Source organism: Triturus cristatus, chromosome 4_2 (assembly GCF_964204655.1).
Source record: "Triturus cristatus chromosome 4_2, aTriCri1.1, whole genome shotgun sequence".
NCBI lineage: Eukaryota > Metazoa > Chordata > Amphibia > Caudata > Salamandridae > Triturus > Triturus cristatus.
This window is the reverse complement of record NC_140586.1, coordinates 882,397,624-882,541,750: the sequence shown is the minus strand read 5'-3', so window position 1 is coordinate 882,541,750 and position 144,127 is coordinate 882,397,624. Positions and strand designations below refer to the sequence as shown.

At 46.6% G+C, this 144,127-nt stretch overlaps 1 protein-coding gene across 2 annotated transcripts; it reads left to right on the top strand.

Annotated features, from left to right (window-relative positions):
* Window positions 1–84,176: 84,176 nt before the first annotated feature.
* LOC146835329 (uncharacterized) lies at window positions 84,177–137,443 on the top strand. 2 transcript variants are annotated; one of them, XM_085602901.1, is made up of 3 exons: window positions 84,177–84,381; window positions 120,243–120,316; window positions 134,195–137,443. In XM_085602901.1, exon 3 carries the CDS (start codon window positions 134,831–134,833, stop codon window positions 136,622–136,624), a length of 1,794 nt encoding a protein of 597 aa, XP_085459027.1. In that variant the 5' UTR covers window positions 84,177–84,381; window positions 120,243–120,316; window positions 134,195–134,830; the 3' UTR covers window positions 136,625–137,443. The 2 variants fall into 2 exon arrangements, with proteins under 2 accessions (XP_085459027.1, XP_085459028.1); XM_085602902.1 differs by lacking the exon at window positions 84,177–84,381 and adding an exon at window positions 96,630–96,958.
* The last annotated feature ends 6,684 nt before the right edge of the window (window positions 137,444–144,127 follow it).

Below are 144,127 nucleotides of genomic sequence, written 5' to 3'. Positions count from 1 at the left end.
GCTGGGGTAGCTGTGCGCTTTACAAGTCTACAACATTTACATTTACATTTCAGGAGAATCTTCCTCTGCCCCCGCTAACTCTATTTCCAAGTCGGCTAGTTCTTTCCTCTCAGCCCTGTCCCATCCCACAACCGCACCTTTTAGTATTCTCCTCAGCCAGGCCTTAAAGGTGTCCCACACCACGTGTATGACCCCAAGTTCTCCTGAAAAAAGCGAACCGATTCTTTCTTGAGAAAGCCCGGGGTTGAAGACTGCAAGAGAAATCTTCTGTTTAAAGTCCACCTCGTCAAAAATACCTCCGTGGGCAGTTCCAGTTTCAGAAGTATGGCACCATGGTCAGACAGATGTATGGGCAAGTATTCTATTGTACTGATTTTATCAAGGTCAGAACGTTCCCTAAACATATAATCTATTCTTGAATAGTGAGAATTCTTCTTACTGTAGAAGGAGTATTCCCTCTTCTCACCCATTTTTTTTCTGCCATGCATCAAAAAGATTAAGAATTTTCAGCATAGCCAGGAGATAGGCTTTAACATGTGGCGCTAGGAGGACCTATCTAGTTTTTTATTTAGAAGTACATTAAATTCTCCACCCAAGATCAGGGCTGAATCATAGTCTGCTAGTGCAAGGCAGAGGTTATTCAGGGGAGTGGGATCATAGTCATTAGGCCCATAATAACTAACTATTGTATATTTTGTCCCCCGGCACTTAATTGCCACTATAACCCAACGTCCTCCGTCATCCACTTGAGACTTAATTACTTCTACTCCTGAATTCCTTTTAATTATCACTGTCACCCCTTTCGAAGAACATTGCTGATCTGTTGCAATAATCTTGTTAACCTAACTTAGTTTTCCAAATAATATCTCACATTCTGATTGTAAGAGATGGGTCTCCTGTAGCATTAAAATACTAGCTGGGCTATTTTTTAAGTACTGAATGATCAAATGCTGTCTCCCTTTCACCCTCAATCCATTCACATTCCAGCTTAGTAAATCGAGATGATGCTTCCCTCCCTGCCTTAGTCTATCTTCCATCACTGTCTTGTCTCCACTCCCTGCAAAGGCTGAAAAAGCTACTAGAGGCTGTTATGTCATATGAGATTGTTGTTCTACTTTTTTTTTTCTCCCAATGCTCCCCACCAACAAACATGCTTACTATTACCTCCCTCCACCAACCCCACAACCCCTCCACCCCCCTGCGGGAACCCTCCCTGATTACCCATTGGCAATAAGTATTGCCTATTCGGGTCAGGGCCCACCGGCCTCCAAGAAAAGACGACGAAACCAAAAAAGAAATGAGCATCATAAAAAGAAAGATAGTAAAGACTAATGCCGGGATGACCCTCCCCCCTTAAACTTAAGTTAACTGGGTTTTGTCTGTGCCAAGAAGCTATCTACTTCCTCTGGGAATCTGAAGTTATACATTTTGTTAGCCCATACAACTTTCAAGAAAGCAGGGAATCGCAATAGTACCTGGGCTCCCTGGTCCCTCAATGCGTCCATTCTCTTGCCCAATTTCCACATTCTATCCTCTGTAGCCCGGGAAATATCGGGCCGAATCCTAAAAGTGGCATCTTGACTTCCAGATACTGTCTGTGACAATTTGTGGAAAGGCTTTACTCAAAAGATTGATACCATAGGCCTTTAAATTATCTCCTTCTGAGCCTTTTTTCTGATCTAGAAGCCTAATATTATTTCGTCTCGACATATTTTCTAACCTCTCCAACCTCTCTGTTAAACCTCGCTCTTTATCCTTCAATCTCTATACCTCTTTAGAGATATCTTTGACCTCTAAACCCAGCTCCTCCACTGTGCTCTCAAGAGTCTCCATTCTGTGTGTCAATGCTGTAAGATTTTCCTCTAGGCTTGTGCAAGTATCTTGAATTTTCTTTTGATTTGATTCAGAAGTCGAGAATAGTACTCTGATCTCAATAGATAGTTGTTTTAACATCCTGTGTAGTGAATCCGTGCTCTGTACTACAGAGGTCGAGGAGATCGGGGATGAGTCATCTGGCTCATATAATTCAATCTGATTGCCCCCTTCTATCAAAGAAGCCATAGGGGACTCACTTAACGGAGTGTAACGATTAGAAACAGGAATTGCAGTCAGTAAGTTCTGATTCTCAGCTGTCGCCAGGAGGGTTACTGAGTTCGTCCCTGCCTGCGATCTGGGTTTCCCGGTGACTTGAGTATTAGCCATAAAATAAGACCGAAGGGAAGGAAGGAGCGAAGTTTTTTTCTTCCTGCTCTTCACAGGAGTACGTTTCCCAGGTTTTCCTTCTCTGTTGGACGATATATTTTGCTTGAGATTCCCTACTGTCGCTGCCTGGGCAGCTACACCCTGGCAGGCTTGGTCGTGCTGTTGGACAGCGAGTCCCCCACTTAAAAGTGTACGTGATCTCAATTTGTATCTCTTACCAAGAGACACCTCTGGCTTCTTTCATTTGTTCTGGCCTCTCTCAATAGACCAAAGTTCACTATTTTCAGACTGACCAGATGGCTCCATATTATAGAGGGCACTTTCATTCCTTGTCTCCTTTACCTTAGCTGACTTTTCCGGGTAAATATCATGGAGCTGAATTGAGACTTCTAGGTATTCTTGGTAATCCACTTCCTGAGTGGCTCTCAACTCACCCACCAGGTCTAACTGTGGATAGTGGGGGTCCCTTTGGCTCAGTGTGGGGGGAAAGCAGGGGCTAGAACTAGATTGCCAATCACAATGACGCCAAATGCGCCGATGTTCAGCAAGCGCCCCTGCCGCCCTGAAAAACGAGAGGCGTAATTCACAGAGCATTCAGATATATTCAAACAGATTGGAGAGCAGAAAACAAAGAAAAGAAAACCAAGAGAGCAGAGTGATTAGGAATCACTCTCCCTGTCTCTCTTCCCTGGTTTCTACCGTGTTTTGGTGTGTTTTAGCAGGACAGAGCAGATAGGAGATAGGTATCACCACCAAGGCAGCGGCAGTAAAACGACAATGCAGTAGTGCAGTGCAACAGCACAGCAGAGTGAGAGAACTACAGCAAAACTGCGAAGACAGCGTCCAGAACCAACACCACGCCTCTGCTCTCTTTCCCACTACCGACTCCCCCCTCTGACCTCGCTGATCCACGCTGATCCGGGACCTCAGCAAAGCGAAAGTTCAGAGCAAGGTCCACCACCTCTCCGACGAAAAATGAAAGCGAGAAGCGGCAGGCAGCCGCTCCTCCCCCGCTCCGAGTCCCGGACCGCCATCACAGAAACAAAATGGGGCAGAAAAGGCAGTAAGCGTGGAAATACAGAGCGAAACACAGGTAAATGAACCCCCGAAGGACAGAGGGTTTAAAGTCTGACCCGTAGTAGCAGAATTACAGCAACTGGCACATCACAGAAATATTAGACTCAGCACATGAAGCCGGAGGAGACGCGACCCGCGACCTGCACACTAGCTGGCCGCCATGTTCCCACCGCGGTGGGGTCTGTAATAATTCTATAGTGCTATGGGAGCCTAACTTTAAATGTATAATTGACTGTAATGGAGCTTAGAGCACTCCTGTACTAGGTCAAGATATGAGTAAGCAAGTATTCTGTGCTGATGTATGTGTTTGTTACATGACAAACTCTGCTGAGATTCTGAGAATAATGTTCACTGAATTAATTTGAAAATCTTTCTTGTCATTGAGTGTAAATGATTGGCCCAAGGATCGTGATGATCTCTCAGTTTATTCTGCTCAAATAGGTGTATGTAATTGTGTTAAAATGCCCGCATTTTGGGTGCATATTAATTCCAATACGTCTACAGTCAGGGCACCAGATCTAAAAGCAAGCATTGGCATAGCCAGTAGTTCTCTGCAACTTGAGACTATTGTCTTTGTCAATGTTTTTTTGATAAACAAGTTTTTATTGAATTTTCCAGTTTAGAACACCAACAGCAGTGTTAAAACAGTTGAATAATACACGTACAATAGAGCGATGTTAAATATAAACTGTCAGTGTAGTGCAATTTATTTGGCACACAGTGAACATTACATGAATGGTGTGGATCGTACTAATGAGATGGTGCATCAGGTTAGGCAGTCTGCCCAAGCCATTTCCCCCATACCTTGGCATGTTTCTGGGGACACCCACAGGCTCACTCCTGCTGTACACACCAGTCCACAACAGCCCTCCATTTGGCCAGGGTAGGTGGTCTACAAGCCAACCATTGTGAGGCAATGTCTCATTAGCTACCAAGAGGACCGTTCCCAAGAAGGACCTCTCAGCCCTTGCTCCCCCTGTCCCCTCAAATACCCCAAGTAAAAGCAGTGTGGGTGACATGGGAATCCCCCAGCCGAGAACCCTGGACAGCTCCCCGAGCGCCACTGTCTAGTAGGTAAGCATGACATCACAGTCCCAGATCAGGTTGTAAAAATCTGCCAGTTCTATGTCAAATTGTTGGGAGGTGGGGGTGGGTCGTAGGCCAGCCCTATGCAGGCAGTCCGGGGAGAGATAAACAGAGTAGAGATAGTTTGAATGAGGTGCAGCCTGGCCAAGGTTGCAAGTTCCTATGGGTCCATTAATGCGTCTCTCCAGTCTCTCCTCCATAGGTCCCACCCGTTCCTCCCACCGGTTCCTGAGTTGGTCCAGTTTCCGGGGAAATTAATGAGTGTGCGGTAGATGTGTGAGATCCCCCTCTACCCATGTGTCTCATCAGCCATTTGGCTTCCAGCGGACTGAACTGTGACGGGGGTCCGGTGGAAGAGAGTGGGCGGCAAGTGTGTGTCTGATCTGGAGATATTTGTCTGCTGCAGTTCATGAAAGGACTATATATGAGTCCCTGACTAGACCTCCCCCAACCTTGTGATACCAATACAGTCCCAGGAGCGAAAGCCACTAAGGGACGCTGTTTCCCTTAACCAGGTGCCAAGCCACAGTGGAGTTTGCTGCGTAAGCGTATTCCCGTGTCGCATGGCCGATCTCCATGCAAGAAATACCACCGTGTCACTGTAGGCAGTGAGAGGGGGTTCGGAGCTCCATAGAGTATGCTCTGAATCTGGGAGAAGTCCAGCTGTGTAAGCTCCACTCTGTACACAGGGTCTGACCACACCCTAGTGAACAAGTCATAGATGACGAGCTGATGTGCAGAGAGATAGTAAAGATAGAGGTTGGACATACCTATGCCCCCATTGCATGGTCCTCGCTGGCAATGTACGAGAGCGATGCGCTTTGTCAGTGTTGTTTAGCTGTCTGTGAGCATAAGGGGGAGGGGAGACATCGCCTGCTGCATTGAGGAAAGAGGTGACGTAGCAGGGACAGATGGAACTGGGAGCATAAATCGCAGCCGTCGAGGTGGGAGGTAAAGTGACTGAAAGAAGAAAAAGAGAAGCATATAGGAAAGCAAAAGAGCAGGAGTAGACAGAAGGGGAATGAAGAAAACAAATAACTGAAAAATAAAAGTGGTGGGGACAGGTAAGGTGGTGATGTACGAAGGAGGCTGTGGAAAGAGCTGATTCAAGAGGGGAAACATCACGGCTATGTGGAAGATTAGGTTGCGGAAGGGCACATGGTTGGGAAGGAAAGAGAAAATATAAGGTTTGAAAGGGATCAGGAGCAGACAGAGGTAGGCCGAGGGAGATGGCAAGGCTGAGCAGAAGGACGAAGAGGGGACGGAAAGAAATGTGACATGGGGAAGGGGCCGGCGTATGAAACAGACGGGGAGAGAGAGAAAGGCAACTGTGCAGAAGGGGGGTGAAAAAAAATCTCATTGAAAGGATGCATCAGACGCAGTAACAGCATTAAAAGCAGCAGGAAAACTCAGAAACCACAGACTAGCATTAAACCCAGAAACCACGGTCGAAAAATCCACAGGAGTGAGATTTGAGGAAGTTAATCTGGAAGTCAATGTTTTGTCAAATAACATAGCGATTCGATGATATTAGACTAAACCAAAGTGAATGTTGTCACAGACCAGTCAACTAGAAACCACTCCACACAGATATTAATTCAACAAAATTCAGAAGCAGCCGAGGTGACGTCACATACTCAGTCCGCATGGCATGTGAACCATGGTCACACCGTTACCCCCACACAACCTATTTGCAGCAGAAGGGCGAAGGCAATGGAATGTAGTGGAAAGTACAAAATTCAACGGATTCTAGGGCTGTGTTGCCTCCTGAATACCTGAAACTAGGGGTTGAAAGGGCATTGTCAGTGGTACTAAAGATGAAGCCATAGGTAACAGCTGCGTCCCTGGTTCCACATAACCAACATCAAGGCTGAGAGCGAGACCACAGCCATTAAGATCTGATGTGCTCGAGGTAAGGAAAGCATGTATCTGAGAGCTCAAACAATTTTATCCGATTCAGAGGAACTGACAACGGAAACAGACCACGCAGTTTACAGGGTTGCCAATCTCTATTCCCTCTGTGGACACCATGGACCCGGGGCAATATCTGGCTTCATTCTGCCTGCCATCACTGCTCTTTCTAAGTTGTTGCCGTTGGTGTTCAGTGGCTTTGGAACACACCCCCTTTCCATGCGATGCTTTAGCTCACATTAATTACTGGGTTCGGCCTACTGTGTCTTTCTGAAGAACCGGCTACTTGCGGCTGCTGTAACATAAGTGATTGCACGGCTAAGCAGGAGAAAAATATATACTGCTTAGTGTAACACGCAACAAAAAACCTCACATATTACTCATGGTAACATGCATTATGTTTCATTTTCAATATAATGCGCCTGCGAAAGAACCTACATGGCAAGTTCTATACAAAAAAAAACAAAAAACTGTGGTTTCTGACTGGTAAACAGAAAACATCTGTCCTATGCCACTTTTTGTCAGCTCTTCTGTGATTCTTTTTTATTTATAAAGCGAGAATGCTTGAAATGTATCTCTAGGGTCTTCTTCATCGGGGAGGTGTGAGGGGCCCAATGTAACACTATCGGTTAGTCAAAGCTTAAAGGGCAGGGCACAAAGACTCAAAGCCAGAGGATTTCATTGTCGAACTTGTTTATCAACACTTAATCATCGTCACTAATCGCAATACGTGACTGGATCAGCCCCCTCCTACAATGTCCAGATGGGCTGCTAGCTGGGTATATTCAACACAGGTTTGTAAATCAAGGTTTTGTGATGTAAAACATGAAAGTAATGGAAACATGTAAGCATTACGAAGGAACGGTGGGGGCGATGCCAAGCCCTGTGTGACACTGTTAGTACTGCTAGCAATAGTGTGAACATTTATCTGCCGACAACGCCCCTTTGTGAAAAAAGTCAGCCATTCCTTGATTCTCTCCCTGTTAAACCCAACCTGTTTTACACTCTCTCCAGCAGCACCTGTAGACAGCTGGCAAGTGAACACTAAACACTGTCTTACAAACCCATCCTATTATACACCATCTCATAGGGCCACACAATAGGGTCGGCCTCCCTAGATATGGGGAAGTTTTATGGGGGCTGGGTCTGGGCCTCGTGAGGGGGCCCAACTGATTCTACCCATGGCTATATCTTACGCAAACCTTGAACATTGCATGGGACTTTTGTTACACTGTGTGGGGTGCAGGCTCTCCTGCCTCCACCTTTACTGCCTCAGTGGGAGCCTGTTTGAAAATCAGAGAGACGTCTTGGGCTGGAGCAAACACGGGCCCTTGGAGGACTCAGCTGGCCTCACTCACAGTAGTCATGTGGGTGAGGTCTGCGCAGAATGCTGGCCTCTCTGAGCAGCATGTGGGATGGGGCTCTTTTGCTTGTAACCCAATGGCTTAGTGGCAGTGAGAACCGCATTGAGGTTTGATAGTGGTCTGGTCCTCTCATATCTGCCTGTGGAGCCCCGTGCATCGCGCAGCACCTCCCATCTCAGGGACACTGACCGTTCCGGTTCAAACAGCCAGAGTCTGAAGTGGAGCGAGGTGAATTTCATGGCCCCACTAGCCTCGTACTGGACCTGACGCTCCGCCCCATTATGCCATGGTCTAAAATTGCAAAGGACAATCCAATGATGTCTCTCTGGAGTAAGGCTTCACCGGCAGACTCTGAAGCGCTGCCTCACTCCCCTCCCCCCCACTGGCACCAGTGACATAAGCTGCATCCTCAGCCCCCATTACTCTATATGGACCGCTTCTTGCAAGAAATCCACGCCTACATCAGCTCACTCAAAGACCAGTTCAAATCCTGCCTCTGTGACATTCGGAGAGATGTCTCTGAAATTAGTGAGCGAGTGGATGAGTTTGAGCTAGATCTGCGGATCAGTAGATGCTGTGGCAGCAAATAACAGCCCTGGAGGAGCAGAATATCAACCTACAAACCAAGCAGGAAGATTTAGAAAATAGAAGCTGCAGCAACAATATCCGCTCTGGTGGGTGCCTAGTGGTGCGGAGGGCTGTGGTATCTTGGGCTTCACAGTGGAACTTCTGCAGGCGATTCGTGGGGGCGATGACGCTTCTCCGCCTGCTCTGGATAGGTCCCACTGGGTGACCGCTGCCAATGGACACACAGATGTAGTTCCTGATATCCTGACCAGAGTACATTTCTTCACAGATAAAGAAGCAATATTGCGAGCTAGAGAAAAAACTGAACTCACGGTTCGAGGATATGTTGTACAACGTTACCAGGATCTCTCCGCCATAACCTTGAGAAAGCGGCGTGATTTCAAGCTTGTCACTGCCAAGCTACATGCCCTACGGATCCCAGATCAATGGGGCCACCCCTTTGCCCTTCTGTTCCAATGTGAAAGTTAACTTCGGTCACTAAGATCCCTAACGGAGGAGAGCGCTAGGTGGCGCTAACCAAGATGGCCGCACTGATGTGAGGCTCCTCGATGCTTGACCCCTCGCATCCGACCTGCATCCGTCACAGCTGTCCTAGGTGCGATCCAGCGGTCACCGCTTATAGAGGAGCTGCTGCCCTACCCTCGGTGCGATTTCCGGCTGATTTCTAGCTCCCGGAGCCGAGATAGGAGGACCGTTGGCTGCACCGGTGAGAGGGACGCACCCAGCCGGTTCCACGGCCGGCACTGCGAGCTACGTAAGCCCGAGGCGTGCAGCGAGGTGCGAAGGCCGCGTGACTGACGGCCGGCCATCCATCGCGGGAGCCTGCGGAGGGGAGCCCGCACCTTCAACGGACTTCAAGTGAGTTGGGGGGGCGGCGGCTGGTGAGCGCCCCCAGAGCCGCCACGGGGTGGAAGCCCACGAACTGTAGCAGGGAGGCCCTGTCCGACGGGCGGATCAGCCCGAGCTGTGCGGGCCTGCACGAGAGGCCAGATCCGTCGCTGGCGCCCACCCTCCGCCTACGCTGCCAGCCGCAGATCCGCACCGGCTCCCCCTGGCCCCCATCACCCTATCCTGGGCGCCCGACAGGGGAACTCTTGTCTGGGCGATCCCCGAGGCGGTGACGTCCCGCCAGACCCTGAGGGCAGCCGCCACACACGGGGCTGCGGCGTTTCCTTGGCACACACAGTGGCGGCATGTGGGGGATGCTGAGCCGGGCCTAGCGGCCGCTGGAGACCACTCTTGTCCTGTGCCACTGACCGGGAGGCATTGCCGGCGGGAGCCCTCGAACTTTGCCCATCTTGACCAGGCGGGGTGGCCCCCCGGCACTGCGGTTGAACGGGCAGGGGCGCCGCCTGGCCCTTGCGCCCGGGGAGGTCCGGCGGTCCGCCCGGGGCCGAAGGTGGATGCGGAGTTGACCTGCTGATTGGGACGGGCCTGTGGGCCGGGGCGGGCGACAGTGATTCGACGGCCCGTGAGCTGCGCCTCGACTGGTGACCACCACGTGTGCGGATTACAACGAGGTGCCTGCGGCAAGGTGAGAGAGGCCCAGCCCGGATCAGACCGGGGAGGTGGCGAGCCCGACGGACTCTGGGCCCTCCCTCACTGGGGACAAGACATACCTCTACCCTTCCCCTTTCCTCGATTTCTCCGTCCCGGGCCTGGCGCCGGAGACCGCTTTGCTTGGCGGGTGAGGGCCGCCTAGCTAGCCACCACACCAACCCTCAAGCCCGGCGCATACTCCCCTGGGGCCACCATGGGCAAGGAAAAGGGCCCCAAACCGCCGGTAACGTCCCACCAAACAAAGATCGACCAATTTGCGAGCTCGGACCCGCCGGGCGCGGGCGGAGGGGCGGCGCCGGCTCCAAACAAAGACTTGGCCATCATCCTCCAGGCCATTGATGCCTCCCGCACATCTTTGGAGGGGATGGTTGGGGAAGTGAAGGTGGACGTTACACTCCTGCGGCAGGACCTCCGTAACGCCACGGCCCGCATTACAGAAACGGAATCCCGGATCTCGACGGCGGAGGATGACATTCACCAGCTACAGGACCAGGTCCAGGAGCTCACGACCCACTCCAAGGAGCTGCATCGACGGGCAGAGGACGCCGAAAACCGAGCCCGCTGCAACAACCTTCGCCTGGTGGGCTTTCCGGAGGGGGTCGAGTCTGGCCGAGCCGACGACTTCCTAGACGCTTGGTTCAAGTCCTGGATGCCGGCAGCTAGCTTGTCAACTTGGTTCGGGGTGGAGAGGGCGCACCGGTCGCTGGCAGCCAAACCTCCAGTGGGAGCCCCCCGCGCCCCTTTATTCTGAAGATCCTCAACTTCAGAGACAGAGACGCTATCCTGCAGGAGGCGCGGGTGAGCAGCCCCTTGACTTTTAACAATCACACCATCATGATCTTCCCGGACTACACCCGGGAGGTCCAGGAACGACGCCGCTCCTACACGGAGGAGAAGCAAAAGCTGCGCTCCATGGGCCTCCAGTACCAACTCCAGCTCCCAGCCCGCCTGCTAGTTGTTTTCCAGGGCAAGACACTGTTCTTTGACACTCCCAGGGCAGCATGGACCTGGCTCACCGAGGAAAAACCTATGCGCCAGTCCGGACGGGTGTCGCCCACTACTGTGCCCCAGGGCCGCGATGCAGCTGGGCCCCAACGACAGCGGCGCAGGAAGCGCCCGCACTCCCGGCAACGCCGAGGCGCGGCAGTGGCCAGGACCCGGTCCTCGAGCATGTCTGGAAGAAAAACGAGAGACTCATCTGCCTCATCTGGGACATCCTCTCATGCAGCTGGGGGATCTCGGTGCCATCTGTCGCCTCTGCCGGATAGGTCTCCGACCCCCCTCAACGCACAAATAGACCTGTCAGACCTCTCTTGCAGCCCTACTATATGACTTTCTCTTTGTTCTCTGTATCCACAGGGGGGGGCGGCGACCTTGCCTGGTGGCGGGGGCGGGGGGCTCTGCAGCCTCACGCTTTCACGTAGAAACCTAGGACAGGACATTGGAATCCGTACTTCAGGAGGGGTCCACCACGCTCTTTACACCCGAGCGCCCATGCTTGGGGACTTGTAATTGTTGGTTACAGTTAGGGCGACAGATGCTTCCTTTCTTGAAGTGTAGGGTGGGGGGTGGGGGGTCGGGGTTGGGTATCTGTTGGTTGTTCCTCCTTGGGAGGGTGTTTTGTTTGGTTAGGGTTTGTTCTCCAATGAGCCTCTCATGCAGCACCACACCACTAGTGTCGCTATGCTACTCCAGGCAGGCACTGACACGCACTCCGCCGTCGCTCGTTTTCCACTGCCGTCCGCTGTTTTCCCCTAGCGCGAGACCCGTAGTCCCTCTGGGGCCCGCATGGTCCTTGCTCCCTCCTTGCTCACCCACGCCATTGGGTGTCTTCCCGGCGTCCCCTGGCCGCTTCGCTCCCAGCGCGACCCGCTCCCACCGCTGTCATGGATGACCTAGCTCCCAAGGCCCAGCTGCGCATCCTGTCCTGGAACGTGAACGGCCTGTTGGATAGGCTCAAGCGCACCGCCGTCCTTAAATATGCCCAGCGCACAGAGGTAGATGTGCTCCTGCTTCAAGAAACCCACCTGCTTGGCGAGAAATGTCCCTTTCTGGCGCGCTATGGGTATGACCGGGTGTGGCATTCCGGGTTCTCGCGCGGATCGCGGGGGGTCGCCGTCCTGCTGCGCCGCTCCCTCTCTCTTGTTTTTACCCGGGTGATCCATGACCCCCACGGAATGGGGATTGCCGTTTGCGGCACGCTTGAGGGTCGGCCGATCAGTTTCCTGTCGCTCTACGCGCCGCCCTCCGGGCTGTCTCAGGCTTTATCTCATGTCGCGTCTCTGCTGGCAACTCTCCCACCGGGCACTATTATTCTTGGGGGGGATTTCAATGCAGTCTCTGCCCCGCAGCTCGACTCCTCGGGACCGGTTTCAGACTCCCGCGCAGCACGGGCGAAGCGGCTGGCGGGTTGGGCGGAGGCTCAGGGCTTGTGCGACGCATGGCGGATATGGCACCCGCACGCACGTCAATACACTCATACTTCGGCCGCCCATCACACCCATGCACGCATTGACGCGCTCTTCGTCCCCCCCGCCGATTGTGTAGGCATCCAGGACATCCGCATCCTCCCCAGAGGGATATCTGATCATTCTCCGGTTCTCCTGGGTCTGGGCCCCCCGCCCCGCGTGGCCCGCCAGATGTGGCACTTTAACGCTTGGTTACTCCAGGACAAGACGCTCCGTAAGGAGGTGGGGTCCGCATTGACGCACTATTATGGCGACAACGACGGTTCGGTCTCCTCGGCGGGCACCCTTTGGGAGGCCTGTAAGGCCACCATTAGGGGGGCTGCCAAGGCGCACGTGGTACGGCACCGCCAGACGCAACTGCAGCAGCTCACCGCCTATGAGGCCCGAGCGCTGCGACTGGAGCAATCTCTCTCCGAGTCCGGGGATCCGGCCGGGACTCGGCAACTGCGACTTCTGCGCGATGAGATTCACCAACGGTCGCTTGATGCAATCCTCGCTGGCGAAGGTGTACGGGTGGGGAGACAAGAACGGGGTGCTGCTGCATCGGCTGGCCACTTACCCCAGGGCATCGCGCATCATCCCGGCGGTCGCCGACTCTGATGGCGTGCTCCAATCTTCCTCCGTGGCGATAGCGGAAGCTTTCGCCCAGTACTATTCGCAGCTGTATCGGGCCCGAGCACCGGACCTTTCCCTGGCCTCGCTGCACGCCGCTAGTAACTTACGACTTAACCAACTTAGGCCAGGAGACTGGGAGAGTCTGGAGGTGCCCATTTCTCCTGAGGAGATCGGGGATGCGATAGAGCGTACGTCCACGGGGAAGACCCTGGGACCGGATGGCTTCCCCCAGGAGTTTTATGCCACCTATAAAGATCACCTGGTCCCGCGGCTGTGTGATCTCTTTGCGGAAGCGGTTGAAAAAGGCTCCTTCCCTCCGGAAGCCGACATAGCCACGATTGTGGTTTTGCCCAAGTCTACGCCGCCACCCAGTGATAGGTCGGCCTACCGGCCGATCTCTCTTATTAATACTGATATCAAGCTTTATGCGGCAGTCTTGGCCCAGCGGCTCCGGCCCTTTTTGTCGTGCTTGGTCCACCCGGACCAATGCGGCTTTATGCCGAACCGGGGAACTCGCCACTGCCTCCGTTGCCTTCACGTGGCCTTGGCTCACCGCCATCGCTTACCTCCATATCTCACCCTCCTGCTCGCCGGTTTCGAAAAAGCTTTCGACTCGGTTGGGTGGGCCTACTTGTTTGACGTCCTGACCCACATGGGTTTCGGCCCCAAGTTCGTCAGAATGGTACGGGTCCTTTACGCGCGCCCCCGCACCAGAGTGTTGGTTAACGGGGCGCTGTCGGGGCCATTCCGGATCGGCCGAGGGACGCGGCAGGGGTGCCCACTATCGCCCCTTCTCTTCGCGCTTGCGATGGAGCCCCTTGCTGCCCTGATCAGAACGGATCCTTTCCTTCAGGGCTGGGAGTGGCCGGGCCTGGAGGCGGACACAATCGCCCTCTATGCGGACGACGCCCTGTTGTACCTTGGTGATCCGGCGCGCTCGGGACCGCGCGCACTACACATCTTGGGCCGCTTTGGCAGCGCATCTGGCCTCTACTTAAACCCGCGAAAATCGGTCCTTGTGCCTCTGCACCCCTCCCGGGAATCTTTCGACTGGCAGGACACTATTCCCCTCCGCCGGTTGTCCTTCAAATATCTGGGCATCTGGGTCTCCCTTCTCCCGGAATGGAGCTGGGCACTTAACGTGGCCCCCCTGGTCAAGAAAGCCAAGGTAGATCTGGGGAGATGGCAATCACTCCCGCTCAATCCGCTGGGGAGGGTGGCCCTATACAAAATGATGATTCTCCCCCTGTTCCTATATGTGTTGCAAAACACTCCCTTGTCCTTTCCAAGGCCTTGGTTTCGCGAGCTGGACGGGATGGCGACCAGATTTCTCTGGGGTGGTGGGAGACCGCGGTTGGCCCTGTCGATATGTCGCCTGCCCACCTTTGATGGGGATCTGGGCATGACCAATCTCTACCTCTACTACCTGGCCACCCGCCTCCTGGTCGTCCATGATTGGTTTGGGGGGGGATGGTCCGACCCGGCCTACAGAGTGAAATTAGAGGACCTTGGTTTCTCACGTATTCAGGACCGCCTGTACGGCGCCCCCGTCCCCGCCTCCTGCCCAGACATCACCAAAGCGATCTTCCTGGCTTGGCGAGCGGCGCTTCGCCACACCCGGTGAACCGGGAAGCTGACTCGCGCCACCCCCCTCTGGCACGGGACATGGTTGCGGGACGTTACTGAACTGGAGGGCTTTAAATCATGGGATCTACTCGGCATTTCCCAGCTGGGAGATGTCTGGCGGGGGGGGACGCATGTGCTCATACTCAGAACTGCAGGCGCGCTTCTCCCTCCACTCATCCCAATTTTATAGATACCTCCAACTGCGACACGCCATACGCACTTACACCCCACTGGACATTAGGCTGCCGGACCACAGCCCCCCGGAGGCTCAGGTCATGCTGGGCAACCTGGGGAGGGGGGCTATTTCCAGGATATACCCTTCTCTTATTAACAATACCCCCATGTCCCGGGAAGACCTAAAGGAACGATGGGAGTGGTGGGTGGGTCCCCTGGACGAGGCCGACTGGCGGGATGCCCTTATGGCCCCCAGGCTGGTGACGGCCTCCGCCAAACTGAGGCTTATTCAAATTTATTACCTCCATACTGCCTACCTCACACCGGCTCGCTTGCACCGTGCGGGCCTCTCCGCTGACGCAGCTTGCCCCCGTTGTGGCTTTGAGCCGGCCGACTTCATCCACATGGTGTGGTCTTGTCCGGAACTGGGGGGGTACTGGAGGGGCATAGAAGCCGAACTTACGGAGGTCTTGGGGTGGGAGGTGCCACATGACCCTAGACACACCCTACTGGGCATCACTGAGGGCCTGGATGGCACACGCGCAGAGAAGTTATTCCTCACGACGGCGTTAATGGTAGCAAAACGTGACATTGCGGCGGCATGGAAGCAACCGCAGCCGCCTAGCTTGGCCAAATGGAGCACCGGAGTGGACTGGTGTGCGACACAGGAACGGACTCTCTACCAGGCACGGGGCTGCCAAAAGAAATACCGAAGGGTCTGGGGGAAATGGTTGGGCAATGTACTATGAGCGTGCTGTTCGGGGGATGGGGACGGGGGTGGTTTCGGGGGGGCGGGGATGTGGCATGTTCTCATGCCATGTTGTTGTATGATGGTGGTTCGACAGGCTCAAAGTTTTTATGTTGTATCACTCAAAACAATAAAAACTTGTTTATCAAAAAAAGATCCCTAACGGAGGTGAAGAATTTGCTGGTACTCACTGATGACTCTCAGAAAGATGATGCCTCCCCAACTTGGGATCCCCCTGGAAGGGAGCACAAGCCCAAATGGACCTCTGTGAGGCTAAGCGTGATATTATCCGTCTTCTCTTCAGCATTGGCGGGGGTGTCTCCACTGCTCCCTCGACCACAGGTTCCCTTTGAGCGCAGGTGCCGCCCTGCACTATCCTGCACCAGCATGTGTGAGTTGACTTTGCTTGGCCCTTTCTTCTTCCTACTGCCACTGGTGCGCGGCCTCTGGGCCTAGGAGGGCCCCACTGTCCCCTGAATGTCTACGCCTTGTTGCCTCATCTGATGGCCGCCCCTGTATACTTTCTCTTCTGGAGGGTGACTCCTCTAGCAGGTTTGGAGCATTTTGGTGCCAACCTTCGCAAGATGATTAAGTCACTGTTGGACCCTGTTGGTCTGTTATTATCATTTGTTATGACGTGTTTTCTCTTACAGGTCGCATTCCTTTGACAGCGGGTTGGATGGCTGTCACGGCTGCTGTACCTGGTCCCAGGGGTGGCCGGTGGGGCGCTGGTGTCTGCCTGATAGCCATTCCCTTCACAGGACCCCTTGTGGGCTATCAGTGTAAGGAGCTCACTAGCTTTTTCCTATTGTCGCCTCGTCGGGGTGAGTCTGGGTGGAGTTTGCACTATGTGCCCCCATATAACTCTGGCTCCCCATTTATTGTACACTTTACGCACACTCCCTGGCCCCATATCTATCTGGGAGACTTTAACCCCTTCGCCGCGGGGGTAATTCCATGAAGTTTCCATGGGCACTTTCTTGCTCTCCATCAAACATCCACATGCATTCTGTGACTAAAAAGGTGATTCCCTCAAACTCTAGAAGAAGGCTTACGGAAGAATTCTTCCAGCACAAACAATCTAGAAGCCTTGAACCATACTTGGATATAATTCAGTTCCCAAGAGACAGGGCATTATACACCCAATTCAGATTCGGCTCACTTCCAGTTCATGAATTTACCGCGAAGTGGCACCCCCCACATCAGACCACTGAAGAATGCCCTTCTTGCGGGCCTCCAAAGAGAGTGTCGCGCATGTTATGTTCGCTTGCTCAGGGTACACAAATGCTAGGTCTAGGTGGCTTGAGCCAATCTGCAAACAACTAGGCACTCTCAATCATCGAGTTGCTTTATGTATATTAAAATCTGATCCGAGAACCCTCTTTGTTTGCAGAGTCGCCAAGTTCCTAGGCTGTGCCTGGATAATCAGGCTCAGAGCTATAAGAAGGGCGACCTGATCTCGATCCAGAACCTTCGCGAGTATGTACAGCCGAGCCAAAGTGGAGGACCAATGTAATCCGAATTGTTATACACTGTCCCCTATATGGAACATCACATACTCTTATTTTTTAACCATGTTTTTATTGTTTTTATCCTAATTAAAAAAAAATGATGAAATGTTCAATCCATGACGAAATAGTTTTATATCCCGATTGTTTTTAATTTATGTACTGCTATATTTTATTAATCTTTTTGTACTGAAGGATTGTCTGATGCTTTTATGATACTTGTTATCGAAATAAAGCTATTTGACTTGACTTTTTTTAGCGCTCTGCGAGGCAGTCCTTTGGACACATTTTAAAAGAGAAGGCAGGAGTCATCTTTTAAATGTCATTGTTTTTTTGTTTTGTTAATTATTAATGTGTGAGAGGATTACAGTGCTTCCAGCCTTCTTCAGAGATTTGTTTGCCAGAGACGTTTTGCAATGGCAAATGGCTGTAAGTTTTGCAACTGAGGAGGCCACTGGTTTATCTGCAAGAAAACATCCTTGGACAACCATGGTCACTTGGAAAGCAGATGGGGTTTCTTAGCTCACGGGAGGTAAGGTTTTAACGTTTTTCGCTGTTACCATGGTTTCAAAGCATGGAGGCATTGCAGACTCTTGTTTGATGAGAGTACCCAATAACTTAGGATGACGGGTGCGATGCTTTTGTGCTGGCAAAGTTGGTGCATTGTTCTGGTGGAGAGTAGATGAGGGTGTCACTCAGTTGTCTGTGATGTGGAGCTAGAAGGTCAGTTGTTGCATACTGCCAGAGGTCGCATCTGAGGTTGTGGTGCAGGGAATGGAATCATTGAAGATGATAGCAGTTTGCCTCTGGGCATGTGTTGTCTCTCCTGTCTAGCAATCATGTAGCCAGGGGGAATAGTCAAAACAATGTCTGGGGTATGCAGGTTTCAATGAGGAAGAGCAGGTCTGATGAGTGGTCGTGAAGCAGGTCACAGATTTCAGTTGCGCGTTTGGTGAGAGAGTGGGTGTTGAGGAATATGCATGATGGAGTGGAGTGCTGTGTGCTAGGTGACTGATGTGTGTGCTTGTGAGTGAGTCGGGGCTGGGTGCTTTCAGTGTGGGGGTGGTGAGGCGGGTGGGGAGAGTACAGGAGAACTAGCAGGTGGCACAGGAGAATGCCTCTTTGATGTTCTGCTGCACAGCAGCACTGCAGCGAGCAGCATTGAGTGTTGAACACATGGTTGGTTGCGATGGGCAAGTGGGGGAGAGTGGAGTACCAGGGGTCCAGGCACAGCGGCAGCCATTGAGTAGGTCCAGGAGGGGGGGAAGACAGCAGGGGGTGGAGCTGGGAGAGTGTGCAGGCAGGATAGCGCACCAGGCTGAAGGTTGGAAAAAGGTAAATATCATGTTGGAGGCTGAAAGAGGGGAAAAGATATCTAAAGGGTAATAGAAAGAGAGGAGAAAGAGTGAAATGTGCGGAAACGGAAAAAATAAGGAGTTCAAAATGAGCGAGATGTGAAGATAAGATTCTGAAAAAGAGCGCAAGGCACAGTAAAACGAGTGAAACAAGAGCAAAAAGTGCACAGATGGGCTGTAAACCAAGCACAAAAGACAACACAGCGAGAATAACAAATCCGCAAGGTAAAAGCATAAAAACAGGCAGACAGAAAAGAGTCAAAGAAAAAAACGGAAGCAAGATACTGACAATTAAACAGCGGCTAGAAACATGCGTCAGAAAATGGAGTGTGTGCAGCAAGAGAGAGGTGAGAGAGCGACAGTGGAGAGAAGCTGCAGGAGAACAGGCAGGGAGCCTTACAGCACACAGGAGCGTGGTCTGCAAGGGTCAGGCATGGTCGGATGACCAGACACAGATATGTGCCAAAGGTATGGACAATGAATCTCTGAGTTAAAGAACTTGGAGCAGAACAACAAAGAACTACTGTTGGAGCGTTTCATGGAATCTCTGATGATCACAGTATTCACTGTTCCACTTTATGCCACTCCACTCTTTGTTATTCCACCATATGGCATTCCACTATATGCTACTCAACCTCGCACCACTCCTCTCTATGCCACTGCATTCTACGTTAGTCCATTGGACTCCACTCCACTGTATTAAATTCCACTCTACCCCCTCCACTCTACACTACTCTGTTCTACACTATTCCATTGGACGCCATCCCATTGTACGCCACTAAACTGTATGCTATACCCGCTACCCCACTCGCTGTATGCCAATTCAGTCTACACCACTCCACTGTACTCTACAACCCTCTGCACTATTACACTCTACTCCACTTTACTATACGCCACTCCAGTCTACACTAATCCACTATATGCCCCTCTCTTCTACGCTACTCCACTAGACGCTACTCTACTAAATGCTATTCCTCTCTACAACACTCTAGTGTTTGCTATTCCACTGTATGCCACTCCACTCTACGCCGCTCCAGTGTACTCTCCTCCACTCTATATAACTGTGCTCTATAAAACTCTACTACACTCTATGCCACTCTACAATACTCTATTCTTGTACACTCCACTGCCCAAATTAGTACTCAACTCTGTCTATACACTCTATTGTACAACACGCTACTACAGTTTCCAACACTGTACAACACAGCACTCCACTCTAGTGTATGAGACGCCACTCCAATTTTCTCGACTGATATGCCATGTCAATTTACGCTAATTCACTATACCTTACTCCACTCTATACCACTCCACTCTATGCTACTCCACCCTCCTACAATCCACTGTACGGTATTCCAAAGTGTGTTACTCCATTGTACCCACTCCTTGCCACTGCACTCTACGCCACTCCACTATACACCAATCCACTCTATGCTATTCGACTCTACGCCACTATAATCTACGCTACTGCAATGTACACTATTGTACTGTATGCCGCTATAGTGTACCTCACTCCACTGTACACTGCGGCACTCTACACCACTACACCCTACGCTTCGACATTCTACTGTATGCCATTCCACACCACTCCACTGTATGTTACTCCACTGTACACCATGCCACTGTACCATATTCCACTCAGTGCCATTCCACTATACGCTATTTCCCTGTACGCAACTACAGTCTGTGCTAATCGACCCTATGCCACTCCACTATACGCTACTCCACTCTACGCTAGTCCAATTTACGCCTCTCAACGCTACAGCACTCCAGTGTATGCCCCTCCTCTCTAGGCTACACCACTATGCTATTTCAGTTAATGCTACTGTACTGTATGCAATTTCAGTGTATGCTACTCCACTGTGGGGTAAGCCACACTTTGCCACTCCACTCTACACTGCGCCACTGCACGACACCCCTCCACTCTATATAGCTCCACTATAAACAAAAATAATACATTTTGACACTCTACTCCACTCTATCCCCATACACTCCCCTGTCCAACTCTTTGCTCCACTCTATGCTTTTATACTCCATTGTACAACACTCTATTCCACTATACAACCCTTTTCTATACTCCATGACACATCACTCTACTCAACTCTAATGTACGAGGCCCCACTCCAATTTATAACAGTTTACTACCTACAATATTCCACTCCACATCATTCTGCTCTACAGCACACCAATAAACTCTTCACTCCACACTGTTACGCCACTACACTTGACTCTTCTGCATAAGACTTTACCTCACTCTACGCTACTGTACAGCAATCCACTATTTGCAGCTTCACTGTTTGACACACTACTGTACTCTATGCAACTCCAATCAACAACATTCTACTACACTGTTTGCCACTCTCCGACACTTTGCTCTAGTCTATACCTCTACACTCCACAGTACAACACTGTACTATACTGTATGTCACTGTACAATACTCTACTCCACTTTATGCCGCTCTATGATACTCTAGTCCACAATGTGACACTGTACGAATCTCTTTGCCACCTCACCCACTTTACTCCACTCTGCAACACAGTACTCCACTCTACTCCAACTCTTCACTGTATGCCACTCTACTCTTTGCCATACTATGCCATTGTACTCTACAACAGTGCCAATCCACTCTACCCGCACTCTACAACACTGTACTGTACGCCACTCCACAAAATTCTATTGACTGTATGTCACTCTACTCTACTCTTGTCTACAACAGTTTCCAACACTTTATGGGACGTCACTACACTCTACTGTAAAACATGGTACTGCAAATTTTGAGGCTTTACTCCGTTGTATGCTACACAACTCCACTCCACACCACTATAATCTACAACACGCCACTCCACTCTGATACTTCACTCCACCCTCTGCTATCCCACTCCAGTGTACTCTTGTCCACTATACTCCACTCTAATACACTTTATCCCACTCCACGCCACTGTACCATACTCTACTGTACGTCACTACACTATCCGACACTCTACTTGACTCAATGCTACTCCACTCTATGCCACACTACACTATTCTACTGTATGCAACTTCACTCTATGCCACTCCACTGTACAATATTCCACTCTATGCTATTGTACTGTATGCCATTACAGTTTACCTCACTTCCATGTACACTGCTCCACTCTACGCCATTGCACACTATGCTACTCCACTGTACACTATTCCCCTCTACCACACTACATTGCCGCTTCACTGTTCGCCCCACTACTGTTTGCTATTCTACTCTATGCCACTCAACTCTACGCTAATCCCCTCTACAACACCCCACTCTATGCTATTCCACTCTACACCACTGCACTGTTTGACACTTCACTGTACACCACTCCACTGTACCCTATTCCACTATATGCTATTCCCCTGTATGCAGCTACTGTCTACATGACTGAAGTCTATACTATTCGACCCTATGCCACACCACTCTACCACACACCACTGTACGCCACTCCACTGTACGCCACTCCACTGTACGCCACTCCACTATACACCACTCCACTATACACCACTTAACTCTACGCCTCTCCACTATATGCCACTCCACTCTATGCTATTCCACTCTTCACCACTGCACTGTATGACACTTCACTGTACACCACTCCACTGTACCCTATTGCTCTGTAAGCTATTCCCCTGTACGCAGCTACAGTCTACACGGCTGAACTGTACACTATTCGACCCTATGCCACACCACTCTACCACACACCACTGTACGCCACTCCACTGTACGCTACTCCACTATACCCCACTTAACTCTACGCCTCTCCACTATATGCCACTCCACTCTATGCTATTCAAATTTACGCCTCTCATCTCTACAGCACCCCAGTTTACACCACTCCACTGTAAGCCCCTGCACTCTAGCCCTCTCCACTGTATGCTATTTTAGTGAATACTCTATACTGTACGCAATTTCATTGAATGCTACTCCACGCTACTCTACACCACTACAGTCTATGCTATTCCTCTGTATGCTACTCTACTTTTCCCCACTTCACCCCACTACACTCAATCTAACTCCAATCTACACCACTCCCTTGTTCGCTACTTTATAAAACTACATTCTACACCCCTCAACTCTGCCCTATTCAAATTTATCCCTCTCCATTACATTCCACTGTACGTCACTCACTGAATACTGTTCGTGTATGATACTCCATTATACTGCACTCCACTCTATGCCACTTCACTCTGTGGCAGTCTGCTCTATGCCACTCCGCCCTATGCCACTCCGCCCTATGCCACTCCGCCCTATGCCACTCCGCTCTATGCCACTCCACTAAACGCCACTCCACTATACGCCACTCCACTATACGCCACTCCACTATACGCCACTCCACTATACGCCACTTCACTCTACAGCACACCATTATATTCTGTTCCACTGTATGCAACTTAACTCTACGCCACTGCAGTCATAACCACTCCACTGTATGCCTCTCCACTGTACTCCACTTTACACAATTCCTCTGTATGCTATTCCAATGTACGATACAAGAAATATACCCCATCTTACCTTAAAGTATATTGTTAGCAATCCGTCTTCAAAAATTATATATATGCATACTGTGTCTCAAAATAAGAAAGGCACAGTAAAAAATAGTGACAAAGGAGGGGGCATCGAACTCATGGACACAGACCATTATGTGCAGAAGATGAAGTTAATGCTGAGCAACACAGAATGCTACATGAGTATCACCACTGACCCCAGAAGCAGAGACCAGAGAAGATACATTTAACCACAAGCCCTTAATGAGGGAGTCATATGTACAAAATAATATGAATCTCTTAATGCTGACAACCCCTGCAAGGCAAGCATCTATTGGTTGCCTAAATTCCTAAAAATCAACAGGATCCACCATTAAGGCACATTGTCACCACAATAGTGTCTGTGACTGAACCCTTTTCGAAATATGTGGACCCATTTCTACAGCCCATAGTACCTTGTGTTAAATTCTACATCAAAGACACCAGACATATGATATCATGTGCTGAGGGCTTGGCTTACAACTGTCACCCTAGATATTGAGGAATTATATAGCAACATCCCTCTAGAGGCAGGCATCATTGCATTAGACAAATTCATACAGCTACAGCGTCACCTGAAAGAAGCCTCTAGAATAGTCATAGTGGGATGTGTGAAGATTGTCTTACAAGAAAACACCTTTGAATTTGGTGAAGATTTATTTCTTCAGGAAAAAGGAGTCAGTATGGGAGCATCCTGTGCACCCAGCGTAGCCAACATCTTCATTAGTGATTTTGAGGCCGATATATTCACAACAAGGTAGCCCTAGTTTTTTTGTCAGTGAAATTTTGGTCACTTTATTGATGACATTTCTTTTTCATTTGGGAGGGAGAACAAGAAACCCTTTATGAGTTTATAGAATGGATCAATTTATGCGAACAAAATCTAAGGTTCACAGCAAATATAACCCAACAGAAGGTAGAATGTTTGGATATATGGATTCAACATAAAGAGGGCTAACTGGAAGTAGATCAGTGTGTGAATCCTGCAGCACATAACACACTTTAACATTTCAACAGTTACCACCCGAGGAACCAGAAACTAGGGATTCTTTTTAGCCAGGTCCTCAGACTGAGCCACAATTGCACTAATTTAGTAGAGTATGATGATAAAGCAACAATCGTGAGAGAGTAGTTCTGTGCACAAGGCTACCGTAGAAGATAAGTTTCATGACCAAGACCATAATTTGTGGCAAGAGAAGGAAAAAAGGGATCCTAAACTAGTATGCATCACAAGACATTAATAGAAAGTAACATCGCCGCAAGATAACTTAGTGAGATCCAAGCTTACGACGAGTACCAATTTCATTCAAAAAACCATACATGGTGTTAATCTCATTGTTAGAACTCGGGTCTCTATTTGGCAGTGGTTTGTGCCTGTCCAAGTAGGGACCCTCACTCTAGTCAGAGTAAGGATGTTACACACCCAAGGTCACCCCTGCTCAGCCCCTCGGTACCTTAGCACGAGCAGTCAGGTTTATCTCAGCGGCAATGTGTAAAGCATTTGCACAAACACACACAATAACACATTGAAAACACTACAAAATGAGTCCACACCAGTTTAGAAAACTAGCCAATATTTATCAGACCAAAACGATAAAGATCCACTATACACAAGTAAATATATGATTTTTGAAAGCATGAACTCCGAATACAGTTCCATGAAGTTGAAATCTCCAACCGGGGCTATCACAGTGCAACAAATTCAACAGTTCAGTCCGACCGCAATGGAGCGCAGGCAGGATACGGTGTCAGAAAGTCCTAAGCAGTAACTTGGAAATGAAGAGTCCACGTGGAGCTTGAGATGAAGTGCGGAGGTGACATATTGCTGGCATCGTTTCTAAAGTCCGTGAGTCCTTGCAGTCACACACATTGTAGATCGAACTCCATAAGGTCGAGATCAGTATTGCTGGTGTTGGCGTGGCCAATGCTGTGATGTCAGCAAGGTTGGTGTGTTGTGCTCTTCACGAGCGGTGACCACGGCTTCGGTGCAGACAGCGACGTGATGTGGTAGCTGAAATGCTGTCGTCGGCAGACCTGGAGCTGCCATGTGAAGCTGAAGATGCATTGTACTCTCCACAAGCGGTGCCCACAGGTCACGGTACAGGCAGAGGCGTTGGTTGACAAAGCTAGAGTCAATGGCTCTATCATCGGCAAACCAGGGGCTGCGATGTGGGACAGGACGAAGCGTCATGCTCCTCACCAGTGGTGCCCACAGGCCACGGTGTAGGCAGCAGCATCAGTGAAGGTGTGAAGCGGTGTCATCGGTGAGACCAGGGCTGCAATGTTGTCGCAGTCGATGCATTGTGCTCCCCACAAGCGGTGACCGCGGCTTCAGTACAGGCAGCAGCATTGCTGACGGTATTGGGATTGCTTTTCTTGGAGTTACAGCAGAACCACATAGTTCCACAGGCCCAGGACTGGTTTTGGCCCTCCTGTTAACTCAGGACTCACAGCAGTAGAGGCAGCAAGATGTGGAGGACGTGTTTGATATCCCTGAGTGTTCCAACAGTCGGCAAGCTCTACTTGGACCCCTAAAGGAAAAGGGAAAGCAGGATACAGAAAGCAAAGTCCAGTCCTTTCACTTCCCAAGACAGGGTCAAGACTGATTTGCATATGGTTGGGTCTAAACTGGGGTGGCATGGTGAGTAAAAGAACAATGGATTTAACCCAGATCTCTTGACTGGGGTGAATGTTTTAATTTGTTATGCATTCCGTCCATCATTTGTGTGTCTTTTGCTTTCTCACTCCAAGTGCTCCGGGTATGCCCAGGCATGGATCCCGGACTCACTGTGCCACTGGATTCAAGCTAGCCTGGCTGATGAAGGGTGAAACCTTGAAACCGGTCCTAGGATGCTTGTTTCCGGTAAAAGAAGGACTTGACTAGGCAGTTCGGGCTGGACTGTTCCCATGAGGAACAGGGTCAAGACTGATGTGCATATGGCTGGTTCTAAACTGGGTGGCCTTGGGAGCAAGGAAACAATGGATTTAGGCCCAGATCTCTGTACTGGGGTGAATGTATGCTATTGTTCTGCATTTTGTCCATCAATTGTTCTTTTTGCATCTTTACAGGTGGGTCACACCTTTTTCTTCTTTTTTTTCTTCTAGGGAAGTAATAAATTCAATTATATGAGTGGAGTTCAGCAGGACTTTTTGTGTTTTTGCAGGTAGCCTAGACTTCATGTGTGGTCTAAGAATGTGGCGTTCCTGATGAAGGCATTTCACACTGAAAAGCGCATTGATAGCAACATACAAAGCCCCGAAATATAGAGATAAGTGGTGGATGGACAAAAACTGCATGGTTGTTTGGGGGTAAACGGAGGAAAAAGAGTTGAAAACAAGAGCATAGTAAATGGATGGAAACATCTTAAGGAAAACTTTGTTTTCTGGGACTATAGAATTGATGAGAATGCCACTATGAAAATAATTAAATTAAAGATGTATGTGTAGGAAGCTGGTACTCTATATACCATACCAAAGTAAGGTATAATGTGCACTTAGTCCAGAAGATCCCCAGAGGCTTTACAGAGGCTAAAGTAGATAATACTAAAAGCTCTCTTTGTGGTAGTGTGGTTGAGGTGTTAGGCTTATCATAGGGCTGTGTTAAGCATTTGTTGTACACACTCAGGCAGGAAATTATTACACACACTCAAAGACTGAATCCAGACCAATTGTTGTGTATAACATTTTATTAATTTGTTATTTTATTTTTAGAACCAAGAAGAACTCGGTTGCTGATAAGTTGTAGTGTTCAATAATAAAAATACTTTTCAAATACAATATGTATAGTGGTGTAGAGGTAATGGAATTACTTTACTGAAGTATAGAAATACTTTTAATATCAATCAACAATAGGAAAACCTAGCATAGGTAAGAGATAGACATTTAGTGCAATAGGATGAGAATTGAATTTAAACCTATGGAAGGAAAACAGTTATGCACAATTACAGATAAATACACAACTTACTCTTCCAGCCTTCGGGGGTTTAGACCAGCATTGGGCTAGGGTTAGTTTAAGGTTGGTACTGCACTACCAGTGGCACGGTGCGGCCAGATGCAGAGGTCGCTGAGCCCAATATTAGTCAATGGAGAATGGGGGTACTTCGAAGAGGCGCTGGTTGGTACCCGCGGTTTCAGGGCACAGGCCCCAGGGTTTAAAGCAAGCACAGGGGAGGGGCCACATGGCAGCATCAACCAAACACCACAGCGGCAGCAGGGTGCAAATTTGGCATCGGGCGCCCAATGCTTCTCAATGGGGAATCTCGATCACACAAAAAGGCTGCATGCTCGGACCAGGAGGCTGGATGAAGGTGGCCAACAGCTGGGCAGGTAAGTAGAGATGTTGATGGATGCCTGGGCACTGTCTGGAAAGTCGGGGGGCGGAGGATGCAGGAGTGCCTTTTGGTGTTGGATTTTCTTTACCGAAGCTAGTCGCAGTCCGGGTGTCTCTTCGTGGAGTCCCGGAGAGGTCAGCCACTGACTGCTCGAGGTCAGGATCACTGGGGAGACTTCAATGGACAGGAGAGCCACTCAGACTCGGCCCGGGCTGTTGGCTGCAGAGTGGGCAGGTCTCACGGTGCAAAAAGGTAAGGGAGTCCTTGGTATTGGTTTCTTGTGGACAGGGCTGCTGTCCTCAGAAGATCTGGTCTTTGGTGAAGAGCAGGCAGTCCTGTCCTCTACAGGTATCTGGAGGTCACTGGCTGCAGACAGGCGTTGTCTTCTTTGCAGGGTCTTTACAGCTGGAGACAGGCCAGGAGGGTCAAGTCAGTGGGTGTCTTCAGTCTGTGCTGCACGGCATCTTCTTCGTCCTTCTTCTTGTCAGAGGAATCAGAGGATCAAAGTTCAGGGATGCCACGTAAATACTGAATTTAGGGGGAGTTACAGGTACTGACAGGTAATAGCAATGGGCAGCTTGCCTTTAGTGTGACTTGCTTTTGTCATCTAACCTAGCTGGTTAAAATCCTTCCATCCAAGATGGAAGATGTCATAAGGAAGGGGTCACTACAGCTCTGGACACCTTATGGGCAGTCCTGGCTGAGAGGGGACACACCTCTCCTGACTACTAATCTTCCCGCCCACCTTTCCGCCAAAAGTTGGGCTTGGTTCGGGGGCAGGCATCTCTACTGGCTAGAGAGGCTAGAGAGGCCCTGGCTAGCATTACAAAGGACAGGAAGCCTTTGAGGGTTAGCACCCTGAATGCTGTTACTGCTAGGGGGAAGGTCTGAAGCACCTCTACCCAAGTAGGCTTTGTTCCTGACCCACAAGAGCACAAAGTCTCTCACCTCAGCGGGTCAGAAACATGTCTGTGTGTGGCAGGCTGGTGCAGACTAGTCCGCTGTACACTAGTATGTTGGTCATTTTTCAGGGGGCATCTCTAAGATGACTTGTGAATGCATTTTACAATAACTCCACCACTGGCATCAGTGTGGGTTTATTGTGCTGAGAAGTTTGCTACCAAACGTCTTAGCTTTCAGTGAAGCCATTATGGAGCTGTGAAGTTCGTAAGGACAGACACCCAGCTGATGTACTCAATATGACTTCACTGCACTTACAATGTCGAAGACTGGCCTTAGACACTGTAGGGGCATATTGCTCATGCAACTATGCCCTCACCTGTGATATAGTGCAACCTGCCTTAGGGCTGCTTTGAGGCCTGCTAGAGGGGCGACTTACCTATGCCACAGGCAGTGTTTGTAGGCATGGCAGACAGGGATGTGTGCCATGTGGACTCTGCAATTTCATCTGCACCAAAACATGCAGTCTGGGGGATCAGGGGGGGTGGGGGGGTGAGTGTGTGTGTTTGTGTTTTTTTTTTAGGGGAGGGGTCTATGAGTGGGGCAGAATACATGCTGCTTCCCTTAGAGACCCTCTCTGGTCACAAGGCCCTTGGTACCTTTTACAAGGGACCTATGTGTGCCAGAAGTGTGCCAATTGTGAAAATAAAGGTACAGTTTTGGGAAAGAACACAGGCCCTGGGAACCTGATTGGTTGGACCCAGGACACAATCAGTCAAAGTGCATCAGATATCAAGCAAAAAGTGGAGGGTAACCATGCAGAAAAGGGCACTTTCCTACAATATACAGTTGCCTAAGTATAAGAATGTATTACTTTTCAATGATACCAATGCAGTATAAAGACCATATAAATACAGATACAAAGCCTTTTGTATGTATGAGAATGAGTGGCTGGTGTTTAGAATGATTGAGTATGGAGGATGTGTGAAATAATGAGTAGACGTGTGCTTTTTAAGAGACCTGCATTCAAAGTTATGTTTCTGTAGAAATGTATGGTTTGCTATTTAAATGTTAATTTATCAATCATGTATTGAATACATCAATCAATCAATCGGAACATTTGTAAAGCGCACTACTCACCCGTGAGGGTCTCAAGGCGCTGGGGGGAGGGGTGCTGCTACTGCTCGAATAGTCAGGTCTTGAGTAGCCTCCTGAAGATAAGTAGGTACTGGGTCTGCCATGGGAGGATGGGAAGGGTGTTCCAGGTTTTGGAATCGAGGTGGGAGAACGATCTGCCGCCGGTGGTCGCTCTTCGGATACGGGGGCGAGGGCTAGGTCGGCGGAGCGGAGCTGGCGGTTCGGGGTGTAGAAGGTGAGTCGTCTGTTGAGGTATGCCGGTCCGGTGTTGTGGAGTGCTTTGTGTGCATGTGTGAGCCTCTTGTTGATGGGAAGCCAGTGCAGGTCTCTCAGGTGGGGTGTGATGTGGCTGCGGCGAGGGATGTCAAGGATTAAGCGAGCAGAGGCGTTCTTTATGCGTTGTAGTCGTTTCAGGAGTTTGGCCGAGGCTCCTGCGTAGGAGGCATTTCCGTAGTCTAGGGCCTGACGAGGGCCTGGGTGACTGTTTTTCTTGTTTCGGTGGGGATCCACCTGTAGATCCTGCGGAGCATGCGGAGGGTGTTGAAGCAGGAGGACGAGACAGCGTTGACTTGCATAGTCATGGAGAGTGTTGAGTCGAGGATGAAACCTAGGTTGCGTGCGTGGTCGGTGGGTGCTGGTGCTGCTCCCTGTGTGGTCGGCCACTAGGAGTCGTCCCATGTCGAGGGGGTGGGGCCGAGGATGAGGACTTCCGTCTTGTCCGAGTTCAGCTTCATTCGGCTGCTCTTCATCCACTCGGCGACGACTGTCATTCCTTCGTGGAGGATGGTTTTGGTGGTGAGGGGGTCCTTGGTGAGGGAGAGGATCAGCTGGGTGTTGTCGGCGTAGGAGATGATGTTGAGGTCGTGCAGTCAGGCGACGTGAGCGAGTGGTGCCATGTAGATGTTGAACAGTGTCGGGCTGAGGGAAGATCCTTGGGGTACGCCGCATATGATCTTGGTGGCTTCGGATCGGAAAGGGGGGAGGCGGACGCTCTGGGTTCTGCCGGAGAGGAAGGAGGTGGTCTAGTCCAGTGCTTTGTCTCGGATCCCTGCGTTGTGGAGGCGTGTGCGTAGGGTGAGGTGGCAGACAGTGTCGAAGGCGGCTGACAGGTCCAGGAGGATGAGGGCCGCAGTTTCACCATTGTCCAGCAGGGCCCTGATGTCATCGGTGGCAGCGAAGAGGGCAGTTTCGGTGCTACATAAAATACCTAAATTAAGACAGACTCGTCCTGAGCCTTGGTTGTAGGAAGCTGGCTCTCGTTATAGTGTACCAAAAAGAGGTGCTCTGTGCAGAGAGTCCAGGTATCCCTTATTAGTGCACAGGGGCTTGCTTTAACAATCCTAAAGTGCTCTATTTTGGGGCAGTGTGGTCTAGCAACCATAGGCTTATCAGAGGGGAGTGTTAGGCATTTGTTGCACTCACAGTCAATAAATGACTTACACCACTCAACTCTACTCTATTAAACTTTATCCCACTCCACTCTACCACATTCCACTGTGTGCTATTCCACTGTAGGCTATTCCACTATACTCCACTCTATTGTACACTTCTCCTGTCTACGCCACTCCCCTGTACACAACTCAACTGTACGCTATTTCAGTGTATGCTACTATACTGAATGGTATTCCACTGTCTGCCACTCCCCTCTACACCTCTCCACTGTATACTAGTCCACTCTATCCCACTCCATGACCCCCATGCAGTACCAGTCCACTCTACACCACTCCCCTGTATGCTACTGTACTTTACAGTATCCCACTGTACTCCACTCCACTGTAGAGCACTCCACTGTTCACTGTTCCTCTGTACACCACCCCACTTTACGTCACTGTACGAAACTCCTCTACACCACTCAACTCTATGCCCTCCCACTATATGCTATTGCACTTTACATCACTCCACATCTCTCCGCTGTCTGCCGCTCTATGCCGTTCCACTCTATGGCACTCCAGTGTACGCTTCACCACTGTATGCCACTCCACTGTACGTTATTCAATGTATGCCACTATACTGTACTCTATTCCACTGTATGCCACTCCACTCTATGCCACTGCCCTTTATAGCATTCAATGCAATTCCACTGTACTGCACTTTACCCCACTCCAAACCACTCATTTCTGTGCCACTCCCCTGTACACGACTCTAATGTATGCTACTCCACTCTACCCCTCTACACCATTCTGCTGTATGCAATACCATTCTACAACCCTGCACTAGCCTTTTGCACTCTATGCCACTCTACTCCATGCCACTTCAGTGTACACCAGTGGAGTGTACGCTATTAAAATGTATGTTCCTACACTCTATAAAACTCCATTGTACGCCACTCAACAGTATGCTATTACTCTGTATGCCACTATAGTATATCCCACTCCACTGTAAAACACTCCACTCTATGGTATTCCACTCTGCATTACTACACTGTGCGCCACACCACTAAATACCACTCCAGTCTACATTATTCCACACTAAGTCACTATACTGTACCTCACTCCACTCTACTACACTCCCATGTACACAATTCCACTATGTGCCACTCTACGCTACTCCACTCCATGGTGTTCCACTCTACCCCACTCCACCCTATGCCACTACCCTCTACTGAGTGTACACTAATCCACTGTATGCTACTCCATTCTACTCCACTGTACGCTATTTCAGTGTTTGCTACTATACTGTACGCTATTCCACTGTATGCCGCTCACCTCTACACCACTCCACTGTACGCTATTCCACTGTACGTACCCCACGCTACCCCATTGCAGTTAGTGCAACTCTACTTTATGCCACTACATTCTACAATACTGTACTCCATGCTGTACCATAACAGAACATGTGTATTTGTAAAGCTCACGTTCACCCAGAGGCCTCTTGGTGCTGAATAACAGATGTTTATTGTTACCCAACTCAATGGTACTCATTTTTTTGTCTCTTCTGACGCCTTGAGCTTCTCTAAATTTGAACCAGTCTCTAATGAGAAGATAACCACTCTTATTCAGCAGGCTAAATCAGGCTACCCCTATGACCCTCTTCCCCTTAACGTGTTCAAGCAAGCTCCGGAGATGCTGGCTCCCTGCCTTACTGACATTTTTAAAGCTATATTTTCGCAGGGTCTTTTCCCTACTATATGGAAAAGGCATCCATATTGCCACTACTGAATAAACCCAACCTTGACCCTACTCAACCTAATAATTACAGGCCAATATCTCGTCTTCCTCTACCTGCCAAACTAGTGAAGAAAGTCATGAATGAACAGCTGACAGACTATTTACAAAAACATAACTATCTAGATGAAACACAGTTTGGTTTCCGAACAGAACATTGTACAGAATCTGCTTTAATCAAACCCACAGACGAAATCAGAGCAACTCTGGATATAGGGGGAGCTGCTGCTCTGATATTGCTCAATTTATCAGCAGCGTTCAACACTGTCGAGCATGATCTTCTGCTAAATCGTCTAAATTCCCTCTGCATTTCTGACAAAACACTTACACTGTTTTCGTCTTTTTTGTCAGGAAGAATACAATCATTAGCCCTGGGAAGCCATGAATCTCCTCCTTTCGTCCTCCCCTGTGGAGTCCCTCAGGGCTCATCCTTGAGCCCCACACTTTTTAACATTTATGTATCAGAACTGGCAAAACGTATAAGATCTTTCGGACTGGTGCTTACATCCTATGCAGATGATACACAAATTGTATTGTCTGTATCAAAAAACTCTGCACCACCAATACAAAACTTCATGGATTGCATGCTGGCAGTCAGCTCCTGGATGAACTCTCATTGTCTGAGATTGAACCTAGACAGAACAGAAGTAATCACTTTTGACAATTTTTTGCCTAACTGGTCACAGCGCTGGTGGCCGGACGAACGTGGATCGGCACCTATCCCAACTACCAAGGCAAAGAACCTTGTTGTGATCATTGAAAACAAACTGAATTTCAAACTACAGGTTAATGCCGTCATTTTATCAAGCTTTTTCTTGCTGAAAACAATTAAATAAATACTACCTTTTATCTTTACGGATTGCAGGAAAACAGTTATTTCTTCTGATTCTTGCAAGGCTGGACTATTGTAATGGTCTCTATATTGGCTTGCCTGAAAAACAACTCAATAAGTTGCAAATTATCCAAAATGCGGCTGCAAGGCTTCTGCTGAGTATCCCTAGGCACTTATCAGTTCGAAATCATCTGTATAAGCTGCACTGGCTCCCAGTCACGAACCAGATCATTTTTAAAGCCCTTTGTATTACCTATAGAGCACTTCACGATACTGGCCCCATGTTTCTGAGACGCCGACTCTACTGGTATGTCCCAAAAAGGCATTTGCACTCTGAAGGAGCTAAGCTGCTAGCAATTCTGAGAGTCTTTAAAGCCGGTTGGGGTGGTAGTAGCTTCAGGGCAACTGCCCCCAAACTCTGGAATGCACTCCCTCTCTACATCAGAACCCTTCCAACTTTATTTGCCTTTAGGAAGGCCTTGAAAACCTGACTATTTTAGAAATAGAGATATACGTCTTACAGATACTTGCTTAATCCACTGTTCAGCGCCAAGACACCTCCAGGTATTTGCGCGTTTAATAAATATATTAATATAACATTTTATCGACCTCAGATGGATGAAAGGCTGAGTGGACACGCCAGGATTTAAACCTGTGACTATGAGGTCGAACACATGGTCCTGCAGTGGATGCATTAGTCCACTGAGCCACCAGACCCGGCTTACCACTGTACGTAACTCCACTCCACCGCACTCCATATATGCGATTCCACTGTATGCTACTCCACGCCACTACACTGTATGCTATTGCAATGTATGGCATACTATACTCCACTTTATAACACAACACTGTACGACAATGCAGTTCTCCCAATGCCACTGTACAGCACTGTAATTCATGGTATAGCACTTTACAACATTCTACGCAACTCCCTCTACGCTGCTCCACCCCAGTTAATATACTCTATTCTGAGACACTACTGCACTGTACTTCACTCTAAGCCACTCTAATGTATGCTACTCTATGCCACTCAATTCTATGACACTCTTTCCCAATCCATTCTGCCATACTGTATTGCACTGCACTCCAATATACAACACTCTACAACACACCAGTCCTCTTCACTGTACCGAACACTTCTCCACTCTACAACACTTTACTCCACCGTATACTACGCCACTAACTGTATGCAAATCAATGCCACTGTGTTCTAGAATGCGCTACTCCACCCTGTGCTGCACCACTCCACTGGACTCCATTACACTGTACTCCAATGAACTTGATTACACTCTACTCCACTGGACTCTATTACACTCCACTCCATTGAACGACATTTTACTTCACTCTATAGCACTGTACAACACTCCACTCTACCACAGTCCACCGTAGCACGCACTACTCCACTCTATGCAAGACTCAACTACACTCTGTGCCACTATACCACACTGTACTCCACTGTACAACCCTCTATTCCACTATATGCCCCTACAGCCAGTTTATAACACTCTAACACACACCACTATACTGTAGTAAATGCCACTACAATTTATAACAATTTACTCAACTCTACACTATGCCGTTCCACTCTAGTGTACTCTACACTACTGTACTATATGCATGCCACTATACTACATAACAATTTACTCCACTGTGCGCTATGCCAGTCCACTCTACTGTACGATACTCCATTCTATCCCACTCCAATGTACACCACTCTACGCTATTCCACTGTGAGCCATTCCACTGTACCACATTCCACTCTACTCCACGACACTACTTGCCAGTACTCTGTACAACACTCCCCTCCACTCTACTACAATCCACTTACTAACACTTCACTCCAGAACAGTAAACTGTATGTTTGAAACAAATTTCTTGTTACAAATAAATCATCATTGAAATTCATTGAAAAATCGAAAGAGTAAACGTTTTTTCATAGTTAGGAAAGCTTTAGTCATTCTATAAAAATCAAACTTAAAATACACAAACATTACAAAGACTTAAGTTATAGATATACCTTACAGTTATAGTTTATGCACCACCTTTAAATTAATATACATTTTTTTATTCTTTATCTACAAACCAAACTTAAACTACAAATTTATATTTCTAAACATATACCTTTAATTTATAATTTACACAACAACTTCAAATTACTAAAACTCGTGCACATCCATAGCCAGTTTATTCAGCTCAGTAAACACACTAAAGTAACAATAACTTGTGTCTTCTCCATGCAGTACTTCTACTGTTTATATTATGTAACTTATATTATCTAAAATATTAGGGGCATATTATCAATGAAGTGGCGAAGAGAGGCGATAGCCGTCTGGGCTTATCGCCTCTCTTCGCCACTTCGGAAAGGCTAGGCTGTACCATATTACCAAGGATATGATGCAGCCTTGCATTTCCCCCTGTGATGGCGATAAGTTACACAAGTTATCGCCAGCGCAGGCACCCTTGCAGCAGAGTGCAAGGGTGTCTGTGAGCAGGGGGGTTTGTTTATGTGTATGAAGGAGTGCCTTTCTGCACATAAACAAACCTAAAATGACATTTTATAAATTTCATGTGTGCTGCTTCGTGCAGCACACATGAAAGTTACGAAATGGCATTTTGAAAAACGTTTTGTCCATGTACAGGAAGGGTTTACCTTCCTGTACATGAACAGACCAAGGCAATTTGCTTTTTCCATGTGTGCTGCACAAGGCAGTACACATGGAAAAAGCAAAAGTTACTATTGGTATCTCTGTCTTATTCTCTGTTCTCAATTAATTTTTTTCCTTTGCCTCTTGCGTTCTCAGCTGATTCACACTCGGCTTATCAGCCAAACAGTACCCTGGATGCACAGGCTCCTTGGTTTGACCTACTGTCCTGTTTTGTAATGCGACTCTGCCTTGCTCTATGACCACAGAGTCACATGTTGGTCTTCAGCTCTCTCCGTCCTCTTGCAGTTACGTGCTCTTGGAACCCACATGACTCTCCCCAAACTGACCTTAGTGTCCCCAGACCAGTTTTCAACCACACGCTTAGCGGCCCACTCAAGCATCACTTCTGCATAGATTGTCCCCTTCAATATGAGTAAATATCCCGATGATATGAATCTGAAAACTGTGTCCCTAAATGTTAGGGGTCTTAATCATCCAGTTAAATGGAAAAAAATTGAGGACTACCTCTACAAACTCAAAGCGGAAGTGATTCTTCTACAAGAAACAAAAGTATCCCATAGAGAAGAGGCCTCTTTTGGAAGTAGCTGGCTCTCTGACATCCTCTGCTCCCCGGCCAACAAAAAACAGGTTTGGGTAATCACGCTAATTTCTGGGGGCAGAGCTTGCCAATCCGCAAAGTGGCCGCGTGCTAGGAGAGCTCCGCGAGCCATCAACACTTTCCTTTAGGAATCCTCATGCCTGAGGCAATTGCAAGGTCTCTTGGAGGCAACGGAGGAGACCATGGGTCATTGGCTTCCATCCGGTGCACAGATAAGACCAACTGATCACCATTACAGCGCGAAAAAGAGAGGAGAAGGGTGTGGCCTGTACCACCACACTATGCACCGACCTAGAGTTTTTGCTGGCGTCCGTGACATCATACTGCGTCAACCGGAGATCTAGGTGGGTGACCCCTGGGCGGAACGAAAACCGAGTGCGGAGTGGCGTCCCCATTGCGGCTCCCACTGAGCGATTCCAGCGCTCGGCCTGCCGGTGCCACTACTGCCTAAGTCCGGGACACTGGCAGAGTTAGACTGGGGCGCCCTGCTGGGATCGCATCCACTAACCGCGACTGCCCTGGCGAGATCCATATGCCGCTGCAGCTTGTGCTGACAGCGGAGCACCACAGCATGGTTTAAGAGGAGGGTGCTCATTCTCGTTTGCCCTCTCCTGCTTGATTGCTACGCCCAAAGACGATAGCTAGGCGAAGGGCGCATGGTGCCGAGTTCAGACGGCCCGCCCTGCAACTAAGTGCCTGGAACGATTGGTTTGTGGCACTACTGTGCCCCACATACAGAGAAAATCCAATGGGGTGACCCCTGTGGCCTCTTACACTGGTGTGAGCTGCATGCTCTCCCCCCTTGTTGGAGAGAAATCTGGTGTCTCCACGAGCTGGCTGCCTGCACACTGGTTTGCCTGCAGGTGTCCCTGCACATTCACTGGACGGTTGCTCATGGCTGGTGGAGGAGTGGACTGATACCTTCCAGCCATAAGATAGTGCGAAGCCCATGAAAGCCCGGCCACCTGGGAGGTGCTGGCTGTCTTTCTTTGTGTTCTCATACTGGGAAGGACTGCATTGGACTTTCATCCTGATCATCGCATGTGGGTAGTACGGTGAGCATCTGTGATCGCCCAATACGTCCGACAGAAGTTAGCATTTAAAAGCACCAATTCAGTAAATAATGAAGACACAACACATAACAAAAATCCAACACCAATTTATAAAAATAGGAAATATTTCTATCTTTACAATGACACCAAAACGACAAAAATCCAATGTAGGGAACCGCAGATATGTATTTTCAAAGATTCAGAATTATATAGTGTGGTGTCTGTGCATCATTTTTCAGTGCACTTATTTTACATATAAGTGTTGGAATGTTCCTTTGTACTTGTCAAAGTATTCTATGTAATACATGTTTGGAATGTGTGGGTTAATTTAAAAAAAAAAAATTAATTGTGGGTTTATATAGCGCTAGAATCGACTCCCGGAGGAGTATCTCTGCGCTTCGACCGCTGGGGAACCCGTCCTGGCTCACCCTGAGAGATGGTCCCTAATGGGTATCTCCAAGGTGCGGCCAAGCATCCCCGGCGGTCTGGGGGGGCCGTTGTGAAGATGAGGCAAGCTAATGCCCAGAGTTGCCGAGTGTGGTCCCTGACTAGAGTAGGCACCGAAGCGAGAATTATCAAGTCCGTTGACCCTGGTCCACGACCCTGCCGCATCGGGAATTGAACCCTGGTCCCGGGCCGTCCTCTGCTTACGGGTCTGCCGCCTCTAACCAGTGAGCCACACTTCTCTTAGAGGCTGGATCTGCTTCTGAATCAGTTGGAGCAGCCACCTTGAGCCCTTTACACTGAATACTTGTGTATCCTGTTATCTACATTAAATCCATTTACACTGTGAAGACTCCTTGCTCATTTGGATTACTGTGCAGTTCATTGAAGAGAACACACTTCATATAGCTCTTAGAAACATATAGCACCTTATTGGGATATCTGGTCACGATAGACCGGCTCAAAGTCAAAGTTTCTGGCTAACCCCGATGGAGTCCTGAGCGGCTACCACTCGCGGTAGGTCCCGGTCACAGTTTTTACTTTCGGACTTAGACACTATTCTGGAGCTTTTCTTCCCGGGTTCCCTCGAAGCTCTCAGCCAGTCCGGATTCGGTGAGGGTTCGCCGGATTGCCTTGCGATGAGCTCCCGGTCAAACTTATGGAAGTTCGACCTCTGGAGCGTTTCAGCGGGACAAACCCAGGATCTAGGCCAACACGCGGTGGAAGGCAGGCAGCTTGGCTTTCATGGTTGCTCCCCGTCACCTTTTCTTTGTTCAGACTTAGAAACTGTTATTGAGTTTTTTCTCGCGGGGTCCCTCGATGCTCTTCACCAGGCCTGATTCGGTGAACGTTCGCCGGCCTTGAATTTCTTCTGCTCCCGGTCAAACTCAGGAAGTGGGACCTACAGAGCTTTTAGCGGGACGAACCTGGATGTCTTGGCCGCTCACGGTTGAAGGCAGAAGGCTTGGCTTGCCAGGTTGAATCGGTCCCTCTATGGAGCTTTTTTTTCAAAGTTGCTCCAAAGTTCTCCAAACTTCTTCAACTTCTTCCTGAAGTTCCTCGAGGGGTCCCAAAGTGCCTCAACTCACTCCAAGGGTCTGGAAGCTCCAAGATGGTCCTTGAAAGTTGAAGACTTCAGTTCCCACAATCCTCTTGGACAAATCCCTTACAAATCCACTGGTGTTCTCCAGGTTGAGGATCCTTGGTGGTGATCCAGGTGAGCTCTGTTAACCTGTAGCTTTCAGGGAGTCCACTCTTTAGTTCTTTTGTAGCAAGGTAATCCACAGGGCTGTAGTTTCAGCTGGTGCAATCTTCAGAGGACAGGCCTTAGAACATTGCACCCCAACTTATCAGCATGGCAACATCCTGCTTCCTTAAGTTTCAAGCAGCACGTCTGAGAGACTCTGCCCTTCTCAGATACTTATTCCTAGTTCTCTGGGTCAAGCAGGAGGTTACTGCTGACCAATGGGAGCAGGGCAACTCCCCTGGAATATGACCACATCCTGTAGAGGGTGGCATTATTTTGTCCCAGAGTGCACCAAATCCTCCAAATTCATAATGGCTGATTTTCCAGCAGGGAGGTAAGAGCTGGCTAAACACACCCCTAGGGTGGCTACTTTTCATAAACTCTTCCCCTTGCATCTGTGCATTCCTTCCATAATCCTAGCTCTGGCTGAGGTGAAAAGTTTAGAGTTGTAAATGACACTAAGGCCTCCTCTTCTCTTTGAAAACCATGGTTTATGATTCCTCCTCTGCTCTGGCATTCCTGTGTAGGAGCTCACTGCCCTCCCAGCAGAGCTGGTTAACCCCAGGGGCTCTTTATCACCTCTTCAAGGCAGCCTGGCTAATCCACTTAACTCTGACCAATCAGGAGAGACCAGGGAAGGCTGAATCTGAACTTACAAACAAGAAAGTCTTATAACTTATTGCATGTACACTTTGGGAGAAATTCAACCATATCATATTCTTGAGTTTATAAATACCATTTGGGAAAGTCTTTGAATGGAACTTCTAGCCCTCTCCTATCAAGAGTTATTAGTTACTAATTTCCTGCTATGTTAACCTATGTATCAGGGGATTTGCAATGGGAAAAATGACTTGGGACATTTTTCCAGCACCAGGACTTACAAAAACATGTTTTATAAGTACTTTGCTTATATCTACAGGACCCCCACCCCAAGGAACAACTAGGGAGGCTTTTGGGGGTTCTGAATCTGTAGAAATATTGCAGATCCTCCCTGCTTAGTGCTCCTAGCACCAAAGTTAAATTTGGGCAGCACTTTAGCACAATGTGGGGAGTGAAATGTGACATTTCACTTAACCCAGGGCATATAAGACTCCTTTTATAAGGGTCTACCTTATAAATACCTGACCCCCCACCCCTGGGACACCTAGGGGAGACCCTGGGGGTTCCTAATATGCCAAAACATTGGAGGTTATCAATTTTTAAGTGCCCCAAACCCCAAAGTCGAGTTTGAGCACAATTTACTTTTTTAAAGCAGTCCTGCCAACCAGGGCTACTTTTAAAACTGACCTTAGGCTTCAGAAGTGCACACATGCAAGTGCAAAAGAGCTGCTGGCCTCTAAACTGCCATGCCCTATTTATACTAGGGGCTGAAAGGTAGTTTCAATACCCCCTGCCCTAATATGCACTAGGGCCCTAGGAGGTAAATCATGCCAATCACAGGGGTACCTCATACCACAGTGTACCCTAGTGTATGTAGGTGTTTTCACTGTCTTCTAAATGTTTGTCTTTCATCATAGCACTGGTCCTGGGCCTGGTTAGGCAGAGCCCAGGGTCAGTCAGAGTCAGTTACCACCAGTACCATTCAGCAAAAAGTTGGCGGGTGTTCAGGGCACAGGATGACTTTGCAACATAGCCCCCCCAAACGAAAGGTGATGGGTTACTTACTTACACACTGGTAGTCCTCATCAGCTAAGTGGAAAAACCTGGAAAGTCCATCCGCATTTAAATGGGCAACCCCAGGTCTGTGTTCCACTGTAAAGTCCATTCCCTGTAGAGAAATGGACCCCCTCAACAGCTTTGGATTCTCCCCTCTCATCTGCATGAGCCATCTGAGAGGTCCATGGTCAGTTTGAACACGAAAGTGAGTCCCAAACAAATATGGCCTTAACATTTTCAGGGAACAAACCACAGCAAAATCCTCTCTCTCAATGGCACTCCACTTCTGCTCTCTGGGAAGAAGTCTCCTGCTAATAAAGGCAACTGGCTAATCAAGGCCCTCTTCATTTAGCTGTGACAACACTGCCCCAATCCCTTGCTCTGAAGCATCTGTCTGAACCACAACTTATTTTATGTAGTCAGGTGCCATCAGCACTGGTGCTGAACATATAGCAGCTTTCAGAGTGTCAAAAGCCTTCTGACTGGGGTCCAATCCACCTTCTTGGGCCTCCTTTTAGAAGTGAGTTTTGTTAGGGGCCCCACAATGGTCCCATAATTTTAAACAAACCCTCTATAGTACCCTGTCAGTCCAAGGAATGCCCTGACCTGAGTCTGGGTAACAGGAGCTGTCCAATCCAAAATAGTTTGGATTTTAGAAGGATGACTTTGCAACAATCAGAAACTCATTTTGCCACGGTGTGGGAAACTTTTTTTTTTTTAAACCGTTTATTACAGAATCCAAAAGATATACAAAGATGGGCCTACAAATTAATCCTGGCGATATCCTGTCCTTGTTGAGGGGACTGTGTCGGTGAACCCGAGCTGAGGCACCGCCCGTTTTTTGGGCTCGAATCGGACCCCGAATACCGGTGGGAGCATCGATTGAAGGTTGCGGCCTTCTCCTCGCCGGCCCCCCGGATTGGAGTAGTGGGGCGATCCGGGGTCGAAGTGAATAACAACGGCGAGCGGGGCTGAGCGACTCGCATACCCCGCACTTTCACTTTCGCTTTCGCGCCCTCCTTGCCTCAGGCGGGGTCGGGCTGCGGAGCGGGGTGCGGTGGTGTTGCCCGGCTGACCCGCCGGCGGTGGGTTGACCCGCTGCCCGGTGGTCGCCCCCGTCCCCCCCCCTGACACCCGTGATCTGGTGTGGCGGCCCGTTTGGAGATCTTGGCACGACGGTGTAGGGGCCAGCATGTCCACCAAACAAGATGGCGACCGGGCGAAGATGAAGACAACCCGCCGTGGCACGGCGCACCAGGCCAATAGCATGGATCGCTATACGCTCCAGAAGGGTTCTCCGGAGACAGCGCGGTCCTCCCTGGTGGGCCCGACGGAGGCACCTGCCCAACCGATAGATCTGACCCTCCGGGACGTCATGGGCGCCATCGCAGAGATGAAGGCCTCGGTGGACCAGCGTTTCGACACCTTGGCGGCAAAAATTGACTCGGTCCTGGTGGATGTGGGCCTTGTGAGGGCAGACTTGTCAAAAACGAACGACCGAGTTGACTCCCTGGCCCACACCACAACGAGCCTCACGACGGACGTGGTGGCCCTCCAGAAGGAGGTGCGCCGGCTTGGCCAGGCAAGCGCCCTGATGGACCGGCGACTGGAGGATTCCGAGGGTCGGGCCCGGAGGAACAATGTTCGCATTATTGGTGTGCCGGAGGGCCGAGAGGCGGAGGCGGCGGATCTCTTTGTGGAAGACTTGATCCTGACCCATCTCCAGCCCCGGGGGCTGAGTAAGCTTTTTGCGGTGGAGCGTGCCCACCGGGTCCCTGGGGGCCGCCCCAAGACCGGTGCCCCGCCGCGGCCTATTATTGCCCGGTTTTTTAATTTCCGGGACAGAGACGCCATCCTCCAGACCTCCAGGCAACAGGGACCGGTCAGGCTGGACAACATGGATGTACACTTCTACCCAGACTTTACTCCGGCGGTCCAGAAGCAGCGACAGAGCTTTCTCGGTATTAAACGTCGCCTAAGGGACCTAAACCTTAAGTACTCCATGCTCTTTCCGGCTAAGCTGAGGGTGGAGGTGGATGGCCGTACACACTTCTTCGACCGGCCAGAGGCGGCTGGGGACTGGTTAGATACTTTGCCTGGAGATCGGGGTGGGGGGGGCGCGGCTGGCGGGGAGGGCCCGCCGGATCAGAATTGAGGGGTGACTGTATAGGCCTTGCTCGGGATATTACTCCTTTACCATATATTGCTTTCGTATGTTCCCCTCCCATGGAGGTCGGGTGGGGTCTGCTGGGGGCTTCCCTCCTCCTCTGGGGGACTAGTTAGTACTTAGCTATGGGGCGACAGGCACACTGCACTTTGGGGGGGCTGTCTGGGCTCATGCAGGGGTGCAGGGAGGGGGGAGTTCTGTTGGGACCGGGGGGTGGGGGGGGTGTGTTGTTTGTTAACACCGCAAGGCAAACCCGCAATTGTTCTGTTGTTTTTAAGATGCTCGGTGGGGGGCGACCGATTGTTTTGACGTATCATGGGGGGTAGGGATTTGATTGTGTTGTCATGGAATGTTAACGGCCTGGGGGATAGGATTAAACGTGGTGTGGTCCTGCAGTATTTAAAACGTATTTCACCAGATGTTGTCTTCCTGCAGGAGACACACCTTATAGGTAACACCTTTCATGCAATGAATCGGCGGGGATATCGTTTGGCGGCCCACTCCGGCTTCACTTCGGGCTCGCGGGGGTGGGTATTATGGTCAAGAACTCGCTCCCGTTGGAGATTGACGAGGTGCGCCATGATGAGAGGGGACGTTACACTGTTCTGGTGGGACGAATGGAGGGTAGAGTGTTTATCTTTATATCAGTGTACGTCCCGCCTGGGTTACAAGCCACTACATTTGCGGACCTGGGGCGCCTCCTTCTGGACCTTCCGGGTGGCCTGTTGGTGGTTGGAGGGGACTTTAACGCGGTTGCCTCTGGGTCTATGGATCGCCATCCCCCTAGGGACCTCCCCCGGGCACAGGCGTGGCTGCCCGGCCTTTTAGACACGCTGGGCCTGGTGGATTGCTGGCGCTTAAAGCATCCCATATTGCAACAGTACACCTTCCACTCGGGGGCCCATGGTAGCCTCTCGCGGCTTGATTACATCCTTGTCCCGGCGGCCCATGCAGGGAGGGTGGGGGAGGTGCGCCATCTGGCACGGGGTATCTCAGACCACTCCCCATTGTTGTTGCATTTCGATGTCTTCCCGAGGGGGGATGGCAGAGTGGCCCCGATTAATGCATGGTATTTGCGCGACCCCACCATTCGGGCCGACTTGATCAAATCCTTACAGCGCTATTTCGATGAGAATGTGGGGTCGGTCCCGTCTGCCATCTCCCTGTGGGAGGCTTTCAAGGTGGTTCTTAGAGGGGAGGCCCTCTCCTTTATTTCCAATGCCCGGCGGCGCGAGCGGGAGGAGGTGACCCGGGTTGAGGCCGAGATTGCAGAACTGGAGGGTGACCTGGGGAGCGGGGTAACAGACGCCAAGTTGCATGTTTTGCATTTAAAGCAGGCGGCCTATCGGGCCCTCGTCACGGAGGCGGCCAGGGGCCTCAGTAGAGAGCAGCAGGGGCGATTGTATGATGTGGGTGACAAGGCTGGCAAATTGATTGCGTGGTTGGACAAGAGGGAGAGAGCGAGCCGCGTGGTGCCTTTGATTGAGAGTGTGGATGGTGTGTGCGTCACTGAGCCGGAAGCCATTGTCTCCTGCTTCGCGGATTATTTCCGCGAAGTCTACTCCCCGGTTTCTCCCTGCTCGGAGGAAGATTCCCATGCCTTGCTTCGGGACATCGCGCTGCCCTCCCTTACGGTGGAGGACAGGGCTTCGCTGGACGCCCCTCCCACCTCGGACGAAATTGCCTCGGCTATTCGCTCGGTTGCATCCGGCAAGGCCATGGGCCCCAATGGTATCCCCATCGAGCTATACAAGCTACGCCCGGATGTACTAGCGCCCCACCTGCGCGCGATGTTCCTGGCGGCCCACTCGCAGGGATCCCTCCCGCCGGACCAACGTCTGGCCACAATCGTGGTGATCCACAAGGAGGGGAAGCCCCGTGAACGGGTCACATCCTATAGGCCGATTTCGCTTTTGAACGCGGAGCCCAAAATCCTCGCCAAGGTGTTGGCCAACCGGTTGGTTGGCGTGGTGGGCGATTTGGTCCACCAAGACCAATCGGGCTTTATACCACACCGCAACACGGCGCTTAATCTGCGGCGCTTGCACGGGGTGCTCGCGCGTGTCCCATTTGTGCGGGAGCCGGCCATCTTGGCGTCCTTGGACGCCACCATGGCGTTTGATACGCTCGAATGGCCATATATTTGGGCGATGCTGGCGAAGTTTGGGTTTGGCCCGGGTTTCGTCAGCTGGGTCAAATTGCTATATTCGGGCCCGTTGGCGCAGGTGGTGGTGAATGGACGAGTATCTGCCCCGTTCGCGCTGGGGCGGGGCACGCGACAGGGTTGTCCCCTGTCGCCTCTCCTGTTCGCCCTGGCCATGGAGCCCCTGGCGGAGTGGCTGCGGTGGCACCCTTCTATCCGTGGTCTCCGCTGGACCCCCGAGCATGAGGACCGTGTGTCTCTCTATGCTGACGATATCCTTTTGTATCTCGCCTCCCCGCGCAAGTCACTGATCGTCCTGGTTGATGTTTTGCGCTCCTTCGGTCGCAACTCAGGCCTGGTCATCAACTGGGCGAAATCCTGTGTCTATGTGCTCTCCGGGGAGGCTCCGGTCTTGCCACGGGACTGTCCGATCCAGATTGCCTCCCAGGGTTTCCGGTACCTGGGTATATATATCACTCTCGACCCGGAGGCCCGCTATGAGCGGAACTTGCTGCCCCCCCTCCAGCGTCTGAGGGAGGACGTGGTGCGCTGGCGGCGTCTGCCGCTCTCGCCGCTCGGTCGAGCGGCCTTATTTAAAATGATGTCCCTGCCGCGCTTCCTCTACGCCCTCCAGAATACCATGGACTTGGTCCCGGCACGCTACTTTCGCGAGGTGGAGGGCCTTCAGCGGCGCCTGTTCTGGGACGGGAGGCCGCGTATTGCTCTGGCTAAATTGACGCTCCCGTGGTACGACGGAGGGGTCGCCCTCCCGGACATCAAACGGTATTACTGGGCCTCCCAACTAGCTGCAATTAATCATGGTCTTTACGGGCCCGCCTTGAACCCGGCATTCGAGATGGACAGGACGCTTTTGCCCGGTGGCGACTATAATCGAGCGCTCTACTCTGGCGCGCCCGACTCCCGTTTGACGGGACCGACGCGTGTCATGGTGCGTGTCTGGCACGCGGCTAATGCAGCTATGGGGTGGAAGGACCGTTTGACCCGAGCGTCTCCGCTGTATGCATCTGAGAGGTTGGGCTCCCTGTGGACGTCGAAGGGCTTCGAGAAGTGGGACACGATCGGATATCCTTTTGTATCTCGCCTCCCCGCGCAAGTCACTGATCGTCCTGGTTGATGTTTTGCGCTCCTTCGGTCGCAACTCAGGCCTGGTCATCAACTGGGCGAAATCCTGTGTCTATGTGCTCTCCGGGGAGGCTCCGGTCTTGCCACGGGACTGTCCGATCCAGATTGCCTCCCAGGGTTTCCGGTACCTGGGTATATATATCACTCTCGACCCGGAGGCCCGCTATGAGCGGAACTTGCTGCCCCCCCTCCAGCGTCTGAGGGAGGACGTGGTGCGCTGGCGGCGTCTGCCGCTCTCGCCGCTCGGTCGAGCGGCCTTATTTAAAATGATGTCCCTGCCGCGCTTCCTCTACGCCCTCCAGAATACCATGGACTTGGTCCCGGCACGCTACTTTCGCGAGGTGGAGGGCCTTCAGCGGCGCCTGTTCTGGGACGGGAGGCCGCGTATTGCTCTGGCTAAATTGACGCTCCCGTGGTACGACGGAGGGGTCGCCCTCCCGGACATCAAACGGTATTACTGGGCCTCCCAACTAGCTGCAATTAATCATGGTCTTTACGGGCCCGCCTTGAACCCGGCATTCGAGATGGACAGGACGCTTTTGCCCGGTGGCGACTATAATCGAGCGCTCTACTCTGGCGCGCCCGACTCCCGTTTGACGGGACCGACGCGTGTCATGGTGCGTGTCTGGCACGCGGCTAATGCAGCTATGGGGTGGAAGGACCGTTTGACCCGAGCGTCTCCGCTGTATGCATCTGAGAGGTTGGGCTCCCTGTGGACGTCGAAGGGCTTCGAGAAGTGGGACACGATCGGAATCAGCACGGTGGGAGATCTCTGGACGAGGGGGGGATTCAAAACTTTTGAGACGCTGCAGGCGGAGTTTCAGCTGCAGGGCAGTGAGTACTTTCGGTACCTACAGATCCGCCATGCGCTGGGCTCCGTCTTCCCGGATGTTGCATCCATTCCGGAGTCTTCCCCCCTGGAGGACAGAGTGCTAGATGGCCATGTCCCGGACAGCACGATCTCCCTCATATACAAAAAATTGATTAACGATAGATCGTGTCTGCTGACTAGTCTCCGCGAGGCTTGGGTTGCCGACGGGCTGGAGCTGGACGACGAGGATTGGATTTCCGCGGTGGCCTCTCCGAAAGAGGTGGCCATCCCGGCTCGCCTTCGTTTCGTCCAGCTCAAGATCCTTCATCGGGTCTACGTGACGGGGCCAAGGCTTTTACGTATGGGCTTTGCTGGTGATGGCATGTGTAAGCGTGGCTGTGGTGCGTTGGCGACTTTCATGCATATACTGTGGGAGTGCCCGAAGGTGGAGCGATTCTGGCGCGGTGTGCATGAGGTTCTACGAATGGTTACGCGTGTCACGCTGCTGCCTGAAGCGAGGAGATGCTTGCTGAATGTCTGGGAACCAAATGACTACTCGGTCCCGCAGGCGCGGTGGGTGACTCTGGGATACATGATAGCCAAGCGTGATATTGCCCAATTGTGGGGATCCCAGAGGCCCCCTGCGGTGTCGGCCTGGAAAGAGCATATGGATTGGTGTATGTTTCGTGAAAAGGTGGTGTATGTGGCGAGGGGTAAGCCTGGGGCGTGGATGAAACTCTGGGGCCCCTGGAACGCCTACCGCGGGGGTATTTGTGAGCCGCCACTGCTACCGGCGGCCTCGCCGGCTCCGTCTCCTTAGATGGCGCCCCTCCCTTGGCCGCGGGCGCGCGGTCCCCCAGTCCCTGATCTACTCCCGTCCCCCTCTTCAGAATTTTGCTGCTGGTGTGGATCCCCCACTTATGGAGCACGTGTTGTCACTTTGGATCGAGGGTTGCCTTGCGGTTGTGGTTTGTTTATGTTGTTTTGTATTTAGAAAATGGAACCGTACTGTGGGCATGGAGCTTGGAGACCTGCACCATCGATCACTCCTGTTTTCCTACCGTGCACCGCTGAAAAATTTTTTTTGCTGTATGTATGTAATATGTTTTTGATGCTCTAGCGGCCGGCCGGGTGGTTGTAGGCCCATACCTGTAACTTCTATAAACTGTAATAAACGGTTTCAAAAAAAAAAAAAAAAAAAAAAAAAAACAAAAGATGGGCCTACAACCTTCAGGCCGGCCGCTAGCAGACAGAAAGAGCATATAATACAAACAGTAGAACACACGCTGCGGCAGAAGAGAGATCACAGGAGTTGAAAGAAGCGTTGGCAGCCACACCATCCGGACCCCACACAACGGTTTCATTTTTATATAAATAACGAAAAAACAAGTCCACAAGGCAACCCACAATCGGAACAATAGCATGTGCTCCCCTGGGGGGGACCCTACCGGTCCACAGGAATATCAAGGGGGGGGATAGGTCGGGACGGAGACAAAGTGAACTCAAGCCCAGAACCAGGCAGACAAGCAGGCTAAGGAGACGGGGCCGGTGACGGATCAGGCATCAGCGGCGGGGTACAGATTCCCCCACGGTAGGCGTTCTAGGGGCCCCACACTTTCACCCATTTCCCAGGCTTACCTCTCGCAACATACACCACTTTTTCCCGAAACATACACCAATCCATGTTGTCCTTCCACGCCGAGACAGTCGGTGACCTCTGGAAACCCCACAATTGCGCAATATCACGCTTGGCCACCATATACCCCAGAGTCACCCACCACGTCTGCGGCACTGAGTAGTCGGTTGGCTCCCACACATTCAGGAGACATCTCCTCGCCTCGGGCAGCAGCGGCACATGCGTAACTACCTGCAAGACCTCGTGCACACCACGCCAGAATCGCGCCACCTCCGGGCATTCCCACAATATATGGAGAAAGGTCCCCAAAGAACCACACCCACGCTTACACAACCCATCCACAGCATAGCCCATACGCATCAGACTCGGCCCCGTAACATAGACCCTATGGAGTATCTTGAGCTGGACGAAGCGAAGGCGAGCCGGTATGGCCACCTCTTTCGGGGAGGCCACCGCAGACACCCAGTCCTCGTCATCCAGCTCCAAGCCATCAGCCCCCCACGCCTCACGAAGGCCAGTCAGCAGTCCAGAGCGATCATTGATGAGTTTTTTGTAAATTAATGAAATCGTGGCATCCGGTACATGCCCATCTAGCACTCTATCCTCCAGAGGGGAGTACTCCGGGATGGAGGCAACGTCCGGGAATACGGAGCACAACGCATGACGGATCTGCATATATCGAAAGTACTCCCTGTCCTGCAACTGGAATTCCGTCTGCAGCACATCGAACGTTTTGAATCCCCCCCTCGTCCAGAGATCGCCCACCCTGCTGATGCCTATCATATCCCACTTCTCAAAGCCCTTCGAGGTCCACAGGGAGCCCAGCCGCTCAGATGCGTATAGTGGCGTCGCCCGGGTCAAACGATCCTTCCACCCCATCGCCAAGTTAGCCGCGTGCCACACTCGCACCATGACCCGCGTGGGGCCCGTCAGACGTGCGTCGAGCGAGCTAGAATAAAGCGCCCGATTATAGTCGCCGCCCGGCAGTAACATTTTATCCATCTCAAAGGCCGGGTTTAGAGCGGGCCCGTAAAGGCCGTGATTTATCGCAGCCAGCTGGGAGGCCCAGTAATATCGCTTGATATCTGGGAGGGCAACCCCCCCGTCGTACCACGGGAGCGTCAGCTTCGCCAGGGCGATACGCGGTCTACCCTCCCAGAACAGGCGGCGCTGCAAACTCTCCACCTCGCGAAAATAGCGCGCCGGAACAACGTCCATCGTGTTCTGTAAGGCGTACAGGAAACGTGGCAGCGACATCATCTTAAATAATGCCGCCCGGCCGAGCGGCGAGAGCGGCAAGCGCCTCCAACGCGTGACATCCTCCTTCAGGCGCTGGAGGGGGGGAAGCAAGTTCTGTTTATACCGGGCCTCCGCGTCCAGGGTAATGAAGACACCCAGGTACCTAAATCCCCGCGGGGCAATCTGGATAGGACAACCCCACGGAAGGATAGGAGCCTCCCCAGAGAGGACATACACACAAGATTTAGCCCAATTGATGACTAGGCCGGAGTTGAGGCCAAATGAGTGCAATACATCAACCAGCACTATCAGCGATTTACGCGGGAAGCCAGGTACAAAAGAATATCATCAGCGTAAAGAGATACGCGGTCCTCATACTCGGGGGTCCATCGGAGACCACGGATAGAAGGATGCCACCGCAGCCACTCCGCCAGGGGCTCCAAGGCAAGCGCGAAGAGGAGCGGCGATAACGGGCAGCCCTGCCGCGTGCCCCTGCCCAGCTCAAACGGAGCCGACACTCTACCGTTTACAGCCACCTGCGCCAGCGGTCCGGAATACAACAATTTCACCCAACCGATGAATCCCGGGCCAAACCCAAACTTCGCCAGCGTCGCCCAAATATACGGCCACTCAAGTGTGTCAAACGCCATAGTGGCGTCCAGGGACGCCAAAATGGCCGGCTCCCGTATGAACGGGACACGCGCGAGCACCCCATGCAAGCGCCGCAGGTTGAGCGCAGTGTTGCGATGAGGGATAAAACCGGACTGATCCTGGTGAATCAGATCGCACACCACGCCAACCAGCCGATTAGCCAACACCTTGGTGAGAATTTTGGGTTCCGCATTCAGCAGTGAAATGGGCCTGTAGGACGTGACCCGGTCCCGCGGCCTCCCCTCCTTGTGAATAACCACGATAGTAGCCAGACGCTGGTCTAGCGGGAGGGAACCCGCCGAACGGGCCGCGAGGAACATAGCACGGAGATGCGGCGCCAGCGTATCCGGTCGCAGCTTGTACAATTCGAGAGGAAGACCATTAGGGCCCATGGCCTTGCCGGAAGCGACCGAACGTATGGCGAGGGCAATTTCCTCAGATGTTGGGGCGGCGTCCAACGACACCCTGTCCTCCTCCGAAAGGGAAGGTAGCGCGATATCCCTGAGCAGGGCATGGGAATCCTCTTCCAAGCGGGAGGACACCGGGGAATACACCCCACGGAAATATTCTGCAAAGCAATCAACAATTTCTTCCGGTTCAGTGACACACACACCATCCAGTTTCTCAATCGACGGGACAACACGACTCGCTCTCTCCTTTTTATCCAGCCACGCAATCAGTTTCCCAGCCTTATCACCCACATCATACAGTCTCCCCTGTTGCTCTCTACTGAGGCCCCTGGCCGCCTCCGTGACGAGGGCCTTATAGGCCGCCTGCTTGAGTCGGAGAACATGTAGTTTGTTATCCGTCACCCCACATTCTAGGTCACCCTCCAACTCGGTTATCTCAGTTTCAACACGGGTCACCTCCTCCCCCGGAGTACCGTCTTGAAAGCCTCCCACAGGGAGACCGCCGATGACACTGACCCCACATTATCGTCAAAATATCGCTTAAGGGATTTAACCAACTCTGCGCGAATGGTGGGGTCACGCAGGTACCAGGGATTAATCGGGACCACCCTACCCTCCCCCCTCGGGAGAATGTCGAAGTGCAACAGGAGCGGGGAGTGGTCTGAAATACCCCGCGCCAAATGGCGCACCTCCCCGATCCTCCCCGCATGCGCCGCCGGCACCAGGACATAATCTAGCCTTGAGAGACTGCCATGGGCCCCGGAATGAAATGAATACTGTTTCTGCGTAGGGTGTTTCAAACGCCAACAATCCACCAGCCCCAAGGTGTCCAAGAGGCCAGATAACCACGCTTGGGCACGGGGGAGATCCCTAGGGGGGTGACGGTCCTCAGTTCCGGAAACCACCGCGTTGAAATCCCCCCCAACCACTAGAATCCCCTCCGGAAGGTCAAGGAGGAGGCGCCCCAGATCCGCAAAAGTAGTCGTTTGCAACCCTGGCGGGACATAGACAGAAACAAAAACAATCACTCTGCCCTCCATTCTACCCACCAGAACCGTATAACGTCCCCTGTCATCATGGAGCACCTCATCAACTTCCAATGGGAGCGAGGTTTTAGCCATGATGCCCACACCCCTGGAACCAGACGTGAAGCCCGACCGGGCCAGAAGGCGGTAGCCCCGTCGATTCATAGCACGAAAGGAGTTGCCAATGAGGTGCGTCTCCTGCAGAAAAACTATATCAGGTGAAATTCGTTTCAGAAACTGCAGGACCACACCCCGTTTTATCCTGTCCCCCAGTCCATTAACATTCCAGGACAAAAGACTCAGTCCCCTACCCCCCATCATAGCCGAAAGCGATCAATCGTCCCCCCGAGAGCACTTTAGGAATAGCACAACAATACTTTTGCCTTGTGGTACAAATGAACAATACCCCACCCCAACCCAACCGCCCCAACAAAACTCCCCCCTCCCTGCACCCCTGCATGAGCCCAGACAGCCCCCTCCAAGGTGTGGGAAACTTTTAAGGTTTGTATTCGAGTGATAGCAATAGCCAAACACTCGGGGGTCTTACGCTCCATCAGAGGATGATTAGAAGCACTTGAAAGGAAACTTGCCAACTTGGAGAGGGAAGCCTTTGATGGTGGCAAAGACCAGGTCCTAGACAAACTCAAGGCCACACTAGAGGAGTACCACGAAGAAGCTAATAGAGAGGGTAAACTTCTGGGAAAATATGTTCAAGCTAGATCGTATGGAGAGGGGGAGCGCCCTGGTGCTACCCTGGCTTCCATAATGAGAGGCAGGTGCGAGGCAACATGTCCTATGGAGAACCGTTCAGAGACGGGAGAAGGATCAATTGACCCTAACTCTGTTGCTGACCGTTTTAAAAACTACTACTTTGACTTATATCAAACTAAATTACATAATACTGAGACTGCCATGCTACACTACCTAGCTCACATTAAATTACATTGGCTGGCAGACAAGCACAGGGTCCTATGAAGCCGCCGTCATCTGAGCGCGATGACTTCTGCGCAAAAACGGATGGCTCTGGAGATCTCCAAGTGACCCCAGCCTCTGCAACATCATGTTCCATGTCAAGGAAAGGAGCATGGAGGGTTGCCAAATAATGGACGGTGTGAACCACCAAGGGGACAATGGAGGACCTGTATAAGGATGCTTGCTTGTTATTACTTATGGAACTTTCGCCTGTGAACCTACTGGATAAAAAACATTTTGCGCTTTGCTATGCCAGGTCTCATGGAAAACCAGTTGGTCCTGGGAAAGTTTTGAGAAATTACAAGTTGACCCGGATTGGCTAATCAGAACGTTTCTACTCCTAAATTGTTGCATGTTGATCTGAAGTAAGAGGGGAAAAAGGGTATAAAATACCCTCATCCGCCAAAAGGGGGTGGTTTATCGGGCTGATCTTCCATTGCGCTGGGTCTACGTTGAGCTGATGAAGATTTCCATGGTTTACCTTGGGTTTCTTTGATTTTCAGTAAGTTATTTCATCTGATGGTTTGATTATTGCTGTGGGTCGGACATTTTATCCCGGAGATTGTAGCAGAGAATTTGGATATTTGGTAACTATCAAATGCATTTTCTAAACCTATGCTTATTTTTCCAAGATTCGATTTTTTCCTTGAAATAAACCGAATTATGTTATAATCTGTAGTGCCTAAATGCTAATGCTAATGCAGAGCAAATTATTGTTAGATAAACAAATTTGGATTAATCAGAAATGAGTTTGTGATTCTTTAATTGAGTACTATTATAATCAAATGTTTCCTAGGCTTTAATTGTATTTTAGCTGCTTCTAATTCACCATCAGCCAGTCCAACTAATTGGTCCGTCGACCCAAGTGGTGGAGTGCCTTGATGTTAAGGTCAGGATTCTATAGGTACAAATGTATATAATGTATATTATGTAAAGAAATATAATCCTGATAGTTAATAAGATACCCACATGTCCAGCGCTTTTTCTCCTGTGTACGAATTCGAGTGAGATGAGTGCGTGTTGGTGTTATTGGCCCCACCAATGAATGAGTGTATGGATGAGTGGTTGTGATGACGAGTCTGTGACGCAGGGAGAATATGTGAATTTGCCCTTTACGCTAGAGCAGTTTGCTTGGTCGCAGATTGATGTTTTTATTGTATTGGTTTGGTGATTATTGATTTTATGTTTAACACTTTATGGTGAGTTTGTGTTGCGTTTTATGTTGTCAAATGTTTTGAAGACTTCCGGGAAGTAGGAAGTTGGTTGCCCTGTATGCAGGCAGGGGGAAACGTGTGGCAAGTGAAGTCGCACAGTGCATTGTCTGGTTTCAAAGTGGTAACATCGTTGTGTGTTATCTTTAGGGACATTTTCTGTATGAATGTGTGTGAGTGAAATAACAATAGGTTTTCTTGTGAAACTCTGGCCTTAATTCTCAGGAGCATTGTAGTCTCCACATGAGTTTTATCCCCAGAGAAACGGGTTAGCTTTTGCTTTTTAGAAGGGTAAGGCTGAGGGAAGTGCTACTTTATCAGCGTAACTGAAAATTCTCTGGTAGGGTAAAGGTAAGCACTGCCTACTTGAAAGACAGAATTCTTGTGTACATGGACAAAACTATCTCTTTGGTTTAGCGAAACAGGCAATGGAAATGTGTTTTATGTTGTTACTAACAGAGTTTGAGTAAAGAAGACGCAAGAAAAGTTTGCCGAAAATTTTGTAAAGGAGGGGTCAGCAAGATCAGTAGTAGCGAGAAAGGCTGACGTCAGAAAGACCGTGCTGGGATTGGTCAGCTGTAGAGAGACGAAGCTTTCACTGATTGGTGCGTTAGTGTGAGTCGCGCTGGGAGTGGAGAATTTCAGGAGTGACGTAGATGCCTAGGATTGGTGCGATAGTGTGAGTCGCGCTGGGAGTGGAGAATTTCAGGAGTGACGTAGACGCCCATGATTGGTGCGTTAGAGTGAGACGCGCTGGGATTGGACAGAATACGGAGAAGCCGTGAAGGAAGTGATTTGCAAAGCTTAGTTGATTAATAACTTTGAAAAATAAAATGATGTACTACGATCCACCTGAGAAAGAGAAAAAATCATGGTTTGGGAAAATTAAAGGCCTAGTTAAGAAGGATAAGCCGATTGTGACTAGGGAAGGACAAATACTTCCTCCACCGAAATCGCCTGCATCCTTTATGGTGGCGAAATATGGTTATCATACATGTATCTGGTTGGAGAACTGGGCACGGTATACCAAAGAGGGTGGAGTACTAGCATTTCCAGAAAGTGGTACGTTTAGTTTAGCTGGATTACGAAATCTAAGAGAAAGGATGATGAAGCGAGGACCAAAACCCAGACCTACCCAATTCAAGGCTTTGATGCAATGGGAAGAAGAGATGTATGAAAGGGAAAAGCATCGGAATGGGAGAAGGTATAATTACATGTTTGGTAGACATTGTGGTCAAGAAAGTCATGATGACAGAATGAGAAGATGGCGGAATGCGAATATGACTAATGGTATGTTTCCTCTGAGAAATGCTGAAGAGACGAGTGGCAGGAAATGTAAAGAAAAGAGAAATAACACAGGGTCAGAAGGTTATAGATATGGAGTGAGTGAATCAGAAGATGAAGTGCTGGAGGACATGTTCTATAAAAATCCACCCCATATCAACCGAATTCCACATTAATGACGCCGAGTGCACCGTTAAAGGAGACTGTAATGAATAAAGATTTTGAGCAAACCCCACCTAATTTGGGGGAAATTAATCCATTTAAAGAGTCTAAAATGCCACAACCCATTAGGACTGGAAATTAAAATTCAGCCGAGTTAGCTAGAACTACATTGGAATTAACTGAGAAAATTAGAGAGCTAACTAACAATATGGAAGCAGTGACCGTACCTGTAACTATAAGGCCGGTGATGCCTGTATTTGATAAACAGAAAGATAGTGAGCATTGTTTAACAGTTCCTTATAATTGTGGTAGGCAAAAGGAGAGAGAAAGAAGTGGTTCCAGAGGAAATGAATGGAAGAATATGGCGGGAACATCAGGTTTAAGTACTCCTAAAAATGTTACTGTAAATCAAAGTCCAGCGAGTAAGACACTTATGACAACAGAATCAGCAACTGAAACCCCATAGAGAATAACAGATAAAATAAGAACCAAGACGACCCCTGTAGGACCCACATCTGAAGAATTAAGTGATTGGTTAAGAAGTTTACAGAGAAAGTATACAGAACCATAACCTTTAGATGTAGCAACATTAAAGGTAACATTAGAAGAATTAATCGTAGGAACCATTCCAACTGAAAAATTAAAAGCATATCAGGATGAGGAGCTAATGTTCCTCTGCAAAAGTATAACTTGGAGAGCGAGAAATTTGCATGAAAAATTAGAAGAGACAGCGAGTGAAATGGGAATTGATTTTGAGAAAATAAGGTCGTTGCAAAAACCATATAGGGTAGATTTTTCTGAAAAAGATATTGAAAACTTGAATACTGCAGGAAGGTTGACCCAAATTAAAGAACTGATTGCCTTGTTAAGGAAATAGGGTGATGTGGATCGGTGGAAAAGTAGATGGTTCAGAAAAAGATAGGAAACTACAGATAAGGCTTTCTCAGCATTCCCGGTGAGAGAAAAAGAGCCAGTGGTAACAGAATGTCCCATGGGAGAAATACCAGGAGGAGGATATGTGCATGTCCCTTGGACTAGACAAGATATTTTGTCATTTACCAATGATTTTCCAAGGTTCAGAGAAAAACCAGTTAAATGGTACAGGTAGAAAGGTTTGTCAAACTTTCAAAGGTGTTGTGTATAGATCTGAACGGTCTCTTTGATATAATTGTGCCTGCAGATTTATGGGCAGAATGTAAAATTACAATAGATTGGCCAACGCAAGAGTATCCTAGGGATCCTAAGATGGGAGCCCCTGATCCGGAAGAAATGAAAAAATATGATCAGGTAATTACCTTTTTGAAAAATAAAGTACCTTCGAAAGAAACTGACTGGGCAAAAATTGACAGAACTCACCAAGAGGCTAAAGAATCTGTACATGCGTATTATGAGAGGTTGTTGTTAGCTTTTAAGCAATATAGGGGAGATGAGAAATTAACCGAAAAGGATTTGAGTCATTTTGTGTACAGATTTGTTTATGGTTTAAAGCCTGAGGTTAGTGAAATGATCAAACAACATACAGTGGATTGGCAGAATAAAAAGATAGATGAAGTGTTACGACATGCAAAATAATTTAGTGATGAAATTGAAGCCAAACAACATAAACTGAAAGAAAAGGCAATATGGGCACAGGTTAAGGTAGCAGAGCGACAAGAAGCCCAGTTGATTGAGCAAGCTAATGGTATGGGCCAAGCAAAACAGAAACCTAATATTGGAAAAAGAAAAGGACAGGTCAGCATAGAGGAAGCTAAGAAGAAGTGGCCATGTCATAATTGCGGAAAATTAGGGCATTGGAAATCCGAGTGTAAATTGCCACCAAGAGCTAATGGTGATAATTCATCGTTGAATCCACAGGTGCAGATTGAGGTGAGTTGCCAACCGCCACGACAGCAGCAGGCTGTTACCCAACAGTGTCAGGTGCCAAAGCCACCTTTTCCACAGCACTTAAATCCTCAGAGATACAGTGATGACACAGGATTCTACACCGAAGAACAGGTAACAAAGCTACCGGGCACTCATGCTGTTTCGCAGTATTGGCTGCAACGCGATGAGAGTGGGTCAGAGGAGAGTTATTGACGGTGCCTAGGAGAGGAAGAGGAGTGCGTACTTGGCGCAACTCTAGAGGTTGACCAGACAGGACCCTTTGTGGATGGAAAAGTGAATGAAGAGAACATTACTTTCCTAGTAGATACTGGTGCTACTCGTTCAACTGTTAGATCAGCTGACATTAAAAATCATCTTCTCTCGGGTAAAACTATCTAAGTAGTTGGGGTCTCAAACAAACCGTTAAAAGCTTATCTTACTGATCCTGTAAAGGCTAAAATAGGGAAATTCACCGACATGCATCGATTTGTCGTGTGTGACACTAGCCCCGTAAATCTGTTGGGGGGAGATTTGTTGTGCAAAATGAATTGCACTATTTTCTGTACCCCTGATGGTATAGCTTTTGAAACTCCTGATGACGAGGTACTGTACAGAATGACAATGGCAAACTTAGAACCTGAAATGACTGAGGCATTTGTTGTATTTGATCCGGAAGGATTGCCTCAAGAGTTGAAAAAAACAGTGAAACCCGAAGTATGGGATTTTACAGGAGAGGATATTGGATTGATGAAAAGAGTAGATCCTGTGAAGATAATTGTAAAAGGAGTGAATTACCCAAATATCCCTCAGTATAAACTAACACCAGAAATAATTGCAGGAGTAACGCCTGTAATTGACAGAATGATTGAACAAGGAATTCTGAGAGAAATAATGAGTAGTCCACGTAATTCTCCGATCATGGGTTTGAAAAAACCGAATGGGACTTTTAGGATAGTACAAGATTTGAGAAAAGTGAATAAAATTGTTGTTCCATGTTGTCCCATTGTACCGAACCCTTCGGTAATCCTATATCAGATTCCCCATGATGCAGAATGGTACACAGTCATTGACTTGTACCATGCTTTTTTTACTATCCCATTGCAGCCAACAAATTTTTGTATTCCGGTTCGGTGAGCGTATTTTGGCTTTGTGCCGTATCCCTCAAGGGTATACAGAAAGTCCATCAATATTTAATCAGATTCTAAAGAAGTCCCTGGAAGATTTAAAAAGGCCCGAAAGTTCAGTGCTTGTACAATACATCGATGACCTATTGGTGGCATCGAAAACGCGAGAAGCATGCGTGGTGGACACAGTTGCACTGTTAAATCATTTGGCTGATAGAGGACTCAAAGTATCTCCATCAAAATTACAGTTTTGTCAGAAAGAAGTACAATACTTAGGTCATAAGATTGAAAAGGGTCTAAGAAAGGTGACCGTGGACAGGATTAAAATAATAAAAGGAATGAGAGCACCAATGACACAAAGAGAATTCAGAATGTTTCTTGAGATGGTAGGATATTGTCGCCAGTGGATCCGCAACTTTTCGCTGATTGCAAAACCTCTGGTACGTCTAACAAAAAGTGATGTAAAAGATCCCCTTGAGCTGAATAAAGAAGAGCTCTATTGCAATGAAAGAGATGGATGTGCACTTTCCGTGTTGGTACAAAGACATGGAAGATTGAGACAACCGATTGCCTATTTTTCAGCTGTGTTAGATCCCGTAGCTGTAGCTTTGCCTAGTTGTTTGAAAGCTGTGGCAGCCACGTGTAAAAGTTTGGAACAAAGTGAAGGAATTGTGATGAGATATCCTGTAAGAGTGTTTGTACCCCATGATGTGGCAATCCTTTTGACAAGGAGTAAGACCCAGTTCATGATGCATAGTCATCTAACCAAATATGAAAAGGTCATCGACACTACTACCTGATGCTGTGAATGTGGAAGTGAAGGATGATGTTGATCATGACTGTTTGGAAGTGCTTGATTTTTGCACCAAACCGCGTCCGGACATAAAAGATGTGCCTCTGTAAGAGAGTGACTGTGTGATGTTTGTGGATGGGTCATGTCTGCGAACTGGAGAAGGGATTTTTAGAGCTGCCTATGCTGTGTGTACGGTAATGACTGTGTTGGAAGCATCTTGTTTGAGAGGAGTACGATCTGCTCAAGTAGCTGAGTTGTTTGCACTGGTCAGAGTATGCAAGTTGGGAAAGAATCTACGAGTCACTGTGGTTACTGACAGTCAGTATGGGTTTGGAGTGGTGCATGACTTTGGGCACATCTGGTCCCAAAGAGGTTTCTTGACGTCAAGTGGAACTCCAATCAGAAATACAGAAATGGTTGGAAAATTACTTGAGGCGATACAGCTGCCTAAACAGATTGCAGTTATAAAATGCGCAGCACATACGAAGGGAACTGACTATGTGTCAGCCGGCAATGAGTTTGCCAATAACCTAGCACAATATTGTGCGCAAAATCAAACTTCCTTAAACCGTAATAGGGAGAAGGCAATTGAGTCATGTCCCTTGCTTTTTACTAACACTGTGAATACATGGGATGAAGTAAGACAGTTACAGGAAGAGGCAGGGGAAGAGGAAAACCAACTGTGGATAAAATCAGGATGTGCACCACGAGAGGCAGACAGAGTTTGGGTTTACCGCGATGGAAGACCAGTAATGCCTGATAGCATGATCTCTACCATGGCACGGATATACCATGGGCAGGCTCACATAGGTAGGGATGCCATGATTAGACTTTTTAAACAGACCTGGTATAATGTGAAGTTTCGGCTTATAGCTGTGAGCCTTTGTCAGAAAGGCCTTCTATGCCAGCAATATAATCCAGGAAGAAAAACTGTGGTGAGCTTGGGAACCATAGGACGGGAGGGAGGTCCTTTCACTCGAATGCAGCTTGATTTCATTGAAATGCCCTCATGTAACAGGCTAAGATATGTACTGGTGATTGTCTGTCTGTTTTCACATTGGGTGGAAGCTTACCCAACCAGAAGGAATGATGGAGTTACTGTAGCAAAACTACTACTGAGAGAGTTCATTCCTAGGTTTGGTTTCCCAGTAACGATTGAATCAGACAGAGGAACGCATTGTCAGAATGAGATTATAAATTTGATTTGTGAAGCATTGAATGTACAACAGAAACTGCACTGTGCCTACCGACCAGAGGCTTCTGGGGTGGTGGAGCAGATAAATGGCACCATAAAAAACAGATTGGGGAAAATGTATCTGGCCACAGGTTTAAAATGTCCAGATGTCTTGCCTCTTGCCCTCATGACAATTAGGTCAATTCCTGATAGGAACACTGGTCTGAGTCCCCATGAAATTATCATGGGGAGAGCAATGAGACATGTTTTCATTCCTGTCAACAAACTACTGCCTATATCTGATGACTTTGTCTTGGATTTTTGCAACGGATTGGCTGATATGGTACATTCTGTATTTCATCAGGTCGGACCAGATGCGACCACTCTTGAAAAGAAGCCAGCTCATAACTTGAGTCCTGGAGATTGGGTACGCATCAAAGTACACAGAAGGAGAAATTGTCTAGTTCCACGCTGGGGGAAACCAAGTCAAGTGATTCTGACGACTGCTGTGAAGTGTGCAAAGGTAAAGAATTGGATTCATGCCAGTCACACTCTTCAAATCCCAAGTCCTGCAGACGATCTGAAGAAGAACATCAGGAAGTGTCAGATACCAGCTCTGAATCAGAATTAGAAGAAACAAGAACAAGACAAAACCCAGGAGCAGTCGAAGCGGGTTTGAGTCAAATTGTGGGGCAAGAGAATATACCACTAAGAAGACGACTTAAAATTTATGATACCAGTTCTGAATCAGAAATAGAACCAGTGGGAATACAAGAAAGAATAAATGAGAATACTGGAGAAACTGAACAAGTAATCTTTGGTAAGGCAGTCCTGAGTACAAGCACAAGAGAAATTCCTCCCGAAATTATAGAAGTAGAAGGTGAGAAATTAGATACAGAGAGTAAGGGTAAGATTATTGCGGAAGACCACCGAGGAGGTGTAGGGACACAACACACCCTGGTAGAAAAAGGGACAGTTAGTCAGCAGGAAGATTGCGTGGAAGAAACACGAGGAGGGATAAATGTAGATTGTGAGCCTGAGGTCCTGAGGATAAAATCCAAAGATAGTAACAGCCAGACCGATACAGAATCTGAGCAAAGTGAGGCAGAAAGCAAAGGGGGAAGAATTTTAAGGAAAAGAGCGTGGAAAACAGAGCGAGAAAGGAAAGGAACAAAATTAAAAAGGTTGTTAAAAGAAGAGGTTTGGCCCAACAGAATCAAAAGATTGAGATACCGATTAACCAGAATAAATTCTTCTAATGCTGAACAAGTAAATGAAGTGTCAAGTCAAGAAAAACCAGAAGACACTGATTAAAAACACTTGCAAGGAGCAAAGAGGATAAAGAAACCGAACCAGAAGTACAAGTACCGGAAAGGACATATGTGGCACTTCCTGAGATACAAGAGGAAGCAGATAGCCAAGAAAGTCTAGGAGTGACTGTGCAGGAAGTGGTTGAAGAAGAAGAAGATTCGGAAATCCTGAGAGTTATCTTGTCTGACACCAGAGAAGAAACGGATGATCAGGAAGCTCTGAACAAAGATAGTGAACCTGAAGGCAAAGACGATTCATGCATGAATTGAAATGACAAAGGAAATCACAAGGAATTAAACTCCGGACGAGACACGTGACCAGAACGGAACCAAGTAGGCAATCAGAGCCTTAGGTTTAAACAAAGGTAAATTGTTGAATAAAAGAGGCTAAGTAAAAAGACACTGATCATTACCGAAATGGCAAACAGAAAAATTAAAAAACCTACATGTGGGTTTCTCTGAAGATGGAGTAAAATGTGTTTTTTGTTGTACAGGATTACTAATGCTTGTCTGGATCATATTAGCAATAACAATTTCATTTAGAGTAACATTTGAAGATATAGAAAAACACACTGAAAACAGGACTAATCAGGGTAAGATTGATGAAAGTCATGTTACAAAACTGGTAGATAGAACAGAACTTCACAAAGATAAGTCCAAAAATGATTTTTGTAATAATGTTTTTTCAAAGTTGTTGTATGAGTATGTAAAGATTATGGAGGTTAGGGACTGCTACATCTGCATGCAGTTACCTGCATCTGTGTCAGAAGGTGTCACTTATCATCACCTTCCTTTAACATATGGGATAACTTGTAGTGTCTTAGCTAGTTTGTTTTATAAAACAGAAAAATTAGAATACTATTACACTGACGTAGATAATGTTTTCTCACAGATACCTGTAGTTCCTGAACTAAACAAGGTGATTCCTGGTAGAACCTTAGGGGAATTTTTCCTGCAAACAAGAGAGTTACCTTTAGAAGAAGTGCTTAAGAATAATCTTGTAGTTTGAGAAAAGAAGAGAACGCTTGCCTGGACATGGTAGAGGAAAGGAGAGTTAAGATGCAAAGGAAGGTGTCTGGGGAAAAGATAGAAACAACATTTTGGCATGTTGGAAAAGAAAATAATTTAAAAGGAGAAACAAATCCAGCAATGGCTTTAGATTGGCCCCAGAAAAGGAAATTGTGCATCAGTAGAGATAATGCTGTCTATGATAATTATTTTTTAGGTGCGAGTGAATGCCATGACTTATATAAAATCATGGGAGGATGGGGATTTAAAGGAGAAAATGATCCGGTATTCCCTGGAATATATTACATCTGTGGGAACAAAGGTTATTATAGGTTACCGGACCACTGTTATGGAACATGTTACCTAGGCCTGGTCTTCCCAAAAATATTTCATGTGGGAAGGGGAGAGGACGGTTTGCACGAAATAGGTAGGAAACTAACACGTATAAGGAGGGAAAGTTGGTCAGAAATTATAGGTGATATTTTTGGAGCACTGAAACCAGCCGTTGGAATATCTCTGAATGCGCATAAAATTAGAAAATTGTCAACGGTTGTGGATCGTTTATCAACAAGCACAGCTGGAGGGTTCTTAATGGTGAATACCGACATGGTTGCTATGAGAGCTATCATTATGCAAAATCAACTTGCCCTTGACATTATATTGGCCAAAGAGGGAGGAGTCTGTGGAATGTGGAAAGTGCAGCATTGTTGTACTTACATTCCTGACGAAAATCAAAACCTAAAGAAGTACATTAAGAATATAACTGATTTGCATAAGGAAAGTGTTCCACTGGAGGTTGAAAGTGTGTGGGAGAAACTTGGTAAGAGTTTTTCTACTATTAAGAATTTATTAGCAAAAATAGGTAGTTCTTTTGTGGGTAAAATACTGATACCTGTGACCTTTGTGGTTATATTAGTGTTAATATTGAGATTAGGATGTGTGTGCATAAAAAGAAGAACATTACAAAACAAGATAAATAGAGAAATTAAGAAAAGGAAATAAGAGAAAGAGAGATAGAAGATGTAGAATTAGAAGAGTTGCAAGAAAATAAAAGAGAATGATATGGGAAACACTATGATGTAACCTAAAAAATGCAAGGGAACTGAGTAACCATTTCCGTAGAATTGTTTTTAGAAAATTTAGGGGCATATCATCAACGAGGCGTTAAAAAATACCGCCGCTTTTGCGTCTGTTTTCGGACGAAAAGCAGCGATAGTTTTAACGCCCTATTAGCAAGGACACGCTAACGAGTGAATCCATGCTTCTTTGCCCTTTCCTTAACGCCCAGCTTTGCATCTCTAATGAGATGCAAAGTGGGCGTTCCTCACCAGAATAACGGGAGAAATGTCGCTAAGCGACATTTCTCCTATTATCAAGCCTCACGCTAAGAAGCATAGCGGCAAGAAAAGTAGCGATAACCTCTGTTATCGCTACTTTCCTTACGCCTGCTCCAAGACTGACTTAGCCATGATATCCTTTGGAAGGTGGATATCATGGCTAAGTATGCCTTGCCCTATCATCAAGCTATCGCCAATCTTTGTGAGATTATCGCTGGATTTCCAGCGATAATCTCACGTTTGGCAGTTAGCGCTTGGAATTTTATCGCTTTTGAGATAAGCGTTGCTATTAGCACGCTATCTCAGCGATAAAATTCCACGTTATCCGGCGATAATTATCCAAGCGCTAAGTGCGCTTAGCGATAATTCTCGCCGGTCCTTGATGATATGCCCCATAGTGATTAGTGGTGATGTTAAAAATCACCAAAGGGGGATGGAGCAGGTAAAACAAACTTTTGTATACCTCCTCTATTTTGCATGAAATTGATTACGTAATCATTCTAAAAATTAACTCATACTAATTAGTTTGAAGTGAGACATTACTAACCAACCCAGCCACCTTGATAAACACAAGATACTCGTGGGATTAAAATGCTAACTGCATGGCAGAACAACTAGTTAATTAAACGTGGTACGCAAACTAACTTTAGATTGTGGTGAAATAGAAAATGCATGATTTATGTTGCTTTTGTGATGGTTTGTGTTTTCAGTACTGCAGAATGGTGAGTAGTATTGCTTTAAATGTTGCTACAAACTAGGAAAATAGTAATATACATTGGGATTAGAGTGGGATTAAACATTAGATTCTTAATTTCCATATATTAATTACCGTTATGTCTGTTTTGCTTAAATTGGCATTTGGGCCTGCTAGGCCGCAGTACTTAAGATAGAGGTCCTATGAAGCCGCCGTCATGTGAGCGCGATGACTTCTGCGCAGAATTGGATGGCTCTGGAGATCTCCAAGTGACCCCAGCCTCTGTGACATCATGTTCCTTGTCAAGGATAGGAGCATGGAGGGTTGCAAATAAGGATGCTTGCTTGTTATTACTCATGGATCTTTCGCCTGTGAACCGACTGGATAAAATACATTTTGCACTTTGCTATGCCAAGTCTCAAGGAAAACCAGTTGGTCCTGGGAAACTTTTGAGAAATTACAAGTTGACCCGGACTGGCCAATCAGAACATTTCTACCCCTAAATTGTTGCATGTTGATCTGAAGTAAGAGGGAAAAAGGGAAAAAAATACCCTCATCCGCCAAAAGGGGGTGGTTCATCGGGCTGATCTTCCATGGCGTTGGGTCTACGTTGAGCTGATGAAGATTTCCATGGTTTACCTTGGGTTTCTTTGATTTTTGGGAAGTTATTTCTTCTGATGGTTTGATTATTGCTGTGGGTCGGATATTTTATCCCGGAGATTGTAGCAGAGAATTTGGATATTTGATAACTATCAAATGCATTTTCTAAGCCTATGGTTATTTTCCAAAGTTTCGATTTTCTCCTTGAAATAAACCGAATTATGTTATAATCTGTAGTGCCTAAATGCCAATGCAGAGCAAATTATTATTAGATAAACAAATTTGGATTAATCAGAAATGAGTTTGTTATTCTTTAATTGTGTACCGAATTTAATCAAATGTTTCCTAGGATTTAATTGTGTTTTAGCTGATTCTAATTCACAATCAACCAGTCCAACTAATTGGTCCGTCGACCAAGTAGTGGAGTGCCTTGATGTTAAGGTCAGGATTCTATAGGTACAAATGTATATAATGTAAAGAAATATAATCCTGATAGGTAATAAGGTACCCACATGTCCAGCGCTTTTTCTCCTGTGTACGGATTCGAGTGAGACGAGTGCGTGTTGGTGTTATGGGCCCTACCAATGAATGACTGTATGGATGAGGGGTTGTGATGACGAGTCTGTGACACAGGGAGAATATTTAAATTTGCCCTTTACGCTGGAGCAGTACTACCGAGATTTCTCTTTTTGTTTTTAAATATACCTAAGGTTCTCCCCGTCCACTTTTTTAAACATCTTAAGTCTCTACAGGTCAAGCTAGCTTGGACCGGGAAACAGCCTCGCTCATGGTGGGATGTTCTTACTCTTCCATACTCCATCGGTGAGCTTGGCGCTCCAGACCTGGAGCTCTACTGTCGGGTGGCGCAATGTTCGCATGCCTTCTACTGACTACATCAGGAATCCCTTCCCCCTCACCTCCATATAGAAAGGGTGGCAGTGGCACCCTCTCACTTGGCCACATCTTTATTCCACCCCCGGTGCGGTGAACTGGCACTTTGGATTTGATTAACGCCACCAGGCATGCTTGGCACAACTTAATAAAAAGGCAAGCTGCCTCTATATTGTATTCCTCGCTAACAGTAATCGAATGGTGTGACTGGCTCCCGATGCTTTCGGAACCAGAGGTGGTACTGATGGAGCGGGTAGTATAACATTTTGTATACCCCCCCATTTCTGCATGTTTATATTAATCCGTATAATCTATTAATTGTTATATTATTAATCTGTTTGCAGTGATATCTAATCAACCGTATTAATGAAAGAAATACATGAGGGATTTGCTTGTGCATGGCTAAACTAATTTGTATACTAATATATGTACGCATATTAATGTTAGAAAATTAGAATATTGCATGATATGTGTTGCTTTTGTGTTAATTTTAACGCCCTATTAGCAAGGACAAGCTAACGCGTGAATCCATGCTTCTTTGCCCTTTCCCTTAACGCCCAGCTTTGCGTCTCTAATGAGATGCAAAATGGGCGTTCCTCACCAGAATAATGGGAGAAATGTCGCTAAGCGACATTTCTCCTATTATCAAGCCTCACGCTAAGAAGCATAGCAGCAAGAAAAGTAGCAATAACCTCTGTTATCGCTACTTTCCTTACGCCTGCTTCAAGACTGACTTAGCCATGATATCCTATGGAAGGTGGATATCATGGCTAAGTATGCCTTGCCCGATCATCAAGCTATCGCCAATCTTTGTGCGATTATCGCTGGATTTCCAGCGATAATCTCACGTTTGGCAGTTAGCGCTTGGAATTTTATTGCTTTTGAGATAAGCGTTGCTAATAGCACGCTATCTCAGCAATAAAATTCCACGTTATCTGTCGAGAATTATACAAGCGCTAAGTGCGCTTAGCGATAATTCTCGCCGGTCCTTGATGATATGCCCCATAGTGATTAGTGGTGATGTTAAAAATCCCCAAAGGGGGGATTGATGGAGCAGGTAAAACAACATTTTGTATACCTCCTCTATTTTGCATGAAATTGATTACGTAATCATTCTAAAAATTAACTCATACTAATTAGTTTGAAGTGAGACATTACTAACCAACCCTCACACCTTGATAAACACGAGATACTGGTGGGATTAAAATGCTAACTGCATGGCAGAACAACTAGTTAACCCCTTCCCCGCTCATGACGGAACCGCTCCGTCATGAGCCACGGTTGCCATGTGCTCATGACGGAACGGTTCCGTCATGCCACGACCGTTGGCGGCCGCGCCGCCCACGCGGCGCTGTTTCCCCGCCTGTGCTGGGGGACAGCGCAACTGGGCGGAGTCATGACGGAACCGTTCCGTCATGAGCACAGCTCAGCCGTGGCTCATGACGGAGTGGCTCCGTCATGAGCACAGCGCCACCGCGCTGCCCCCCGCACCCCCCAGCGCTGCGGCGGAATTCCCGCCGCAGCGAAGGGGTTAATTAAACGTGGCACGCAAACTAACTTTAGATTGTGGTGAAATAGAAAATGCATGATTGATGTTGCTTTTGTGATGGTTTGTGTTTTCAGTACTGCAGAATGGTGAGTAGTATTGCTTTAAATGTTGCTACAAGTTAGGAAAATACTAATATACATTGGGATTAGAGCGGGATTAAACATTAGATTCTTAATTTCCATATATTAATTACCGTTATGTCTGTTTTGCTTAAATTGGCCTTAAGATAGAGGTCCTATGAAGCCGCCGTCATGTGAGCGCGATGACTTCTGCGCAGAATTGGATGGCTCTGGAGATCTCCAAGTGACCCCAGCCTCTGTGACATCATGTTCCTTGTCAAGGATAGGAGCATGGAGGGTTGCAAATAAGGATGCTTGCTTGTTATTACTTATGGATCTTTCGCCTGTGAACCGACTGGATAAAATACATTTTGCACTTTGCTATGCCAAGTCTCAAGGAAAACCAGTTGGTCCTGGGAAACTTTTGAGAAATTACAAGTTGACCTGGACTGGCCAATCAGAACATTTCTACCCCTAAATTGTTGCATGTTGATCTGAAGTAAGAGGGAAAAAGGGTATAAAATACCCTCATCCGCCAAAAGGGGGTGGTTCATCGGGCTGATCTTCCATGGCGTTGGGTCTACGTTGAGCTGATGAAGATTTCCATGGTTTACCTTGGGTTTCTTTGATTTTTGGGAAGTTATTTCTTCTGATGGTTTGATTATTGCTGTGGGTCGGATATTTTATCCCGGAGATTGTAGCAGAGAATTTGGATATTTGATAACTATCAAATGCATTTTCTAAACCTATGGTTATTTTCCAAAGTTTCGATTTTCTCCTTGAAATAAACCAAATTATGTTATAATCTGTAGTGCCTAAATGCTAATGCAGAGCAAATTATTATTAGATAAACAAATTTGGATTAATCAGAAATGAGTTTGTTATTCTTTAATTGTGTACCGAATTTAATCAAATGTTTCCTAGGATTTAATTGTGTTTTAGCCGATTCTAATTCACCATCAACCAGTCCAACTAATTGGTCCGTCGACCAAGTAGTGGAGTGCCTTGATGTTAAGGTGAGGATTCTATAGGTACAAATGTATATAATGTAAAGAAATATAATCCATGATAGGTAATAAGGTACCCACATGTCCAGCGCTTTTTCTCCTGTGTACGGATTCGAGTGAGACGAGTGCGTGTTGGTGTTATGGGCCCTACCAATGAATGACTGTATGGATGAGTGGTTGTGATGACGAGTCTGTGACACAGGGAGAATATTTAAATTTGCCCTTTACGCTGGAGCAGTACTACCGAGATTTCTCTTTTTGTTTTTAAATATACCTATGGTTCTCCCCGTCCACTTTTTTAAACATCTTAAGTCTCTACAGGTCAAGTTAGCTTGGGCCGGGAAACAGCCTCGCGCATGGTGGTATGTTCTTACTCTTCCATACTCCATCGGTGGGCTTGGCGCTCCAGACTTGGAGCTCTACTGTCGGGTGGCGCAATGTTCGCATGCCTTCTACTGACTACATCAGGAATCCCTTCCCCCTCACCTCCATATAGAAAGGGTGGCAGTGGCACCCTCTCACTTGGCCACATCTTTATTCCACCCCCGATGCGGTGAACTGGCACTTTGGATTCGATTAACGCGACCAGGCATGCTCGGCACAACTTAATAAAAAGGCAAGCTGCCTCTATATTGTATTCCTCGCTAACAGCAATCGAATGGTGTGACTGGCTCCCGATGCTTTCGGAACCAGAGGTGGTACTGATGGAGCGGGTAGTACAAAATGTTGTATACCCCCCCATTTCTGCATGTTTATATTAATCCGTATAATCTATTAATTGTTATATTATTAATCTGTTTGCAGTGATATCTAATCAACCGTAGTAATGAAAGAAATACATAAGGGATTTGCTTTTGCATGGCTAAACTAATTTGTATACTAATATATGTACGCATAATAATGTTAGAAAATTAGAATATTGCATGATATATGTTGCTTTTGTGACGTAATTGTAAGTCGCACCAGATGACATCACTGGGTGAATATGAACACTTTAAATGTCGCTATTATGCTAGATAATTACATACACATAGGGGAGTTAGTGAGGGTTTAACATTTTATTCATTATTTCTATATTTTAATTACGTTTTGTGTTTGTTTCGCTTAAGTTGACCAATTGGGCCTAAGACAAGATGGCCGACTGACACACACGACGCGGCAGCTACATTTCCACGAGGTTTCGGGTGAAGTGCGCCTGCGCCACCGCAAGCAACAGTGGCCTCGTCCTGACCCCATGCAAGATGTACCCATCAAGGTCATACTGAGAGAGTTGCCAAGACTACTAAACAAAGGACTGTCTTTAATTCGGAACCAGCAAGTGTAATGAGCTAACCAAATAGACTATGTTAGAACTTCACCGAACGACCCCAAACCCACCAATCAGGACTGCCTAAAACTGATTTTTGTTACATGTTGACAATAAAATCATTATAAGAGGGTAAAATAGTGAATTGACGAGGTCTCGCTGCTATTTCCCTGACGTTATGCTGATGGAGAGGACGGTGACACTGCTGGACAGCTGTTTCACTGAATCCTTGACAGACTGAATTGCTGTCTGACTTTTGATGAATTAAAGATTTTCACGACTTGATTGACTTAGAGGACGACTAATAGCCAGATTAGGTAAATATGATGTTCTGTGGTTTGGTTAATGATCTGTTAAATTTTGCAATTAATTAGATAAACAAAGTTTTGATTAATAAACAAGTGTGTTGGGTTGTTTATTGAAGAAATTAGATTAAGATTGAATATAGAATAAAATAATTGAATTACCAATTATCCAAATACAACTAACTGATCCATCGACAAAATGAAGGGAATAGCTCGAGGTTCTAAGTTTAATAAAGGTATTCGATGTATATTCATGTAAATTAGGTTCTTTAGGTGAAAAGGTATTCCTTTCATGTCAGCGATTGGAAACTTATCCCTCCCGTAAGGGCCCCACCAATGAATGTATTGAGTAAATGTGTTAGTGTGATATTTGGTCTGTAACGAAGGGAGGATTTGACATTCCACGCTGCAACAGTGCGCACTTTAAATAGCCTAGATATCTCAGTAATAGGCAACTTATTCAGTGACGGGACTGGGCGAGATTGGAAGGATCTTTCCTCCGAAAAGTAGGACCTTTCCCCACTCATGCTGTTTAATTTATTCAGAGCTCGGCATGCACTTAGAGAGATGCTAGGAGAAGAATTAATGGAACCACCGGAGGCTCCCCCTCTCTCTTTGTTGTTACGATCAGAGTCTCAGGGTGGGATCGTCTCAAGCATATACAACATGGTGCAAGACTATCAGAAGAACTATTACACCAAAGCTAGGTTAGAGTGGCAAACAGATCTTGAGGTCACCCTGGATGATGACATGTGGCAGTACTGCTGCGAATCCACACAACGCATATCCCTAAATGGTAGACACTGCCTTATTCAGTTTAAAAACCTCAATAGGGTTTCCTACACCCCAATTCTATTGCATAGGTACGGTTTACGAGACACAGCTAAATGTGAACGGTGCGGTGAGGAACAGGCGGGATTTCTGCATTAAGTATGGTTGTGCCCCTCAATAGCGAAATTCTGGGATGCCATATTCCAAAAAACTTAGCGACATAATTGGAGAGCCTCTGACTCCTGATCCCCTGTTGGCACTTTTGGGCTTCTCCAAAAGGTTACGTAAAGATATAAGGCGCTTGGTGGACATGGGGTTATTAGTAGCAAAGCGTGTGGTAGCTATGCACTGGGCGCGTGGCCCTCCTCCAACTCTGACACAATGGTCCAGGGATATGTTATACTGTAACACGCAGACTGAGATATACAGCGAATTGCTCCGACCCACCCCAGAGTCAGCCCAAGAACTTCTGGAGCTTATATCAGACCTTTTGGAAAGCAAGAACAAGCAGCTTGATCTCAATTGATGCTACAATAGGCGGCTTGAACAGGTTTTACTGTTTTGTGTACATTCTATGTTGAGATTGACGCCCCAGGTCTCACTCTGTTATAATATTTCTTTTCCATATTATGAATGACACTGCCACAGCGGGACAGATTCCAATGCTCGTACTGTTTGCTTGCCACATAAGAATCTTCATGTGAAGAATGGACATCTAATGAATAAAAGGTTTCCCTCTGGGTAATTTATATGTATGTATCGCATTGTTCCACCACTAATGCTTTTGATTGTTTATACTGTGACTATTTTTTCTTTTTAGTGTTTTGCTTTTCCTTTGATGTTCTTATTGTATGAGCTTATTTCCATTAAAATCAATAAAATAAAATAAAAAAATTATCAATCTTGTTAATTTTTATAAACTCCAGCCTCACTGTAGATTCTCTTGCCACAGATGATAACAGTAGACGGATTATTGCAAAACTATCCAAAAATAACAATTGCGTTCACGTCCTCAATGTTTACAGCCCAAACGGTGAGGACTCAGATTTTTGGGACTTGTTAGCTACTCCGTTGAATCAGATCCCCGCTGACAATCTTATTATCTTTGGTTGTGACCTTAATCCCCCCATTGACCTAACCATAGACCGTCAATCCAAATCAGCACTTCACTGCACCAGGTCACATAAGTCGCACCAGATTCAGCCTTCTTGATCCTTGGAGACTGCAGCACCCAGATACTAGGGGCTACACTCTCTACTCCAATCCACATAACTCTTACTCTCAGATTGACTAGCTTCTGATTTCCAAGTCCCACACACACCTAATAGACCAGACAGACATCTTACTCTGGCTGATTTCAGATCACTCTGCGATTACCCTGTCGCTCATGGGCACCAACACAAGACCCGCTAAAAAGATCTGGAGATTCAATGAGGAGTCAGTCAAAGACGCCGGATCTAGAGCCAAAATTGAATCTACCATTAAGAACTACCTGAAGGAAAATATGGTATCTGATATCCCCCGACTAACCACTGGGATGCTCTTAAGGCCACTTTTGAAATCCAATCGAAATTAAACAAAGCCCACAGCAGGGATCTTGATTCCTTGGAGAAAGAGATCAAAATACTAGAAACAACATACATCTACCATCCGGGTATACAAACCCTCTCCACTCTCTCCAGTATAAAATACAAATACAACAGAATTATGAGCACTAGAGTGGGGATCCGGATTAATAAATACAAGTCCCTAAAGCTTTGTGAAGCCGACAAGGCAGGGAAAATTCTGGCCTCAGACTTAAAACATAAACAAAATCGTAGGGACATTAACTCGCTCAAAGACAATTTTAATGTCCCCCCATTCGAATCCCAATAGAATCACAGAGATCCTTAAAGACTTCTACGGATCCCTATATAAGGAAGATTCAGTCTCCCCATTAGAGGAGAGCAAGAAGTATCTTCAGGAGACCATACTCCCATCTATCACGGACCAGGATAAAATGCGGCGTAGTAAACCAATAACACTTGAAGAAGTGTCCAAAGCAGTCCACTCCTTCAAATCTAACAAGGCTCAGGACCCTGACGGCCTGAAGGCGAAATTTGATAAAATATTTGTATCAGTACTTAATCCTACTCTACTGGACATATTCCAACACTTCTCAGACTCAGGTTCTATCACAGGCACAAACAGCGAAACTACTATAGTGGTTATTCCAAAAGAGGGTAGTAAAAAACTATAGGCCAATTTCTCGAATTAATCTAGATGCAAAAATATATGCCAAAATCCTCTGTAATAGATTAGAACCGTTGGTCCCGTCCTTAATTGACCAGTCCCAGGAGGGATTCATGAAAAATAGACTATCCAGTGACAACACTCGTCCCCTATTTCACATCATTGAGAAAGCCAAACTTTCCAATTCCGACTCTGTAGCTGTCGATGCTGAGAAAGCATTTGACAGGGTTTCTTGGTCCTTCCTCCGAGAGACCCTGTTGAAGTATGAATGAAGTAACATTTGTAAAGCGCATGGCTACCCGGAGGCATCCCAGCGCTAGGGTAAGAACCACAAAAGGACTTCCTCACTCACTGTGGGAAAAGCCAGGTCTTAAGCCTTTTACGAAAGATGGAGTGATCAGATTCCTTACGCAAGCACAGCGGCAGAGTGTTCCAGAGTTTGTGAGCATTATAGGAAAAAAGACGGCCTCCGCTTCTAGACCTCTTGATTCTAGGAACAACTGCCAGATGCAGGTCACTAGAGCGTAGCTGTCTTTGAGTTTTATAGGGTAGAACAAAAGATGAAATAATGTCAGGGCCCTAACCTTGAAGTATCTTATGTGTGGTGCATAGGGCTTTAAAGTGAACCCTTTCCTGAATAGGAAGCCAATGTAAAGATCTAAGAGCGGGTTTAGCTGATTGGCGGTAAGGAACACCCTCCAACAATCGTGCGGCACAGTTTTGCATAGTTTGAAGTTTTTTAAAGACTGCACCGGGAGCACCAAGGTAGAGAGCATTCCCATAATCAAGGCGGGATAAAGTCAGCGCCTGAACTACAAGCTTCCTTGCTGAAAAGGGGAGCAGAGGCAACACTTTACGCAGGAGTTTCAAAATGCTGAAGCAGGAAGCAACTGCCTTCACGGCTTGAGTCTTGAAATTGAGTTCAGGGTCAAGCCAAAAGCCCAGACTCTTTATTACCGGTTTTGGGACTGGCAGAGGGCCCATAGTTGCAGGCCAGATGGTTGCAACCTCGAGGGGAGAAGGATTGCCGAGCAACATAAGCTCAGTCTTGTCACCGTTAAGTTTGAGGTGAGATTCACACATCCATCTCATCACCTCCTCGAGGCAGGTGCCTAGGCGAGATGAGGGGCGACTGTTGTTATTAAATGCCACCACTAACTGGGTGTCATCTGCGTATGTAATTATCTGAACCCCAAAGGGCAACACAATCTTGATGAGTCCTTCACAAGTATGATCATGGCCCTGTAGAGCGCCCCCTCTCCTAGAGTACTTTCAGACAGTCTTTTATCCTCATCCTTCAATTTGGAGAGTGGCACCCACCAGGGCTGTCCCCTGTCTACATCCCTCTTCATCCTGACATTGGTGCCTCTCCTCCGCAGGATCTGTTCAAACCCCTTCATTTCTGGAGTTACTTTCAACCAAAAGACAATAAAGGTAGCTGCATACGCTGTTGATATTTTGATTATGTCGGCCATGCGGCATGCTCAATTCTCTTTCTACTAGAGACAATCAAAAGCTATGCTAGGGTGTCCGGCTACAAACTCAATAAAGACAAGTCTGAAATCATGGAATTGAACAATCTTTGTTTGAGGGACCTTTTTAAATCTACAGGTTTAACCTGGCAACCCCACTTCATTAAATACCTGGGCCTATAATTCAACGCAGATTTAATAGAATCCCTTCGCCATAATGAAAAAGTAACACTGAAAAAGGTCAAAACACTGCTGGAGGGCTGGTACCCTAAATTTCTCACATGGTGGGTCCGCATTGAGACCATCAAAATGATGGTCATCCTGATAGTTAATTAGCTTATCAGTATGATACCCCTTGTACCATCAGAGGATTTTCATCAAAAACTGGATAAGCTATTATCAAAATTAATTTGGTAAAATAAACGCGCTAGGATCTCTCTCAAAAAACTACCCATTCACCTAGGTGGTGTGAACCTGGCTGACATCAAATAATATCAATCCGCCTTCCTGGCTAGACAAGTCTGCTTGTGGTTTTCTAAACCTCTTGATTACACTCACTCCTGGCTATTTATTGAAAAAGAAATCTTAGGTGTACTTCACCCTATCGCATTTTTAACAGGTAACAGAATACCCACATCCTCTGATAAAATCATTTTTAACAACACTAAAAGAGCACTGAGAAGAATCAATAAAAGCTTAGATACTCCTCTTTATGACTCGAACATGATATCGATCTGGCACAATTCAAAGATCAAAATCCAGGGGAAAACTATTTTCTGGGAATCTTGGGCATCAAAAAGCTTCCACTTCTTAAAGCAACTGGGCACCCCAGAAGCACATATTTCCTTCAGAGTACTCCAACAACAATGCAATCTACTAGAGATAGATGTTAATGACTTTCTCAAGCTCAAAGTCAGTTTGTCTAAGATAACTTGCCCTGACAAAGATCCCTCCATCATTAAAACAATGTTTATTTATTTATTTGGATCACTTATATCGCGCACGAATCATCCCCAATGGGGATCTCTCGGCGCTGGGTTCTCCCTCAATATGTCAGGCCACCAGTACTCCAAACTCTATCACATCCTAAAATCAATAAACACATCCATCACAGGAGCAGTCGTAAAAAACTGGGATAGCCCTAGGTCCATCCACACCGACAATTAGTCCATTGTATCCCATGAGATCTCTCCCTCCCTCACCCAAACAAAGTACTGGCTCCTCCATAGGACATTTTGGACACTGGCTCGGCTCCATAAAATGGCTCTTAGAGATGATCCAACTTGTTGGAATTGTCATGCAGCTATCCATGACCTTAGCCATCTACTCTTTCTCTGCCATCTCCCTTTTCTGGGACAGCGCTTTTGACTTTATTCACTCTGTATGCGGGATACAACTTAAAAAATACTTTCTCTCCCTAATTCAGGGTTTTCTAGACCCCCAGATCCACAGACAGAACGATGGACTTCTTATAGTCATACAACTGACCTCGGCATGTAAATCGATATTGGCCAACTGGAAGAACACGGCTGCTACCTACTTTCATGCTTGGCTGAACTGGATTACTTTTCTAAGAGGAGCAGATAATATCTCTCTCCAGACCTCTCCCTGGAAACCACAGATTAACAATATCTGGGAGTCCCCTGCACACCTATTTCGCCATGACAAAACCCCCATAATCCCATACCGGAAGTACCTCTGATCGGAGTTAGATCGGTGTCAGCGCTCAAACATACACAACAGGTCATCCCACCAGTAGTATTTGCTTCACTATATGTATCAAATATGTAACCCAATTTATGTGTGCACATGTATTAATTATGCTGTAATGTAGTGACTGTATAGGTGATACTGTAATTTACTGTGTAGGTGTTATACTTCTCGATGCACCTTCTTTTCTAGTTGGCTGATATAAGAACACCCTGTTTGGGAATGAAAAGAGGGTTCCTCTATCTTCTTTCACTTTCTTTGCTATCTTGAATTTCTTTTGCTTGACCTCTCCAAGGCTTTCAATACGGTCAACCAAGAGACTTTGGTTGCCAGCATGTAGAGCCTAAGGATCAGGGATACTGCCCTAGATCGCCTTCAATCCTTTCTCACCCAAAGACAACAAAAGGTGGTGTTGGGCAACATCTCATCAAGGCCTTTCTCCTTGCTATGCAGAGTCCCTCAGGGCTTGGCCCTGAGCCCTACGCTCTTCAATCTGTATGTGACACCGCTGGCAACACTCATCAATAACTCTGGTATCTGTCTTGCATCATACGCTGATGACACCCAAATCGTGGTGTCTTTAACAAAACTTGAAACAAACTCAAGCTCGGCATTTAAGACCTGCATGAGTAAAGTTGGCACCTGGATGGACAATAATTGTCTGAAATTGAACGCCACAAAGACCAAGGTCGTCATATTTGGCAATAACCTCTCTTTCTGGACACCGGCCTGGTGGCTGCCGGAGGTGGGTCCACTCCCAGAACCCACAAACAAAGTAAAAAATCTTGGCTTCGTGATAGATAATCCACTGAAGCTGAAAGAACAGGTGTATAGTATTACAGCCGCCTCCTTTAGCTCTCTGGGGCTGGTAAAAAAGTTCAAAAAAGATTTCTACCTCCAGAACTCCTAAAAATGGTGGTCATTGCCCTTAAACTTTCAAGGATTGACTTTTGTAATAGTCTTTACCTTAACCTTGCAATAGGTCCACTGAAAAGGCTCCAGACTCTGCAAAATGCAGCTGCCCGCTTTAGAATTCCAAAATATGACTCTGCTAGAGGAGCCATCAGGAAACTCCACTGGTTACCCATCAGACAATGCAGCAGGTTCAAAGCCTTATGCCTGGCCTATAAAGCACTGCATGGCCAGGGACCTCTACAGCGTAGTTGGTACACTCCAGGAAGAAATCTTCGATCTGGCTCTGCCATGAATTTGACGGTCCCCCATTAAAGAGGACCACCTAGGTTGGCAAGAGCTTTTTCTAGAACAGCTTACCAATGTCACTAAAAGCTGCTTCCTCTCTACTCGCTTTCAGAAAGGCTTTAAAGACGTGGCTTTTCTTGCAAGGCTAGCAGACAGCAAAAAGCCTTTTCCAATCGATCTGCACCCTTACCCACCTCTGATACCGCCAAGACACCCTTTGGACATGAGTTTACGCTTCACAAATCTTATATACATTCTTTTCCCTACTTCCTAAATTGTGTTATGACCATGAGCTCGTGCTTTTGCTTATATCATGCTCCTATAGAACCCTTATACCATTACTGGTTCCAAAGTATGTTGCTTACTTACTTATTTTCCATGTAACTGGCCACTCCAGCTTCTCGATGTCGCCTCTGTTTGGTCTTATATTGTCTCAAAAAGAATCTTGGAATTTAAAAACAATAACTGACATTATCATCTATCCATAACTTTAACCTTTGGTTTCCGGCACAGTGATCATTCGAGCACTCATAGTCTACATTAGTTCGATGTACAATACTCCAGTCATGGTTGATGTTCAAATCCTGCTTATTTACACCTCCACTCTAGCCAACATGTTTTTTTTTCTTTTCTTCATTGGGGCTAGAAAACCATGCAACATGTACAAAAGTTACTAACAAAATCTACCCAAAAAATCTACCAAAAAATAGCAGGGTAACCATAACCAAAAACAGTCACCGGTACTTCCTTGCCACAAGACCATCTCCAGGAGTATTTATCAGTTAATTCATGGTAATTAAGTTACAAAGCACCTACTAAGTGTACCCATATGTTCACTAGTCAGGTAACAGAAACATAAGTAGAAATTAAAGACCAGAAATATGTCTCAACAAACAGGTTCTTGCTCATCAAGAACTCTTTTGCATCAAGAACAAAAAAGACACCCCCAAAAGTGCACCACACTTAGAGCCCATGGGCATGCAGAACACCTCAAGACATCCAGCATACCTGTGGAAAACGACTTCCTTATAAAACATACACGTGGCTCAATCCTAATCCATTCTATCCAAAATCCATCCTAAAAATCTGTTTACCATTCAGAAATCTTCAATCTTGCAAAACAAATATTTTATGCTATGAAATACACAATCACAGTTAAACTCCACTCCTGAATGAATGTAAGCACTCTTGCAATCTCTCTCTCTCTCTCTCTCTCTCTCTCTCTCTCTCTCTCTCTCTCTCTCTCTCTCTCTCTCTCTCTCTCTCTCTCTCTCTCTCTCTCTCTCTCTCTCTCTCTCTCTCTCTATATATATATATATATATATATATGCACACAATACATAAATACCATCTAGGCGACTCGCCCCAGGCAAATGTTATGTAACCCCGTGTTTAAATATTAGCTTGTGTATGTGTTAGGCTACCCCTCAAAAGTGGTCTAAAACAGAACAAACCAACCCAATTATAAAAATACATTAACACAACTGAGATTCCTTAAAATGAATAAGTCTGTAAATTAAAACAAACTGCATATCCATTGTACTGATGAACCACCCTCCTAGTAATACCGCATTTGTGAGGCGTCCTTGCCTCCCATCTGGCTATTTGAGGTCAGGCGCTTTATTTTTTGGTTGTAGTTTTATGTAGCGCGTACCGGACCCTAAGGTCGCCAGTTATGTTACACAAGGACACATTTGTTATTTGGAAGGCACGGTGAGATTAAGTGTTGTGCCCAGAATCACCGGACAATCACTTGTATTATGGGGCTCGGTCACCGCAGCTCTGCAGTGCAGTGCTGCTTGCAAACACGGCTGGTTTCTCATGTTCGTGCTGTGCTAAAAACATGACTGTATTACGGATCAGACCAAGATATTGCTTTTAATTGTTGCTGTTTTCACAGCTGTTCGGAACCGTATTCATGCTTGCCCTCTTCAGTAGTGGGTGCACTGTACAGCTCAGCACAGCCCACCAGAGCTTTCGTAAAGCCAGTTTGACTTCTGTTGTGGCTGGAGACCGTCCTGTGGAGTAGGTTTCTCCCAGGACCCTGTCACTGGCAGCACTCCTTATATCACAAACACCTACTTTGACACTGGTATGGACGGCTTTTGACAGGCTGCCCGGGGTGCACGTAGGGGACCCTCCTAACAGGGCGGCCTCCTTAGTGCCACAGGAAGGCACACTAAGCAGCATACCAGTGTCCCCCGGCCTATGGTCCAGGGGGTCAGCCGGCTGCATCACTTCCGGCCGTGGTGGGGGAAGGCAAGGGTACAAATACCTTCCCCCGCCCACGATGCAGCCTCTGGTCTGCTGCCCGTCTCGCCAACACCAAACTAATTGTTTTGGGTTATCCTGGGTGCATATACACTCGATGGTGTAGGGACACCAGTGTGGCAACACAGCACCGGTTGGCAGTTGCCATTATACTCAAAGGGGGCGCCGGTCGAACCTACTATGTCTTGCCTTTTCAGGGCAGCACTGAAGGGCTAAGCGAGTGACCCGGATACCGGGTCCCCCTTCGAGTTTTAGACTCTGCAGGACATGCTTGCAGGTAGGGCAGTGGGAATCCCAAGGCGTTAAAGGGTACAGCTGACCATAAGCCACGTTTGGGAGTGGTGGTGTTATGGTGCAGGCACTGGAACAGCTTCTGTAGAAGCAGCGGCAAGGGTGGGGGGGTGTATCTCCCCACTCATCACTGTGGTTGGACACTTGGGAGCAATGAGTTGACTTTCCAGGAGATAGGAGGGTCCTGCTGCTAGAATTAAATTCTTCCTGGTGTAAGTTATGCAACCATCGGTGTGCATGTGCGTTTGATGGTCAAAGATACCCCAATGTAGTATGGGAGGGGCCTGGACTGGGGTTGCCGTGTAAACCTCACACAGGGGAAATCAAGAGTGCCAGGGCCCTGAACAGAGGGGTCTTGGTTTTATCAGGCATGCCGACCACGTGTTAAAGTCCACAGTGAGTTTAAAAAAGGATGGGGGCACCTGTCCAGAAGGGGCAGGTTGGCCTCAGGTGCAGTATGGGCTTTGACTGGTTTTGGCTGGACCTGGGAGAGGCCCGGGAATCAGCAGGATGTAGGTAAAGACGCCTACCTTGGTGGGGGGCCCTGGTTGTGACGGTGGCCACCCCCAAAGCTGTGGAGGAGTTCCAGGGCGATCCAGAGTCTGCAAGGTACAGAAGGGTACTACATGCAGCGGCACAATAAGGGTGCAAGCCAAGTATACCCAGGGATGTCTTAGCGTTGTCCCCTGGAAGATCGACGGCGCCCCGTTAGTCCTACGGGCGGTCGTGGACCTGAGCAACCGGGGGCTGCCTGGAATGCTCAGGCCCCTTTTGGGGGACGTGAGTAAGTGTGATGGGAGGGGTGGCCCCTCCCAAAATTGGTAACCACCGACTGGCGAAAGGCCACGGTGTAATTTGGCTCATCAGGCGGGCAGGCGGCATAAGGGCTGGCCTGCCCTTGGATCGCCCGTAAGATAACCCACCATGTTGGCATATTTGTTATGAAAATAAACCTGCAGCAATTTTCTCCACTAACAAAGTGTTTTGTGGTCTATTTATGTATTTTGCTGTACGAAAACTGAGAAGGTGTCTTGTGGTTTATTTATGTATGTTGTGGTATGAGAACTGAGAAGTGTTGCCGATATTGGCACTATGAGAAAGGGTCCCCAGGAGGCTGCGCAAGCCACGCACACTGAGGGGAAGGTCAAGCTCTGCTCCCCTACCTAGCCCCAACCTGCGAGGCACTGGGACTGTAGAAATGAACAGTGGGCAAAAAAATACAACAACATGCAAATACTCTAGGCTGTTGGGGAATCCAGGAGCTGTCTTTGGGGACTGCTCTTCGGGCTGCAACCAGGAAAAGCTGGACTGCCGGATGGATGGACAAACGGCAGTCTGAACATGGAGCTGGTCACAGTTCTCCAGATACCAGAATATCCTGCGGGTAGAGGGATGCGAGCTGGACGCACTTTCATAACATGCACCTGCTGCTGGCTTTCGTGGTCGTCAGCAATTCAAATGGAATTTATCAAGGTTTTTTTTAAACTTACAGTAGATTTGAGCTCTTTAGCAGTGCCCGATGACACAAAGGCACAGACATGGGAGGAAATGAAAGGAACTTTGTGGATATTTCTGTCACCCTCCCTGCAGCTGGAAGAAAATGATGTTGCACATGTACGGATGTGGGAGGAAATAAAATGAACTATGTTGATTTTTCTGACACTCAGTGTAACTTAAACAAAAAGATGGAGCCTTTTGTTCATAAACCGTAAGAGTGAAGCCGAAAAGATGAAGTTACGCGAAATCTCGCTGCGAAATGGTTCTCTCTTCCAACTACAAACTGTTTACCGGCAATCTAGAGTTACTTTAATTTGGAGGTCGTTGCCTTTTAACTACATGCCCGCTTTCATTTTCACAATCACGGGTTTCATTATTTTAATTTGGAAACTGCCACCTTTTAACTACATGCCCGCTTTCATTTTCACAATTGTGGGTCTCACTATTTAAAATTGGAGGCCGCGCGCCTTTTAACTACACACCCGTGTACTACAGCTCTTCCCTCCCCTCCTCTCCCCTCAGCGAAGGCTCTTGCAATGTCACCATCTCACCACCACTGGGTTTAAAGCGTAGAGAAAGCCGTTTGACTCAATGCTGTCTGTAGTTATACAGTAAGAACTTCATTTTTGTTTATTTACATTATTTAGGTTCATGCACAAATCATCACCATAGCCAACCTAGTACATGAAATATGGGGGTCGTCCGAAAACCAGTCTGAATGTAGCACATGCAAATGCCAAAGCCAAAGAAGGAACCGCAATCAAACTCGATAAATGTTTACCCTGCAAGATAGCCCCGCCAAGTACATGCTGGAAGAAGCATGGCCAAGTGGTGCACACATTTTCCAAATAGGCTAAAAAGCCACAAGTTTTAAAGGTATTCACAAGGGTATTTCTGATATTTGTGTTTGCTGCACTGTTATGGAACTGGATTTCAACACGGCAGCTATTAATATTGTGAGCTCAAAACATAAATCTGAATGAGGAGCAGCACCATGTTGCTACACACCAGTAGCGCTCTATTAGAAACATTCTTTCGCGGTCCGGCGAAAAAAGTACGTCTGCCCAGTGACACTGCTCAGGCACCGATAGATATTTACGATCAGGGCAGGCTTTTTTAATGGACAAGCTAGGGATGGGCCCAGGGCGCCAACCTTTAGAGGGGCCCAGTAATCTGTCTGCATGAAGGGTGTGCATGCAGCAGTCTTCTGATGGGCTCCAGTTATTCTTCATTAACTGCTTTTCTCATTTTAATATGCTACAGGCACCATGTTTAGCACCTATTAACTCCTGCCATAACCTGTGCAGTCGGCCACCCAGTCAACCCTTACCACCCTACCAACAGGAAGTACTCGAGCCGCTTGTTTGGAGTATTAAGAGTAACGAGCTGTAGAGCACAGCACAGAGGGCACACCACTTTTATACCTCGATGAACTTTTGTGCAATTTTTATTTAGCGCAAACTAGCTTAGGTACATTACGTGATTTTCCCAGAATCACAAGGCTTTGAGTTGAAGCCGGGCCTTGTTTTTAAACGTCCTGTTAACTAACAGTCACCCTCCCTTCCGCCCAGCCTGTTTTCACTGCCTGTGATTGCTTGTAACAACCTATGTAGAGGTCTGTGATGATCGCATTGATTTACCACAAACTTTGATGTCTTTAACGGCTAATGTAATGGATAATGTGCTGCATGGCTAAACAAGTATAAGGTTCCAAAAGCGAGATCTATTGGCTATGCCAATGCTTTTTGCAATGTGAGTTTCAAGACCATCCAAGTCTGCGACTAGTGTTCTGTTGCCATCTCAGCTGGTTTTAGATGGCAACCCTATCTGTCGCATCTTAAAACCCAGGCCTTTCCTGCACACAAAATGCTTGTTTGAGTGAAATGTATTCACTCCTGGAGACTTGAGGGAGCTGTTTTGTTAGTGGCCAGCAGAGGGCGCTCCTCACCTACTAATGAAATCCGCTGAGCACATGGTATCAATTGAAGAAGGGCTTCCTCTTCCTGGTCAGCAGCGGCAGAGACAGCACCAGTGGTTTCTGATGTTTACATATTTACGTCTTCTCTTTCCGTGTCCAGCCTACTACTAAGGAAGAACTCACTGCCTGTCTATGCGGTTATCTTCAATTTCAGACCATCACAGGCGCCTCTGAGGCCCAGATCTTCACCTGCCCCACTCCAGCCGCAGAAGGAGGAGAGGAGAGAGCCTGGGAATATCTGCACAGGTAGGAGATTGTCAGCAATGGAATCTTTGCACACTGCACTGCATCATACTGCAATATGAGGAGTCTCTGCACTGTTTTTTACTGCAGTATGAGGAATCTGTGCACACTGCACTGCTGTTTACTACACTGTAGAAATCTGTGCTTGCTGTCCTGCATCATATTATAATATGATGGTTCTGTGTACACTGCACTGTTTTATACAGCACTATGAGGAATCTGTGCATGCTGCACTGATTTTTACTACGCGGTAAGAAATCTTTGCATGCTACACTGCATCATATTATAATATGAGGGACCTGTGCACACTGCACTGAATCTTACTATAACGAGAAATCTTTACACTCTGCACTGCTTTATACGACACTATGAAAACTCTGTACACACTGCATCTTATTACACTGGGAAATCCATTCACACTATCCTTTGGTTCTGTGTGATGGCAATATATGGTCTGCACTGCTTTTTGCTGCACTGACAAATCTGTGCACACTGCACTGCTGTTTACTGCGTTCTATGTACACACTGCATTACGTTTACTAGACTATGATAAAGCATTGCATGCTGCTGTTTGTTGCACTATGAGAAGTATGTGCATAGTGCTCTACTGTTTACTACAGATTGAGAAATAAGGGCACTCTGCACTGCATTTTACTACACTAGGAGAAATCAATGTACACTTCAGTGCTGTTTACTGCACTCTGAGGAATCTATACACACTACTGCTGCTGTTTAGTATGAGAAATATGTGCCACAATTAAATGTGCATTCTGAATTACTGTTTAATACACTTTGAGAAATCTTTTAACACGACTGTGCTTTTTTCTGCACAATATGAAATATATGCATACCTCATTGCCTTTCTGCTACAGTTAGAACACTATTAGCGCCCTGCACTGCTTTTTACTGTACTACGAGAAATCGGCACACACTGTACTTTTCACTATAACATGAGAAATATGTGCACTGCATTGCTTCTTACTGCACTGAGAGGTATTTACAGCTTAACCAGGAAATCTGTACATACTGCATTGCTTTTTACCACAATAAGAAATCTGTGCACTCTGTACCGCTGTTTAATACACTACAAGGGACATATACGAAGTAAACGTGTTGACTGCACTGCTTTGTACCATATTATGATGAATCTGTGCACATTGCACTGCTTTACACTGCATTGTGAGACATCTGTGCATGCTGACTGCTTTTACCTGTACCATGAGGGTATTTACAGTGCACTGATTTTTATAACCCATTAAGGGAGGACTTTCAAAAGAAGAAATGTGTGCATGCTGCATTCATTTGTACTACGCTATGAGAGATGTTTACAGAAAAGGTAATCTGCACACAGTGCACTGCTTTATACTCACTTTATATGTGTATCTTGCAAAGGAGGAAGTATGTGCTGGAGGTCAGTCCACCTGAATCTTAAAGCGGCGTGTCATTAGGTGCCCTCATCACTCCAGTTTGGGCTGGCTTCAGCTGCTTCTGTGTTTCAAAATGTCATGACGAAAATGTTCAAGAATATCTCAAATGTAGCAATATTTCAGGATCACATGTTGATATTTGCTGATACGAAAGACATGCATGACAAATATGTTGAAAGAGTGCTGCCCACCTTGGAATCCAGTGGGGTTACTATCAGAGAAGACAAATGTATCTAAGGAGTAAATTAAGTTAAGTATCTAGGCCATGTGTTGACATCTGATGGGGTTAAACCCAAACTGAGCTTTCTTGATGCCATTGTAAATGCACCATATCTGACTGAAAAGGAACAACTCTGGTCTTTTTAAAAAATCTTTGTGAATTCTATGCAAAGTTTATTTAAAAAAAATTGGCGACCAGACTGAATGCTTTAAGGCAACAGTTAAAAACAAATGTAGAAATGTAATGGTCTGCAATGTGTCAACAAAGTATTGATCACATCAAACTAAGCATTATCTCTGCTCCCGCACTACAGTCGTGTGGGTAAGGATGCAAAAATGTTGTGACTGTGGATGTTTGTGCATATGGCATGGGGCCCCGTTTTGCCACAAATGAAGGATGACAAGAAAGTCACTATAGGGTTTGCTGCCAGGAGGATGAAAGAATTTGAAACAAGATATTCTGTAATAGAAAAAGAAATGTTGACATGTTTGGGGTGTTGACAAGTTTAAATATGGCTGGGAAGAAAATTTTGTTTAAGAACAGATCACAGACCACTTTGTCTGGAACAAAATTAAGAACGCCGTGGCCAGATTATCTATCAAATTATTGGAGTTATGTTTAAGTGTGATACATGTTGCAGGAAGGAAGGACGTTAGAACAGACTTTCTGTCTCAGTTACCAGTTGATAGAGATTTGTGTGAAGTGGATGTACAGGAAGAAATTGAGGAATGTATCATTGCCAAAGTTGAAAATGTGGTCATTTGCTCCGATATGATGGGATTGTGTGATTGGGTGAGGGAAGGTGCTGAATTGATCAAGGTCATGAACTTTGTGAAATTTGGGTGGCCAAGGTAAAAAACTTTGGATACATCTTTGCAATCTGGAAGGAGGATTGTTGGTAAGAGACAAATTGATTCCACAAGGAGGTTTCCCCCAAAGGATTTTGGAGACAGCTCATGTAGGCCAACTGTATATAAGTGCCACTAAGCATAGGATAAGAAATGATTTCTGGTGGCCTGGAGTTGATGTAGAGGTAGAAGGATTACAGGGAAATTTTGTACAATGCTATTTGTTTATTTATTTAGAGTTTTATATAGCGCTACCTAGACCCGAAGGTAACAGAGCGCTTTACAAGTACTGCACATAGGATAATTCGAGATATATTTGAGGTTACGTGTAGGTCAAATGCAGTCAACGGGAGGTATATACAAAACATTGTTAAAAAAGTGAGAACCCACAAGTACATAACAATACAGCAAAAAGGTAATGATAAACAATACAGCAAAAAGGTAATGATTTCAATACCAAAGTAGGGACTGACAGGGTCAGGAGACTGCAAAGAGAGAGTCTATAGAGTTGGGCAAGGTCTTTGAGAAATGTAGATTACTTGTATGCGAGTTCAAACAATTGTTAAGTAGCAAAGATTTAAGGTCTCATTTAAAGCAAGAAAAGGAGGTTTGCATCAGAGATCTTTGGGGACTGAGTTCCATATCCTGGGGTCACGCACCTGGATGGATTTCTTATTCAGTTTAAGGGGTATGAGAAGACGTGACTTGGAACTTCTCAGTTCCTGTCGTCTACTTGCTCTGGAAAGTTTGGTTTCTTTGGTTGAAGAGCTTTGTGGGTGATGCAGGCGGCCTTGAACATGCATCTTCCTTCAATGGGAAGCTAGTTGAGACTCTTACGGGCAGTTGAGAAATGATCAAACCGCTTTATTCCTCTGAGGAGTCTGGCCGCCTTATTGAGAGTGACTTTCAGGGGTGCAAGGTAGAGTTGTATGTCATCAGCATATAGGTGATATAAGACCTCTGCTTGTTTCAGAAGAATTGTGAGGGGTTCCATGAAGAGTATAAATAGAGCAGGAGAAAGGTTTGAACCTTGAGTAACCCCTTGTGGTGCTAGAACAGGCTTCGAGTGACAAGTGTTAATTTTTATTTGTTGAGAACAATGTTGCAGGTAGGATGTATACCATTTCAACACTGTGCCGTTGATACCAGTGCGATTCTTGAGGGTCTTGAGTAAAGCTGGATGGTTTACTGTATCAAAAGCCGCTGGTAGGTCGAGAAGGATAAGGAGGCATGATTTCCCTTCAGCTAAGGATTTGTGAATGTCATCAGAAATATTGAGCATAGCAGTTTCAGTGCTGCAGCCTCTCCTGAAGCACGATTGGAATGTGTTGTGAAGGTTGAATTCATCTATATGCTGGGTGAGTTGTATCAGGACCCATTTATGTTAGTTTTAGCTAGGAAGGGAAGGTTGGTGATCGGACTACGATTATTGAAGTCATTAGGGTCAGAACCTGTGTTTTTAAGGATGATTTTGGTCAAAAAAGGAGAGATGATATTGTTGAGGTTCTGTACTAAGGTGGAGGGGAGAGGGTCAGTAGAGTGGGACATGGGCTTCCGGTTTGCGATTATTTAGATCGTCTGTCATCAGTTTGAAATCTTTTAGCATTGCTTTTTAGTTGGAGGAGATCGATGTAGGATGGGTGATAGTCTTGAGTCTGGGATAAGCGATTGTTTGATTTTTGCAACTTTGTCAGTGATGAAGATGGCTATTTCTACGCAGCTTTTGTTATTGGCTATTGTTTCATGTTGGGGGGTAAGAGTGATTTGTTGTTTAATTATATTGAAGTGCTCCCTTGGTCTGTTCTGTCTTGTTGGTTGCAAAAGAAAGTGGCTTTTTCCTTAAAGATGTGTTTTTTGTAGGAGAGACGTTCAGACCTGAGGAGTGTGAGGTGAGCCGGTGAGGGGTACTGTCTCCATAACCTTTTGGCCAGTCTTGGGTGTCTTCTCTCATTGTTAAGGTCTGAGTTGAACCAGGATCTGGATTGGACTTTTCTAGAACTCTTTAGTTTGAAAGGGGCCACTTGTTCAAGAACATCAGTCGTCACTGAGCTATAGAGGGCGGTGAGGTCATCATCTGAGTGATGGTGAGGTTGAGAATGTAGATGAAGCCAATAAACAAAGGGGGACCCCTAAAAAACTTATGTGGGTAGAGAATCAGGGGAAAATCAATTAACAACACAAGGACTACACTCTACCCTTATTATTGGAATAAGTACAATGTATCAAAAATTTAGGCACGGACAAAATGATACTCTGGCTGGATCAGGCCCATAAGATATATACACAAATATAGACACCTAGAGATTGTTAGAGAAACAAGAAATAGAGAGAAGAGAGAATATTACATAAATTTTTCTTTTTTTATTATTGTTATTATTCCTTTTATAAAATATTATTAAATTCTTTCCAAAATGATCACAGTATACAAATCACGTTTTATATTCAGGAACACAAGATGTATCGAAAATTAATAGTTCAAATAAGTACAGATGATTTTATAAAAGAAAATACAGTTGTGATGCAAGACAAAATAAAGAAAAAGAAAATGAAAAAGAAATTGACAGGTTCCCAATCTAGAAAGAGAGTTCAGTCAATCATACACTCATTCATATCCAAAAAACACATTCATACAACATCACACAAACACATAATTCATTCAAGTGTGAACCAAAAACACTCATAGGCCCCACCCAGAAATAGAGACTTAAGGGAGATTCTAGTAATTGATCAAAACAAGTATATGAATATTTTCTGAGATGCACAGATTCGATCAAGTAGAGGGAATAGTGGGGCCCTATTGAACAACGCCGACGCGCGTTTCGGTGAGGCAACTCCTAATGGGGAGTACCACCTTCTTCAGGGTGTAACAGAGAGAGCCAGGAAAGACGGGACCTGTCAAAAGTGAGAAAAATAATAAATTAAGTATCTATATGTATAGAGATATTTATGCAACAAAAGAAAAAGGGGAAATTTATATACATTGTCCAGACCAAGTATCACAAACAAATTTAATAAAGATAAAGTTCTTTTCAATTCGAATATTGATAGGCAAGCACCAGAAGTCAATGCGACAACTGCACAAAAAAGCGCATCAAAAGATCGCAAAAGAGAAATAAAGAGCTTACCGGTGTTGATAAAGAAGGACAGTTCAGCGCAAATACTTCCTAAATGGGATTCCACAGAGGCAGAGGAATCACTCTAATCAGGAATGAAATGAAAAATAAAGAGAGTGTAGATGAGACATGATCCTGGATTCTAGATCCGTTAGTGGGATTTGCTTGAAGTTCCTTGTTCAGTGCATGAGTTTATTGGCTGATGCTCGGCATGGACATGGGTTTGCCTTGAGATAGAACAGTATTAGGTGGTCGTTTGACCAGTCGATGGGTATGATATATTGAAGGCAGACAAGATCGTAGCCGGTAATTATTGCATCTAGCATAGACCCTTTATTGTGGGTCTGTTCGTTGCAGAGTTTTTTCAGGTTGTTTCATTCAAGAAGGTTTATAAGATTACTGACAGTGGTGTCTTCTGTATCATCCCAGTGCCGATTGAACTCACCTAGCAGCAAAACTTTGATGTCAGTAAGGGAAGACTTTGTAATTAGGCCAATTAGTTCTTCAATGAAGAATAAGCGATCACCATGGGGGTGATACATAGTGTGAAGTACGATAGGGGTGGTGCCTTTTATCATGAGTACAACTCCAAGATATTAGAAGGTTGAGTAGTCCATGGAGTCTGGTGAGTTGAGTCTAATCTCATCTTTGTGGATGATAGCTATTTATTTAGGTATGTCTCGTCTAATGATAGAATAGCCAGCGAAACTAAGCAAGTCCAGCATGGGGTTGAGTATTCATTAAGCCAGGTTTCCGCTAAGAAAGCGTGCCATCGGCGGGAATAGTTTCAGATATTTCTGTAGACTATTTAACTGCGGATCTACAGTTAAGAAGCATGCAGGTAAGCGAGTTTGGGTTGTTAAGTGTAGTGTGTAGTGTCTGAATCGTGTTGTATTGAGCAGGTGGTCTGGGCGGTATATTAACTCGAGGGATTCTATTTGTGCTCGTGTTTACTGGGATCGAGGACGGAGATTTGTGGTCCCCTTGTTGAGTGTTTGTGTTGTATGATTTGCAGAGAGATTCCACTTCAAGTGGGGATAGGGGATTTAGAGTTCGGTAGGGTCTGTGAGACAGGTGGATCAGGGGCAAGGAGGTCATGCAGAAGTGGCGGCTGACATAAGACGATATTTGAAGGGCAGTTCATTTCTCTATCTTCGGAGTGGGGTTGCATATTAATTAGGCCTGGTTCGCTGGATCGCTCTTTACCTGAGAGAGTTCTTTAGCTAGAAAATATTCTTTTTCCCCCATTTGGTTGAGAAATTGGGTAAGTTTGTCGGGCAGGGATCCTGTTCTGTATGGGGGAGGATCGGCTGTAGGTATCATGTCTAGAGAGGGCGGTGGAGTTTAGTTGAGAGGAGGGCAGTGTCATTGAAGCTGGAACTGGGGAGAGAAGGTTTGGGTTTGGAGGGTTCCATATTGGGATTAGGGGTTCTGAGTAAGGTGGGTTCAGTGGTGAGAGAGCTAGGCTTGGGATTGGTGCTATTGTGACCAGTTAGTTAATAGAAGAGCTCTGTGTTGTTGTGGCAGTGCCCTAGTGTTGGCATAGTGGTGGGCATACCGGTGCTCTCTTGCATAGGGAGTGTGACTGGAGCTGCAGTAGAGGTGCATGGTGCATCATTGGAGTTCTGTAGGTCAAAACAATTTTGATATAGTGAGGCGAGAAGAGATGGGAAGTGTTGGTCAAAATAGATTGATGATGGTCGGTTGCTTGAAATAAACTGTTAACCATCCTGAAGATGGATATGTGGATCTCCCCTCTGAAACTCTGGGAAGGAGCAGTGGTGAGTTTAGTTCCATAGGGAATTTTTCTCCTTTTCGCAGTGGGGTATGAGTAGAAAATGCAGTCTGTCTTCTTATGACCGTTGTTTGTGCTATAGTAGGTATCACCAATTAGTTGTTCTGGATTTTGTTTAAGGAGGTTGTGTTTTCTAGCCTTACTTGAGAGATTTATTGTATATTTTATGCTCCAGGAGATGGGTCCGTATCTCTGAAGTGTGGTGACGTGGGGTCTAGGGTGTGGGTTAGTCATCACTGCTGTAACCAAACCTCTGGGGAGATGCTGTGGAAAAGTCTGAGTGGGCAGCAAAGGACCAGTCAGACTAGACTGTAGATTCTGACCAGGAATTTGTATGCGTGTCCATTAACCTGGCAGATTAAATATGGTAGGGATCAGCAGTGTCTATATGAATGCTTGCCACATAGGTGTAATCCGTTTAGTGAAAGGGGTGAATAGCATGGTGTAATGAGTTAGATATTTATCAAGTCCAGTATTATGGACCTGCCAGTAAGTGACCATTTGCCTCAGATTATGGAGGCCGAAAATCTTTTTTTCCAACCGGCATGAGGTTGTGTCCTCTATGTGTACAGTTCCGGATGTGGTCCTTGGCAGACAAAACGGGTACAACTTGAAATGGGACAAGGTTGTCCCGGAAAGGTTCTTAGACAAGTTACTGAACGCTTGCCCTGGCAGTTTTGACATCTGCCTAGATGACAAATCCAGCAGTGACCTGATAATTGAACATTTTAACACAATAGCCTCCACAATTAAGGAAAACCTGTGGGTAGAGGCTAATAACAGGGCAAAGGGCAAGAGAAGTTGGTTCGATAACGCGTGTACTAGAACTTTAACTATTTTGAAAAGAGCCATTCATAGAATACCCCGTAACCCTATTGAAATTAGAGGCTGCAGGAAAAAATACAATGAAGCCCCAAAAAAACAGGAAAATGGCCATAAAAAAGGAGGCCCTGGAAGTGCTATGTGAAGCATCACAGTTGAAGGATGCATCTGCATTCTGGAGGGCCGTTAATACTCCTTTCCTTTATGAAAATACTAAAGCGCGAATTGAGATTGCTATTACTGAGGAGGATTGGGTGGCGCACTTTTCAAGTCTTTATAGTTCGCAAGATAAACCCCATATTTTTAATCCTGTTATCGGGGACCACATAGGTGTCGGGGCAGAAAAATTGGTAGTAACCCTGGAGGAAGTTAACGTGGGTCTGAATGCAATGAAGGGTGGCAAGGCCGCAGGGCCTGATGGGATCCCTGTCGACTTGTACAAAGGAAACATTGAGCTTTGGGGTCCCATGCTGGTGCAACTTTTTAACGCAGCACTGGCTAGGAGTTTAAACCCGTCTTGGTTTACCTCGGTCATTGTACCTATTTATAAGAAGGGAGACAGACAATGTTGTGCCTGTTATAGACCAATCTTCCTTCTGGACTCATCCGTTAAAATCCTTGGGAGAATTATCCTGGCAAGATTACAAAGTTGGGCAGTGGAGAATGAAATAATGAGTGACCTACAATATGGATTTCAAAAGGGTATCGGCACTATTGAACAGTGCCTAAACCTAATGATCATACAATCAAAGTATTTGAGGATAAAGGGTGAGCGCTTGTATCTCACGTTCGTCGACCTTTCGTCGGCGTTTGACTGTGTGTCTCATGTCAAACTATGGGCAATTTTAAAAGAGATAGGTGTGGAAGATACTATCGTTTGCTTTTTGAAAGATTTATATTCAGGGGCCACAGCTTCGGTTCGCTATGGCAGTGGGGGCCAATGCACCAGAAGGTTTGAGGTGGGCCGGGGTGTGCGCCAGGGGTGCTTCTTGGCCCCCTTTTTATTCCTGGTGTATATTAACGGTCTTGAGCGTCACCTCCTGCGGGAGTGCGGGGACATGCCCAGGATGGGGGGGGAGGCCTGTCCCCGCGCTCCTGTATGCGGATGACGCAGTCCTAATGGCCCGCACCCCCGTGGCACTACAAAATTTGATACAATCTTTTGAGATCTTTATGTCTAGCTTAGATCTAAAAGTCAACTGTAGTAAAACCTTTTCAATGTATTGTGGTAAAAGACCTGGTAAGCACACAAAAAGAATGTTCTTGAACAATGTTCCCCTGGAATTTACCTCCACCTTCCCTTATCTCGGTGTTTTGTTCCATGAAACTGGGGCGTGGTCTCATGCGGTAAAGGCCAGAACTCTTTTGTTCCAAAAAACCATAATGGCCTTAATGAATTTTATCAAAAAACTGGGTAAGAAACCAATCAAAGAAATCTTAACAATCTACAACGCTACTTGTACATCGGTTGCAATGTATGGCTCAGGTCTCTGGGGTTATTCCAACATTGACACAATTCAGAAAGTCGAGAATAGGTTCTTGAGGTACGTCCTGACAATCCCTCAAAGTGTTGCGACCTACATCTGCCACATTGAACTTGGTTTAACTTACATATCTGATTTAATCAGAATCCAACCCATTCTTCTGTGGCATAGGATATGGACAACCAATGAGTGTACTATGAATCGGGCCATTCTTCAGGATGTTTTAAAACTGGAAAATGTGGGCCGATTAGATTGGCTAAATTATGTTAAATAATTTTTTGGTAAAAGTGGTTGCCAACAATATTTTGAAGATCCACTTTCAATGGATGGTATATCCAGGAACTTACTGTCTAGGCTATGTTTGGAACACCTTATGGAAAATAGAAGGCAAGTGGAACTGAAGAAAAAGTCCGTATCTCTGCACTTTCCCTTGCTATCTAGTAATAATGTGCAGCCATATTTAACACTGCCGATGTCAAATTATGATCGATTTCTTTTGACCCGTTTTAGATTGAATATCATTTTTAGACTTTTGTCCTTCCCAGTAATGAATTCATGGTTGCCTAATCTGTCTTTGTGTCCGTGCGATGACTCCTCACCCCAATCCGATATCCATATTTTATTTTTTTGTAAATTTTATACACCTCGTAGGACATATATTACTCCACTCCTTAAAGAATGGAAAATCAATAAGTGTCGACCAGCTTTTTTAGAACTTCAGAGAATGGTCACTGTTTTTACTGTTACTGTAGTTTTAAGCTTTTTTAAAAATGGTTTTAAACTTAGAAAAACATTAGGTCATGATGTATCTTAATTAGACCCTCCTCCTTTTTATGTTCTATCTGTGAATTTTGTTATTGTAATTTGATGTTGTAGCTTTCATGGTTTTTGTCTTTTAAACCGAATAAAGTATTCTTGACTTGACTTGACTTGAGTTAGATATTATCTTTGGAAATTACACTGATTGCCCCTTGATTTGCCCTAATTTGGTAATACCCCTCTTCGTGTAGAGGGGCAGCCATCAGGAGAATGTTGGATGGTTGAAGGGAAGATGCCTTAGGGGCATTGTTGGTTCCCATGACAGGATGTGGCACTTTCCATGATGGAGAGGGGATCCCTGAGTCAGCAGGCATTTTCAAGATTTAGAGCTCTGCTCGCTGGTAGGAGAAAGGGTGGTGCAGCTTCGGTGGACTCCAACATCAATCACGTGTCAGCATGCAGCCAGTGGAAAATAACTGATTGTGAAAGAGGGGTAGAAGTGTCAAAAGTGTAGTTCAGTACTGAGAACTGATGCTAGGCACGTTCCTGAGTGGTAGTAGAAGAGGCTGCAATGTTAGTGTAGGCATAGTTAGATTTGTTTAGAGAATGGATTAGAGCGATACCATTCAAAGATTGCTGCTCCTTTGTGGAGTCCTATGGTTAAGGATAGAGTCCTACTTTTGTTTTAGATTTGTAAAGCGCATGATACCCAAGTGTGTCAAAGCGCTAGCTGATGAAAAGCCACTGCCAGAGAGAGGACCATAACTAGCATAACAGAAGGGAGAAAAGCCAGGTCTTCAGTTGCTTGCGGAAGGCGGTGTGGAAGGAAAGACTAGCAATATGGGTGGGAAGAGTAGTCCATAGCTTAGCAGCAGCTACCCAAAAAGATCGCCCACCCCACCTGGCTTTACAAAATCCAATCTTATTAGAAAAGACCCATGAATACCAATTTTACTCTTTACCAAGTATTCACAAAAATAGAAATCCTCCGCCAGGAAGACCGATAATCTCTGGTATCGGTTCCATTTTGGAAGCATTATCACAATTCACAGATTGGTTCCAATCACAGATAGTCACTCATTGAGAAACTGACCCCGGGCCACAACACTGCCAAAAGACTCCTGGAGAAGGAACAAAGAACAAAGATGGGTGTACAGGTTACAGATGAATATAATGACACCCATTAAGCCTATGATTCTCATGATCTTGTCACACGTAATACACACGAGTGTCTACCAATGTCACAATACTTGTTAAAAAAAAAGTATCCTCCATAAAACGGATGAAATGGGGGCTAAAATTAAGCTGGTAGCCCACATATATATCGTGTATAATCCCCGGCTTTGTCCTAAACGATCTAGCATGCCTCTTGTGACAAATACATTTGAAACTACTTCCAAAACGTCCTCCCATTAGATTACACCAAGTTTAAAACCTACCTCTGAAACGTCTACCTAGCATATGGCGCTAAAAAGAGAGAGTTAGGAGTGTCTCTCTAATCTAGTGCATTTTGTAGGATTCCATATGCCATAATGCTCGGCCATGGCCAATTGACAACACATCTTGATGAAAGTGCAAGCCTGTACGTCGAGCGGCGCATGACGTGTTCCACGCCCAAGAGTGCTGGGTACACACTCATGACACTAACTACAGGGTGAAACACGGCAACAATAACTAATCCCAGCTGTGCTCAATATCCTTAAAATTGGGTCGCCCCACATACTCTTTCATTGGTAAGAGCAGTGAGTCATAAATGCAAGCGTAATCACGCCACGTGGGTCACATGACTGGAAATTGAGCGCGAGTAGGCGAGCACCGGGCAGATATAATGAGTCCCGCACACACAGCACACTACCAGCCAAGGGGAGCGGTCACGCCAGACCAGTTTGCTGTGGGTGGGATCTTGATGCAGGAAGTATGACCGGTCTACAGGCTATCGACTGAAACGAAGACTGAAACTAACGCTGTCACAAATGTCAGATTATCCGTTTTGGCACTCTTAACCTTATGCGCTCTGTCGCTTCTTCCCCTCGTTTTTATCTTCACCCCAGAGTTTGACCACAGAGTCTACCCCCACCGCCCCCTGATAAGTATATTTTATTTAGAGCTGGGGTAAGTCAACAATTGAATGCATTTATATATGTGTGTGATAAAGTCTCAACGTGTGTGTTTGTAATTTTGCATGTCACGGCTATTCAGCCTCCATCGGTTAATGTCCCTCTGTGTTTCTGTGTCTTTTTATCAGTTACATTGAAAACCTCATGTTATTTCTCGCTGGTTTTTATGGCATCTTCTGAGGCCTATTTATGAGAATAATCTGAAATACGGACGTGCAAAAAGTACAATATAAAGTATGAAATGCTTAGCCTGTAGAGACATTGTTGATCAGGCAGAACATATGACAAAAATATAGATGACTTTTGTCTGACACTGTGTCATGATTAAGGAGTCTCGAGCAACCTGAAAACATAAGCATGCTACTGTTCTTTTTGTGCTTTCTGTTCACAGGTAAATCCTTTACACAGCAAGTAAATGTTTCTTGTTTGCATGCTGAAGTTGACCTTTAGCATAACTCTCAATCACCTGTATAATTTACAAGTGCCGTTACTGGGAGATCTCTTCTCTAGTATTGCCCTGAAGAATGCCCAGGACCTATATAGGCCAATAGAGTAGGGCAGAAACATGTTGGCGCTTTTACCTTAAGGTCATAGGACCACAATATCCTGGTTGCCCCTTCCCATAGCTTTTAATCTTCCCCACTCCCCCGCTATTAAAGGTATACCTTGGGGTGAGGTAGGGATTTTTATTAAATGTAAAACCCTCATACAAAAAAATCAAGACTTGCCTAAAGGAACATGGTTGAACCCACCCTGACCTTTAGGAGTCAAGGTGAACCCGATGATGAAGCATGCCACTACTAGAGCGGGTGAGGGTTATGTATAAAACGAGGTTTTCTCCTCTTCCCAACTCTAAGTGCAGTGGAGTAGAGATTTTCTTTCTTTCTCGCCTTAATCATAGCTACTTGGAAGGGAGGATTTTTTTTTTAGTTTAGACTGTGCAGTAGACATCCGAGATTTGGTGTGGGCTTATAGATCTGCACCTCATTCGATCACTGGTAAAGCACCTTTTGAACTCAAGAGAGGGGGAAAAGTGGTGTCCTTTTAAGTCTTCGAGACATGCTGTATTCAGGTATGGACGTTGTGCTCTGCCCATTTTCTGCCTATCTTTTCAATTGGCTCCTGTTACTGAGGGCAGCGCCTTCACTCGTGGTGGGCTGCTCAGAAGCGCCGCATTGCCTGACCAGATAATTGCTGCTAAAAACGCTGCTAAGTTGAATTGCTAACAGTTTTTAAAAGTTTTAACCATTTTACTGTGTAATTTGTGATTTTGTACTTTGCACACGTAATTTGCTGAATCTCGCTCCCAGCGCCCCCTCATTTCCGCGTTTACACTTGCTGGCATTTCTACGGTCTAGTGTTCGGAACAGGCAGCCGCTGCACAGCAGGGCTTAGTGGTGGGTGGGAGGAGTCCCTGGCCTCAAAACCAATGCTGGAGCAAGTGCACAGCGATTGCGGCGCAGGCGTGCCGAAGGCAAGCCCGTCTGCGCCCGACCGGGACCAGGGGCCAAGACCCCTGGCCCCCGCCTCACGTACTCCATGAGAGAACTCCAGTCCCTTAATCAAGGTAAGATGCCACTGCTTAACAAAGTGACAGATACCCTCAGGTCGGAAGGGCTGCTGAATCCTCAATTAACCATGAGGAGGCTAAGCTACACCATACCCCCTCCCAGGCCACCCCGACCTCTCAACCCACGTGGACTTAATTTTGCCACTCTCAACACCCACTCTTTGCAGAAACACTCTCTCGAGGTCTTCTCGCTACTCCAAGAGGATGACCTTGACATTCTGGGTGCTACAGAAACCTGGCTGGAAGAATCCTCAACCCTGGATCTGGTAGCCACGCTTCCACCGAATTATGCGGCTCTATATCAAAACAGGCCCGGCAGCTCCAGGGGGGGGGGGGTTGCAATCCTCTACAACTGTCTACTGAAGACGGAAACCCTCTGTACAGAAAGCATCGATGATGCGGATGTACTAGGGGTTAAATTCAGCTCCCCCACGGACTGCCTGGTAATTCTGATAGTATATCGCCCACCACGTACGCCGCCCAGGTTCATGGAAATCTTTCTGGAATTAGTCCACAACCTCCGCTCACGATACCTAGGGCTGGTGGTGATGGGGGACTTCAACTTCCATTGGGAGCTCTCACCTAAAGATAGCCAGGCAAAACAGCTAGAAGAGGTGCTGACCTCCCTAGAACTCCCCCAACTAGTGGTAGGGCTCACGCATGTAAAGGGCCATACATTGGATTTGGTCTGGTCGTCTCACCCGCTGATCAGCCCCTTAGTTATCACCCCTTGCTCCTGGTTGGACCACTATTTAATTTGCGGCCGACTCTCCCTTACCAACCTAATAGCAACTCCGCCTCCAGATTGGAAAGTACTGCGGAGCTGGAACTCGATCAATGCTGACGATCTAGTATCAACCCTTCTACACACTGCCACATCAACGACCCCTCTGGGAGACTTGGATGCCGATAGTTCCATCCTATCGACAAGGCTCAGGAACGCCATGGACAGGGTTGCCCCTGCACGCAGGAAAAGAACTAAGGACAAAGGCAAAGGGGTTCCCTGGTTCAATGACACACTTAGGAAAATGAAACTAAACCCTCCGCCAGTGCGAAAGAGCCTGGCGGAAAGAGTATGAACCCTGTGCCCGGGCAGATTACGTCTCTCTGTTTACCTCCTATAAAAAGGCCATTCTGTCTAGGAAGGCAGAATTTTTCGAACAAATCCTCAGAAGGAGATCTTTCAGATCTTGAACGAGTTAAGAAAGAATAAGGGTTAGACGCCCTCCTTCTGTCAGGAAGACTGCCACAAATGGCAGGCCTTTTCTCCTAAGAAAATAGAGGACCTCCTGACGGAAATCCATGCTACCCCTACCCTACCTCACAGGAATGACCTTTACACCCCCCTCGTTCGCCAACTCTCTTAGCACCTTGCCACTACTCACAAAGGAGTCCCTGTCACTCCTAATCGGCCGGGTGAAATCTGGATCACCGGCTGATTCTTGTCCGCCAAAGATCTTTAAGATGGCCTTCCCCGGAATTGATGGTGAGGTGCTTTCACTTCTCAACTGGTCCCTGGAAATTAGGCTTGTCCCAGCCAACTTTAAGGAGGCCCGCGTCATCACGCTCCTAAAGAAACCGGGGGCAGATGTCAAGAATTAAAAAAAGTTTAGGCCAATGTCACAGCTGCTATTTCTCGCAAAAGTACTGGAACAGCATGTACTGCTCTCCCTCTCACGCCACCTTGAAGACAATAACCCCTTGGAATCGAATCAGGCAGGGTTTAGGGCTAACCACAGCATGGAACTGGTCATGCTATCCGTGCTGGATGAACTGAGATTGAGGGCTGACAAGAAGATGCCATGTGCCCTGGTTTTGCTGGACCTGTCCGCGGCATTTGACACAGTCAATCATGACTGACTACTGTCGCGGATTTCGGATCTAGGAATCCAGGGCACGCCAGGCTCTCTCTCATGTGGGGTAGCCCAGGGCTTGGCACTATCACCTCTCCTTTTTAATGTCTACCTTCAGCCCTTGATATCTGCTTTAAACCAGATGGAGTGTCGGATCTACAACTATGCTGATGACACCCAGATCATCATCCAGATTGATAGTTCACCGACGGCCTACTTAAGGATGCAAAACATTTTAAAATTCACTGTTAATTGGATGTCGGCCAACTCTCTTAAAATTAATCCAGACAAGACAGAGGTACTGGCCATCACCACAGAGTCCAATCCTTGGAATGATCTTTTTTGGCTGCAAGAACTAGGTTCTTTTCTGGAACCAGCCAGGGCGGTGAAAAGCCTGGATGCCCAGCTATCCATGACTCAGCAGGTATCGGCAGTTGTGGGTACCTGCGTGGGACTGTTGAGACCATTGCGTAAACTGGCACCCCTTCTCACCTCACCTACCCTTAGACTGGCGGTCACGGCAATGAAACTGTCGCGTCTGGACTATGGCAACGCCCTTTATACTGGCCTCCCGCAGCAACTGTTGGCCAGACTGCAGGTTGTCATGAACGACTCGGCCAGACTTATTTACAGACTGCCGAGGCAAGCCCACGCCACCCCTTTGCTACACAAGCTACACTGGCTCCTGGTTAAACAGAGAATCAAGTTCAAAGGTCTCTGCATCGTACATAAATCTATGTATGGCCAAGCACCAAGGTACATCAAAGACCGTCTAGCCAATTATGTCCCTAGCAGGGTGCTCCGTTCAGCAGAGGCCAGTCTTTTAGTTTGTCCCCGTTTCAACCTGTCCACCGTCGGAGGCAGAGCTTTCTCCACATCCATCACTCAGGTGTGGAATAGTCTGCCAGTAAACCTACGGAAGGAAGAAAACCTCCTCCTTTTTAGGAAAAAGCTGAAAACAGTTCTCTTCTCAGAAGCATGGGGCATCCTGACCCTCTGCCATTCCTCCACTACACTGATAGGTACGCCCTCTGAAAGCGCTTAGAGACCGGTTGGTGATAACGCGCTCTAAAAATATGAAATTACATTACAGCAAAAATACACCGAAGCACACCTCGTCGTAGCTATTATCCAAAACATAAACAATCAGTCTTTAGATAGAATTGATAGTTCTTCCTTCAGTGGAGTATATTCATAATTTCCTTTTTTTTTTGTAAAAAACTCTTGAATCAGATTCTTCTTATTGACTTTATTTAATTTCACAACCGATGGAGAACAGCAGCAGCCGACGTACGTTTCGCCCCCTCTGGGCTTTCTCAAGGCTTTAAGCGGATGGACGCCGATTGTTCATAGGCTTCAGATTATGATTGCGTCATTTCTGATGTCATTTTATCTGTACAAATGTACAAGTTGCAGTGTCACTCCAACTATTCATAAATGTAATAACTTGGAAGGCGTACATCTCTCCTATCCAAGGAGTGCTTTGTAAAATCACCTTCTCCTTGGTTCAGACCTTGATATGTCTTATCTTCGTCATGTTGCAGTCTCCGCTTCCTGTAAACGCGAACGTTTACAGGAAGACGGAGAAGTATGCATGGAGCCCTTACCGCCTGAAACCCCTCATTTATCCAGTACACAAATATACATATGCGATAGTGTAGAATGCATTACAGAGCTTAGCACCCTGTACCCCGCGTGTCTTCAGTAATTATGATTCATGTATGGAGCACCGTACCGCTTGGAACCCCTCATGTGTTCAATGATCATGATGCATGCATGGAGCACATTACTGCCCGTAACCCCTTATGTGTTCAGTGATCATGAGTCATGCATTGATCTAATTGACAATTCCCCAATTGACATTGGAAGGATGGAAGAACAAGTCAGCCCTGCCGGTCTTCCTTAGCTAATTTTTAGTAAATTAGGCTTGTGAAGCTGGCGATGTATTGGTGATCAATCTTAGACGGGGAAAGGATGTGGTCTAATGGCTAGGGTGGTCGACTTCGAAGCTGGGCAATCGGGTTCGATTCTCGGCAGGGACGCTTAACATCCTATGATTCTGAGCAAATCACTTAATCTCCCTGTGCCTAACAAAAAATGAATGTGTCCGTCTCTAACGCAACTGGTGCTCATGTATTTTTTTTTTAAACATGTTTTTATTGACATTTTGTATTTACTTGACATTTTGCAACATGTGACAGGGTATCCATCAACATATCCTGAACTTCAGAATAAATGCATTGTTCGTCGTGCAGTTATTAGTCCAATGCCTTGCCTGTGTGGACGTGATCCTGTGTAACATTTCTGAATAGAACTGGGTTGGATTCGAACTGGGGAGGGAGAGGGGGAGTCCATGGAGTTTTTGGGTACTGGCATCGACGGTGGTCGCGGGGTGACATATGCCCTGGTGGACTGTGGGTCCACGTACTTCTAGGGGCCGGTTGCTGGGGGGGGATGGATGGGATCGTGGTTGGCCCGGCATCAAGGTCCGATCGTTCAGTGGGACGTATAGCATAGTGCTGAGAAACGAATGGCTGCCTGTATGTGTTATGTGAGGGGGACTGGCGTCCGTGATCTCCGTCTGCGTCTGCGGCTGTGTGTCGTGCGGTGTGTCAGGGCCGCCTTCCGGGTGAGTACGGGTCAGTGATTGTGTGAAGCGGTTTAGCAGGATAGCCCAATCTAGGGATATGGGGTGTTTGCGCGTTCCTTTTACCTCTTCTTCCCGTAGCGTCTCCTCCACCGCTAATGCCCATTTTTGAAACGCCCCCTACCAGGCAGCAACCGGGGGCCCAGTGGGAGACCGCCAGTGCATAGCAATGTTGCGTTTGGCCAGTAAAATGCCCAGTGAGGCAAATTTGAGCGGTACTCTGTGCCGTTTTCTTTTCTGATAAATACCCAATGCACAGACTTCCCAAGTGTTCAAATACGCGAGTCCAGTGAGATCCCCGAGGGACTTGTGGATATGGCGTCAGTAGGAGTGTAGTGTAGGGCAGCTCCAAAACATGTGCTAAAAATCTGCCGCTTGTGAGCGACATCTAGGGCACAGGAACTGTGTGTTGGGATAGAAGCGTTGGAGGCGTGCTGGCGTCAAATATGCTCTATGGAGGATGTAGAATTGTATATTCTTGAAGCGCGCATTTCGAGACACCTTCTTGGGGTGTTCGAGAGCTTTTTCCCATTCCTTCTCATGTAGTGAGCGACCTAATTCGTCTTCCCAGGTGGTCCGTAGGGTCGCTAGTGGTTTATGCCTGAGTTCCCTGATAGCCTAATAGATCCATGTGACCAAGTGACGTCCTGGTCCCATGTGCAAGAGTGTGTGTTTATACCGGATGTGTAGGCGGTTCCCCTGTCGAAAGGTCATGGTGCAGTCTGTAGTGTGCAAGGAGTTAGCGATGGAGTAAGAACTGGCCGGCAGGAAGGTCATGGTCCTCCATTAGGCGTTGGAAAGACTTGAGCTGGCCGTCCTCGAACAGACCCTCAGCTTCAGTAACACCGCAATCCGTCCAGATGCGGAGCATGTTGGGTGTGTCGTAGTGTTCTTGCAGGGGCAACTGGTGCTCATGTAAAGCGCTCTGATACCTTCGGGCCTAGTTTGCGCTATATAAAACTCCTCAAAAAAAGAGAAGGATGGAAGACTGAGCTAATCCTGTTTGTCGTCTTTTCCTCCATCGCAGGTTGTCGTTGGTTCGCTGCCATTGTATTCATTTGTCATGCACCCAATTGTTAGGAATGATTAGCTCAGTCTTCCATCCTTCTCTTTTTTCACATGGTTTCAAGGCCTCTATGTTCCATCAGTCCTTGTCTGTCCTCCCATGTGCCCGCCACGTTTGCCACCACTGCACCATACAGTAAAGTGGTGGGAGGGTACAGTATATTTGTTTATTGGATCCATTAAGCCCCTTAGTTTTCCCCCTGCATATCAGTTCCCTAGCACTTTCATACCCCTTCTTTCACATAACCCAGACCAGTATCTCTCATGCTGAAGTTGTAATGATGCCGACAGGGAGAGGTCCTTCGCTTACAGGACCCTCATGTGTGTTCTCTGCATGGCCTAGGCCCATGCAAATTGCAGGGTATTCAGCAGGAGACCAGAATATTCAACGCCTGTTTGAGCATTCAGGCTAGTCAGTGTGGCTAATAGCATGGTACTGGCGAGTATCAATCGCACGCCAGTCACTGTTCCTTTCCTCACCCCTTACCCCCTTCTTGACAATGTCTCCAGTAAGCTGCCCATTCCATTTGTGCTGCCAGGTAATAAAGCTACAGGTCGGGGGCCACCAACCCACCTCCATCAGTGGGGAGCTGCAGTTTGGTTAAAGCCGAGCTACGACATCCCTTGCCTTACATGAGGTTTATCAATTGCTTTTCATTTCCCGAAAGATGGATTCGGGAGCCAAATTGGGTGAGCTGCAAAGTAATAGTAGAGACTACGAAGGAAAACCATCTTCGACAGTATGACCCTGCCCATGACTGATAGAGGTAGTGTTGGCTGGAAATTTGTCAAAGTCCGCAGGGACGTCAGTGCCAGTTGAAGAGTGCCCTGAAGGAGATCGGCCAAGTTGTGGTAAATACGAATGCCCAGGTAGCAAAATGTGACATACCCAGCGCAGATCCTGCCCCATTTCTGGCAAAATAGCGCCCATTGTCAGAGCATGTATCAGGGATGCATTTGATTTATCCTAATTCATAAGGATTCCGACATCTGGCTAAAATCATCCAAAGTGCTAATCGCGCCCTCCACATCTGAGCGTTCCCCTCTGTGGTACACTAATAGATCATCCACATATGCGGAGATATAGATGGAGTGTTCATCCATCACTATTCCCTGATAATGATAGGCGGTGCAGAGCATTATTTGCCATGGTTTAACAGCCATGGCAAATAACACCGGCGACAGCGTGCAACCCTGTTGGGTGCCGGTCTCTAGCCTCCAGGGTGCTGATATGACACCCCGGTTCAGACCTGAGACATCAGGGTCGAATATAGCAGACGTGTCCAGGTGAGGATGCCATTTCCAAGACCCATGCTGGCCAGTTCTGTGTAAAGACGTCCCAGCGCAGAGAGTCAAAAGCTTTCTCTGTCCGTGTCAATCGCTAGTGCTTTAGGATAGTCAAATAATGGTGTATGGAGCATTTGGCGAATGTTAGAGATCATACTCCGTTTAGGTATAGAACCTGTAGGATGAGTATGAATAAGATTACCAAGATGGGGGCCCAGTAACCAAAATGTTACTAAGTATTTTAAAATCCACATTTAATATGGAGAGGGGTCTATAGGATTTTACCATATCACTCTACCCTTTTTGTGGATGGGAACAAACAGGTACTCTCCCATCATTGGTGAGTGTTACTCCACTGTTCTTGCTGCATTATACAATACAAAGATTGGGGGAAGCGTGTCTACATAAGATGCATAAAATTCTTGGGGCATGCCATCTGAGCCTGGTACCTTGTCCAAGGTTTTAATCTCCCCCTCACTTTCTGGATTGTGATATCACCTCCTAGGGATGCAGACACTGCCGATGACGTTTGCTTCATACTTGCTGACAGAACATAATCCTGCATGGGCTGGATGGGGACCACATCAGAGCACCCATAGATGTTAGAATATTAGATAGCAAAGACTGTATTATTCCGGCCTACCTGTAAACCTGGTCACCCTCCCCTTTTGCACATCTGCAGTATTTGGAAACCTTGACTATCAGGATTGGCCAGCCCCACTAGTAATCTGCTGATTTTATCACAATGTGTGTGTGCCTCAATAATGTATGCTCGATAATCGTAATCCTGGAGTCGCTCCACTAGTTTGAGGAGGTTTTCCCTTTCTACTCTGTCTGTCATGAGGTCCCTGTTCACCCTCTGTCTGTAGTTCCAGTTTCATTAAGAGGTACTCCTAGTGGTTTATCTCAGGATGAAGCTGGGCCCAGGTCTCTACTACTGCTCAGATACTATGACCGTGTACCACTAGTTTGAATGCCTCCCACTCCACTAGTGGGGAGGAAGTCGTACTTATATTCTCCATAAAGTAATTACTGGTCGTGTTTCCTAGGGTAGATCTGAACACTGTGTCATATAGCATCAAAGTATTGAGCTTCCGTGTCGGAATGCAGAGTCTGGGCAGCGTCCAGTCCAGAATCGGTAATTACAGCTTTTAGTCAAAGTATTTTTTTCGCCAGGTATTCAACGTTTCTATTTATCACATGTACGCTAGCCGAGCATAAGAAACTATGTAAGCGAACTGATGGCTTGTGCATACATGAGTAATACGAATAGAAGCCGCCCTCCAGAGTTAAAGTTCTCCAGGTATTGACAAATCCTCAATCGTTAATCCAATATCAAAACGCTTGGCAGTTTTATGTAGCGGGGATGTGCACGGGGGATGTGCTCTATCTAAAGTCACATCAGCCACGGACTTAAAATCTCCTACAAGTAACACAGGGTAACGATGTATTCCGTTGAGGAGAGGTGTCGAGGATGATAGGAATGATTGTTTGGTCCACATTGGAGGCATACATGTTCACAAAGGCTGTATCTTTGCCTGCTAATATCACAGTGACCTTTTTGACCTATGATCACTATCTGCAAGAGAGACGGGGTCCCATGAAGAATCCAAACCAGCACCACCCCGCCCCTAGTAAATGGTGAGTACGAGGTGATTTTCACCCTGCATCGCTTCTGTAATGCTAGACCCTCGTCTTTTGTTAAGTGAATCTCACAAAATCAGTTTTATTTATATCATCTGCGGTCCTCGTGGTCCCAACCATAGTTGTTGTCCCCAGAGTACCCAATTGGTGCGTTCCAGATCTGTGGCAAAACTATATACTTGCTGTGAGATCTGATGAGCTATATGATATATTTCCATTTTTGGGAGTCTCAGTCTGCCTGAAGTAGCAGCTTGGGTTTTGGAAATGGCCAGCCTGGTGCCTCACCTTGCCAGAAGTATGCCTAAATGGCTGCGTCTATTGTGCATAGTTCTGATGCTGGCCAGAACCAGTATAGGCAGCATGCCGAAAATGTAGTTAAACTGTGGAGTTACCACAATGTTCTTAGTTTGGACTTGTCCCTTAAGCGATAATTGTGGCTTGATCCATTTAGTGAACTCCCTGTCCATTTGATCAGTGAGTACAGTGACACTGTCTATGATCATCGCTGGAAAATCGGTAATAATCAATACTCTGTGATATTTAATCTTCGTGGGGATTTGCCTAAATAGATGTGCATGGAGGGCTTCGCTCGTGGTATAGATCATCATAGGTAAGACTTCACGTTTGGTCCAGTTTATTTTGTAAACACAAGGAGATGATGGACGGAGTGCTGAAACCTTTCAGACACTCACCCCCAGACACAGATCTGGGTTGAATCCATCCTCGTTCTTTAACTCACTGCGCCACCCCAGTTCAGACCCAGCCATATGCCCCCTGCTCACTTTGCCACTTGATCCACCCTAGACTGGCTGATAATGGGTGTTACTCCGAAACTGGTCCCAGGATGCTTGTTTCCGGTTCAGGGAAGACCTGGCTTGGCAGTTCGGGCTGGACTGTTCCCATGAAGCTCAGGGTCAAGACTGATTTGCATATAGCTGGGCCTGAACTGAGGTGGCGAAGTGAGCTAAAAAACGATGATGGATTCAACCCTGATCTGTGACTGGAGGTGAGTGTCTGAAAAGTTTCAGCACTCCGTCCATCATCTTGTGTTTGCTTTGTTCGCCCTAAGTTGGCAGGGTATTTCCAGACATGGGTCCCCCGCTCACTTTGCCACTGGATTCAAGCTAGCTTGGCTGATGAGGGGAGTTACCCTAAAACTGGTCCCAGGATGCTTGTTTCCAGTTCAGGGAAGACTTGGCTTGGCAGTTCGGGTTGGACTGTTCCCATGAAGCACATGGTCAAGACTGATTTGCATATAGCTGGGTCTGAACTGAGGTGGCGTAGTGAGCTAAAGAAAGATGATGGATTCAACCCAGATCTGTGACTGGGGGTGAGTGTCTGGATAGTTTCAGCGCTCCGTTCATCATCTCCTTGTGTGTGCGACAGGCCTTTGTAGCTTCCGCTTCAGGGACCCAGCCCATCCTGGGGGTGGAGGCATGACATCTCTGCTCAGAGTGGGCTTTGTTTCTGGAAACTGTGAGCGGAGGCCCTCTGCCCAGGAGTCCAGAAAAGTTTGAGGTTTGCAAGCGATTCTGGGTAACAGAACCTGCTGAGAGCCACACAAGTAACCCCACCCTCGATTCACCTGGGTGTTTAGTTTCCAAACATTTATAGGCTTGCTAGGTTTCCCTAGGTGCCGGCTGAGCTAGGGCCCAAAATCCACAGCTAGGCACATTGCAAAAAAAGGGTTAGTTTTATGTGGAAAAATGTGATGTGTACACTTTGTGGCTTGGGTCATTCCTTGTCGCGGAAACTAGGCCTACGCACACAAGTGAGGTAGCATTTTTATCAGGAGACTTGGGGGAATGCTGTATGAGTGGTGTTTTTTTGACAATGTTTCAGGTTTGCAAGGGGTTCTGGGTAATAGAACCTGGTGAGAGCCACACAAGTCACCCCATCCTGAATTCCGCTGGTTGGCTAATTTCTAAAAATGTTCAAGTTTTCTAGGTTTCCCTAGGTGTTGGCTGACCTAGGGCCCAAAATCTACAGCTAGGCACATTGCATAAAAAGGGTCTGTTTTCAGGTGAAAGGTGTGATGTGTCTACATTGCATTTTGGGTCGCTCCCTGTCACAGGCACTTGGCCTACCCACGCAAGTGAGGTACCATTGGTATTGTGAGACTTAGGGGAAGACAGAATAAAAGAACAAGTGTTAATACCAATTGACTTTCTATACATTTGAGCCTTTGAAATGTAAGACAGTGTGTAAAAGAGACATCATTTTTAAAGATGCCCTCTAATTTACATGCTAGTATGGGTACCCACAAACTCGGAGATGTGCTATTATCCACAGCTTCTAAACTCCCGATGTTCTTCCCATTTCAGAATGATATAGGTTTCCTTGGTACCTATTTTTCACTCTTACAAATCCTATCCCCACAACCAGAAGAGTGTAACAGATGTAACGGTATATTGCTTTAAAAAATCTGCCGTACTTAGAAGAAGTTACAGGTGGAAACGCACAAATGGCTGTTTTTTTCAACTCAATTTCAATAATATTTTATTTGAAGTGTTACTTTCCGTAGGAAAACCTTGAAGGATCTAGACAAATTACCTCTTGCTGAATTAAAAAAAATGTCTACTTTACAGAAATGTATAGCTTTCTGAAATCCATTATTGGTTTCACACCCATTTCTACTACTAACTGGAAGGAGGTTGAAAGCACAAAATACATGAAAAATAGGTTATGTCCCACTAAAATGCCAAAACTGTGTACAAAATGTTCATATTCTGACAAAGGCCTGTCTTTTCAAAAAAGCTGGGATGATGGTGACTTTAGCACCGCAAGCCCTTCGTTGATACCATTTGCAGGAAAAAAAACAGACACTTTCTCCGGCAGCACTTTTTTCCCATTATTCCCCCCCAAAACCCAAATTTTACTGTATTTTCGCTAATTTCTTGATCCCCTCTTGGGGAATCCACAAACCATGGGTACCTTTACAATCCCTAGGATGTTGGAAGAAAAGGATGCAAATTTGGCATGGACACCTTATGTGGAGAAAACTTTATGGGGGCTTAAGCGACAACTACGCCAAATAGACAAAAAAGGCTTAGCACAGGGGCGGAAAAGGCCTAGCAGCCAAGGAGTTAATCCTTCCATGCATGCATCACGTCATCTTCGCTGATAATGCACATTGAAAACAAAGTACATAGCAGGTGTGGAGTTCCTATAGCCTGACCACCAGGATATATTGTTTGGGGTCCTGGGCAACAAAGTTTCATGAGTATTTTGTCCTTGGGACAAGTAGACCCAACCCCCTACAGCACAAACCCTTTGGCTGCCAGATTGCAGTACCATATTATGGATCAGGGAAGGGCATTGCCTGCAGTTGAAGTAATATTCATGTCCATGTGTTAATGCTGTTCACACTTGTATTTATGTTTCATTAATGTGAAGCCTTTATTATTAGTGTCAGTAAATGTTGTAAGCTCAGACTGCACTACTGACAGTGGTTCCAGTATAAAATGTGTGCACACGTTTTAAATGTTTAGCAATATGAGGCTATGTATAATGCTCTCAGAATGCTCGCTGATTAGATGCAAATATTTGCAGAAGCTTGAAAGCAAGATTGATGATTCTTTGCCTTCAAGATAAAATGTTCACAATAAAAACTAAAACAATTAGTTGAACTACTGTAAAATTTTAGGTACCATTTCTTTGCAGCATCATTTAGTAAAATGTGTTGATGTATGCTAGTATTTCCCAAAAATATTCATAATAGAAAATCAGTGTAACCAGTTTTATTAAGATTATGAGAAACATAAAAATAAATAAGCACTGGTGAAGCCAGTAGGTCTGAAATTGTTGGTCAACCTTTTGGTTTTGTCAACACATGACTTATTATGGCATGCTTTTTGTAAAACCTAATTGGTATGGGTGCTGCATGGCCCTCAACAATATACCAAACATTGGCAGAAGCAAACATTGTTTTGGTGTCAAAAAGCACACATTGCCACAGTAGTTCATGTCACTGAACAAAACGACTGTGTGTCGATATGCTCCTGGTGAAAGAACAGAATGCTGTGTTACTCACAGTGAAGCTAACCGATAGAGAGAGAGAAAGAGACAGATTTGTAATAAACACAAAAGGTCATGGTTAACGCCAGACCTAATTAGGGGCCCAATTATGGCATGCTTTTTTTAAAACCTAATTGGTATGGGTGCTGCATGGCCCTCAACATTATACCAAACATTGGTAGAAGCAAACATTGTTTTGGTGTCAAAAAGCACACATTGCCACAGTAGTTCATGTCACTGAACAAAACGACTGTGTGTCGATATGCTCCTGGTGAAAGAACAGAATGCTGTTACTCACAGTGAAGCTAACCGATAGAGAGAGAGAGAGAGAGACAGAATTGTAATAAACACAAAAGGTCATGGTTAACGCCAGACCTAATTAGGGGCCCAATTATTAAATAAAATCTCAAAAGTGCAGCCATGTCCTTCCATTAAGTGCAGATATTCGGCTTTCGTGAATTCACAAGACTTTACAGAAGTAGGCCAAGAAATAGTACTCTGTGAAATTTTAAAAGTAGCATGCTCTAGACAGAAGTAAGGTTTGATTGAAGTTTATTCTTAACAGAAGATCCCATCCAGCCTGGTTCCCAGTTCAACTGCCTCTAACAGCTTCAGTCCCTAACACTATGACATATATGCATTCTAACCTATGATGCAGAACAACCATAGAAATGTGAGAAGGAGGAAAGGAGACAATGATCAGTAACCATTGAGATGAGAATATCACACATCTCCCTCCTCCGAAAACAAAATATAACATAATACAAAATAAAAAATAAAAACATATAACTGTAACGAATAGTAGACCCAAAATGTAAGTGTCTCAAACAAAATATTAAACATACTTGTTAAGATAACATAGACGTTTAGTTGATCTTGATGACCGCCTAGAATTCACCAAACCTGGAGAAGCAAAGTTCTTTATTCTGGAATCCTTGGATACATCAGAATGTTGTTTGCGATTAACACCATCCAAAACCTCATGTTTACTTCTCAGTACGACAACTCTATTGAGATTCCAAACACAATGGTCATGTGTCTTTATTGCATTCCTGAAAACCTTGATGACCACCATAGGTTCAAGATAGTTTGAACACTTGTTCCTCATCAATCCAGGACGTTTAATCACAACTAAATCTACAACATTCACCTTTAATGACTTAACAGATTTTCTTTTATCAGAATAAAGATTTTCTTTGTAGAGCCTTTTGACTTTCTTTCACTTGAACATCTTCACCATTGCACCCACATTCCCTACCCATAGAAGAACTATAATTATTTTAACAAAAAAGGCTCCAGATGCGTGTTGGGTGTTCTTCCACGAAAAAGTAAAAATTGAGTTTTCCCTGTGGTGAAATGAGGTGTCAATCTATATTCTTCAATCTTCTTGAGAACTTCACCTCTTCAATCTAACGTTAGAGACTTTGCCAGAGTAATGGTCTCTTTCAAGACCCTGTTAAACCTCTCCACCATCCCGTTAGCCTCAGGATGAAAGAGAGAACATTTTTTAATTATTAAATAACATGATGACAAAAATTCTTCCATCTCTTTCGAGATAAGCTGAACACCATTGTCAGATAACATAGACTTGGGCATCCCTTCTCTTGAAAACATTTTTTCAAACATTTGATAATAGATGCAGAATCAACATTGGACAAAAAAAATACTTCAGGCCACCGAGAATACATGTCCATTACCACTAAAAGAAACACTTGAGAACCGGTGCTATTAATGGGTCCCAAAATGTCCAATGCAATATCATCCTAGGGACGTTTTGGACGACTCCTCAAGATCATAGGTTGTACCCTAGGTGATTTAGATTTGTCACTTATACTACAGGGAACACAATCCAGAATCTCTCTCAATGAGTTTATCCATCCCTGGCCACCAGTAAGATAAGCGTAACCTTTCTTTAGTTGTAGTGATCCCAGGATGGCTAACATGGGCTAATTGTATTTACACATGGTCAGTGTGGGTATGTTATGGTCCTGAGGCGGAAGCCGGGACTCTATGCTCCGTAAATTGCCTGTTTGTGATCGTGCTTTTTACATTGCTGATTGCTTTGTTTTAAAATTATCGTATTTACTGTTCTTTGATTTTAACTGCACTATTTGCACTTTTGGCGCTCGAACCCCTGTCCTGTAGCCCTTGTCCCGCCCTCCTCCAGACGAGCTGGGCGTTCAGACCAGTGCTCCGCCCCTCCCCACCTGTTCAGGATTAAATGGCCACCTGGTTCAGGAAGCGCAGCGGACGAGCGCAGCGGGCGCGCCGGCGGCGCGCCGAAGGCTCGCCAAAGGCAAGCCCGTCTGCGCCCGTCCGCGCCGGTCCCGCGCCTAGTGCCGGAACCCCTGGGCCTGGGTCAAGGAACAACTCGAGCGGTCACATTTACAGTCGTGACACTCTCCTGGCTCTGCGGCGCAAATGCAGGAGCCCGGGTTGCGTGATCCTGGAAATGCAGGAGGAGATTCTTCCCCCTCAGTGCTGCATCAATTGTGGACAGGCTCTCCCGTTGTTAGGTTGGCAACCTAGTAACTCTCTCACTGCCCTACCTATTCCTAGGATGAGGAAAGAACACGCAGCAATTACATGCATGCTATTGAATGCCAGATCCCTGGTGAAACATAGTTCAGAGTTAGCGGAGCTTATTATCGAAACCAAATCTCTGATAGCATTTATCTCTGAGTCCTGGACTGACGCTGCCTCAGGCCCAGATGTTGTTAAGGCCACCCCCCCTGAGTACCAGTGCTTTGTCCAAAACAGAGAAAGTAAAAGGGGAGGAGGTCTTGTTATTATTTATCACAACTCGATCAGAGGATCCTTCCAGTCGGCCACTACGGATTTATTCGAATCACTTATTTACAACTTTACTCTGTCCAACCATCAAACTCTCAAGGGTGGCTTGATCTACAGGCCCCCAGGACCCAAAGCCCCGTTCCTCCCTGCACTCAGTGGTCTGTTAGAAGAAGCGCTTTGCGCTAAGACTTTTACTCTGCTAGGAGACTTTAACTTTCATCTGGAGTGTGATTCTGACTCGGACACGAGAGACCTAATAGAACTGATGCACGGTATGGAGCTGAACCAAAGGGTCACCGGCTCGACCCACAGGGCAGGACACACCTTAGATGGGATCTTTTCTAATCTTCCCAACCTAGAACTCATTGCAGTTCAACCGGTTTCCCGGTCTGATCATTCGGTGGTGCAATTTGAAATTACCTTAGCCACGCCTCCCAGATGTAGTAAAGTCCTGAACCCCCCCAGAGTGATCAGGAGGTGGAAAACCATAGATGGAGAGGCCTTAGAAAACTTGCTTAAAATCTCCATGGAGCCCCTCCCAGTCAACCTGGAAGATGCTGCCACTGCCTATACGAGCTGGTTGGAGGCTGCCTGCCTTAACCTAGCCCCTCCTAAAACGTATCACTCCACACGCTCTAACCCCTCAGCACCGTGGTACTCTGAACATATCAGGGACCATAAAATGCTTTGCAAAAAACAGGAAAGACTCTGGCGGAAGAATTATAAAGAGGAGGATAGGAAGCTTCTCAACGCAGAGTTGAAAAGGTATAAACTCGCGATTCAAGAAGCTAAACATGAGTTTTTTTCAAAACGCATTAGGGAGGCAGGTAATTCCTCCATGGAACTGTTCCGCACAGTATCGTCCCTGGCGGCCCCCAAACCAGTGGAGATACCTCCCAGTCGCAAACTATGTGAAGACTTGGCGAAATTCTTTCAGAATAAGGTAGAAAACATCTTCCTTCCATTAGACACTCGTGCCAAGATGGCCGCTCCAGAAACCAACTTAGAGGCAGATAGCAATTCACCTAGGCTATTGAACTTCTCCCCCATTAGGGAGGAGGAGGTGAAAAACCGTCTTCAACGGATAAAATCTGGCTCCCCTAATGACCCCTGCCCAGCCAGTGTGGCCAAACTTGCCTCATCGACTGTGGCAGCAGGTCTCACTCCACTGTTCAATGCTATGCTGGACACGGGGGAGTTCCCTTCACGTTGGAAACAAGCTTCCATCCTTCCCTTGTTGAAGAAACCGAATCTGGAGCTGACCGATTTGAACAACTACCGGCCTATTGCCAGGTTGCCACTTCCAGCAAAAATCCTAGAGGGTATCCTAAACTCGCAGCTGAGCGCCTTCTTGAAGACAGGTCAGAGCCTGGATCCATCTCAACTTGGATTTCGGGCGGGCCATAGCACCGAATCTGCATTGATCAAATCAGCAGAGGACGTAAGAACAGTGATGGATGCAGGAGGCAGAGCCGCCCTGATCCTGCTGGACCTGTCCGCAGCCTTTGATACGGTCCACCACAAGATACTTGTGGACCGGCTCAGGGCTAGTGGCATTCAAGGATATGCGCTCAAAATCTTGAATGCCTTTTTGTCCAGCAGGACTCAAAAGGTGGCGCTGGGGGACTATGAATCTACCCCTTTCGTGCTTCCCTGCGGAGTCCCTCAGGGGTCCTCCTTGAGCCCTACCCTTTTTAATGTATACGTCTCCACCCTGGCACCGGTCATCAGATCTTTTGGCTTCAAGTTAACATCATACGCGGATGACACTCAGATAGTAGTTTCAGTACTACCGGGGGAAACAGACAGCACCGCGGAAAGGTTCAGAGGCTGTATGCGGGAAGTCAGTAATTGGATGACGCAAAACTGCCTTAAACTTAATTCAGCTAAAACCGAAGTGTTGCTTTTTGGGTCCAGAGATAACTTCTGGTCCCCGTGCTGGTGGCCGGAGGAAATGGGCACCCCCCCAGCTCCGGTCTGGAAGGTTAAAAATCTGGGCGTTCTGATGGACGATTTGCTGTCCTTCAGACATCAAATCAATGCACTCTCCTCAGCTACTCACTTCGTCCTAAAAACTATTCGGAAAGTTTTGCCTTTTCTTGCTGACGAATACAAGAAGATGGTGGTCATAGGTCTAGTGATGTCACGACTAGACTACTGCAACAGCTTATTGTTGAATGCCCAACAGGGGCTTCTCAACAAACTCCAAACTTTGCAGAATGCGGCAGCACGACTGATCACAGGCACACCTAAATTTGCCTCAGTGTCACAGGATCTGGTAAAACTACACTGGCTACCAGTTCGCAAGAGAATTATCTTCAAATCTCTTTGCATAGCATTCAAGGCCCTGCATGGCCTGGGACCCCACTGCATTTCTCAACTTTTTCAATGGCACAGACCTAAAAGACTGCTGAGGTCAGCAGAGCAGGGTCTGGTAGTCATCCCCAGAGTCAGGAAAGCTCGCTGGGGTGGGAGGAGTTTCTCCCTAGGTGCAGCTAAGGCATGGAATTCTCTGCCACTGCACCTTAGACAACTGCCGGACCTCTTGTCCTTCAGGAGGGCCTTAAAGACGTGGCTCTTCTCACACTAATCACTTGTTTCATACACTCACTGTCAATCAGCGCCAGGACACCTCTGGGTAACAGTGCGCTTTATAAATGTGAAAAATAAATAAATAAATAAATTTACTCTTTCCTGAGACTCACAGGAGGAACTAATCTAGCACCACAAAACAAAATGTTTCTGTCAACCGATAATTCTTCTCTCACACACTAAAAAGGTTTGGTCACATCTGAACCAATTTTAACATTTGACCAATTACCCTGAATCAGAGACATGACTTCTTTGAGAGTCGCATCTTGCGCTACCTCTTGAGACCATTTCTCTTCAGATATATGGCTGAGCTCTAGTGTACACACCCAATCACTGCTCTCATCAATTTCATCGTCTTCACAACATTCACTCGGAACCAAACGTGAAAGAACATCAGCAATCCTATTGTCAACACCCGGTATGTACCTGAGGGAAAAAGAATACTCTTGGAGAGCTATAATCCATCTAGTTATTCGACTAGAGATCATATACAAACCTTTCTTTTAAAAAAAATTCCACCAAAGGTTTGTGGCCTGTTCTAATTTCAAAATCAACACCCCACAAAAATCTCTTAAGTGTTCTCACAGCCCAGGAGATAGCAAGTGATTTACGCTCAACTACTGAATATCCCTCAAGGCTCCTCCCTTTCCCCATTACTTTTCAATCTGTACATAGCTCCTCTCATCTTTGCTCTTCAGCAAATAGAGGTCTCCGTATATAACTATGCGGACGACCTCCAGCTCATATTCTCTCTATCTCAATCCCCTGACTCTAAATCTAACTTCCAATCTACAATGCTCTTTATCCGGGACTGGATGACCCACAACCACCTAAAACTAAACCCAGATAAAACAGAGCTGGTTTTGACAGGTGGTTCCTCCAGTACCTGGTCTCCCCTCTTTTGGCCCCCTTCTCTTGGGTCCCCTCCCTCCCCTTCCTCCTCCGTTAAAACCCTCGGCATTAAACTCAATAACCAACTCACTCTGCACTCCCAGGTGAGTTCGGTTGTTTCTTCCTCCTTTCTATCTCTTCGAACCATTCGCAAGGTTTCCCGCTTTTTCTCCTTCACGGCCCTCAAACGTATTGTACTAGCTATGGTCGTCTCTCGGTTGGACTACGCCAATGCCCTCTACCACGGCATGCCCGCCTATAACGTACGACGACTACAGCTGGTTCAGAACCAAGCCGCCCGCTTGGTTTATAACCTCACCAAATCCCACTACGTCACTCCCCTCTTAAAATCCTTGCACTGGCTCCCCATTCGTGAACGCTCTCAGTTCAAGGTGGGCTGCCTCGCCTTCCTAGCTCAGCTAGGCTCTGCTCCTGCCTTTATCTCTTCGGAGATCAAACCTTATGCCCCTGCCAGGGAACTACGTTCTTCTTCTCAACATCTGCTGTCAATGCCCCGCTTTCGTCGAAAAAAATGGGGAGGCTCAAAATTTTCTACCCTTGCCCCCATCTTCTGGAACTCCCTCCCAGCCCATCTCAGATGCTCTACCCAATACCCCCTCTTTAGAAAAGCTTTGAAAACTTACCTATTCTCTAAAGCCTTCCCCCAATAAGTTAAGTCTCTCCCCTGTTTTCCTTTGCCTCTCAAGGACTCAGTATACTGTAGCGCCATGAAACCGCCAGGTGTACGTGCGCTTTAAAAATAATTTAAAACTCAAACTCGTTTCAGGATCCCTCAAACTTCGTGAAAGAAACATGATAGTTTTCATACCATGTGGACCAAACTCAGACGAGAAGAAATCGTGTGTTTGCAAGCTCAAAATTATGCAATTGAAAGTGTGTGAGTCTCTGCAAAGTACTGACCCACAACACAACGTGTTGAAAGCGTGCGTATCACTGAATGATGTATCAATCAAATACACACAGTGGACAATACAAGTGTAAAATAGCCGGAAATTCAAGCGTGTGTATCGCTGCAGACGAGTTGTAGAGATGTGAAAAGTAACGTACAATACTCAAAATTTAAGCGTGCGCATCGCTGGGAATTTAATCGTGAGTATTCAAGCGTGCGTATCGCTGCAGATGGATTGTACAGATGCGAAACGCACAATACTCCAGATTTAAGCGTGCGCGTCTGGGGCATCCAAATGAGCTTGACACTTGGTTGCTAGGAAGCGTTGATAGGAAATTCCAAACATTCAAGATGGCTTCCACGTTCCTTCGTCAAAGCGTAGTGACTTCTCACACTGATTGACACTTGGTTAAGAAGTGTATGCATTGGTTGCTTGGAAACATCACAAATGGTGGTCACGTTTCAGAGCCAGCGTGATGACATCAAACGTAATTAGCGTAATGACACACAACTTCATATGACGCAAGTAAAGGAAATGTAGAAGTTGGAAGAAGACGCGTGAATAGAATCACGAGACAGCAGTAAGTGTTAAGCCACAATTCTTTGGAATGCTCAAATGTTTTAGTTTGAAATTAGCTCGTGCAACCCATAGTACGCTAACTCCACTTAAACAAAATTAAAGCTTTGAAGTAAAATTCCGTCGTATGCCACCATTTACTCTATAACACATAAGCAAGAGTGAGCCACATCGATTTTCTCCCAGCTTTTCACATCCGTTTAAACAATAAGCGAGAATGTGCCGAAATGCTCCCAACTCTTATAGTTAAATCCAACAGGGCAAGAGGTGGAAAGTGGAGACTATTTCATGTAGCGCTTAAAGTCTTATAAGGTATATTAGATTGCAGATAAAGGTCTTAAGGGTTGATAAGATAAACTGGAAATCTCTCACCGCAGATGAAGATATATTTTCATAGGTGTTGAGATCTTCTTGAAGTTAATAGAGCTGCCGACTACGCCAGTGTGAAATTTTAAAAGTAGCAGGCTCTAGCCAGAAGTAAGGTTTGATTGAAGTTTATTCTTAACAGAAGATCCCATCCAGCCTGGTTCCCAGTTCAACTGCCTCTACACAGCTTCAGTCCCTAACACTATGACATATATGCATTCTAACCTATGATGCAGAACAACCATAGAAATGTGATCAGGAAGAAAGGACACCATGATCAGTATCCATTGAGATGAGAATATCACACACTCCTTTCAAATATTTGTGAACTGCATTTCAGCATGAGCAAATATGCAGGTGTAGATTCGCTCATGCAAACATCTGAGTGTTTGTAAGTTCGCTTTCCCACCCCTGGAAGACGTTTTATGTCTACCATTGTCAAGAGTATATTTCCAACCTTTCTCGGTATGGGAAAAGATTAGAGAAGAGTTGGTGAAAACCCTTAAAACATGCAAGTTAGTAGGTTTGCACAGACTCAAAAAGGGCATTCCAACCCTGGAATTGTTGCTTACTATTACCTTCAGCCCCAGCATGTAGATCTGCCGAAACGTGGCAACATAAGGGTATTGCTAGTATTGAAACTCTACTCTGGAATGAGCTCTGGCATAATCAGAGAGGCTATTTCCGAGCTCTTATATCATGAGATTACTGCCATAATTTGTCACCGCATTACATGGCACAAAAGGGACAAGTGGCTATTGTTACAGGACAAGTAGATTTATAAACCAACCTGCCTCATGGACAAGTAGATACATTATTAAATTCCACACCCCTGACATAGGCTTTTCTGTGTTCAGTTTCTATGGGATCTAAATTGTTTTTTTTCTTTCAGTGTGTTACAAAAAAAAGTAATTTCTTTTTTACTTTTTTTAATCTCTGTAAACATTCATGAGGCTGGTGTTCATCTAAATAATGTTTTGTTTATTTCCTTCTCTTGTTTGTCCCCATTGCCATTTATAATATCCATTTACCTTCTCCTAACTCTCTTTTTGAATTTGTTCTTTCAGGTAACGTTTCATTGTTTTGCTCACCTGTCTCATTGCCCATCGATCTCTTTGCAACAGTCACGTGCAGAATGAAGGTATGTTTGCATCTCATTTATATTTAATTGCAGAAGGCGAAAGGTTAATGGTTGGCATTTAACACCCCATCCTGTTCGTCTATTCTTCAGACAAACAGTAAAGATTGGCTGAAATGGGTGCTCAGTGTGTGTTATTGTAAGTCAGCTTCATATTACCCAGTTCTTTATCTCAAAATACTGCTGGGCTGTAAATGTATTATTCCTGTCTGAGCTGGGCTTGCACCAGCTCCACCTGGTCATAGAAGAGAAGCTGCTAAGAAATTAACACACATGCTGTCAGTTACAGGCAGTCACAATGCAGTAACAAACCCTTATCCTGCTGCCCCACCTATCTCTCGTTGACTCTGTGCCTGCCTTTGACCTGATAGGGAGCTGAACTGTTTTTCTGGCTAGGTTTTTGCTATTCAAATACCACATGCATAGCACCTTTTAAAGGAAGAACACTTTGGTGTTGCTGTATGAAGCAGCTGAGATACTAAGGAACCTTGGTGGCCTGCAGCAAGCTTTGGATCATTTGCCGTTGTGTTTGACTCTGTGAATTCATTTTATTTAACATTGTTCAGCTGTGCCTATGGAATTTTCTTGTGTATTTAAAAAGCAGTGCTAAGCATGTGGGCCTTTGTTTATTCAAAAGCTGTGTAGGGACTGTGTACTTGCCTGACGTGTGAGAGTCGCAGAAGGAACTTTATCTTTCTGTTATGTGCAGGGTGCACTGTTCTGGTGCATTTTCTATCTTGTGGAAAGAATGAGCATACCTCTGTCTGTTTCCATTAAATGTAGCCACAGTGGTTTGTACAGGTGATATAGCAAAGCGTAAGAAGGAGAAGAGTCCTATGAAAGTCATGGGAATTACGTGTTTGGGAAATCTTTTTCACAGGCTTGGGCTGAAAAGGAAATGTTGACAGCAGGACTATACAGGTGAGGTGCAGATGAATAAATGTAAGAACCGGTCCTACCTTGATGGTTGAAAGCGTGGAGGGCAGCTAAGGTGTAGGAGATATGGACAGAGCCATTTGACTTTAGAGACTTTTTAAAGAGAGTGTTTCAGGTGCTGGGAATGATTCAGGAGTGGAAGGGTGCTAACAGGCTTGGCTTTGGTGCACCATCAGTGCACTCGCTACACAGATGCACCACAGCTTTCAACTAGTAGACCACGAGGCTAGTGTGCTACCTCAACAAGCACTAAAGTTAGAGGTGGGACAACTAAACAACAGACTGTAACCCAACTCAGACACTTGGTCCAGCCAGAGGGCTCCTACCCTGGGGGATAATACTGTCAAACAAAGAATAGCTAAAAATTGTTTGAGAAAAGTAAAACCCCAAAGTAAATATAATCAATAAACCTCTGCTCTACAGAATATTGTGGAAGTAGTGAATGAAGCCAGGTACCTCAGTGAACAATGATATTTGATGTATGGTGCAACATTCTAATGTGCACCCTATTGTCTTGAGTCATCATGATTCATCTCTTTCTCCAAGAGCAAATCTTGTTTTAACAAAATCTTGACCATATGCATCCACCTAAAGCTGTAACTATGATATAAGTGGTATGTAAACACCCATTTTTTACTAAATTGCTCTATGAACACCCATAAATTTGCCACCTTTTGCTGAAATAAATAGGATATGACATGTTCAACAGAACTTTTATTTAAAAATCTGTGTATGGATGCATGAACAAGAAATTGATTTCTCCAGACCCACCTCTAGCAAGAGAAAAACATGATAAACCTCATAATCTCTACGCTGTACAACTGACCTTGATTGTTGTTTGTAGTCTCTACTTCACATACAATATAGATAAGTGTACCTTACAATCGTTGTTTATATCCTGATTGAAACCCACCATGCATAGAAGCAATTCAGTTCAAGCTAGTAACCAACACCCCGTTAAGTATGATACTAATATCCATGTACATAGTTTACTCATTACTTTACTACCACTATACTCACTGCTCTGTTATCACTGTAACAATCTCATTGAGACACCTTGACTTACTTTATTTTAATACTACGAATCAAAATGCGAGAAACTTTACCTTTAGAAACTCACCTCAATTGGCACCTCCTGCAGTTTAACCCTCTTTGTACTACCTGAAAGGACACGTTAATGAAGCACCTCATTCAGGCAGTCATTCGATCCTCTAAGACACTTAGTCAGTAAAACAAGTACTTTCTAATGTACTGGGAAACACAGTTATCCATGCTCAATCTTACATCCCGTTGAATCTGGCTAGTGGGCGGCATTTAATAATGTCTTTGGATATATGAATACTATTATGATGCAACCCATCTAACTGCATCTCTAGTTAAAACTTTAGATATATAAATAGGTCCGTAGCTAGCCTTATTTCACAGTTAGCCATATTATTCTATCCGCAAACGGTTTTGTCAAGCAAATCAAAGGTTTTTCGTATTGTCTTTCTAATGAAGTCAACGTTGCTATCTACGTTATATAATTTGCACTGCGCTGGAGGATGAGCGCTCTACTTTGTCACCTCCTCGGCATTCGATGGTTATGGAGAGGAGGGTGGGAGGAAGGGACAGGGGGTTAGGGAGGGGGGCTTTTGATTTTTCATTTTCTTTATATTGCTTTCATGCACAAGTTTTTCCTTTTTAATTTTGCATTTTATTTCTTTCACAACAACACGTCATGTACACAACATTAATAAATAACTCCATTTACGCCTTCACACTCACATGGGAGCACCATAGCCCTTTAGCTTGTCTCCTACCCTTAGATAGTGTACATCACAGACACTATTCTTATCAACACTACCTCTTCCAGGAATTCCACAAACTGCTTTTTTTTTATCAACAAGGTTAAGGAATCTCTCTTCTCATTTTATATTACAACTTATTGATACACCGAGGGACTCAGAACTAAACGATCCTGTTAAAAGATGAACAATAATGAACTATCAGTATAAAACCAAAGGAGATATTATTCTCCTTCAGGAGACGAAAATCACTCACAAACAAGCCATCACTCTTAAAAATAATTGGATTTCTGAAGTCTATTGTTCCCCTGCAATACAAAAGAAAAACAGAGTAATTGCCGCAGTTGATCCCGAACAATGATGATACCTCATTTCTGGAACAAAATATCAGACAAGATTAGTCATATACCCTCCAATGAACTCATTGTAAGTGGCAACTTCAATCTCCCACTAGACACGACCGTTATTTGCCAATCTACCTATAATTACCATCCACCTAAATGCCACAAAATCCTTAAAAACATAAATGCTCTAAATATGATCCTAAAGACACCTCGTGGTTACAACATCCGGACTCCATAGATGACACTTTCTTTTCTGCTCCGCACAACTCTTCCACTAGAATTGAATACATCCTCATTTATGGGTTGCTCACCCATCTAATAGACCAAACAAATATATCGCCAAGACTAATGTCTGACAATTCATGCATTACTACACTTTTAGCTGGAACAAACCCTAAAACCCCAACTAGGATATGGCGTTTTAATAACGATATTATAGCAAATCCACACAACATTAGGAATATTGAAGAAACTCTATCAAATTTCAGTGTTGACAACACCTCAACATAAATAAACATAAAACTTTCTGGGATGCTCTCAAAGATACACAAAGAGGAACCCTCATCCATGTGAAAGCAGAAATCAACAAAACAAAGAATGCCGCACTTATAAAGCTAGAAGAAGAGATCAAGCAGCTTGAATTAACACACATTAAATATCTAAAACTGCTCTCTCCCTAGTCACACCGAAAAAATATGATTCCAACAAAATTCTTAGTGAAAAAGCTGGAGTATGGATCAATACATTTAATGGCCTCAAACTTTACGAAGTCAATAAAGCAAGCAAAAGGTTGGCCTCATACCTTAAACACATACAGAACCAAAGAAAAAAACAATGATAATCAAAGATAGCAAATATGAAATCCGCAGAAAATCCTAGATACCTTCAGACAATTTTATGAGAAGTTATTTTCTGAAGAACAAGTGACTCCACCGGAGCAATGTAGGAACTACTTAAACAAACAGCATTATACCTCGTGTATCAGAAGAACATAAAATGTCCCTATCCAGACCAATCTCTCTGACTGAGATCGCTGAAGTAATTGGTACACTTAAAGAAAACAAGGCGCCTGGCCCGGACGGCTTTACAGCCGAATATTGCAAAACATTCAGCCAGTCACTTCAACCAACTATAATAAATCTATTTAACCACTTTGCCTCCTCTGGAACTATCACAGGTACCAATGCGGAAGCCAACGAAGTAGTGATGCCCAAAGAATGGAAGGACCTTACATTCCTCATACATTACAGACCTCTTTCCCTGATAAACCTAGATTGCAAAATATATTCAAAAATAGTAGCCAAGCGCCTAAATCTTTATCTACCGCAATTAATAAGTAACACCCAAGTCCAACGATAACACCCGCGTCCTATGCCAAGTTCTAGAAAAGGCAAAATCATCCACATCGCCCTCTATAGCAATCGCACTTGGCGCCGAAAAAGCATTTGCTGGAGTATCATGGACCTTTCTCGAACAATCCCTAAAACCTTCAACTTAGTAGAGGAATTTATAACAATGATTATGGCTTTATATAGAACTAACATGCCCATACCTGCACTAACAGTTCCCTGTCACACCCACTTAAATTAGAAAATGTACCAGACAAGGCTTCCCTCTTTCCCCTTCTCTCTTCCTGTTGGTGCCTGAGCAACTCCTTCAAAACATACAATGCAACCCCAATATAACTGGAAAGTTGTGAAACTGGCTGCTTATGCAGACATATTAATAGTCACGGTCAACCCAAGCTCTTCTACCCAAGCTCTCATGGAAACCATTGAACATTACTCCAAAGTCTCTGTATATGAATTAAGATAAATCAGAAGTTAAATCCCTCATCCCTCATGGCACAAAGGAACTATTAGGAGATTCAGGATTGACCTCGCACCCCAACTACATCAGATACTTAGGTGTTGAATTAGGATCTGACTTGATAGACACCATAAAACATAATGAAATAAAAAATAGAACCAAGCAAGACTTGGCACAGGTAAGTAAAATATACTCTTGAATGCAAGACTTTATAAGGAAATGCAGTTGTGGTTGAATATGCAATCGCTACAGGTTGGTATTGGTTGAAAAAGCAGTTTGAATTACACAGTAATTACTTTTGGATTACTTTTAGATTACATCGGCTACTCAGGGTGGTATGGCTAGATACCTTGCCGGGATCTCACACTACAGGGTAATTAAGACTTTTCAAGGTTTGCAGTTTAGTTACTTTTCTTTTCTTACACAGTTCTGCTCGACACGGAACATTTTCAGGAACAATACTCGTAACATGGGTTCCTATGGGAAAAAAGTGTTAGAGGTTTCTCAGGTAAGTAAACGACTTATGAGTGGGGGTTTTGGGGGTTACGACCAACGGGGCAGATGGGTGCAGAGTGCAGGAGACCAATGTTAGACAATTTGGCTATGGGGGCCTTCGTTCAGGGGCTGCTTACAAGAAGGCCACTCAGGTGTTGGAGCAAAGCTCCTTCGGTTAAGATCAGCACTGTAGGGGTCAACAATCAGCGCAAGAGCTGCACCACCAGCAACACAGGGGCGGCCGGGTGCAGAGTGCCAAGGCAACGTCGGGGACGTTGGCTTGGCAAACTGCTCTGTTTTCTAGGGCCGGTTTTGACAATTTTGTTACCGGGGGCCTAAAAAACGGCCACCAGGGGCCCAAAACTGGCCCCCACCCTAGCAGCCCACCGGGGAAACGCCCAGTGCCCGCCACGGTCAGTCCAGCCGTGCCCAGTAGATATGAATGGAGATCTTCGGTTCGGCAAAGACACTGCAGGCTCTGGCAGGTAAACCTCCTGGAGGGGACCACCAGCTTGAGAGGTAAGTTGGGATCTTGGGGGATGCCTGGACACTGTTGCTTGGGCCACCCAAGGCCGTGGGGCGTCAGGTGTATGGGTGTATTTAGGCATAGGGTTCTTCTTAAAAGCTCAGGACGCGATTGGGGGTACCCTTCAGGTTGAGGCTGCAGGTGTCGTCTTGGAGCTTATGGGAGGTTGGGGATTCACCAGATCCCAGGTCAGGATTGCTGGGGAGACCTCCTCGTGGTGTTGGGCCGCTCGAACTAGGGCTGCGGGCGTCAGATGCAGAGTGTTGCAGAACCGCAGAGCCACCTGGATCCGGGTTCTGGTCTTGGAGTCTTTGTTGATTCAATCCGGTGCTCATGGGAGACTGTAAGGTGAGTGCAGGGCAGGTCCTCCAGGCTCCAGGGGGGATGCTGGCTGCTGGTACACCGGTTTCTTCACTGTAGACAAATCGAATTTGGGACAGGCTGATAGGGCAAGGGCCAAAACAGTAAGTGTCCTCTTCTTCCTGGTTCAGCACAGCTCTTCGGTCCTTCATTTTCCTCCTCGAATCTGAGGAGGCAAGGTTTGGGGTTGCCCCTAAATACAAAATGTAGGGTCGTTACTGGGGTGTGCAGGTTGAGATTAATGGGTCCCTTCCTTGGTTTGAGTACACCCACTATTATGCCACCCTCCAGTGGGAGGGGGGCATGAACCTCTCCCTAATTGGTTGGGTCCCCTCATCTCCAAGGTGGAGGGGACTGAGGTGTGTGTTTCACTTTGCCTCCCCGACCTGAGTGGTGGAGTTGGCAAAGGTTGTCAACCTCTCCTCCTAGTTCGGTTTTCCCACCGATTCTCCTGCCCAAAGTGGGGGTGAGAACCAGGGGGAGCCAGGTGCTGGGGGCAGCAAAAGGCAGGCACAGTGTACAAAGGCGGCAGGCCTTTGAAGCTTCCCCTTTTGTGGACCAAGCCCATCCTAGGGGAGGAGGTGTGACACCTCTGCCCAGGATGGGCTTTGTTTCTGGACCCATAGGGCGGAGACTCTCTACCCACGGGTCCAGAAACCTGTCTTGGGTGGCATCTGGCGAACAGTTATTCAGAAACCACTCCAGTACTGGTAATTTTTCAGAGGACATCTCTAAGATGTCATCTGTGTGCATTTTACATTAAATCCCACACTGGCATCAGTGTGGGTTTAATGTGTGAGAAGTTTGCTACCAAATATCCCAGGTTTCAGTGAAGCCACTATGGCACCATGGAGTTCGTAATAACCAACTCCCAGACAATATACTATGTATGGCTTCACTACACTTACAATGTCTAAGAATGGACTTAGACACTGTAGGGGTACAGGGCTCATACAACACTACCCTCACCTGTGGTCTAGTATGCCTGCTAGAGGGGTGGCTTATGTAGGCCACAGGCATTGGATTGTAGGCATAGCACACAGGTATGTGTGCTATATCGACTCTTCACTTTTCGCTGCTCAAAAACACGCAGCCTGCAAAGGCAGTGTGTGGGTGTTAAGGTACAGGGCCTCTAAGAGTGACACAATAGGTGCTTCAACCTTTAGAGGCCTTGTCTGCTCACAGTGACCTTGGTTCACCTGGTACCTTTTACCTGGTATCTTTTACAAGGAGCTTACCTGTGGCCAGAGATGCGATTTTGGGGGTACAAAGGTACAGCTTTGGGAAAGACACAGGCCCTGGGAACCTGATTGGCAGAGACCCAGGGCATGCCAAGTCAAAGTGCATCATGTGGCAGGCAAAAGTGGGGGGGTAACCATGCAAAAAGGGGCACTTTCCTACAGCAAGGTAAAAAAAACTAGAAAATCCAAGAAAAAACTCCACCTGCCCAATATTCTAGGTGGCGTCAATTTAGCCAATTTTAGATTTTACCAGACAGCTTTCTTAGCTAAACAAGGTATCTACTGGTTCCAAGAACCTGATAACTACACCCCCACGTGGCTAGAGGTTGAAAACTAGACCCTGTTACTCAACTTAAAACCAACTGCAAGCATATCACCACTTCTAAAAATACTAGTAATGCTCTATTAACCTTTGATAAAACAATGACCTTCCCAGATGAAATTCTCCTCTTTAACCTCTCTTTGGCACAACCCAAACATCACATTTGATGGCCGGACCCTGCACTTGGAATCATAGATCACCAGAGGCTTCTTCTTTTCTCAGTTACTCGGTTCCAGAAACACTTCTCTAACTTTCAAACAATATACCGGTTCAATCAACCAATCAATCAAACATTTGTAGAGCGCACAACATACCCGTGAGGGTCTCAAGGTGCTGGGGGGGGGGGGGGGGGCGATACTGATCGAACAGCCAGGTCTTGAGTAGCCTCCTGAAGGTCAGCAGCTCTTGGGTCTGTCGTAGGCTCAGTGGGAGAGTGTTCCAGGTCTTGGCGGCGAGGTGGGAGAAGGACCTCCCGCCGGTGGTTGTTCTTCGGGCGCGCAGGACGGTGGCGAGTGCGAGGTCGGCAGAACGGAGCTGGCGGTTGGGGATATAGAAGAAAAGTTGTTTGTTGAGGTAGGCTGGGCCGGTCTTGTGGAGTGCCTTGTGTGCGTGGATGAGGAGCTTGAAGGATATCCTCTTGTTGACGGGCAGCCAGTACAGGTTTCTCAGGTGGGGGGTGATGCGGCTGTGGCGTGGTATGCCGAGGATCAGTCATGCCGAGGCGTTTTGGATGCGTTACAGTCGTTTGATGAGCTTGTTCGGGGCTCCCGTGTAGAGGGCGTTTCCGTAGTCGAGTCTGTTACTGACGAGGGCCTGGGTGACTATTCTTCTTGTATCTGTCGGGATCCACCTGTTGATCTTGTGGAGCATGCGGAGGGTGTTGGAGGAGGAGATGGCGTTGACTTGCTTGGTCATGGAGTGCGTTGAGTCGAGGATGAATCCCAGGTTGCATGCATGGTCGGTGGGTGTTGGGGCTGCCCCCAGTGCCATCGGCCGCCAGGAGTCGTCCCAGGCTGAAGGGTTGGAGCCGAGGATGAGGACCTCCGCTTTGTCCGTGTTCAGCTTCAGTCGGCTGGTCTTCATCCTGTCGGCGACGGCCTTCATTCCTTTGTGGAGGTTGGCTTTGGCGGTGATGGGGTCCTTGGTGAGGGAGAAGATCAGTTGAGTGTCGTCAGCGTAGGAGATTATATTGAGGTCGTGCTGTCGGGCGACGTGTGCGAGCGGGGCCATGTAGATGTTGAACAGCGTCGAGCTGAGGGAGGAACCCTGGGGTACACCGCAGATGATCTCGGAGGCTTCGGATCGGAATGGGGGGCGTGCGGACGCTCTGGGTTCTGCTGGAGAGGAAGGAGGTGGTCCATTCCAGGGCTTTGTATCGGATCCCTACGGCGTGGAGGCATGCGCGTAGTGTGCGGTGGCAGACGGTGTCGAAGGCGGTGGAGAGGTACAGGAGGATGAGGGCTGCGGTCTGACCGTTGTCCAGCAGTGTTCTGATGTCGTCGGTGGCAGCGATGAGGGCGGTCTCGGTGCTGTGGTTGCTGCGGAACCCTGACTGGGAAGTGTCCAGGATTCTGTTTTCTTCGAGGTATCGGGTTAGCTGTCTGTTGACGATCTTCTCGATGACCTTGGCCGGGAATGGGAGCAGCGAGATGGGCCGGAAGTTCTTGAGGTCTCTAGGGTCTGCCTTGGGTTTTTTGAGTAGGGCGTTGATCTCGGCGTGTTTCCAGCTCTCTGGGAAGGTCGCGGTCTCAAGGAAGAGACTGATGACGTTGCGCAGGTGGGGTGCGATGGAGCTGCTGGCTTTGTGTGGTATGGGAATGGGTCTGAGGGGGAGCCAGAGTGGATTGTGCTCATGGTCTTGATGGTGTCATCGATGCTCATGCTGGTCCAGGCTAGCAGGGGGTCGTGGTCGATGGTGTTGGGGCTGTCTGGGTGTTGAAGCTGTCGTGGATGTCTGCTATCTTGCGGTGGAAGAAAGTGGCGAGGGAGTCGCACAGGGCTTGCGACGGTGGGATGTCGTTGGTTTTGGAGCTGGGGTTGGAGAGTTCCTTCACGATGTTGAAGAGCTCCTTGCTATTGTGTGCGTTGTTGTTGAGGCGGTCTTTGAAGGAGGTCCTCTTGGCAGTCCTGATGAGGTGATGGTGGTTGCAGGTGGCGTCCTTATGGGCTGCGTGGCTGCCCGGAGTCTGTTCGCTGTGCCATTTCTTCTCTAGTTTCCGGCAGGCTCGTTTGGAGGCTAGGAGTTCTGTGGTGAACCAGCTGGCCCTCTTGCTGGTGTCTCTGTGGGGGGGTTTCTTCAGCGGGGCAAGGGTGTTGGTGCAGTCTTCGTTCCAGCGTCTGAGGTTGTGGGCAGCATCGTCAGTGTTGGAGTGTTCGGTGGGTGGGCTGAGAGCGAGGTTTGCGTGTAGTTGGTCTTCGTTGATTTTTCTCCAGCAGCGACGAGGAATCTGTTGGGTGCGGTGGTGTGTGGTGGGTTTCTGGAAGGAGAAGTGGATGCAGCGGTGGTCGGTCCAGAGGAGTTCAGTGGTGTTGTTGAAGGTGACGTGGGGGCTTGCGGAGAAGATGGGGTCAAGCGTGTGGCCTGCGGAGTGGGTAGGCGTTGTGACGAGTTGCCTCAGTCCGAGGTTGGCGAGGTTATCGATCAGGGTTGTCAAGTTGCTGTTGTTCTCCAGGTGAAAGTTCAGGTCTCCGGGGAGAATGAAGTCGGTGGAGGTCAGGGCGTATGTGCTGATAAAGTCGGCGATGGAGTCGCTGAACTGGGGTCAGGGTCCGAGGGGTCTGTAGATGAGGGTGCCTCTGAGGGTGGAGTTGGGGTCTGTGTGGATCTGGAAATACATGTGTTTGGCGGTGTTGAGCGTGTCGTCGGTGCTGGTCGAGACCCTGATGCTGTTCTTGTGGACGATGGCGATTCCTCCTCTGACTCCGTTGGTGCGGTCTCTACGGGTGATCTTGTAGCCGTCTGGGATGGCTATGGCGATGTCGGGTGTGGAGGAGTCGTTCATCCAGGTCTCTGTCAGGAAGAGGATGTCTGGGGATGATGTGTCGAGGCGGTCCCAGAGCTCGACGGCGTGTTTGCGTGCGGAGCGGGTGTTCAGTAGGATGCATCGGAGGTGGTTGAGGTCTTTCTTGGCGGGTTGTTCGGCGGCTCTGAGGCTGGTGTTGCTGCAGTTCCAGCAGGTGAAGGGTCCATGTGTGCATTTCGGGGTGGCCTTTAAGCAGGTGTGGGTCGGTCCGGGGTTGAGAGCGTGGAGTGTGCTGGCATCGTAGCGGTGGTGGTCGTCGTGGCAGGTGCAGGGACCAGGGGTTCTGGTGCTGGGCGCGGTCCAGGCACAGAAGGGCGCAGACGGGCTTGCCTTAGGCGTGCCCGCTGCGCGGCTGCCATATATGGGGATGTGGGAGGGAGGAGAAGCTGGGAGGCGGGAGGCAGGGGCAGCGAATGGGCAGTGAGGGGGCGGGCTGCAGGGGACGCAGCGGCAGCAACGGGAGTGGTGAGGGCACCTGAAGGCAACCAGGCACAATCAGCGAGCGAGGGGGAAACAGAAGGCAAAATGGGCACAAATCAGGGGCAGCGAGGAGGAACAGAAGGCAAAACAGGCACAAATTAGGGGCAGTGAGGGGGAACAGAGGGTAATAGGGCACAGAATGAAGGGGCAACGAGGGGGAAACAAGGCAAAACGGGCACAAATCAGCGGCAGCAAGGGGGAAACAGAAGGCAAAACAGGCACAAATCAGCAGCAGCAAGGGGGAAACAGAAGGCAAAACGGGCTCAGGTCAGGGACATCGAGGGGGAAACAGAAGGCAAAATGGGCACAAGTCAGGGGCAGCGAGGGGGAAACAGAAGGCAAAACGGGCACAAATCAGGGGCAGCGAAGGGGAAACAGAAGGCAAAACGGGCACAAATCAGGGGCAGCGAGGGGAAACAGAAGGCAAAACGGGCACAAATCAGGGGCAGTGAGGGGGAACAAAAGGCAAAACGGGCACAAATCGGGGGCAGCGAGGGGGAACAGAAGGTAAGAGGGCACAGAATGAAGGGGCAACGAGGGGAACAGAAGGCAAGCAAAACGGGCACAGATAAAAATGCAGGCAGTACAGGGAAGACAGACAGCGACAGAGATACAAACCTAAGGCCTACCACTTGCCACCAGGGATGAGGCGCAGGTGGTAGCTTGCGGGTGGAGGAGGGCCTCAACTTCTACAGCAGCGGCAGCGGCAGGACATACAGGCGGAGCTGTGTGGTGGGGGAGCAACCTACCAGCAAGGTCAAGGGTCGCTTGAGCAGTTAGATCAAGAATTCTATAATTTTCTGAAATTAAAGACTGCTATTACCAAATCTAAATGCCATTATAGAGAACTGTCCCTACCAACACTCCTTCATACATTTAACATACTAGGCAAACAGGTGTCCAAATTATATCACTTATTACAACCCAAAACCACAAGAATGAATAAATGAACAACCGAATACTAGGATACTCATTCTTCTACATGCACATCTGAGACCGACTGGAACAACACATGGAAATCTGTCACCTCACAAAGGATCTCATCAGTACTATCTCAAACGAAATTCTGGCTAATATACAATGTTTTTTTGGACACCTTCTTGCCTGCACACACAAAAACTTTTAGAGTCACCCTGTCTGTTGGAACTGCAATGAAAAGAACGGAGACCTTGCTCACCTCATTTTCAACTGCAAATCAGTAGGCCCCTTTCGGGATAAGGTGTTCTCCTTTGTTGAAAACTTATTTAATATAGCTCCTAAGAAAGAATTCTCATATCTCATTGAAGGCTTCCTTGACCCGAACATCAGATGCTCTGTAGACCGCCCTCTACTTGATCTTTTACTGATATTGGCTGTTAAGACTACACACAAGGCTTCCTTTCAAGCCTGGTTTAGTTAGGTATCACATATCAGGGGCTGATAACATTCCTTTGCAACACTCCCTATGGGAACAACAACGAAGATAATCCCTAGATAACTACTTTACCACCAACAAACCCCCATAAACTGAAGGCCCTATTTCTATATCTTTTCATTTGCTACTTCAATCCATACTCATCAATCTAGAAACATTATGTAGGTTGATGTTGTGTACCAATGACAGATACGATATTACTGTTGTCATATGTTATTTGTAACTCTTAAATGTGATACATTATGCTTATAAGGCTACATTTTAAACATGTAAGGAGGCTAAGTCCTTTCTTATGAGCAAACCCCTCCCATAACTAACAGCGGACAATACTAGGGCTCTTTCTGAGAACAACAGACAATCCTTCGGTCTTCTACATTCAGCTGTTCCAGTAGACTACAGTAAGCAGGATTATAGTCCTGCTAATCTCAGAACAATGAAACTGGGGATAGGGCAAGCTAGTTTGCTTTCAACTATTGAGCTCTGTCGCCTATAATCAACTCTGTTTGCTACATTGAGTCCCTGCTCTAGATGACAGGGACGTTGTCTAATGACAGTTACCCCTATCAAGCCACATGTGTATTTGACTGGACAAGTAACACTGTAACCAGTGTGGATTCCTCGTAATCTTCAGTAGTTGTTTTATTTTAAAATTTAAGTATGACATGTACTCCTGTAACAACAATTGATTCATGGTAAGCTTCAATATGTATACTATTAGTAAGTTTAAGCATGTTCCACTTTTGAATGGATACATATACCTCCTAGTGTGCTTTAAGGACTTGTATATCTTTGGATTTTGAATGCTGTTGTGCTGACACCTAATCTTGGGTCTTGTTCATGCTATAGAAAACACTGAATAAATAAATAAATACAATGTAAGATGTAAGTGTATTATGTTATGACATTATCAGTGACAGTTTAAATGACAGCTGGGATGTTTACATTAAGTGATGTTGTGAATTAGCCATGATGCTTATACCTTATTAGTTCCTTTCCACCCATTTGTTTCCTCCGTCTACTCAGTTTGATTCTATTTTTGTTGTGTATTAAAATTCATTAGAAATGATTTTGAATTAAAAAGAAAATGTGTATGCACATTCCATGTTTCCATGTAAGTAATTTTAAATCTCTCTACATCCGACAGAAAACAATCCTTGAAAGTACAAAATGTTTAAGGATAATGAAGATAATCCTGTAAATCTACAAAAACACAGTCCGAAATATTGAGCTCCTGTATTCAGAAAAACATAAATGCAGTCAGAGCCGGACAAACCAGAACATAAACTGAAAGATCCTGTAAGAAGCATCGAGGGCAATTCAATGATTCTACAAGTCTGAGCGGTGCACCTCCATGCCTCAAAACTAAGAAATGACCTTTAAAAAATGACAACAACACTGATAATCCACTTCTTGGGTAAACATGTCCAATACCAGCTTTCATTGTGCGATTGGTATGATGTGATTACAGCACTGCTTTCCTTGATAAAGACCACCTTTCAGTGCTAGATGTGTATTGTAAACTCTTTCAGGCCATTCCAGTGCAACCAGAGAAAAGCACAATGGAGTGGAGCCAGACAACTGGAGGGTAAAGGAAAGGCGTTCTGCTATCTAAAATACAGACTACTGTCCCAATTCGCAACGTCCAGAAGGAGGATGGATCTTTACCCGTGAGTTTGCAGAACCATTATCCAGTTTGAAGACACACACGCCCACAAAGAAGCCTGAAACATATTATAAGTGTGGCAGGTATTATTGTTAAATCAGAAAGCAAACATGCAAAATGCCACACACATACAGGGAATGTGAGAATAAAGCAAGTGCTTTATCTGTGATTTTGGCTCATCAAGAAACTCAGTCATGGGATATAGACAAATATATACCCGACTCAGAGACACTAACCAAGAAAGAAGTATCAGACACATGCAGCAAAAGCTTTAGTTTGTCATCAATATTAAAACGCCATCAGCAAACACACAGAAGAGACAAACAGTTAAAATGCACTGAATGTGAAAAGAGGTTTAGTCAATCTGCAATCCTTAAAGAGCATCAGCGAACACACACAGGGGAAAAGCCATTCAAATGCAGTGAATGTGTGAAGAGCTTTAGTCAGTTATCAGACCTAAAACAACATCAGCGAACTCACACAGGGGAAAAACCATATAATTGCAGTGAATGTGTGAAGAGGTTTAGTCGATTATCAGACCTTCAAAGACATCAGCGAACACACACAGGGGAAAAGCCATATCATTGCAGTGAATGTATCAAGAGGTTTAGTCGATTATCAGACCTAAAACAGCATCAGCGAACACACACAGGGGAAAACCTATATCATTGCAGTGAATGTGTGAAGAGCTTTAGTCGGTTATCAGACCTACAAAGACATCAGCAAACACACACAGGGGAAAAGCCATATCATTGTAATGAATGTGGGAAGAACTTTTGTCAACTTTCAAACCTACAAAGACATCAGCAAACACACAAGGGAAAACCATATAATTGCAGTGAATGTGTGAAGAGGTTTAGTCGATTATCAGCCCTAACACTGCATCGGAAAACACACACAGGGGAAAAGCCATTCAAGTGCAGTGAATGTGAGAAGATCTTTAAACATTTATCAAGCCTAAAACACCATCAGAGAACACACACTGGGGAAACACCATATCATTGCAGTGAATGTGTGAAGAGGTTTAGTCGATTATCAGACCTACAAAGACATCAGCGAACACACACAGGGGAAAACTTATATCATTGCAGTGAATGTGTTAAGAGCTTTAGTCGATCATCCGATCTACTAAGACATCAGCGAACACACACGGGGGAAAAGCCATATCATTGCAGTGAATGTGTGAAGAGGTTTAGTCGTTTATCACACCTTAAAGAACATGAGAGTACACACACAGGGGAAAAGCCATATCATTGCAGTGAATGTGGGAAGAGGTTTAGCCGATTATCAAACCTACAAACACATCAGCGAACACACACAGGGGAAAAGCCATTTCATTGCAGTGAATGTGTGAAGAGCTTTTGTCAATTTTCACACCTACAAAAACATCAGCGAACACACAGGGGAAAACCATATAACTGTAGTGAATGTGTAAAGAAGTTTAGTCGATTATCAGACCTAAAACTGCATCGGAGAATACACACAGGAGAAAAACCATTCAAGTGCAGTGAATGTGAGAAGATGTTTTTTTATTTATCAAACCTAAAAAACCATCAGAGAATACACACTGGGGAAAAACCATATCATTGCAGTGAATGTGTGAAGAGGTTTAGTCGATTATCGGGCCTACAAAGACATCAGCGTACACACACATGGGAAAACCTATATAATTGCAGTGAATGTGTGAAGAGCTTTAGTCGGTTATCAGACCTACAAAGACATCAGCGAAAACACACAGAGGAAAAACCATATCAATGTACTGAATGTGTGAAGAGGTATAGTCGATTATCAGACCTAAAACAGCATCAGCGAACACACACAGGGGAAAACCTATATCATTGCAGTGAATGTGTGAGGAGCTTTTGTAGATTATCAGACCTAGAAAGACATCAGCAAACACACACAGGGTAAAACCTATATCATTGCAATTAATGTGTGAAGAGCTTTTGTCAATTTTCAAACGTACAAAGACATCAGTCAATTTTTTAAGAATTTTAATTACATGAACAATAATACTGACCCATCCGTGGACATGCACCAAAGCAAAAAAGTGCAGTTAAAGTGGGATGAAGGAATTATAGAGAATTATAACATTGCAATTATGTGGGACATTCACGTGCCAGCTGTTACAAAGCAGATGATAAAACACTGTACTAATAGGAAAGAATCATAAAAGTGTCTATTCCATGCTGTTGATCATTTCCCTACATCTAGGAAAAAACATGAAATACCAGTAAACTTGTTGGGAGAGTAGCACAATGTGGACTATAAGGAAAGAAATGCTGTTGATTTTTATTAGGTGAAAGAGTAATAATGAAAACAAGCATTGGCATAGCCAATAGGTCTCGCATTAGGGACCTTATAAGTGTTTAGCCATGCAACATTTGGTGTTGTTGCACTAAGGATATTGTGCTGCATAACTAAATACTTACAAGGTCCCAAAAGCGAGACCTATTGGCTATGCCAATGCTTGTTTGCATTTGATACCTAATGGAAGGGTTTGCCCCTTTATAAGCTTCACGATAAGCATAATGGTTGATTTGCTTTCTACAGCCTCATGGTAAGAGACATAGAAAACAGACAAATAGTCCAAAACTTCGATGGTAGACTTCATCACTCAGCAGCCATTTTATACTGTATCGGTTTTGTTTTGGATTTCTTGTATCTGTAGTTATCCCCGACTGACCCTGATTAAACTCAAGTAACAGGCAGCAAGCTAGTCCTTTGCAACTAACTCGCCTTGTGCCTTCTTCGAAATATCAAATTTTTAGGTCAGCAAAGCTATTTGAGGCAGAAACAGATTCACTAAGGGAACAGTCTTACCCAAATGCGTTCCTATGACGGCAGTACAGTTAACACACGCAATTGTAATGCGCAAGCGCACTCTGTGCAAGGGGAGGGGCGCAGGTAACGGTGAAAGGGGATGAGAGAGACAAGAGGCGGAGCAAATGTATATGGAAGCAGATTAGAAGCAAAGTGTAAGAAACGAAGGGGGAAGTAGCGAAGAGTCGAAGCGGAAAGAAAAAGTGGCCACACGGAGAAAGTAAGAAGCACTGACAGAGTGAGCCGTAAACTGCAAGAAAGTGAGCAGTTTGGGCTAGAGTAGGGAGGAAAGGGAATAGGCAAGACAGGTGAAGATCGGAGAAAGAGACGCAGAATACCGGCTGCGGTCTATGGAGGGCATGACAGCTCAATTGAGATTAGGTGGGCGGTACAGGAAGGAGGAGCTTTCAGGGGAGACAGTGAGTGTGAGATTGGACATAGCGGCATTAGGAAGAAGAGGGCGGAGTTCTATGCGAGCCGCCCGGAGGGGCCGTACTTTGAGTGAGGATTGCTTGCAGGCTGAGGCGGACCGGACGGCGTCCGTCTGAAACAAGCATTGGCCGCGTGGCAGTAAAAGTAACGCCGCGCGCCCGTAAAAGCAAAAGTCATCACGATGACGCGCTAAAGCATGCTAGGGATGCGCACGCAGCAGTGGGGGGAGGGGCGGCGATGGTGCTGAAGGCTGGCGGAGGAAAGGCAGATGGCTGGGCGCGAAGGGAGGGGGGAATGTAGGGAGCAGCTGTGCGCGTGCACGCCATCATGCGCTCAAGCTTGTAACCAGCACAAAAATGTGGGTAGCACAAAACCCACCAACTAAATGTCTCGCAGATCAGCGCATGCGGTGGCTCAGGCGAGACCTAAAAATCCAGGGACAGTTAATCATGCTACCTGTAAAAGCAACACTATGAACAATGCTTGGACTAACTGGTATTTTCAGGCTAATCTTAGAGATGAGTGATAAAACATATAAACCCAACACACCCAAACGATTTAACAAGCTCTCACTGGAGAATATTCACAGCTGGTTGTGGTGTTTGGTAATTTTTTTTGGCAAGCTTGATGATTCTGTGACAGCAGTCCGAGAAAAAAAAAATGCAGGAGAAGTGAAAGTAGGAAAATGTGGGCTGTAGCCATCATGGTTAATCCTATGACATTTGCCTCTGGAGCCTTGATGTGTAAGAAATGATGCTCATTGCTATCATCATTAAATCAAATCCTAGGAGACACAGGAGTTGAAACAACTAGTGACATGTACGTATTCTAGGGTTCGCGATTACCTAATAGCGATTTCTAGCGATTCTTTGTTAGGTAATTGCAAACCGGGTTGTACACATCAGCGATTCCTAGTGGGTCGCGAATAGACAAACCTAATAAATATTCATGAGGTAAGTTTCAGTTTGCGATCCATTTAGAATCGCAAACGTCATGGGAATGGTGGGGTTAGCCCACTACAATGTGTGTGATTGCTTTTAAATAAAGCAATTGTTTTTGGAAATGCAGCCCGTATTCCTGAAAGGAAAATGGGATGCGTTTCCAAATGTAAAATGAACAGTTTTCTTTTCATTTTTTAAGAGTCCCACAGACCACTGCCTGCTCTTAAAAGATGTTTTCCCCTACATTCACAAAGGGGAAAGGGTCCCTTGGCGCCCGTTCCAATTATGCAAATGGGTTACCACCAACTCTTAGTTGGCGGCACAATGTGAATGTTACCACATTTCGGTTGCAGAACATTCACACATACCACCTCGAGTTGCTTTTAGGGAGGGATGCCCTAAACACACACCTTTCTAATACTGAATCGCAAACCCAATTTGCGATTCGATGATAGATTACCGAATTACAAATTCAGCATTTGTACATACAAAAGAGACCTTGAGCCAACCATGTTATCGGTACCACTGCTCTATGCCTCTACTCTACAGCACTCTTCTCCACTCTACGCAACACCTTCTATGTCACTTCATGCTGCAACACTCACTGATAGTCTATGCCACTCTACTCTGACAATTTGCTGCACTCTACGCTGCTTAACTCTACTTCCTTCCACTCTGAAACTGTACTCCATTCATGAACCTCCACAACACTGCACGCTACTCCTTGACGCTCCACTCCTCTCCACCCCTCTCAACTCTACTGTACGCCACTTCACGCCGCTCCATTAAACTCCACTCTATGCCACTTTATGACACTCCACTTCATGACACTCTCCTTTACCCCACTAACTTTTAGCCCTGCTGAACAGCAGCCTCTCTAGTGTACAAATTGCTAAAACATATTGGCAAAGCCAAAAGCTCCTGCACAGATGAGACCTATTGGCTTTGCCAATGCTGGCTTAAGATTCCTATTTAGCGCTACTTTATTTACTTGGTGTTAGATCGTGTTTTATCTAGAAAAATGGTGTCTGTGATGGATGTGGAATGAAGGAGCCGAGTACAATGAGTTTCTCAGAAAGCTACGGGCACCACGTAAGGGTGAACAGTTATAAAGCTAAGGTTATTTAAGAGCTGAATTATAGTCAAGGTTTTCATGGAACGATCATATCTAGAATGTCGGTGTACCCATATCTAGGTCTAACTGAGTGTTTTAAGCTTTTTTTTTCATAGTATGGAAGGCTGTTACTCAAAGCCCCGGTAAGAACATACAGTGCTAAAATTCGAGCAATGGCAATCTATGGAGCCACTCCACTGGTGTAGACCCTGTTTGAGCTATTGTCGTACATAACTTGTAAAAGAGAATTCTTTGGGGGTTAATAATTCTGTAGTGCTATGGGACCTTAACTTTAAATGTATAATTGACTGTAATGGAACTAAAAGCACTCCTGTACCAAGCCAAGATTATGGGTAAGTAAGTAGTCTGTACTGATGTATGTGTTTGTTGCATCACAAGCTCTGCTGAGATTCTGAAGAGAATGTTCCCTGAATTATTTTGAGAATCTTTGTTGTCATTGAGTGTATATGATTGGCACAAGGATCGTGATGCTCCCTCAGTTTATGCTGCTCAAATATGTGTATGTAATTGTGTTCAGATTTCCTCATTTTGGGTGCATTTTCATTCCAATACTTCTCCACTCGGGGCACCATATCTAAAAACAAGCATTGGCATAGCCAATTGTTCTATGCAACGTGAGAGCTATTGTCTTTTTCGATGTTAATGTTGTTTAGTCGTCTGTGAGCTTAAGGCAGAGGGGTGGCATCGCCTGCAGCATTGGGGGAAGTGGTGACATAGCAGGGACAGATGGAACTGGGAGCATGAATCGCAGCCGTCGAGGTGGGAGGTAAAGTGATTGGAAGAAGAAAAAGAGAAGCGGATAGGAGAGCAAAAGAGAAGGAAGGACAGGAGTAGACGGAAGGGGAATGAAGAAAACAAGAAACATGAAAAATAAAGTGGTGGGGACAGGGAAGGGTACAAGGTGGTAAGAAGCTCTGGAATAAGAGCTGAGGCAAGAGGGGAAACATCAGGCCCATGTGGTAGATTAGGATGAGGAAGGGCACAAGGTTGGGAAGGAGGAGAGACTGTGAGAAGTTGGCCTGATATATGCTGTCCATTAGTTATAGTGGGCACCTTGCACCAGTCCAAACAACCCCTTATTGGTTTTAGGTTAAAGACAACCTTTATTGAAAGCTATCTGTTGTGGTATAACCTTTATTCTTGTACTTCCCATACATATTGCTCTTATCTTCTTTTCCTGTGTTGTTGGAGTGTGCCTGCATTCTATTTGGTCATAGCTTAGCAACAGAATACTGGGGAGGTAAGGGATTGAGTTCAGGCAGTTGTAAGGTAACTGCTGTCTGTACTGGTGGTCTTTACTCTTGTACCTAAGAATTAACTTCCTTCACCCTTGGACTGGCTCTTGGACTTCTGTATCTTGGAGATCATCTTTACACTATCCTAGTGGTAGCTATGGAGAGCAGCCTTCAGGCTAAGTCTTGAGGAATGTAAAGCAGCTTGTTTTACCAGTCTATAATCTCTTGAGTCACTAAATGAAAGATATCCACACCAGGTATATATATAAAATATATGTATTTATTTCTAAACACACCCTCCTAGTCTCTTTATGAGACTAGAGGTCAAAACACATAAGTTACACTTCAATATTAACAGTAAAATAGCATAAATACACGTCAGGCCCTAGGGGCGAGCCAAACCATATACTAAAATAGTGGTATAAGAACCACGACTTAACTAGACACAAGGCCTAGAGCCTGTAGAATCGCTGGGACCCCAAGGAACCACCCAAGGTAGTGACACAGGAGACCCACGGGGGCCATGCGCAGTGTGTGAACACAGCCGCGAGCTCCCGTTAGCTTCTATGGGGAAAGTCGCAGTTAGATTTTTAAAGATTAGGGACACTTAGAATTGAGTCAGGACCAAACCCTTTTGGACTTAGAAAGTTCTAGGGCTAGCACCCACGGGAGCACCGGAGTACTCTAGTTATCTCACCCAGGGAAGCCGGGTGCATAGGTGTCTTTTGGTGTCGGGCGCGTCGTCGATTTCAATGGGAGCTGGCGAAGAAGTGCTGCTGCTGTGAAGATGCGAAGTGTCCGAAGAGATCAAAGCCTGGATCAAAGATGAGAAGAACCTGAAAGCAGAGGTGACAGAGTCTGGGTCACTTGCCAGTGACCAGGAAGGCGATGAGCAGATGCCCACCGATGTCGGGTGATTTCAGGTGAAAGAGGTGAAGCTTGACTCTTCAGCCACGAGCACCAGGAGGTGTCGAGGACGACCAGGAGCTGGATTCGAGCAGTCCCACGAAGGATGTCGAGTGCTGCAGCGTCGGTGCCCGGATTGGACTCAACAAGCCTTGGCAACAGCAACCCACGCAGAAACAAGAAAGATGCTTCGGTGCAGACCAGCAAGATCTGTGGGACTCACCACTTGGTTGGGAGTCAGGGCACGTCTGGAGCAACCAGGGAAGCCCTAGGAAATACAAAGTTACCCCCTCAGGGACCCACCAGTCAATGGACCAGGGATCGCGAAGGGACCTGGAGACGAAACTCACAATGACTGGTCACTCGGAATGACCAGGCCGACAATCTTTGGTGAATTCAGTGCTCGAGGTGGGGGCTACAAGTCAGCCCAAGCACGACTTCAAGAGACGTCGAGAAGTCAATGCACTTGCAGAAATGCACGGTGACCAGGAGTTCCAGTTCCACGCTTCTCACGAGGGCTGCGGGTCTCAGCTTTGCTGGGGTCTCGGGTCATCCTCTGAGATGTCTGGAAAGCCTCTTCCTGGGCTGCAAATACTTTGGAGTCCGGTGGGAGCTTCGGAGATGCAGACCGGCAAATTGCTTCGTTGGTGCCTGCCAAGCAGAGGAGTCACTCCTAGACCACAAGGGAGATTTCTTCAGTCCTCTGGTCTTTAGCAGAGCGTTGAAGGTCCAGGATTCAGCTTCAGAGTTTCGTCCAGGGTAATCTAAAGTCCTAAGGACAGGGGTCCCATACTTATACTAAGGTAGGGGGTTGGACATACTCTGGGGACCCACCTATGGGAGGGTTTGGAAAGAGGGATGGCTACACCCATTTCCTTTGTCCAGTTTCGCGCAAGAGCAGGGGCTGGAAGCCCCTGAACCTGTTTGAGCTGGACTATGCACAGGGACACCAAATGTGCCCCCAGTGCAGGACTTCAAAGCACTCAGAGAGTGCTCCCACCCAGCCCCAATACACATAAGCCTGTCTGGGAGGTGGTTACACCTCCCTGTGACAGGAAACCTATTGTCCAGGCCTCCCCTGATGGAGTTTCGGTCAGCAGCAGGAGGCCAGACCCGTGTCTGTGGCTGCAGCATCCATTTTGTGATGCCAGGGCTCTATTAAGTTTCTACCGGGTATACCAGTGCTGTAATGTCTCTCCCTCTAGAAGGGTGGGATCATACTCCCACACCAGTTACTGGTGTGGGGGTATGATTCCAAGGTCTTTGACACTAAACACGACATGTTTACGTGCAGCCAGTCCAAAGTTAGCATTTACCGTTTAGTTATAATGCACTTAAGAGTATATGGTCAGGCTGCACTACAAACAGCATCAGAGAAGGGTCTCTAAACGCCGCAGAGGGGCTCTGCTCATGCAGGGGCACCCTCTCACATAAGAACCAAGCACTTTGCCTTCAGGATTGATAAGGCCTGCCATAGGAGTGACTTATAAGTTTATATGTGTGTATATATGTGAGATATAGTGAACCTATATCTCAGTAAGGGGTGCATGCACCACCTTACCCAGGCTGCAGTAGCAGACCTGTGGTGTCATTTTGAGTGGCTTTCCAGGGGTGGCATAATACATGTTTTAGCCCCTGGTAGGCCTCTGGGGTACCTATGCCCTGGGTACATAGTATACCATATACTAGGGACTTATAAGGGAACCTCAGATCCAATCTGAACTGTACCTAAAGTACATGGAATAATTTTAGAGAGGAAGCAGCTAGGCTGGGGTCCTGAATAGGAGGGTCCCAGCCAGACTAAAGTCGAAAAACAGTGAAACACCAGCAAAAAGTGGGGGTAAACATGTGAAGCAGATCCTACTCTCCTACAGAGACAATACAAGGTTTGAAAGGGTTCAGGAGCAGACAGAGGTAGGCCGAGGGAGACAGAGCAGAAGGA

Excerpts from the sequence above, each read along its gene's own strand:
- LOC146835329 (XM_085602901.1), top strand. The coding sequence starts at position 134,831 with ATGCCACACACATACAGGGAATGTGAGAATAAAGCAAGTGCTTTATCT.